The 121,896-nt window shown below is 34.9% G+C and overlaps 1 long non-coding RNA gene across 2 annotated transcripts; it reads left to right on the top strand.

The window, feature by feature from the left end:
* Nucleotides 1-1,423: 1,423 nt before the first annotated feature.
* Nucleotides 1,424-78,568, top strand: LOC118548314 (uncharacterized). 2 transcript variants are annotated; one of them, XR_013447543.1, is made up of 4 exons: nucleotides 1,424-1,678; nucleotides 7,688-7,729; nucleotides 41,158-41,236; nucleotides 77,813-78,568. It is a non-coding gene; the product is annotated as an uncharacterized LOC118548314 (long non-coding RNA). The 2 variants fall into 2 exon arrangements; XR_004923564.2 differs by lacking the exons at nucleotides 41,158-41,236; nucleotides 77,813-78,568 and adding an exon at nucleotides 8,268-8,404.
* The last annotated feature ends 43,328 nt before the right edge of the window (nucleotides 78,569-121,896 follow it).

Genomic DNA, 121,896 nt, shown 5'->3' with positions numbered 1-121,896 from the left:
AAACAAAAAAACAGAATATGATCAAATATGATCAGGCTGGTGCATAGATCCATGCCACACACTAGATTTTGGGTGTATTTTGGTCTGTTAGAAGAAAGTGCCTCCCAAAATTTTAAAGAAAGAAAAACTTATATATGCACAAAAATAAGGGTAGATATGATGAAAGGATGGAATATGACTGTAAAGATGAAAATTATAAAAAAATCTTATAAAAGGAATTGATAAGAAGTTGTTTGAAAAAAGAAAGAAGAGGATTAAAAAAAAAGAAAAAAAAAAGGGAGAGAATGTGATCAGGCAGGAGAGTAGAACAAAACCATACACTAGAGATTTAGGGTATATTTTGATCTGTTAGAATAAACTATCTCAAAATTTTAAAGAGAGAACAACTTATATATATATATGCCAAAAATAAGAGTAACTATTATGAAGGGATAGAATATAACTCTAAAAATGAAAAATAAAAAAGATTTTTTAAAAAAGGGATTGATAAGATGTTGGTTGAAAAAGGGAAAAAGAAAAATTAAAAAAAAAAAAGTTAAAAAAAATTAACTTTGAAAGACTAAAGAATCATGGTAAAAAAGCCATGGATTCTATGTGCAGTATTCCCCTAGCCCTGGAGTTCTGCCGTTCTCATTGATGGGTAAACTTGGTCTTGGTTGGCCGTTTTTGCTGATCTTCTGGGGGAGGGGCCTGTTGCCATGGTTCCCAAATGTCTTTGCCGAGGCAGAATTGCCCCACCCTTGCCTGGTCCGGGCTAAGTAATCTGCTCGGGTTTGCTCTCGGGAGCTTTTGTTCCCTGCAAGCTTTCCGTTCGGCTTTGGAGGCCGAGAGTGAAAATGGCGGCCTCCCAATCTCTGCCCAGGAGGAGCCGAGAACTCGGGCCCCGCTCCTCAGTGTGCCCCCAGAGAAAAGCAGTCAATCGCTCCTGTCTCCCCGGTCTCCGGCTGCACTCCATGCTCACCTGGCCTGTGACCCAGCGTTTCTGTCTCTGGCACCCGACCCGGTGTGGAGTCTCCAAATCCAGCAGATCCCTGCGGTGCGCTCCCGCGCCACCTGGTGAGGAAGGGGAGTCTGCCCGGATCTGCTGCTTGTTGGGTCCCTGCTGGAGGAGCAGTGGCCCATCTGTGCCGCGGATTACGGTTTATGGCAACCCCGAGCTGAGAGCTCGCGCCTCGGCTCAGTTTCTGCAGCCGGCTTCCCTGCTCCGATACCTGGGAGCTCTGCCGCACTCAGGCACCCCCGGTCTTTCTGTGACCCCGAGGGTCCTGAGACCACACTGTCCCGCGAGGGTTCCACCCTCCCGCTTAGCCACCGGAGCGACCTCCCTCAGCGGAGCAGACTTCTAAAAGTTCTGATTTTGTGCTCCCCGGCTCTATCACTTGCCAGAAGCGGCCAACGGAGGCCCCCTCCCCCGCCGTCTATCCTCCCAAATATCGCCTTGGATTCACTTCTCCGCACGTCCTACCTGCCAGAAAGTGGTCACTTTTCTGTTCAGAGAGTTGTTGCTATTCTTTTCTTCGATCTCCTGTTGAGTTTGTAGGTGTTCAGAATGGTTTCATCCCTATCCAGCTGCATTCCTGAGACCAGACGAAATCCAGGTCTCCTACTCCTCTGCCATCTTGCTCCCAAACCCCCCACACTGGCAAATTTGGTACAGACTGATGTTCTACTTTCTAAAGTAAGTGGTATTTTAAGAGTGATAGACAGCTATAGATATGAATATACCAATATATGTCTTTCTATCACTAACAAAAAAAATAACAAGACAAGTTCAGGAATAAGAACATTTTTTATTTACAGCTATAAGAAGCAGGGATGTGTACATAGCTTCAAGTAGGACAACAATAGTCTGCTTTTATTGATCAGAATTAAGATACTTTTGAAAGAAAAATGTTTTAGTCTGCTTGGGTTGTTATAACAGAAAATACTATAGATTGGGTAACTTATAAACAACAGAAACTTATTTCTCACAGTTCCAGGAGCTGGGAAGTATAAGATCGAGATGCCATCAGATTTCGTGTCTGGTGAGGGCCCGCTTCCTGGTTCATAGATGACAATCTTCTCACTATAACCTTAAATGCTGGAAGGGGAAATGTAGCTCTCTGAGACTCTCTTATAAGAGCACAAATCCAACTCACCAATGTTCCACCTTGTAACTTAATTACCTAACAAAGGCCCCACCTCCAAATACCATCACATCAGGGGTTGGATGCCAATATATGAATTGGGGGATGGGGGGACACAACATTCAGTCTATAGCGAATGTCATTCATTGCACCTATCAGATAACAAAGTAAACTAGTCTTATTTTGGTTCCTGTGTAAAATATCCCATAGGATATATATCAAGCAAATCAATTGAAATCTATATTTACTATTCTGAATGGTGACCCACATTTACAACAGGCTTAAGTTATCTCAATCATAAAATTGTGATAAATCAACTCCTCCATAAGTGGAAGAAAAATTTCCATTGTGGCCTAACCTAGCCAGAGAAGATTCCTATTTCTCACAACCAAATGAACTTTAATGATTAGGACACAATGTTATTCAGGTTGGATATGGAAAGATGGGCACAATTTCAATATCTGGTGGACATTAGCTATGGTAGGTACCAGAGAATATTATGAGGACAAACCTGAAATAAAGCATTTTTTTTTTTTTTCTCTTAAAGATTTTATTTATTTGAGAGCGAGAAGGAGAGAGAGAGAGAGCATGAGAGGGGGGAAGGCAGAGGGAGAAGCAGGCTCCCCACTGAACAAGGAGCCCGATGCGGGACTCGATCCCGGGACTCCAGGATCATGACCTGAGCCGAAGGCAGTCGCTTAACCAACTGAGCCACCCAGGCGCCCCCTGAAATAAAGCATTTTAAGGATTATATTAAAAGAGGTGGGATCAGCTTAATGCAAGTCTCTATTTCACTTTTCTTCTTAGGAGTCCAGAGCATTCACAACACCCGGTCGTCAGATAGGCAAACCCATATATGACCATATAAGCAACTATCACAAAACCACAGAATTTGCCAGGGATTAAGCCAGAAATAGCACTCAAAAAATTGAGCTACAAATCCCACTCTTTAACCACTAGCACCACTCCCTTCCTACAGTACATTTAGTGTGAAATAGTTTTTTGGTTTCTTTTCATGCTGTAGTCAACTGAAGTAGGGTGGAAAAAATTGAAAACAGCCCATGCACTAAAAATGCATTTTTCCTCCCATTTAAGGACCTTGAATTTTTTTTAAAAGTAATTTAAGAAATTTTATGAAAATTAGAAACCCCAAATGTCGTTTTCTACTATTTTAGTAGTTTTCTTCTATTTTTTCATACTGGAGCTGTTAAACAAATAAGGGTAGACACTTTTCATCTGTGCATGAAATCAGACTATTTTCAGAGAAGATCTCTGAGAATAGCATCTCTGAGAAATAGCATCTTTTAGAGAGGGGCTATTAATAAGGAGCCTATTTTCTTCAGATTCTTTGGCCAGACAAACTTTGACAAGGAAAGATGATCAAAAAGATAAAAGTAACTTTTACATTTTAAGTCATATCAGACTATTAATTTGTAGCATATTTTTTAATTTCTTCCAGAGTGATGATAAATTAGCATTTTTACAAGCAGAGAATTCAGAGGTAAAAGCAGTTTGGTGTCTAGAGAGTCAGTAATTTGTGAAAGAGCCTCTTTTTCCCCTTTCATTTCCTGTTTTTGAACTCCCTCCACGAGCAGCATTCAAGCAAAGAGTAGCACTGTGCTTCAGCACAAATGACTAAAAGTGACATTCGTTATTTTATTTATTTACTTTTTGTTTGTTTGGGCAGCCTGCCCGCAGACAGTGGGACTTGGCGAGCTGCACTGCCTTGCAGATGTGCTAACTTTAATTTTTTTCTGACAGAGATGATAGCTTTAATGACGCTGATTTAAATTAGACAGGAGATTTGACTCCTGGAACACTAACTGAAAATATTTGTCTGACTCAAGGTTAATCATTCAAAATAAAGTTCTCTATGGTCATATATTTATCACATTTTTAATACTTAGGTAGAAAGCAAGTCATTAAATATGTTTTTGAATTTCAATAAAAAACCCCATACCAACAATATTTATTTTGGTGTCCAAAAAGACAAGGATAGTTTTAAATGTTCTTCATTGCATATTGCTGCTTTTATTCTTAAAATGTGTATCATGTTCCCGTAAGTATGCTTAATGCTAATACTAAATAAGGATCAAGAATTTTGTTACGAGTAAATTGTGATGAATTCATTTTTTGAAAAATAATGAAGTCATCTCAAACTAAATATTTTCATCCAAAAAGGATTTAGTATAAATGAGAAAGGTTTTGATTAAAGAAAGAGTATGAAATTTAACAGTCATAAATAGTAATATTCAGTAAATCTTGACCCTGAAAAGGGTCGTTCTAGGGTATGGTCCTTGATTTCCCAGAGTTCAGTCCTAGAGTAATTTACTTTGGTGTCTCAAACCCTACATTCTTTTCCTCACCTCAGACCAGCTGAGCTTTCAAGCCTTTGAATTCCTCTTTCATAATTTCAGCTCTTCATGGTGCTTTGAAATGCATATTTTCCAGAAATAGAGTATTAGTCACAAAGAAAGGAGTCAGTTTGGTTTCATGATCAGACTTTTTCCCCCATATTTAGGTTGTCCCATAATAACTGATCTTTGAAGCTGTGGAACTGGATTTCTAGACTCACTTCAATTCGGGTGGAATTTTCCATATCCCTTTACCTGCTTAGATTCTATGGTTTTTGGTAACAACTTCATCATTAATTTTGTCTTACCCATTCATATGGATAGATTTAATTTTCAGATCAAACACTTTTTCCATTGCAATTTATAATTTTATAACATTTTCCTCTGTGACTTGTTTTGACAAGAACTTTCTGAAAATGGTAAAATTAATTTGCCAAGCAGGATATCAAGAAACTGAACTTGTGAATGGCATTTGCCTGCCCTTTTTATCTCCAGGAGGTAATTCAATATACTAAGTCTTCAATGAAAATTTGCTGAGTGCATGAATGAATAATGAATCAAAAAATTTTCTGTATTTTTTTTTAAATACACATTCCCCAGAATATAACATCTGACCATAACTCTGCTGGTTGCTGTTGGAAACATAAAATAATTTAAATTTCTATAGAAATTTCAACAAAAAATCAACATACCAACAAAATTCATTTTGGTGTTGAAGAAGACTGTAATATTTTAAAATGTTCTTCATTACATGTTGTTTTAAAGAATATCAGACCTAAAGGAAATATTGAAGATTTTAAAAATTCAATCAACTTATTTTATAAACCAGGAACTAAAGATAGATTAGTTCCCTCAATGGTGTTGCCTCAATTCACATATATAGCAACGTATGTTGGTGAACTTGCTTTAGAATCCAAATCTCTTTAACACCATGTTAGTGTACCTTCTACAATGGGCAAAATCATTCCCTTTCATACTATCCAGCAAAGTAAATTTAAAATTATCTCAAATACACATACACACTCACACGTTTATAAGAAAAGATAGTTAAATATATTTATTTTATTTAAATCATATTTTCCTAGTGACTATATGAGAACAAAGACTTTAAGGAAATATAGTTACTTTTAGTTAAATCATATTTTTTCCATGTGTGTAAATCACTGTTTCTCAATCATTTCAGTCCAAGACATATCTATGAACTTGCCAAGGTAAATATGAGAGCAAGGGTACTTTTATTCCTTAATATCATTAAAAGATAACTGTGATATTGGTAACCCCAGTTATAAATGTTTTGTACATTCATGAGCACATACCATATCTCTCCCTACCTGTCTCCACCATACCTTACAGCTTGTTTTCCCTTTCTCCATTAAATATTAGCAAAGGGATGGGAAGAATCCATAATGCTACTGTATGCAGGTTAATCTAAGATTTTTCTTAAATGTAGTTAGGAAACACTGACATCAGTTATTAACTTCGAGATGTATTCTGACCAAAAGGAAAAAAATGACCTCATTATACCATAAGAATGCAGTAAATGTTTAAAAATATACTCACGTGAGGGAGTAGTACTTTCTCAAAAATATGATTAAGATTCCCCAAATTTGCTAGTATTATGCAAGAAACGAAACTCTCTTAGCCTGAAACTGCAGGGAAGACTTGACTTTAAATGAATTCTTTGAATACCCTTTAAATATAATTTCATTCTGCTTCTTCTCTAAAGGATTAGATGGGATTTAACCCTTCCAAGTATTAATTTTCTTAAAAACTAAGCCTTCAGCTGAAATTTATTATTTATTTAACATATAATTATCCATGTGTTTTACCATCACTAGCAGTATTTTAAAGGATGTTTGATACTTTGGCTTATCTAAAAGAGGCAGAATTATTTCTTGTGTACTCACACTGTTAGCTCTTCATTTAAGTTGCAACTAGTATGCTCTCCCTCAAGTAGTTAATAAAAGTTGTTACGAATAGTTTTGTATTTTATTTGTTTAGATTAAAGACCTTTAGAGATACATTATGATCTTATTTTATTATACTTGAAATAATAAAGTATAAGCATAATCAAGATGACTTTTGGTAATAGAAAATCTTTAGTTCCAGTAATGACATTATATTTAAATATTCAAATACAAGGATTACCATCTTTCTTGCACATATAGTGGAAAGGTTAGATACTCTCCAGTATCTTTGGATGGACAGGGGTGGAGTGTGGGTGGGACATTTGGTTTATCTAGTCCCTCCAGTCAACCTTTTTCCAAAGCTTCCTGTATTCTCAACAGTACTTTAAGTCCTGTAACTTTTTCTTCCTATCCAGATTATTTTTCCACACCAGATATTCCCTGATTGCCTGCTACAATCAGCAACTTTCTATGGAATACTGTGTTTTTCAAATCAAAGTTCAATATTAGATATCCTTGTCTTTTTGAAGTTCTTGAACCACTCCCTGCCTGCCATTATGTCACTAAGACTTCTACACTTCCTTCTTTTAGCTGTCAACTCCAGTCTCATTTCTGTACTCAACAGATATCCAAGGAAGACCTACTACTTCATTCTGTGGATTTATTAAGGAGAGCAAATTAACTCTTTGTCTGACCTTTGATCTAAGCTATGTCCAGGGGACCTTGACTTTCAAAACTAAACGTGATCTTTATTGTTTCTTCCTTAAGAAAGGAAACAACTTTATAATAAAAACAAACCTGTAACCTTATCACCCCAACCTTTCCTTATCAGATTATAAATATGGTTAGTTGAATGATTTAGTTGAATTTTTAATGGCAAATTAAAAGAAAGTAAACACTAAAAAGTAACCGAAATCATAACTTAGATACAGTGAAAGAGCCATTCAGAGTCCATTGATTTGCATTCTTTCTTACTATGTCCAAATCATTTCAGAAATGTACTTGTTAAACCAATGCTTAATGATCCCCAGAAAACATTTCATATATTTCCAGTGTATTGTAGTGTTTCACAACTTTTATGTACAATTTCCTCTAAATTTAAATTTTGTTTTGTCTTGTAGTTCGTGAAAGTGGAGAATAATTGCTCACCAACATTGACAAAATGCTCCATAAACCATTTGATCCTTTAGAAGGTTGAATTTTACTGAGTAGATTAGATCAGTGGGTTTCTTTAACATTTTTTTTTTCCTACACATGGACTAAATATTTATCACTTAACTATTCTTTTCTGTGTTTACAGAATATTCACCTGGCTTATGAATCCTTATGAATTATATTTAGGGTGAGTATATATACATATAGCCTATATCATTACCTATACATATTTTATATATATATATATATATATAAAATCATTACCTATAGGTGAAAAATTAGAAACAATACAGTACAGGCTATTGACATTATTAAGAGTTAAACACTAACAGATATTTTACTATGTTTTTGTTATTGTTGTTTTAAAGCTAGAATGGAAATTCTCAAGGACTAGAATCTTCTGTTTCTTTTGCTCACTGATATATCTCAAGCTCCTAGAATAGTGCCTGTTACATAGAAGGCACTTAATTTATATTTGAAGAATAAATGAATGAATGAATGAAACTTTAGAAAAAAAAATAAGTGGTTCAGAGGGAAAAATAAATAATAAAACACTTTATAATGTCTCAAATATAGCTACTTTTTAAATAACAGTTATCTGAAAATCATGTTAGCAAAATGTCTGCTTTATAATTATGAGGAATTATTACCAAATCTACAGAGTTAATGATCACTTCTATGGTGTATGGCACTTAGTAATTTTATATTGTTTGGATTGTATGCAGGTCCTGTATGAAAGTTGTCTAACCTTGCTGGTGGTTTTATCTTCCAAATAAGAATAAGCTGTGGATTTCATCAACAGCTCTTTACTCTTTACTTATGGAAAGATTTTAGTTACATATACATGATATTTGAATAGAAGTCCTCAACTCTATTTTTTTAAATCATGTATTTATAATTTCTCAGCCACTTATAGCATGATTAAAATTATTTAGTTTTAAGTAAAATTTAACACGTTTCATGAATGGTTTGACAGGTACCACTTAAAACCTTTTAAAGAAGTGTTTTCACTCACAAAAAAAAAAAGTGTTTTAATTCATATCTTGCCTATTTCTAAAAAGGACTGTGGCACCCAATGCATTCCTAAATATTTACATATATCCCTTAAATTTTCTATAAACTCAGCATGGATAAAATTTTATTTGTCAATATAGATGTTGACATGGAAATCAGTACAATTTGTAAAATGTTCAAACATTTCTAGCCAAGATAATAATACACTAAACCCTCTATCAAGATCCAATTGGTAGGACAGAACATTTTTAAGCATTTAAAACTGAGATAATATAATTCAGGAAATTGAATTCATGAAGGATGGAGGACCTATGAAGCTAAATATTTATCCCAGAGATTGGCAGCCAAAGAGGGTGCCAGTCCCTAGGGTGGAGGGACATAAAGGAAAAGTGGCATGAACTCATCATCCAGTGAACCAGAATGAAAGTAACTAGAACCCCAGAGGAGAAATTGCTAATGCCAGTGATATCAGTAGAGAGGGAAGGAAAATGTCCCAGTTTCTCCCTGTATTTTATCCTCCAAGCTTGGCTAACACCTTCCATTGGCCATACACACCAGAAGCTGGCTAACACAGCAATGTGGGAAATGACTCTTGCAGGGATTGTTTGTCCCGTGAAACAAAGAAGAGTCAACAAAATGGATCTGAGGGCAGGCAAGTCAGAACCTGCACAAACAGAATGAATTATAGCTTGGGAAAGGATGAAACAATGCTTCATCTTCAGAAAACCCAAGGTATTTGCTGAAAAATCATTAGAACTCATAAGGCAGTTTTTTTTATTATTTTACTGACAAAGGTTAATGACTTTGTTAACCAATACTAATTAAAAAATAGGAAGTGAGAGGAAATCCCATTCACATGTCAACAATTCCTACTGCTACCCCTACATTATTTCCAATGAAGAGGACTCATTCCTACCCCACTCCTACTTCGACTTCTTCTTTTAACATCACCCCATGAGTGCTACTACTAGCACCACTCCTACCATCAGACATGACAATAATAAATACCAAGGGGTGGACATATAGATAAATGGGAAAAAGCTCCATGAAGAAAACAGAACATCTGAAAGTCATGGAAAATAAAACCTGCATTGAAGACACATTATGTTCTGCCCCTCTCTCCCATGTGCTCTCTCTCTCTCTCTCAAATAAATAAATCTTTAAAAAAAAAGAAATTTCAAAGGCAAAAAATGTCAAAATCATGTCTCCAGTGATATTGACGCGGCATTCCTTATAGCACATTGACATTTATTTAGCCTATTATGTTTTCCCCAATTGTATATACCATAATTCTTTTTTGGAGAACCATAAAAAACATTATTGATAACTCAGATGCAAAGGTCAAATTTTGCTTTTTGCCTATCTTTTAGGTGTCATATCCATGAAATCATTGCCAAGATCAATGTCATGAAGCCCGCCCTCCATGTTTTCTTCTAAGTGTTTATATTTTCAGGTCTTGCATTGAAATCTTTAATCTATTTTCAGTTGATTTCTACGTATGGTGAAAGATAGAGGTCCAATTTCATCCTTTTGCATGTGCATATTTAGTTTCACAACAACATTTGTTAAAGAGATAATCAATTTCCCCATTGCGTATTCTTTCCACTCTTGTGGAAGAGCAGTTATCCATATATCTATGAGTTTGTTTCTGTGTTCTCTATGCTGTTCCATTGGTCTATATGTCTGTCTTTGTGCCAATACCATACCATTTTAATTACTGAGCTTTGTAATATATTTCAAAATCAGGAAGTGTAATACCTTCAGTTTGTTCTTCCTCTTCAAGATCACTGGCTATTTGGATCTTTTGTAGTTCCATATGAATTTTAAGCCTATTTTTCCTATTTCAGTAAAAATGCCATTGGAATTTTGATGGAAATATCATTGAAACTGTAGATTGCTTTGGGTAGTATGGCATTTTAACAATCATGAGCATGGATGTCTTTCCATTATTTGTGTTTTCCGTAATTTCTTATTAATGTATTATAATTTTCAACTTAAAATATTTTATCTCTTTGGTTAAGTTTATTCCAAAGTATTTAATTGTTTCTGATACTACTTTAAATGGGATTGTTTTCTTAATTTCTTTTTCGATAGTTCATTGTTGTATAGAAACACAACTGATTTTAGTATGTTGATTCTGTATCCTGCAATCTTACTGAATTAACTTATTAGTTCTGACAGACTTTTAATGGAGTTTTAGAGTTCTCTATATATGACATCATATTGTCTACAAACAGACACAGACATTTTTACTTCCTCCTTTCTGATTTGGATGCCACCCCTTTTTTTTTCTTACAAAATTGCTCTGGCTATGACTCTCAGTACTGTGTTGAATAGAAGTGGCAATAGTGGACAGCTTTGCCTTGTTCTTGATCTTAGAGGAAAAGATATCAGCTTTTCACTATTGACTCTGGTGTTAGCTATGAACTTGTCATATATGGCCTTTTTTTTTTTTTTAAGATTTTATTTATTTATTTGACAGAGAGAGACACAGTCAGAGAGGGAACACAAGCAGGGGGAGTGGGAGAGGGAGAAGCAGGCTTCCCACGGAGCAGGGAGCCCAATGCGGGGCTCGATCCCAGGACCCTGGGATCATGACCTGAACTGAAGGCAGATGTTTAATGACTGAGCCACCCAGGTGCCCCCATTATATGGCCTTTAATATGTTAGGTAAGTTCCCTCTATCCTCAATATGTTGAGAGATTTTAATCATGGATGGATGTTGAATTTTGTCAAATGCTTTTTTCACATCTTTTGAGATGATCAAATGATTTATATCTTTCATTCTGTTAATGAGGTGCATCACATTTATTCATTTGCATATGTTGAACATTTCATCCAAGGGATAAATTCCACCTGATCATGGTGTATGATCCTTCTACTGTGCTGTTGAATTTGGTTGCTAGAATTTTGTTGAATATTTTCCCATCTATATTCATCAGGAATATTGGCCTATAATTTTCTTTTCTTGTAGTATTATTGTTTGACTTTGGTGTCAGGGTGATGCCAGTTTTGTGAATTCCCTCCTCTTCAATTTTTTGGAAAGACTAGCATTTATTTTTCTTTAAATATTTGGTAGATTTCCCAGTGTAGCTATCTGAACCTAAGCTTTTCTTTGTTGGGACGTTTTTGATTACTGATTCAATCTCCTTACTTAGTGGTCTGTTTTTATCTTACACTTCTTCATGGTTCATTCATTGCTGATTGTATGTTTCTAGGAATTTATCCTCTCCTTCTAAGTTATCCAGTTTGTTGGCATATAATGTTCATCATATTCTCTCATGAATTTTTGTAGTATCAGTTGTAATGTCCTTTCTCATTTATAATTTTTAGTCTTCTTTCTTTTTTCCCCAGTTTCATTGATTTTTTTCTGTTGTCTTCCTAGTCTGTTTTTCACTTATTTCTGCTCTTTTATTATTTCTTTCCTTCTACTAACTTTGGGCTTAGTTTGTTCTTCTTTTTCTTGTTCCTTGAGATGTAGATTTTTTTATTTGGCATCTTTTTTAAAAAAAAAGATTTTATTTACTTATTTGACACAGAGAGAGAACACAAGCAGGGGGAGCAGTAGAGGGAGAGGGAGAAACAGGCTCTCCTCTGAGCCGGGATCCCGAGCAAGGCTCGATCCCAGGATCCTGGGATCATGACCTAAGCTGAAGGCAGAAACTTAACCGACTGAGCCACCCAGGCAACCCTCCTTTTTTTTTTTTTTCCTTCTTAATGTAGGTTTTTATCATTACAAACTTCCCTCTTAGTACTGCTTTTGCTGCATCCCATACATTTTAGTAAAGTGTTTTTCATTTTAATGTGTCTCAAAATATTTATTTCCTTTTTAATTTTTTCTTTGGCCAGTTGGTTCTTCGGAAATGTGTTATTTAATTTCCACATATTTGTGAATTTCCCAATTTTTCTCCTGCTACTGATTTCTAGTTTCATGCCACTGTGGTTGGAAAAGATACTTAATATGACTTCAATTTTCTTAAACATTTTAACACTTGTTTTGTGGCCTAACATGTGAACTCTCCTTGATAATGTTCTGTGTGTACTCAAGGAGAATGTGTATTGTGATGCTGTTGTATGGAACAGTCTGTACATGTCTGGTCTACAGTGTTGTTTGACTCTGTGGTTCCTTATTGATTTTCTGTCTGGTTGATCTATCCATTGTTGAGTGTGGGATATTGAAGTCTCCTTCAATAATATTTTAAATAGTTTTATTAAAATATAATATAACACAAAAATAATACCGTTATTGTAAATAATAAAAAAAATCCCACTATTATTGTATTCCTGTTTATTCCTCCCTTCAGGTCTGTTACTATTTGCTTTATATATTAGGTGCTCTGAAGTTGGGTGCATATATATTTATAATTTTAATATCTTTCTAGTAAATTGACTCTTTTATCACTATGTAATAGCCTTCTTGATCTCTTGTGACGAATTTTTTACTTAAAATTTATTTCGTCTGATAGAAGTATAGCCACCCTTGCTCTCTATTTTTTTTTAAAGATTTTATTTATTTACTTAAGAGAAAGAAAGAGTGAGGGAGAGCATGAGTAGGGAGGAGAGGGAGAGATAGACCCCCTGCTGAGCAGGGTGCCCAATATGGGGCTCAATCCCAGGACCCTGGATCATGACCTGAGCCAAAGGCAGATGCTTAACCCACTGAGCCACCCAGACACCCCACCCTTGCTCTCTTTAGATTACCATTTACATGGAATATCTTTATTCATCCCTTCACTTTCAGTTTATGTGCATCCTTAAAGCTAAAGTAAGTCTCTTGTAGACAGCATGCGATTGGATCTTGTTTTTTTATCCATGCAGCTGCTCTAGGTCCTTTGATTAGGGAATCCAATCCATTTACATTTAAAGTAATTATTGATAGTTAAGGGCTATTGCTCTTTTATTTATTGTTTTATATCTGTTTTGTAGTTCTTTTGTTCCTTTTTTCCTCTCTTGCTATTCTTCTTTTGTGACTTGAAAATTTTTTATAATGATAGGCTTTCATTCCTTTTTCCTTATCTTTTGGGTACCTACTGTAAATTTTTTTGTGTGTAATTATTATGGTAAAGGGATTTCTGGACCCAACTCCAAAGTGTGTGTGGGTGGGTGAGGGAGGGTTCCCACATATCCACAAGCTATTTTCTGACACCAGCTCAAAGTTTTATAATTCAGTTCAATTCTGACATTACCTGGAGATAGCATCAGATCCCACAGGTTAAAGCCTTAGTCCTATAAGAATTTACCCACCCACCCCCCTCACTTCAGGTGCCAGTCACAAGTCCAGGTTATTATCTGTGCTTTTCACTGACTAGCTATAGATTGGAGGTTCCAGTGACACCCTCCTTTGGTTTAATTAATTTGCTAAAGCAACTCACAGAACTTGCAATAATTTTTTTTTTTTTTTTTACTTACAAGATCACCAGTTTATTATAAAAGAATGTAACTCAGAAACAGCCAGATGGAGAGGATGCACAGGGCAAGATATGGGGAAAGGGTGTGGAGTTTCCAGGCCCTCTCCACGTGTACCACTCCCTAGCACCACCACATGTTCATCATCCTAGAAGCTCTTTTTTTCTTGTAGGTTTTGGGTTTTTATGGAAGCTTCATTATGTAGGCATGATTGATTAAATCATTAACTACCAGTGATTGAACTAAATCTACCGCCCCTTCTCCCTTCCCCAGAGGTCGGGGAGTGGGATTAAAGTTCCAACCTCTAATCACATGGCTAACTCCCCTGGCAATGAGCCCCCATCCTTAGATAAGTTCCAAAAGTCATCTCATTAGCATAACAAAAGTTACCTTTATGGTGCTCATCACCTTAGGAAATTCTAAGGGTTTTATGAGCTTTGTGCCAGAAAAGAGGATTAAGAAAAATATATATTTCCTATTATTAATCACAATATCACACATGGGAATACATGAATCTCATATTTAGAACAGTATTTTTAAAGCCAATAACAACTTAAATTCACTCGCATACAAAAACTATATCCTTTTATTCCCCAATCATACTTTATGTTATTGACGTTGCTATTTGCATATTTCATATTCTGTTTCCATTAACTAGTCATTATTATTATAGTTATTATTTTGTCTTTTAACTTTTATACTAGAGTTAAAGGTGAGTTACAGCATTCTGAATTGATTATATATTTGTATATATTTGTCTTCACCAGTTACTTTATCCTTTCCTATGCCTTCATGTTAATAATTAATGTCTTTTTGTTTCAACTTGAAGAAAACCCTTCAGCATTTTATGTAAGGTAGGTCTAGTGGTGATGAACTCCCTCAGCTTTTGTTTGGGAAACTTTTTATTTCTTCTTCATTTCTGAAGAACAGCATTGCCAGGTATTGCAACCTTAGGTGGCAGTTTTTTTGTCAGCACTTGGACGGTATCGTCCCACTTTCTCCTGGCCAGTAAGATTTCTGCTAGGAAAGCTGCCAATAGGCTTATGGGGACTTCCTTGTAATAATGAATCACTTTTCTCTTGCTGCTTTAAAAATTCTCTCTTTGATTTTTGACAATTTGATTTAATGTGTTTTGGTGTAGACCTCTTAAATTCAGTCTGTCTGAACTTCATAAATCTGGATGTCTATTTCCCTCCCCAGATTTGGGGAGTTTCCATCTATTACTTCTTTAAATAGACTTTTTTCCCTTTTCTCTTTCTCTTTTTTCCCCTTTGGGAATCCTATAATGTATATATTAGTTTACTTACTGATCCTAAAAACCTCTCATATTTTCTTCATTACTTTTCATTCTTTTTTTCTTTTTGCTCCTCTGACTGGATAATTTTAAATGACTTGCCTTCAAGCTTGAGATTTTTTCCTTCTGTTTGTACCAGTCTGTTGAAATTCGCTAGTGAATTTTTAAATTCAATTATTGTATTTTTCAGCTCCACTATTTCTATTTTTTTTTTTTAAATTAGGGTTTATGTCTCTTTGTTGATATTCTCATTTTGTTCATGTATCATTTTCCTGATTTTATTTAATTGTCTGTCAGGGTTTTCTTATAACTCACTGAACTACTTTTAGGCCATCAGCTTGAATTGTTCATCCAGTAATTCATAAATCTTCATTTATTTTGGGTCAGTTATAGGAGATTGATTTTTTTCCCTTTGATTGTGGCATATTTTCCTGCTTCTTCATGTTCCTTGTAGAATTGCATTGGTATCTGCTCATTTGAAGACATGGCACCTATTCCCAAGCTCACAGAGCAGTGCCAGCTGTAGGAGGATGCCGTTTTCTTTCCTTTGTTGCTAGCTGTGCCAGGTGCTCAGGTTCTGCCAGTCCTTCAGCACTTACAGTGAGGTGAGATCAAAACCAGCCACTGAAGGAGCACACTAAAAGGCTGGGACGAGAATCATTTTACTGTCTCCCTTCCTTTGAGAGGGAAGGCCTCTGCTCTTCAGCTCTACCCAGTCTTACTGAGCAGTGTTTGCTCTATGAGGAAATCCACTTCTCTCTCTTTGTTCCTCGCTGTCCCAGGTATCTAAGCTCTGCTGATCTTTCAATGCTCAGTATGAGGTGAAATAGAAACCAGCCCTTCAGAGGAGCACATCGTAAAGCCAGGAGGCCAGAGAGTAAGGAACACATCCCACTCTCACTTTGTCCTTGAGGGAGAGGTCACAGGCCAAGGCGATTTTCTTGGCACAGAGCTAACTGGTTTGAGAGAAGAACTAATTCAGGCAAAGTGAATGTGCTCTTCTTATATATCTTGGTGTGACTTTTTACAGCCTTATGTTCTAGAGGTACTGCAACTTCTTAACTGTATTCTGGATTTCACTTAAAGCCATTTTGGCCCAAATATAATTGTTGTATCAGTGTTTCTGTGGAGGAATGAGGGCTGGGACTTCTTGTACTATTATCTTGCTAATGTCACCTCATTACCATTATATTGATATTTGGTCTCTCTAAACTATAAAATATTAACAGTATTGTCAGTGAGAGGCATATGATAGAAACAAATTCATTATTTTTTAAAATGTTGACTTTATAAGTTACTTCATAAAATATAAAATATATGGTTCTAGATTTAATTATCTTGATACTTTATTTTAATTGCTGTAAGTGGAAAGAGTCTACTCTAAGTATTAATGATATTTACTCTTCCACTCTGCCCATGACTTAGGTGAATGTTTTTCTTGAACTCAGCAATGTTCTTGCAAATTTCAGAAAGTGTTATGCATCTAAATGTTTTTTTTTTTTTAAAGATTTTATTTATTTATTTGAGAGAGAGAACACATGAGAGGGGGGAGGGTCAGAGGGAGAAGCAGACTCCCTGCCGAGCAGGGAGCCCGATGCAGGACTCGATCCAGGGACTCCAGGATCATGACCTGAGCCGAAGGCAGTCGCTTAACCAACTGAGCCACCCAGGCGCCCTTTCTAAATGTTTTTAAAAATAACTTCAAATTCATTGAAAATCCTTACTTGAAAGATTTTAGATAGTTAAAAAAATATATTTCCATTTCTGATGAATGCAGATATGAAAGTTTTGAAGGTAACACAGGTGGGCTTTGGCACTGACTGCATGACAGAAACATTTCCATACATATGTTTTCAAAACACTTTCTCCATAGCATAATTTTCTATTCAATAGTTACAGCGTTTTTTAGTCATTGTTAAAATGTCATCTTTACCTTGAAGTGAAGTGGGCAAAAAATAATTAATTATTTATTAGGTTGGGCAATATTGACATCCACTTTATAATCTTTAAAAGTTTGGTAATTTTTTTTTTACCTTGGTGGCTCAGTTGGTTAAGCATGTGCCTTTGGCTCAGGTCATGTTCTCAAGGTCCTGGGATTGAGCCCCATAGTGGTGGGTTCCCTGCACCCCTCTCCCCCAGCTTGTGCATTTTCTCTCTCACATAAATAAATAAAATCTTAAAAAATCTTAAAAAAAATTTGGTAAATCTAAATTTTAGGGGCGATAACATAAAAAAATGTGTAATTTAATTGTGTTCACAATTCTTTTAAATAATTTGCCACCAGATATTTTTATGATCACTCCCCATGACATATGAAGTATTATAATAAATCAACTATATTTTGTATGTGTTATAATAAAACATTATTTATAAAAACAGGTGAGCTATTGTTTTCTTACCCTTTCATGTTTAGATGAATCAAAATATTTGCTTTGCATACATTGCAAACAAAAGAGGGAAAGAGATGACATATTTTACAGTTGGCTATATTTTAAAAGTCTTTTTTAAATTGAAATTATCTGCATTGATGACATCTTTGTGTCTTTTCAGCTACAACTGCTTTACTGCAGTGGTTTGCCTGTGAATAATTTTGAAAATGAATATTTCATGTAGTAATATTGCTGAACATAACTTCAAAATTATCTTTTGTTTATTGCTTTCAAAGCAGGCACACTAAAATGGTTATACTTACACCGTTTTTCCAAGAAACATTATTTTTATTAAAGATTCTTTTAAATCATCTCCAGTACATCTTTCTTTTACTGGCCACATGCAAAAAAATAGTCCTTTCAGTTTTATTATTGAGGCAGATTGTAACATAATCATAACCTGAGAAATGTTAGAAACATCTGTACTTTCCTTCAGCAGAAACCTAGTGCTGTGCAATTTGTTTGAATTTCTTTTTCTCCAAATTTTTGGCACTATTTTCTGTTTCTTCTAAAGTACTTTCTGTTAAGTAAATACATTTTAGTTTTTGAGACATATTGTTTTGCTGGCATAATCTGAGCCATCTTACTACAGCAAGAAGAAAGGAAAAAAAAGTTTACCAAATAGTGTGAGATTGTTTTAAACCTAAGTGAAATTTCTATAACACAGAATTGACCATTTTAAACTGAACAATTCAGTGGCATTTAGCATAATCACAATGTTGTGCAACCACCACTTCTATATAGCTCCAAATTATTTTCTTCATTCCAAAAGGACAGCCCATACTCATTAAACATGTATTCCTTATCCTCCCATCTCCCCAGCTCATGGCAAACACAAACATGCTTTCTTTCTATAGATTTAACTCTTCTAGATAATTTTATATAAATAAATCATACAAGATCTTGTATGTCTAGTTTCTTTTACTTATCATAATATTTTAAGGTTCACCCACATTGTAGTATGTATCAGTATTTCATTTATTTTTATGGCCAAATAATGTATACATCACAATCTGTTTATCCATTTATCTCCTGATAGACATTTGGGTTATTTCCACCTTTTGGCTATTGTAAATAGTGCTGCTATGAATATGTGTGTACATCTATTTGTTGTAGTACCTGTTTCAATTCTTTTGGGTATGTATTTAGGAACAGAATTGTGGGGTTATGTAAGAATTCTGTGTTTTACTTTCTGAGAACTACCCAACCATTTTCCATAGCAGCTAAAAAGTTAATGTTCCCACCAGCAAAGTATGAGGGTTGGTTCTAACTACTCCACTTTATCACCAACACTTGTTTTCATTTTTTATTATCATATCCATTCTAGTAGTTATGAAGTGATATGTCACTGTAGTTTGGATTTGCATTTCCCTAATGACTGATGATGTTAAGTATTTTTCATGTACCTGTTAGCAATTTGTAAATATTCTTAGAAGGATTGCTTACTTAAGTCATTCACCAATTTTTAAATAGTTTGTCTGTCTTTGTTGTTGAGATATAAGTGTTCCTTATATAGTCTATAGGAGACCCTTGTCAGATATATGATATGCAGATATTTTCTTTTATTCTGTAGGTTGTCTTTTCACTTTCTTTATAATGTGTCTTTGGAGACACAGAGGTTTTTGTTCTCATGAAGTCTAATTTATCTATTTTTCCTTTTGTTCTTAATGATTTTGATGTCATATCTAAGAATCCTTTGGCAAAATCATACAGACTTATCCCTATGTTTTTATCTAAGAGCTTTGTCAATCTATTTTGAATCAGTGTTTGTATATGATATGGGGTAGGATCCCAACTTTATTTTTTGCATGTGGATATCCAGTTGTTTCAGCACCATTTGTTGAAGAGACTATTATTTTCCCACGAAGCGTCTTGGCATCTTTGTCAAATTAATAAATATGGGTTTATTTCTGGATTTCAGTTTTATTCCACTGGTCAATATGTCTATGCCTTTGCCAGTACCACATTGCATTGTTTACTGTAACTTCGTAGTAAGTTTTGAAGTTGTAAAGTATGAGTCTCCAACTTTGCTTTTTCAATATTGTTTTGGCTATTTAGGGCCCCTTGCAATTCTATACGAATCAGAGGTCCGACTTTTCCATTTGGCAAAGAGACCATTGCCATTGATAGGGATTGAACTGTATCTATAGATCACGGGAAACATTACTCTTTAAAAATGTTAAGATCCGTGGACATGGTATATCTTTCTATTTATGTAGATTTTCCTTAATCTCTTTCAGAAAAGTACAATATTGAAAAATACAATATTTTGTAGTTTTTGGTATTCAACTCTATCATCTCCTTAGTTAAATTATTGATAGGTATTTTATTATTTTTGGACGTCATAAATGGAATTTATATCTTAATTTCCTTTTGGATTGTTCATAGCTGGTGTGTACAACTAATTTTTGTGTGCTGATCTTGGACCTTGCGAACTTTAAATTCCCTTATTAGTTCTAGTAGTTTCTTTGTAGATTCTTTAGAATTTTCTATATATAGATCCATGTTATCTGTGGATAGAGTTAGTTTTACTTCTTTCTTTCCAATTTGGATGTCTTTTATTTTTATGTCATTTTTGACCGCCTAGTTGCTCTGGCTGTAACTTTCAGTAAAATGTTGTATAGCATCAGTGAAACCAGTCATCCTTGTCTTGTTCCTGATGTTAGGTAGAAAGTTTTGAGTCTTTCACCCTTGAGTATGATGTTTGTTATATAAATGCCCTTAATCATGTTGAAGAAATTCTCCTCCATTTTCAGTTTTCTGATTATTTTTATAATAAAATTATGGATTTTGTTGAATGCTTCCTCTGTCAGTTGAGATGATCATGTGATTTTTTAATTTTGATCTATTAATATGGTTTATTACCTTGATTGATTTTGTTAGGTTAACTACCCTATATTCTTGGGATAACGTCCATTTGGTCATTGTGTATGATCTTTTTAATACACTATAGGATTAGGTTTGCTAGTATTCTGTCAAGGATTTTGCATCTATATTCATAAGGAATATTGCTTTGTAGTTTTCTTTGCTTATGATGTCATTGCCTGGCTTTGGTATCAGGATAAAGCTTCCCTTGTAGAATCAGTTATAAAGTGCTCCCTTCTTTTCTATTTTTTGAATAGTTAGGGAAAAATTACTGCGTATTCTTTAAATGTTTGATGATTTCACCATCAAAGCCATCAGATCATTGACTTTTCATTCTTGAATGCTTTCATTACTTTTTATGCATCTTTTACTTTTTATGGATCTACTTTTTATGGATCTTTTACAATCTTTTTACTTTTTATGGATCTATTCAGATTTTCTATTTGTTGTTTAGGTAATTTGTGTGTTTCTAAGAATTTATCTATTTCATTTAGGTTATTTAATTCATTGGCATAAATTTTCCTATAGTATTATATTATAAGCCTTTTCTATTTCTATAAAACCGGTACTAATATTCCTGGCTTTCATCTCAAATTTTAGTTATTTGCATCTTTTTTTTCCCTCTGTCATTCTAGCTAAAGTCTGTCTATTTTGTTGATCTTTCTAAAGAACCAACTTTTGGTTCCGCTGATTCTTTCTACTGTTTTTTCTATTCTCTATTATCTCCATTCTAGTCTTTATTATTTCATTCCTTCTGCTAGCTTTTGGTTTAGTTTATTCTTTTTTCTAATTCTTTAGGATGTTATGTTATCGATTTGTGATCTTTCTTCTTTTATAAAGTATGCTGTTTACTGCTATAAATTCCCCTCAGAGCATTGTTTTCACTATACCACAAATATTGGAATATTCTGTTTTGTTTTCATAAGTCTATAAGTATTTCCTTATTTTCTCTATGATACCTTCTTTTGACCCAATTGCTTGTTAAGAATATGTTGTTTAGGGTCGCCTGGGTGGCTCAGTGGTTAAGTGACCAACTCATGATTTTGGCTCAGGTCATGATCTCATGGATTCTGAGATCAAGCCCCGTGTCAGTCTCCATGCTTAGAGGGGAGTTTGCTTGAGATTCTCTCCCTCTGCACTTTCCCCCACTCTCTCTCTCTCTCAAATAAATAAATAAATAAATCTTTTTAAAAAATGTGTTGTTTAATTTCCACATGTTTGTAAATGTTCCACTTTTCCTTCTGTTATTGATTTCTAGCTTCATCTCGTTGTATTCCAAGAAGATACTTTATATGCTATCAATCTTCTAAAATTTATTGAGGTTTGTTTTGTGGCCTAAAAAATGTTTTATCCTGAAGAATGCTTCATGTGCACTTGAGAAGAGTATGTACTGTGTTTTGTTGGGTAGAATGCTTTTTATGTCTTTTAGGCCTAGTCAGTTTATAATTTTGGTCAAAGTCTCTATTTTCTTTGGTCTTTTGTCTAGAGGCTCTATCCATTATTGAAAGTGGGTTATTAATGTCTCCCAACTATTATTGCAGGACTGTATATTTCCTTTCAATTATGTTATTATTTGTGACATATATTTTGAGACTCTACTGTTTTGTTTGTATGCTTGTAATTATTATATCTCTTGATGAATTCATCCTTTTATTCATATATAATTTCTTCCTTTATCTCTTGTAACAATTTTTAGCTTGTAGTTTATTGTATCTGTTAATAGTATAGACATTCAAGCTCTCTTTTGTTTAGTGTTGGCCTGTATTATCTTTTTGCCACCTCTTCTGGACTGTTTGTGTCTGCCACAAAATTCGTATGTTGAAATTCCAACCCCCAATGTGATGGCAATATCGGTGAGCCCCTCATGATTGACATTAGTGCTCTTATAAGAAGAGACACAAGAGCTTTTTTTCCTTTTTCTCTGCCATATGAAGATCTATCTATATATCTATATATCTATATCTATGTCTATATCTATATCTATATAGCCATGTGCAAACCAGGAAGTAAGACCTCACCAGACACCAGGTTTGCCAAGAAACTTGATCTTGAAAAATTCAGGTTCTAGAACTGTGAGAAATAACTGTTGTTTAAACCACCCAGTCAATGGTAACTTGTTATACCAGTCCAAACTGACTACCATTATTTTATTTTCAACCTATTTGTGTCTTTGGATTTAAAGTAAGTCTCTTGTAGACAACATATCATTGAATCTTTTAAAAAAAAAATTCATTCTGTCAATTTCTGTTTTGATAGGTAAATTTAATCATTTACATTTAAAGTAATTACTGACAAAGAAATTCATCAGTATCTTTCTGAATCCAATGAGAAATTGATCAAGGAAGCATTGCTGAACATGGTAATTAGAGTAAATTCTTGTCCTTAGCAAACAAAACAAAAACAAAAATAAAAAAAAAACAAACATTACTTGTACCACTGAGGTATTGTCAATAGTACGATGCTGCTTCCATGATTCGTAGTTCTGTATTACAAATGCCCAGGAAAAGACTGCAACAGACACAGTAATATGGAGAGCCCCATCTCTGAATCAGTCTTCTGTGAACTGGGATCAAGATTTTTTTCTTTAAATTTAGTAGAATGACTTTCATAGTGGCCATGTACATATGAGAGCAAAGATAATTCCCAGAAGTGATTTTTTTTCAAAGATTTTATTTATTTATTCATGAGAGACAGTCACAGAGAGAGAGACAGAGACAGAGACAGAGAGAGAGAGAGAGAAAGAGAAGCAAAGGGAGAAGAAGGCTCCCCATAGAGCAGGGAGCCCGATACAGGACTCAATTACAGGACCCTGAGATCACAACCTGAGCTGAAAGCAGACACTTAACCTACTGAGCCACCCAGGGGCCCAGCTCAGAAGTGATTCTTGGACAGAAAAAACTATAGGTTTCCACTAGACTCATCATTCATCTGTTATTTAACATTATCTATTACCTATAATTATGTACCAGATATTGCGAGAAGAACTTACAACACAAATATAAACATAAGGGCATTTTTACCTTCAAAGAATGTCCAATCTATGTGAGAGGAAGATAAATAACAATATGGGTGGGAAAGAAATCATATGCAGTGAAAAGGTACAACGGGGAACAATTAATTCTCCCTGAGAAGAGCATGAAAGTTATATCACATAGAATTGCCTCAGGTTGCAAATAACAGAAAACTGAACTACAACCACTTAAATTAAAGAAAATACTTTCTTGTTTATTTATCACATGGCAAAGGTAGGTGGCTGTTGAGATTAGGTCAGCAGTTCAGTGAAGGATGTCAAGTTCTTTCCCTCAAAGTCAAAATATAGCTGTTGGAACTCAGCCTGAAAGTCAGTAAAGTCTGTTTCTTTTTATCAAAAAAAAAAAAAAAAGAAAGAAATAAAAAGAAAGTACAGAAAGGAAAAAAGAAAGGAAGGAAAGGAAAGGAAAGAAAAAAGAAAAGAAAAAAAAGAAAAGAAAAGAAAAGAAAAAAGCTTTCCCAAACACCTCAAGCTGACACATGTTTATTTTTCACAAGATCAACCATAAGTTTAAAGAAGACTGAAAAAGTGAGTATTTGTCTTCCCCAAGACCTTTAGGGACCTTGCCACTGATACCCCCGTACACCAGGGGATCACTGAGACCGTCTCTTCTAAAATCTTGCAGCTGTCTGCAAACCTTTGACTGTCTGCACTCCATATTCCTGTATCCTCTCTTCATTTTCCAATCTGTACTCATAGTTCTCTATGAACATTATACATGTCTTTGCATAACCTCTAACAGTTCTTCTTCATAGTCTCTGCACTATGCTCTTATGAACCCTGTACTCATGATAAAGGAACTCCCCTTCATTCTCAAGTTCACAACATATCCACTTCTCTTGGCCTGACTGAAATTGAGTCTCAGAGCTTTCCACACTTTAGCGTCAGTAGGTGAAGTTCATTTTCTCTTTGTTTCACAGCCACTGCTTAGAGATCCTTGCATAAAAACTCAGGCACTTTTGAGGCATTTGACATTTTAGCTATTTGGTCCTCTACCCTTCCACATTGTTTTGCTGCTATGCAGTCTGATTTTGTAATTAATTTAGGACTTTTCTCTCCATTTTAACCTCTGTCATTGTCCTGAAAGGATTATAAGATCCAAATGGATTGCAAAACAAACACATTGCTCTTCCTCCAGGTCAATAGTTGGTTAGGCTCTGATAAAACTCTCAAAGATTAGGCTCTGGGCTCTTGTTTGTTGGGAGATTTTTGATCACTGCTTCAATTTCCTTAGTGGTTATAGGTCTGTTCAGGTTTTGTATCTCTTCCTGGTTCAGTTTTGGTAGTTTATACATCTCTGGGAATGCATCCATTTCTTCCAGAGTATCTAATTTGCTAGCATATAGTTGCTTATAATATGTTCTTATAATTGTATTTCTTTGGTGTTGGTTGTGATCTCTCCTCTTTCATTCATGATTTTATTTATTTGGGTCATTTCTCTTTTCTTTTTGATAAGTCTGGCCAGGGGTTTATCAATCTGATTAATTCTTTCAAAGAACCAGCTCCTCTGAAACAAATAATACATTATATGTTAAAAAAAAAAAAAGAAGATAGTAGGAAGGGAAAAATGAAGGGGGGGGAATTGGAGGGGGAGAATGTGGACTCTGAGAAACAAACTGAGGGTTCTAGAGGGGAGGGGGGTGGGGGGATGGGTTAGCACTGTGATGGGTATTAAGGACGGCATGTACTGAATGGAGCAGTGGGTGTTATATGCAAACAATGAATCATGGATCACTACATCAAAAACTATTGATGTAATGTATGGTGATTAACATAACATAATAAAATTTAAAAAAAAGATTAGGCTCTGTTAAAACAGTTTCTCATAGGAGCAGAACTTATTAAGAACAGAATGCTGTTGTGTATTTTAGCATGGTTCCTTTTCCTCTCTCCCTGTCAGAAGCATGAGTGGATTTTTCTCCAATATTCACTGAGAGTATCTGGTAGAGCTACTGGCACTAAAAATTACAAGTGGGAGTTTTTTGACTGATTCCCCCTGAAGTTTTTGACTCAGAATTCCCCACACTGAGCCTTTAGCAATTCATCAATTACAGTTTAGATTTTTTTATCCTGGTACTACTAGTTCCTGCAGGGGTTTCTGCTCGTGGGTTTCTGCTCATGGGTTTCTGCCCCAGTAAGTTGTGATTCTCTGTATCTTCCTGTCTACCTCTCTAATTTTGGGGGCAGCAGTTTGCTGTGACCTTGCTTCTCCAATGGATATAAGAAGAGTTGTTGATTTTTCATTTTTTTACATGTTTGTTAGGATGAATTTCCAAGTCCTTTACATATGGAAACCTCAACTCTATGACTAATTTTTAGTGGTCTACTTCATGCTAGAAATCTATCTCTACAGCCCAAGCTCTAGAATTTTCTGAAGTGTTCTCTTTTTATTGTTTTTCTTACATTGAGAAGTTGGAATTTCTGGGTATAATTTTCCAAACGATAAAAATGGCCAACGGTGTCTATATTTAATTAAATATTCCTATGTATTCTTTCAAATGTTCTCTAAATTTCATTCAGTATCCACTAAGAGCTAAGACTTAGGAACTGGTGATGTAGTAGCAAAACAAAATGAAACAGACAAAAGCCCCTTCCTATCTGGATTTTTCTTTCTAGGACAGGAGACTAAAAATCAACAAAATAAATATGTATTAAAGGTGTACCTCATTTCACCCACCTCACTTTATCGTAGTCCACAGATACTGCATTTTTTTTACAAATTGAAGGTTTGTGGCAACCCTTCATCAAGCAAGTCTATCACCACCACCATTTTTTCCAACATCATTTGCTCACTTTGTGTCTCTGTGTCACATTTTGGTAATTCTTACAAAATTTCCAACTTTTTCATTATTATTACATTTGAATTGCTGCAATCTTATGATACTTTAATGGCTGAGAAGAAGCTTCTATGTATGAGCAAAAAAAAAAAAAAAGAAGTTTCTTGAGCTGGAATCTACTGGTGAAGATGCTGTGAAGATTGCTGATATGACAACAAAGGATTTAGACTATTACATACTTAGTTGATAAAGCAATGGCAGGGTTTGAGAGAATTGACTCCAATTTTGGAAAAAGTTCTACTATGAATAAAATGCTATCAAACAGCATTGCATGCTACAGAGAAATCACTTGTGGGGGGGGGGGAGTCAATGCAGCAAACTTCATTGTTTTCTTATTTAAGAAATTGCCACCCCCCCCCATCCTTCAGCAACTACCACCCTGATCAGTCAGCAGCCATCAACATCAAGACAAGACCCTTCAGCAGCAAAAAAGATTAGAATTCACTGAAAGCTCAGATGATAGTTAAAGCATTTTTTAGTAATACAGCATTTTAAAAATCCAGGTATGTACATTGTTTTTTAAACATAATACTATTACACACTTAAAAGATTATAGTATAGTATAAACATAGCTTGTATATGCTTTGGGAAACCAAAAAATTAATTTGATTCACTTTATTGTGCCATTCGCTTTATTGCAGCAGTCTGAAACTGAATCTGCAATATCTCCAGGGTAGGCCTGTGTATTAAATAATGAAAGTACTACAAAGGAAAAATAAATCTAGAAAAGGGGTTGTCAAATGGGATATGTTTGTGAGATTTCAGTTGGCAAGATAAAGGAAAGCCTCATTGAGAAAGTATATTTAAAACAAGGAAAAAGTGAGGGAACGAGCAAATAATGAGGAAAGTACTCCAAGCAAGGCCAACAAGTGCAAAGTCCCTGAGGCAAGAACGTGTATCACAAGTTAGAGAAGCAAGGACACCAGTGTGGCGAGTGTGGAGAGAACCATGAAATCTTGAGGGTTTTAATAAGTACTTTGATTTTTAATCTGGGCAAGATGGAATGCTATGGAGATTTTTGAGCTGGCCAATGACATCATTTATCTATGTCTTCACAAATAATTCTGACTTTTTTGTTGGGAATAGACTGCCAGCAGGCTAAGGATAGAAATAAGGAAGACTAGGAGGAGGAGGCACTGTAAAGTTCCAGGTAAGAGGTGACGGAATCTTGGGCTGGGATGGTGGCAATGGATGAGAGAACTGGTCAAACTACAGAAAGATTCTGAAGGTAAACAGGATTCTTAAGACCAAAGATTCTAAAATTATTATAATATGATACTAGAGGGCATTACTTTGATACATTACTCTAATTTCAGTGAATTTTGAAATAGTTTCTTTGAAACCCCATTTTATATAGATACTAGCACAATAATACTCTATTTCTCTTTTTGATAACTGTAATGCTCAAGTTTAATGGATTCATTAATTTTTACTAAGTTTGAGGAATAAACACCAATTTATTTTTTAAACAAAAGAGCCCCAGTCTCCACATGAAGAAAATACTTAGGGAAAATAATTTTTTCATATACCAAATGACACTGGTAGATATAAAAGCAGTGGAACTTTTTGTCATCTTTTTTTATTAAAGTATAGCATATGTCCAATACAAACCAAAAAAAAAAAAAAATTCAAGAATTTTTACAAAGTAAGCCTGACCATGTAACCAAAACTCAGTTAAAGAATTATAACATTAGGAAAATGGAGATTGTTCCCTTGTGAAAATGCCATCTGATGACCCTTCTGATTATTCCTCTCCCTCAAGGGGTAACCACTATTCTGACTTCTAACAATATAAATTAGTTTCACCTATTTTTTTATAACTCCATTATATATTAATTTGTATCTTCTTTCACTCAACAGTGTTTTTGTGAGATTCACCCAGGTCATGCATATAATTGTAGTTTGTTCATTTTCATTGTTGAATATGGTATTCCATTATGAATCTACCACAATTCATCCATCCTAAGATTGCTGGGGATTTGGGTTATTTCCAATTTGGTTATTATATACATGTTCATATATTTTGGTGATCATAACTAAAAGTTCTCTTGAGTAGATACTGAAGAGTATACAGAGTGTGTATATGTTCAATTTAATAAATAATATCCACCTCCATAGTGATTTCACCGGTTTACACTTCCACTGGCAGTGAGGGTCTATTTCTGGGCTTTCTATTTGGTACTACTGACTTACGTGTCTACCTTCTCACCAACACCACATGTTCTTGATAAGTGTAGCTTTTCAGAAAGACTTGAAATTGGGTAGAGTGACTTCTTAGACTGTATTCTTCTTGTTCAGTATTATTTAGGGCCTTTTCTTTTCCATATAAGTTATAGACTCAATTTATTAATATGCATAAAATGGCTAGGTGGCATTTTTATTGAGATTATGTTGAACATATAGATCAAGTTGGGAAGAATTGGCATCAACACAGTTTTGATTCTTCTGATCCATGGACATGAAATATATTTATATTTATTTAGATCTTCTTCTGACATTTTTATCACAGTTTTATACTTTTCTGCATGTGGATTATTTTGTCAGAGGAGTATTTTGCAGGGGGAGAAGAGAAGATGCTATAGCGAATGGTATTGCTTATTTTAATTTCTGAGTTAAACTTTTTATTGCTAGTATATAGAAAACCATTGCCTTTTGTATACTGGCTTTGTATCCTGCAATCTGGAATATGTTTTTACTATTAGTTCAGGATTATTTTGTAGATTGCTTGAAATTCTTTACAAAGGCAATCAGCTTATCTGTATATAAAAAATAACAGTTTTGTTTATTTACAATCTGTATATCTTTTATTTCTTTTTTTTCTTATTGTACTAGCTAGAATGATCAATAAAATGTTGAATATGAATGGTAAGATCAGACACCCTTGCTTTGTGCTTGATCTTACGGGAAAATGTGTTAAGTCTCTCACCAATAAGCATCACATTAGCTGTAGGTTTTTCTTAAATATCCTTTATTAGGTTAAGGAAACTCCCCCCTTCAATTCCTAGTTTTTGAGAGCTCTTTTTTTTTTTTTAAGTAAATGGGTGTTGAATTTCATTGACTACTTTTATGCATCTATTTATATAACTGTATGTTTTTCTTATGACTGTGTTAATATAATAAATTAAATTGATTGAAGTGCAAATATTGGGTCAACCTTCCATTCCTGCAATGACCCCATTGGTTATGAGTTATTATTCTTTATATTTATTGCTGGATTAAATTGATAATATTTTCTTAAGGATTTTGTTTTTAAGTTCCTGAATGATACTGGTCCATAGTTTCCTTTCCTTGTAAAATCTTTTTTTTTTTTAAGATTTTTTTTTATTCATTTGAGACACAGAGATACAGAAGAGAGAGAGCATGAGCAGGGGGAGAAGCAGAGGGAGAGGGAGAAGCAGGCTCCCCGCCCCCCCGCCCCTGCCTGGGACCAAGCTCTAGGTGTCCAACAATGTGCAAGAGAGACACTGTCAATGCCCTCATGGAGTTTGCAATCTGTTAGAGAAGAGAGATCCTCAAAAAAAAAAAAAAAATACCACACAATAAATGCAAACATATTTGTATATTGTGCTATGCCAGAGATGAAGCTACTATGACGAGAGCTGAAAATAGAGACATTTAAATGGGCCAGGGCAAGTGACCCTAGGTAGTGGTACTTGACTTGAAATCTAGGAGTTACCTAGACAAAATAAACGTGAAAGAATTAAGTGACTGGAGGGAGTATAGAGGGCCTAAAGGACTGAAAGGAGACTGGGATATCTCAAGTGAAAAGAAAAAGAAGGAACATGGGGGCAATATGTCTTTGTTGATACTTGGGGGCTGAACTATATAAAAACCTCTTGGTCAAGTTATTTTAAGAACAATGGAAAACCAGTAAAAAATTTCAGACAGGGTATAAAAATGATCATATTTGCATTTCAAAAACTTTGCCCTGGTTGTGCTGTGAAGAACAGACTGAAAGTACGCCAGAGTGGATGTCTGGACACCCTTGAAGGAACAATTGAAGTATCCAGGTCAGACATAACGTGAGTTTGAACTTGAGCAGTGGTGAAACTAGGTTAAATATAGACACAAGAAATGTTTTGAAGGCAAAATTGACATTTTAACTTATTTTTGTATTTGTAAGTTAGTCAAGCTGTTGACAGAAGACTTGCACATATAATTTAACCCCTCTAGGGTGAATCTTTGTGGGAATATGTATTTCCCAGAATGTCTTGCTTTCAGTCCTTCATGGGGAATGAGGATTTTATGTATGAAATTTGGGACAAATACGGAGCATATCTCAGAACAAATTCATGTGTATTTTGGGAGACATATCAAAAAATACATGGAAAGAGGTAGATGGGAGAATGAACAAAAGACATTTTGTGATGTGGTTAAAAAAAAAAAATTAAAAAGCAGTTGATTTAAATCCAGAGGACTCAGAATCAAGTTGTCCCTGCTACCACATTATGGATCGTAAGTTGGGGAACAGGTCTCCTAATGCCCAGATCTTAACTCACTGGTACCATAGAGCAGAGATTCAGGACATGAAGTCAGGGATTCTGGGTTCAATTTCCTTCCCCAATAATGTTTAGCTAATATAAAGCCAAGGAAGAAATCTTTAAATCTGTTTATTATGAAAAATGATAAGGACGTTATGTTGATCTTAGCAAATTGTCTGTCTTGTTAATTTTAAGATTGGTGAGCAATTGAGTGTAAACTCATGCTTTTTAGGAAAGATTTAACTGGTCTAAATTGGTATAGACATTAGTGTTTTTAAAGCATAAGGTTTAAGAATACAGGTTCAGAATAGGTGATGGGGATTAAGGAGTGCACTTGTGATGAGCACTGGGTGATGTAAGGAATTGTTGAATCACAAAATTGTACACCTGAACCTAATATTATACTGTATGTTAACTAACTGAAATTTAAATAAAAACGAACAAACAAAAAAGAATACAGGTTTAGAAACAAGTCTGATTTGTTTTAAAGTCCATATTACTACTTCTCAACTAAATGACCTTGGAAGAGATACTTAAAGTCTCTTGGCCTCAGTTAATTTATCTATAAAATGAAGAAAATAATACCACCTCATATAGTTGTTTAAAAATTTAATGAGTTAATAGATATAAGGCCCTAAAAAGCTGCTTATATATATATAGGACCCAATTAACATTTGCTCTTACCTTTTGTTATTATTCTTGGTTATCTGTAAAATTGATATACACATTCATAGATATGGTGAGGTTTAACTCATGTTTAACCTCACGTTTAACGTGTTTTCAATCTCCAAAGGGCCAGTAATTCCATGGTAGGACGTAACGGTGTTTCTCCTGAAATAGGCGTTCTTAGAACGTATATTATTCTTAGAAATGGTGTTAATGATGATAGCCTAAGCTATATATTAAGAGGTAACATGCCGTATGTTTACTGGTCAGCGAGAATTCCTGTGTGTATCATTGTTAATATTCAACCTGTAATTTACCATGCAGCCCGACCCTTTATAAGTGGTTTGCTCAGTTTTAGTTGGGGTCTCTTAAAAAATAATCACCTCTTACTCACTCTGGAAGTATAGAAGTTACTTGGGAATTCCCTTACTAAATTTGTCTTATTCCAAAAATAGCTGAATAATTTCAGTTGAATACTTTTTATTTCTGAATGAGGATTTCTACCTCTTTTATTTAATATAAACTGTGAAATTCTCTAACTACATCTTTGTTATAAGCCACTGCAAAAGATTTAGAAGACATCTAGTTTTAAAAAATCATATTTGACACTGATATTAGCTTAAAAAAACATGTTGAAGAAAAACATATGCACAATTTGAGAGAAGAATTCTGGGCGTAAAGAATATTGTGCCTATGAGTACTCATAAAAATTGTGAATTAGATATGAGAAAAAAATAAAGGGGAAAAGACTTCGAGCAAGGAGTACTTTATAAGTTAAAAATTGCACGTGAGAGACCAAACAATGCCAATAGTTAGGATACATTCTTGGGAACATCTCCCAACACCAACTTGCCATCTCTAACCCTAATTTTGTGTAATTTTTGAAATTTGCTTTGTTTTGTTTGTTTGTTTTTTAAAGATTTTATTTATTTATTTGAGAGGGCGAGAGCAAGAGTGAGCGAGCGAGAGAGAGAGCGAGCATGAGCCAGGGGAGGGGCAGAGAAACAGACTCCCCCCTGAGCAGGAAGCCAGATGCAGGACTCAATCCCAGTATTCTGAGATCATGACCTGGGCCAAAGGCAGACGCTTATGAGCCACCCAGGCACCCTGTTTGTTCGTTTTTTAAGATTTATTTATTTATTTGAGAGAGAGAAAGAGAGAGTAGGGGGGGTGGAGTGGGATAGGGACAGAGAGAGACAGAAAGGGAGAGACTCTCAAGTAGACTCTCTGCTGAGCATGGAGCCCAAACCAGGGCTTGATCTCACGACCTAAGATCATGACCTGAGCCAAAACCGGGAGTCAGGTGTTCAACCAGCTGAGCCACCCAGGCTTCCCTGAAATTTACTTTGTAAATGATATATGATTATCTATGTTACAAATTCTGATACATTTGTATTCTATTATCTGTAAGTATAACTTATTCACATATCAGAAAAGTACATATATTTCTAAGAGTCTAAATTTTTTTTTAAGATTTTATTTATTTATTTGACAGAGAGAGATACAGCAAGAGAGGGAACACAGGTGGGAGTGGGAGAAGGAGAAGCAGGCTTCCCGCGGAGCAGGGAGCCCGATGCGGGGCTCGATCCCATGACCCTGGGATCATGACCTGAGCCGAAGGCAGACGTTTAATGACTGAGCCACCCAGGCGCCCCTAAGAGTCTAAATTTTTAAAAGTGTAAAGTGTGCTTACATAAAGCAAAAAAAATGCATGTCCAATATATTTATTACTAAATACTATAGCACTAGCATTAATCCTCTGATTTCAAAAGATATTTTGTTATGCTTCTCGACTTTTGCAAAGTTATTGATTCAAAAATTGTTCAATGCTATTTTTTAATTTTATACAGCAAAGAATGTAACTCTTTCAAGGTCATTGCTGATTTAAGATTAGCTGGGTATCTATTGCTGAAAAATAAACCATCCCTAAGTTTAGTGGCATAAAACATGAATCATTTTATTATACTTACAGCCTTGTGAGTCAGAAATTCAGATTGGACACAGTTTGGATGGCTTGCCTCTGTTCCATGATGTCTAGGGTCTCAGATAAGAAGATTAAGATGGTTGGAGATAACTTGAATAGCTGGGGACTAGAATCATATAGATGCATTTTCAATCGATGATCTTGTGCCAGGGCTGGGGTGACTCAAATTCTGGTTTACCTGGAACTGTCAACCAGAATGTCTATGTGGTCTTTTTGTGAACATGAGCTTTCTCATGGTATTGCCTCAAGCTAATAAAGATATCTTTCATGATGACCCAGGGTTCTAAGAAAGAGTGTTTCAGATAACAAGACGAAACTGCATGGCCTTTTATGAGCTAGTTTTAGAGTCACACACCATCATTTGCACCATATTCTACTAGTTGAAGCAGTCACTAGTTTGCCCAGATTCAAGGAGAGGTGGCATAGACCCTACAGCATGATGGAATAAGTGTCAAAGATTTTGTGACCATGTTTCAAAACTGTTACAGACATGAATAATAACTATCCTCACCACTTTTGAGATTTTGCAACAGAAAAGCTATTGTGAAACTCTCAGAACACTTTTAGAATTTAGATTTTGATTTACTCAGAGATTCAGTTCCATCCATTCTAAATTCCAGATTCCCATGTCCTTTGAATTGCCAATGCTCATGACCCTCTCGATTACCCTCTTAGCAAAATTGCTGCCAGTAGTCTTACAGATGCATACAAGTATATATTTTAATCTAAATAATTCAAAATAGAGAATATTAAATAACAATTTATTCTCTTCAATTATCTGCTATACCTAATACTTAAAGGATAAAATCTACATTTAAAATATCACTCAGTAAACAGGGATTTCTGAATATGTCTTGTGAAGAGCATTTTTCATTTAATACAGATTGCTGTATCCAAGTCAGTAAAATAATATTTGAACTGTCATATTCTCTTTTCATGTGTTTTGGAAGTTAGAAATATTCTCTTTTGGAGTCCTGGACATTGCAATGGTATTTTTAAAATGGAATTCTACATATATTTCAAAAACTGACAAAATACTGGAATGCAACATGTTAATGGAATGAATGAAAACATAGAGCAATGTATTTCACATGGGTAAGTTTCTTTTAAAGATACTACATCTAAGATGGAACTTCATACTTTAAGAAGAATATCAAGGAATTGGAGAGTATACAGAGAAGTCAACCAAACTGATGATTCAGAAAAAATGCATTTTTAAACTTTTAAATTATGTAGAATATATTATTTTAAATAATCTTATATTTATATATTTGCTGTATTCAAATCATTTATTTTTTTAAAGATTTTATTTATTTATTCATGAGAGAGAGAGAGAGAGGCAGAGGGAGAAGCAGGTTCCCCGCTGAGCAGGGAGCCCGATGCGGGGCTCGATCCCAGGACCCTGGGATCATGACCTGAGCCGAAGGCAGATGCTTAACCATCTGAGCCACACAGGTGTCCTATTCAAATCATTTAAGTATGTGAAATGTCACACTGGATTTTTACAAAAGCACCAGGATTTCTTACATATAAGGGAAATGATATCAGACAATGCAGCCAATTAGTGGAAGAGTCAGGAGAAGAATTTTACATAAGATCTCATGACATTGACTTCTCTCTGAAGATTAAATCATTATGATCCTTTTAAGGATTCAGAAAAATTATGTTTGTATCATAAGCTTTCTCCAGCAAAATAAATAAATTTCTTTTTTACCTCTAGGGGAGGAAAAAAAAATAAAGAAAAATAATTAATTGCCATGGAAACATCTACATTAGGTTTGTATATGTAAATTAATAACGGGACTCAAAAGAGTGTAAAAACATTTGTAACATCTCAGAACATAGACTTCTAAAAGGAGGCTTGTATGAGTTTTTTATTAAGCTATGTTCCTCCTGAAAATTGATTTAAATGAGAGTGATGAAACAAAATAGTATCAATCCACAAGGACAAAGAAAAATGATGCAGATGTAACAACAAATATGGCATATCAATTAAATTTCTAGAAGCCAGAAAATGGATAGGAAGTGGTGAGTGATTTAGAAAACTGGGTAAAAATAAAACTGAGGTCTACAAGAAGAAGCCAATTAGTGAGGCTTTCTTGACACAGAATCCACCAAGGTTTAGGGCTCAGTCACCAGGTACCTCTGGAGAAGGGATGTTGGCTAGTTTGGAAGTCTGTAAGAGATATTTAGACCCCCTGAAATTTCCCCTGTTTGAAGAAACAGGTAAATTCCCTGACGAACCCTGGCCTATATATATATGTATATATATATATATATATACATATATATAGTCTCTGTCTATATTTATATCTATATCTATCTATCTATATAGTCTATATATATAACTAGACAGTCTCTGTATTGAGAAATAAATTAAATTCAGAAATAAAAATAAAAACTAGGAGTAGGCATAAAGTACTGTTCTTTAAAAGATGATACTGGATGATTAAATGTCAATATAAAAGTCCCTTCCACCTCTGGATTCTCAAAAGCCCTCACTGCATTGCCCTATGGGAATTGAAGCTTGGGAAAAGAGCACAGGACAATGATTATCTGGCTACTGTTTTGCTGTAATAAACGGTCCCTTTTCTCTGACTCATTAGTTGTGTTTTCTGCCGGAATCCATGAAAATGAAGCATGCTAATATGTTACCTTGCAATTAGGGGAAAACAGCATCTTCTTCACAGTTCCTGCAATCACCAATTATAAATCAGGAAATGAGGTTTAATGAGGTTAGAAGATCCATTCAAGGCCACACAACTAATAGGAAGGAAAGCTTGCATATGAACTATCTATGTTACTCTAACTTCAAGAACAGATATGTTATTTGAGTTAATGCTTTTGAGAAGGGAAACCTCCAGGTAAAAAGAATTGAGGGGCAGGGGATTATCTGTGTATCACTTTCACATGGGATATATCAAATTCTTAGTAGCATGGCTCTTAAGAATTACCTGTAAATTCTTCAGAAGGGTAAGTTTTACATTCTTTTAAAGCAAGTGAAACTCTAAGAATGGTGTTCTTTAAAATCAGCAATGGACCCTTGAGCTGTATTTTTCCCAAATATCATTACAGTATGTCCCTTTTTTTGAGAGATTTCTGGATGGCATCAGTTATAACAATGAGGTATTAAAGCAATGTGATATTAAGGAACACTGGTCTTCATGATCCTTAGCTTCATAACAAGAGTGGCAAGTGTTTAGGCCAAACAGACAATAAAAATCAAACTGAAAAAACCACAATGTGATTTCAAACATGTGAAGCTGCCGCTGTGACTAATGGTTAGCCTTGACCAGCATCTGTCTTTCCCACTTCTTCTGATTGCCTTCCAACTATGAGAACCACAGGAAATGACTCCAGGCAAATAAGGCAATGGAGGTGTGATGATAATTTTTGCCGCAAAATAAATGAGCTGGTCTGGAAAACTCCACCTTCAGGAGATTTTCACTTTTTGTTAATACGGTATTATCTTTTCCTGAGATACCTGCTAAGTAAAGCTCAGAGCTCAGTTGTATAGTGGGTGAAAAAGAGAAGATATATATATATATATATCCTAGAAAAACCTAGAAAACCACATGCACTTTAATACTTTTTTTTTCTCTCAAGCTCTTAACACAGTGCTAAATAAAGAAGTTTAGCTATCCAAAAAAAAAGTTTATCAATGAAAATTCAGATCTATCTTGGAACCCCAAATTCTACCATTTCTCCTGGTTTCTCAGAGCATTCAAAGGAGTCCAGCAGCCACAAAGGTTTGGGAGAAGTAGAACAATGATACTATCTTGCTGATCCCTCCTCAGTAACAGTCTCAGTTCCCAATTCTGTTTACAGACATGAAAACTGAGTCTTCTAGACATTTAGGTGACAAGACATATAATTATGTGGCATACTCAAACCCAGTAGGCCCTAAACTCCAAATTGCAATATTTCTATTTTTTTTTTTTCCTGGCTTCCCACTGGAAAATGCCATAAGGGAGATGAGGACAAAAAATACTAAAATGTAGGGGTTCCTGACTGGCTCAGTTGGTTAAGCGTCCAACTCTTGGTTTCAGCTAAGGTCATGATCTCAGGATTATGGGATTGAGCCCCGCCTCGAGCTCTGTGTTCAGCACAGAGTCTGCTTGAGAGATTCTTTCTCTCCATCTCCCCCTGCCCCTGCTCATTCTCTCTCTCTCTCAAATAAATAAATAAATAAACAAAATATTTTTTAAAGGCACAAAATATAACAAACAACACCAAAATCCATGTTTTCCTTGTTTTGAAGTTTTCCATGGTCAGCCCTGTACAGTCCCAAAGAATCAAAAGAATAATAAAAGGTAAATTGAAATCACAGGTTATTTAAGAGCAAATTAGGACAAAATCAAAACTTCAATATTACAGTTTTAGTTGAGGTCTTCTTTAATTATTTCTTTCATACAGAAAAAGCACTGTGCAAATGACTGTAAGAATTATGTCACTACATGTCCATTAGTATGTAAGCATCATAAGATCGTGAGAAAGGTTTATGTTATTTACTGGTATATCCTCAGGGCATGGACTGATGTTGGCTATCTAGTAAATTATTAATAAATATAAGTTAAATATGTGACTAAATGAAAGTGATTAAATCTTTTCTTCTTGTCTTCAAGTTCAATTTCAGATAATTCTATCTACCATTCATTCCCAACAAAGTTTGTGGGCCAATCCAGATCATACCTGGAAGTAGATTAGAAACTCCATCTCTACCAGTGATAAGATCTAGAATTAATCTTGTGGCTTTATCTAGATGCACCATGAAGCCACAATTTGTGTTTAGGCTACTTTGAGCCAGCTAAGCAGCACATTTCTACTTTATCTTCCACTATATAAGTCAAGCCTATATGAATAGATATCTTCTAGGATCATTGATCTCTCCTCTTGGATAAGCTCTGGTCTGTAGTCTAGCCCTATCTTCTTTCCATAAAAGTTTGACTGACCTTGTATTCCAACAACTTATTTGTTTCCTACCTTGCTATAGATACCAACTACCAGCCCTCACCCATCGTATCAGACCTATTAGATAACATGCAATGATTTACATTATTTAATGTATTTAAACTTTTCCCTAAGTTGTACATTCTTCAAAAGAAATGACTTTTAAGGGACGCCTGAGTGGCTCAGTCGGTTAAGCGACAGCCTTCAGCTCAGGTCATGATCCCAGGGTCCTGGGATCGAGTCCCGCATTGGGGTCCTTGCTCAGCAGGGAGCCTGCTTCTCCCTCTGCCTGCAGCTCTCCCTGCTTGTACTCTCACTCACTCTCTCTCGCCTATGCTCTCTCTCTCTCTAGCAAATAAATAAATAAAATCTTAAAAAAAAAAGAAATGACTTTTAATTTGCTCCAAAAATGTATTGAATACTTTGTTATGGCTCTAATATATTTTCAACAAATTCTTGTTCATGGACTAAACAAATTTTGTCTGATAGACAATATGTAGAACTCATATGGCTGAGAAAGAGAGAGAGAGGAAGCAAGCTCTTTTGTGTCTCTTCTTATAAGGGCACTAACAACATCATGAGGCTCTATCCTAATGACATAATCACCACTCAAAGGCCCCATCTCCAAATCTCATTGCACTGAGGATTAGGGTTTCAATACATGATTTTTGGTCAGGACACAAACATTCAGTCCATTGCAGTACCCTAATCAGAGGGTCGGTGTAGACTAGAGGGGATAGAAAAGCTTTCTGAGAACATGGGAGTGAACCCCAAGCCTTATAAAGAGTGGGGAGAGTAATCAGGGGAACAGGTACTCTAGCATACATACAATAAATGAAAATATGGATATTTCCTGAAAAGAAATCTTAATACAGATTGTAGTACAGTCCAAATAATGTCAATGTTGCAATGATGTCTACTGAATGTGTATCGAGAGTTAGATAAAGGAAGAGACAGAGAGAGAGATGAGAAAGATCTGGAATTAGTGATAACCAAAAACACTGCGCTTACTGGACATATAAGTCATCTTCCAAAAAGGTGTATTTTGTTAATCAAGAACTTAGCAGGAAATAGGTTGAAGAGAGTTTAATTAGATTGTGAGGATATAAAGAACCATCAAGGGCCGGTAAATCATCCAAGGACTGGCAATGGTGGAAAGTCATTACACCCCTAGACCTGATGTGACAAGGGGAGGGGATGTTGTTACTGTTATGAAAACCCAGAGAGAAACCCTTGAAGAAGGACTTGAGGTGAAAGTCACAAACAGAAGAATAAAGCTACTGGCAAAGCCACTACCTGGTAAGGGCTGGGTTAACTTTAAGTACACAGACCATTTCTCCTCTCCCTCTTCCATCTCCTATTACTTCCTCTTGTGAACACAATGGTTCTCAACAGGGGCCATTTTGCCCTACCAACAGGACATTTGACAATGTCTGGAGACATTTTCTGATTGCCACAATAGAGGGAGGAGGTGCATTTAGTGGGTAGAAGCCATGGTGCTGCTAAACATCTTACAATGCATGGGACAGATCCCCACAACAACAATAGAAAATGATCCAACTCAAAATGTCAGTAGTGTCCTAGTTGAGAAACTCTGTTAAAATAACCAAATCTACTTGGAAGCCAAAGATAAGGGGACTAAACGATACAGCCTCTTGGGCCACAGAGTAGTACAGAGAAGGGCAGAGAAAGAATCTAGGGGTAGGGAAGGGTCAGAGAATAATGAAAAAATATATTCAATTTTTTCCATGTATTTGCTTTCAAAATACTCAGCTAGTTTGACAGTAATTCAATAAAAATATAATAAATTTAAAAAATTGCTGTACAAAATAATATGCCATTTGTTGCAACATCTTGTAATTTAAAATGTCAATTTTAAAAGATAATTATTATTATTATTATTTTTAAAGATTTTATTTATTTACTTGAGAGAGAGAGACAGAGATAGTGAGAGAGAGAACAAGCTGAGAGGAGAGGGAGAAGCAGACTCCCTGATGAGCAGGGAGCCCAAAACAGGGCTTGATCCCAGGACCCTGGGATCATGACCTAAGCCAAAGGCAGATGCTTAACCAACAGAGCCACCCAGGCATCCCAAAAGAGAATTAATTTAAAAGGGTGATTTGTCTTCATAAAAGCCTTAATCCTATAGTTAAGGTAAAGTAAGAGGAAAACACTATAAAATGTATTTGTTTCCTTAAGGAAATGGATCAATAGTTTGTTGAATTTTAACTTAGAAAATACATTTAATATATTTAATTATTGAATTCATTTTCCATTGAGAATAACTGTGATATTAAAAAGCCTGATATTTTTCTTTAAAATAGCACACTTAGTTAAATATAAAGGAAAAATATGTAGGAAGATAAAGTAAGGTTTCTAACCAACTGAGAGTGGCTCTAACACTCAATAAAGGAATAAAAGAAAGCTTTTATTCCTTAGGTTTTACTACAACATGGTTCACAAATTCTTTGCTACCAGTTATTTAAAGCAAAATTATATGGTGTTTTTTTGTTATGAGGTTTTTATTTTTCTAAGTTGTGTCTAAGTGATGCTAAATGAAATATCAATTTTCTTCATCTTTTTAATAACTAATATATGGAAAACATCTGGTTATCTGGTAACATAAATCATTGATCAAGAGCTTTTGTTTATTTGTAGGTATTTAGAATCATGTGTATACAGTCATTGTGTGACAGGAATGTCATCAGAATCAGAATTTTAACTAGCATGTAAAGAGGTAAGAACATGATTTTAAGACTGCATTTTAAAATTTAGGTCAGAAGCCCAATATTCCACTGGCAGGTGATTGTTGCATACCACAATTTTTGTAACAAGAGAACTCTTGTGTAGCTAAGAAAGGGAGTTCCTGTAGTCTAAGACAATCAACGTTATAATATATATCCAGTTCACACTGCTTTACAGCCAGTGATTCTTTCATATATATTTAATTTTCAGAAGGTTGATTGTTTGACCACGCCTTCACCTCACTGCTCTGATAACTGAAACAGGTGGTGCTGATCCCAGCAATTCAGTCATTGTAGCCCTGAAATGATTTACTTTACACCCTCAAAACAAACCTTTCCAGCTCCTCAATTGTGGTTTACCAGGTATGAATGCAGACTCTATGAATGACTAGTGACTACATAATTTAGGTGCAAAAGAATAACCATTATGGCATTTAAATCCTTATCATTATGTTGCATTTCCTGTGCTTATTTCACAGTAGCTGGGAGACCTGCTCTTATAATAGCTCATCAAAATAAAGGTATCAATCACAAAACCTACATGTTCGGTTTTGTGTGTGGAGATTTTAAAGTTTATTATAAATCCTTAGCTTTTTGCAAAGAACATATAGGGCCAGCCTCATGCTCAATTGTTAATTAGACAAAATATGTCTTCATATTGTACTGGCAGCTCATTTCTCTCCTGTTCACATATTCTAAATGGAACATTTTTGCTGGCATTCCATGTAAAAGAATTTTGAAATTCTATACACCCTCTCGTTCATTTTAAATTTGATATAAAAAATGACTATGATTTAAATAGTAGTAAAGGATATGTTTTCTGTGTATTATATTTGTGAGTGTTAGTGCTTTAAATGAATTGTACCCTAAGCTCAGAATAATAGATTTAGCTCATTCAGTTTATGAAAAATGTCACCATAAAATCCAGTTGGCAAAGTCAGGGCTTGTACCCCCATGTTCTGGTGGAACTGCCCTTCCCAGTCACCCTTGTTTCAGTCCCAGTGTGGTGGACCTCCCCTCCCCCAACCCAAGACTGGCCCAAACCCCTGCCAACACCATGTCTCCTGACCTGGAAGTTTTGTGAGGCCTCAGATCTGATGGCAGTGACAGTTCATATTTCACAGGTAGTCCAGAACACACCTAGTTAAAATGTGCCACATTCAACCCAGGGACCAAACACTGCCCACAACAGGCAAAGAGAGCTTCTGCAGATGACTGGCCTGAAGGATAAAGAAGCCAGGACACAACAGAGCACACACAGCACACATTGGAGACACTCCCAGAAGTGTCAGGCCCTGGGGAACAGGAAACACTACACTGCAGGGCACTACAGGACCTCTTCTTCATTACCCTCAAGAGCAGGAGACACAGCTGACTTCCTTAACACACAGAAACAGGAACAGAGACTTACACAAAGTGAGAAGACAGAGTAATTCATCCCAAATAAAAGAATAGGACAATGTCACGGCCAGAGATCTAAGTGAAACAGATATAAGTAACGTGCCTAATGGAGAATTTAAAGCAATGATCATGATACTCACTAGACTTGAGAAAAGAGTGGAGGACATCAATAAGACCATCAACACAGAGACAAGGAGTAACATAGATAAAGGGCTCAAAAAACAAAATGAGAAACATGCTTGATGGAATGAACAGCAGGCTGGAAGAGGCAGAGGAATGAATCAGTGACCTAGAAGACAGAGGAATGGAAAATAATCAAGCTGAACAAATGAGAGAAAAAAGAATTATGCAAAACAAGAATAGACTTAGGGAACTCAGTGACTCCATAAAACATAATAACATTTGTATTATAGGAGTCCCAGAAAAAGAAGAGACAGAAAAGGGGGCAGAGAATTTATTTGAAGAAATAATAGCTGAGAACTTCCTTAATCAGGGAAAGAAACAGATACCCACATCCGGGAGACACAGAGAATCCCAACAAAATCAACAAAAGCAGATCTACACTAAGACATATTTTAATTAAAATGGCAAAAATATAGTAATAAAGAAAAAACACTAAAAGCAGGAAGACAAAAGGAGACAGTTACATACAAAGGAAACCCCATAAGTCTACCAGTGGATTTTTCAGCAGAAAGTTTCCAAGCCAGAAAGGAGTGGCATAATATATTCAAAGGGCTGAATGGGAAAAACCTAGAGTCAAGAATATTCTATCCAGCAAGGCTATCATTCAGAATAGAAGGAGAGCTAAAGAATTTTCCAAACAAATAAAAACTAAAGGATTTCATTACCACTAAACCAACCCTGCAAGAAATATTAAAGGGAACCCTTAGAGTGGAGAGAAAAAAAGACCAAAAATGACAATATGATGGTAGGAAGCACAAAAGGAGTAAAAATGAATATTTCTGTAAAAAAATCAGTCAAGGAACTCACAAAATAAAAGGATGTAAATTATGACACCATATGCCTAAAACATGGGGAGGAGAGGAGTAAAGGATTGGTTCAGACTTAAACAACCATCAACAGACTGCTATTTGCAGAAGATGTTATATACAAACCTAATGAGAACAACAAATCAAAACCCAGTAATAAATATGCAAAGAATAAAGAAAAAGAAATCCAAATATATTGCTAAAGAAAACCAGCAAATCATGAAAGAGAGAAAGACAAGAAAGGATCAGGGAAAATCTTCAGAAACAACCACAAAAGAAGTAATAAAATGGTAATAAATACATATCTATTAATAATTACTTTGAATGTAAATGTACCAAATGCTCCAATCAAGACATAGGGTGACAGAATGGATAGAAAAGCAAGACCCATCAATATGCTGCCTACAAGAGTCTCATTTCAGACCTAAAGGCACTTGCAGATTGAAAGTGAGGGGATGAAGAAATATTTATCATGCAAATGAATGTGAAAAAAAAGCTGGAGTAGCATTACTTATGCCAGACAAAATAGACTTTAAAACAAAGACTGTAACAAAGGACAAAAAAGACCCTTTATAATAGTAAAGGGAACAATTTAACAAGAAGATATGGCAATTATAAATATTTATGCACACAACATGGGAGCACCCAAATATGTAAATACATAAAACAGTTAATAACAAACATAAAGAAACTAATTGATAATAATACAATAATACTAGGGGACTTTAATACCCCACTTACATCAATCGACAGATCATCTAAACAGAACATCAACAAGGAAACAATGGCTTTGAGTGACACACTGGACCAGATGGACTTAGCAGATATGTTCAGAACATTCCATCTTAAACAGCAGAATACACATTCTTTTCAAATGCACATGGAACATTCTCCAGAATAGATAACATATTAGGTCACAAAACAAGCTTCAACAATTTCAAAAAGATGGAAGTCATACCATGCATCTTTTCTGATCACAATGCAATGAAACTAGAAGGTGACCACAAGAAAAAATCTGGAAAGACCACAAATACATGGAGGTTAAATAACATGCTACTAAACACTGAGTGAGTCAAACAGGAATTAAAAGAAGAAATTAAAAAGTACATGGAAACAAATGAAAAAGAAAACACAACATTTCAAAATTTTTGGGATGCAGCAAAAGAGGTTCTAAGAAGGAAGTTTATAGCAATACAGGCCTATCTCAAGAAACAAGAAAAATCTCAAATAAGCAACATACACTTACACCCAAAGGAGCTAGAAAAAGAACAACAAACAAAACCTATATCAGCAGAAGGAAGGAAATAATAAAAATTAGAGCAGAAATATATGATATAGAAAATAAAGAAAACAATAGAGATCAATGAAACCAGGAGTTGGTTCTTTGAAAAAATCAATAGAATTGATAAATCTCTAGCCAGAGCTATCAAGAAAAAAGGGAAAAGATCCAAATAAATAAAATCACAAATGAAAGAAGAGAAATAACATCAAACACCACAGAAACACAAAGAAGTATAAGAGAATATTATAAAGAAAACTATACGCCAACAAATTGGACAACATAGGAGAAATGGACAAATACCTAGAAATATATAACCTACCAAAACTGAAATAGAAATAGAAAACTTGAACAGACCAATTACCAGCAAGGAAGTTAATCAACAATCCAAAAACTCCCCACAAACAAAAGTCCAGGACCAGATGGTTCCACAGGCAAATTCTACCGAACATTTAAAGAAAAGTTAGGGGGCACCTGGGTGGCTCAGATGGTTAAGCGTCTGCCTTCGGCTCAGGTCATGATCCCAGGGTCCTGGGATCGAGCCCCACAACAGGCTCCTGGCTCAGCGAGGAACCTGCTTCTCCCCCTGCCTCTCTCCCTGCTCATGCTTTCTCTCTCTCTCTCTCTCTCTGTATCTCTGTGTCTCAAATGAATAAATAAAATCTTTAAAAAAAAAAAAAAAAGAAAGGTTAATAACTGTTTATCTCAAACTATGACAAAAAATAGAAAAGGAAGGAAAACTTCCACATCCATTCAATAAGGCCAGCATTACCCTCATGCCAAAAACCAGATAAAGATATCACACAAAAAAACAAAACTACAAGCCAATATCTCTGATGAACACAGATGCAAAAATTTTCAAAAAATACTAGCAAATCGAATCCAAAAATGCATTAAAAAAATCATTCACCATAATCAAGTGGGAATTATTCCTGGGTTGCCAGGGTGGTTCAATATTCCCAAATCAATCACTGTGTGATGCATGACATCAATAAAAGAAAGGGTAAGAACCATATGATCATTTCAATAGAAACAGAAAATGCATTTGACAAAGTACATCATCCATTCCTGATAAAAGCCCTCAACAAAGTATGTTTAGAGGCAACGTAACTCAACATAATAAAGGTCATATATGAAAACCTCCCAGCTAATACCATCCTCAATGGGGGAAAACTGAGAGTCAGGAACAAGGTCAGAAACAAGACATGTCCACTCCCACCATATTTATTCAACATAGTACTGGAAGTCCTAGCCACAGCAATCAGACAACAAAAAGAAATAAAAGGCATCCAAATCGACAAGGAATAAGTCAAACTGTCACTATTTGTAGATGATATGATATTCTATATAGAAAACCCAAAAGACCATCAATAAAAATGCTAGAACTGAAACAAATTCAGTAAAGTCTCAAGATACAAAATCGACATATTAGAAATCTGTTGCATTTCTATACACCAACAATGAAGAAGCAGAAAGAGAAATTAAGAAAACAATCCCAAAAACATTTACAAAAATTATTTCCAAAAACAATAAGATATCTAGGAATAAACCTAACCAAAGAGGTGAAAGAACTGTACTCTGAAAACTATAAAACACCGATGAAATAAACTGAACACAACAAAAAGAAATGGAAAAACATTCCATGCTTATGGATTCAAGAACAAATATTGTTAAAATGCTTTACTACCCAAAGTAAACTACATATTTAATACAATACCTATCAAACTACCAACAGCATTTTTCACAGAACTAGAACAAAAAATTCTAAATTTTATATGGAACCACAAAAGACCCCAAATAGCCAACACAATCATGAAAAAGACAAGCAAAGCCGGAGGCATAACAATTCCAGACTTCAAGTTATATTACAAAACTGTAATGATCAAAACAGTATGGTACCAGCATAAAAATAAACACACAGATCAATAGAACAGAATAGAAAATCCAGAAATAAATGAACAATTATATGGTCAATTAATCTTTGACAAAGCAAGACAAATATCCAATGGGAAAAAGACAGTCTCTTCAACAAATGGTGTTGGGAAAACTGGCAGCAACATGCTAAAGAATGAAACTGGACCACTCTCTTACAGCATACACAAAAATAAATTCAAAGACCTAAATATGAGACCTGAAATCATAAAAATCATAGAAGAGAACACAAATGGTAATTTCTCTGACATTGGTTGTAGCGACTTTTTCTAGATAGGTCTCTGAGTCAAGGGAAACAAAAACAAAAATAGACTACTGGGACCACATTAAAATAAAAAGCTTCTGTGCAGCAAAAGGAAACAATCAACAAAACTAAAAGGCATGAATGGGAGAAGATATTTGCACAGCACATATCTGATAAAGGGTTAGTATCTAAAATATATAAAGAACTCACCAAACTCAACACCCAAGAAGTAAATAATCTAATTTAAAAATGAGCAGAAGACATGAACAAGTATTTCTTCAAAAAAGACATACACATGGCCAACAGGCACATGAAAAGATGCTCAACATCACACATCATCATGGAAATACAAATCAAAACTACAATGACATAACATCTCACAAATGTCAGAATGGCTAAAATCAACAACACAAGAAACAACAGGTGATGAGGATGTGGAGAAAAAGGAACACTTGTGCACTGTTGGTGGGAATGCAAACTGGTGCAGCCACTCTGGAAAACAGTATGGAGGTTCCTCAAAAAGTTAATAATAGAACTACCCTACGATCCAGCAATTGCACTACTAGGTATTTACTCAAAGGATACAAAAATACTAATTCAAAGGGACACATGCACTCCCATGTTTATGGCAGCATCATTTACAATAGCCAAGATATGGAAACTGCACAAGTCCATCAGTCCATTGACTGATGAATGGATAAAGATGTGGCATATATATATATATATATATATATATATATATATATATATATATACAATGAATTATTATTCAGTCATAAAAAAGAATAAAATGTTGCCATTTGCAATCATGTGGATGGAGCTAGAGAAATGCTAAGGGAAATAAGTCAGTCAGAGAAAGAAAAATACTATATGATTTCATTCATATGTGGAATTTAAGGAACAAAACAAATGAACAAAGAGGAAAGAGAGAAAGAGGCAAACCAAGAAACAGACTCTTAACTATAGAGAACAAACTGAGGGTTACCAGAGGGGAGGTGGGTGGAGGGATGGATTAAATAGGTGATGGGGATTAAGGAGTACACTTGTGATGAGCGAAGAGGTGATTAAAATAAAAACTTAAAAAAAAAGAAAAAAACTTCTTTTTGGGTGTCTTTTTCAAACTTTCAGGAAACAAAAGCATTATGTGTGTAAGATTGATAAAGCTTACACTTTTGATTTCCTCTTCTGATCATACTTCCACTTGAATCAACAATAACAAAAATGTTATTAAACAAATTATTTCACCTTGCGATGAAGGGAAGATTCTATTTGGAGAAAGAAAAGGAGAAAGAAGCTTGAATTAGGCATAAAACCCTTACATAAACCTAAATTATGAATGAAACCTTTAAGCTGAATGGAAACTTTTATAATGTCTTACACAATGTCCTTTCTTAGAGTGTGAAATTGTTTAAACCTTAGTCTAGAATTTCCCTTTGCACGTGAACATTTACTTCTCATTTGTGCCAAAATCCATTCATTCAGTTCACACTTATTGGGTGTCTTTGACTACTGCCACCATTCCTATAGGTTCTGCCTCCTCCTGAAATCACATGTATCAATGGGTTTTAAGTATTTTATATGGTCACCTTTTTAATATATATTTCCTTTTTTTTCAATGTTTTTATGAAGCTCATGTCTCAATCTTAATACCAGAACAAAACATTTCTTTAAATTATATAAGATTGGTTGAGGGGCGCCTGGGTGGTTCAGTCGGTTAAGCGTTTGTCTGCCTTCAGCTCAGGTCATGATCCCAGGGTCCTCGGATAAAGACCCATGTCCAGCTCTCTGCTCAGCGGAGAGCCTGCTTCTCCCTCTGCCACCAACTCGTGCTTTCTCTGTCTCTCTAGTGCTCTCTCTCTCTCAAATAAATAAATAAAATCTTTTTTTGAGAAAGAAAGATTGGTTGATTTAGACATAGAAAATGCAGATTGATAAAAATTTTAAAATTAACAATACACTTAGAAGTTTAGTTCATGGCTTTTCACTATACAACTAAAAACATCATTGAAAAAGCACATTATCACGAAGTCTCTCAGGATAAGGTGTGAAAGTAAATATCAGAGTGTTACAATGTTATACTTTTTTGATACTTAATATATAAATTAACTACTTGACACATTATTTTCTTTATACCTTTAACACATATATGTGTTCCATAACAATGAATACCTTAGTTTACTTCTGTTTCAATTTCTTTTAAATCATATGAGAAAGTATGTATTCTATTACAAGATTTTTATTACACTACATTTTATGTTTATAAAATGCAGCTCTGTTGATATATGTAGATGAGGCTCATTTATTATTGCTGTTGTTTTATATCATAATGTGTAACCATACCACATCATATTTACCATTCTCAGTATGACAGATATTTTGATTTGTTTCCAGTGTTTTTGTATTATAAACAACTCTATAAATATTCTTGTACATGTCTCCTGGAACATAATCCTGGAGAAATTCATGGTATATATATCCAGAACTGAAATAGTTTGTAAGATGTGTACATGTTAACCTTTAAAAATCATGCCAAATTGTTTTCCAAAGCGAGGGTACTGGTTACATGTCACCAGCAGTGTACATAAATTGCAGTTATTCACATTCTTATGAATACACATTAGCTAATTTTTTCATTTTCCAGTTTTCCCATACTAGTAAGTATAAAATGATGGCAGTTGTTGTTTAATTTGAAATTCCATGATTATGTTTATTGCACACATTTTTTCTTCCATGAAAATAGTATTCATATTTTCTCATTTTGGGGAGTTGAATGTATATTATCATGTTGCTCTTTAGATACCGTTTATATGTTCTGAAAATTAATCCATTATTAGTTATGTGGTTTACAATTGATTCTTCCTAGGCTAAGTCTTGTTTTTTCCTCTTAACATTTTAAAGCTTATAAAAAAAAAAGTAACATGTATAATTATAGTCTTTTCAGTCTTCCAGGCTATTTATATTAGATGCAATAATACTGGAGGGATGATATTATTCTAACATTTTATGAAATTTTTGAGGAAGAAGAAATCTACTTAGAGGATAAAAGACCCTTCCAACGTCAAATTAGAATGTTTTTGAAATCCAGTTATGTTCTAGGCTATGCTTTATGGTCATGATTTTGGTTTTAGAACACATCATTTTTAGAACACTTCTCTTTAGAATAAATATACTTTCTTGCATGAGGATTGGATCCAGCTGGTATTTTTTTTTTACCTCTTGGAATATTTGACATATTAATTGAGTCTCCTGACTCTAGATTTTGGATTAAGATGCCCTTAGTTACTTCTTATTGGCACTTGAGCAAGTAAAATCAATAATTTTGCTTGCAAACAAACACATTATAGGTCAGTGAAATCTATAGTTACAAGTATAATACAAAACTAAAATATTACGTAATTTAATGGTTACTTGATTTGTGTTAGAACTATGGAAATAAAATCCAATTTTAATTTTTAAAAAATTTTGTATATACTATGAATACTGGATTACTATTAATTCCAAGTAGCATCCAATAATCCATTATTTAGTGTAGCATTTTGGTGCAAAATGAATAAAGACTGTGTATAAACTAAATCGACCCATGTAAAACAAAGAATGTCTACTTTTACTCCAAACTTCTGATTTTTAATAGCAAATGGACTGCAAGAGCAATGAAACATTTTTCCATTAATGAAAATATTATTTTAAACAAAAAGAGATGGAATTGCATTATAATTACGCTCCTCATGCCAAATTTATTATATGTTCTAAATCAAACAAAAAAATAAGAATTTGCACCATTAGTAGGTCAATCTTAGAGCACATATATTTTTAATAAAACTCTCTATTGCGTTTGCAATTGTTTATGTGGCTTCCTCATATGGTTAGCAGCTGGGAGTTTTGTAACATCAAGACCATGAAAAGTTCTACATAATTCTCAGTGTTCTCCTTATGCAAAATCATAACAGTAGCAGAGTTAGGAATTTAAGCCTTAGAAAAATAATGCATTTTAATGCATTCGAGAGAAATGACCTTAGTGTTCTACAACAATACCAAAACTACCTGAGGTATTCACAAGGGCTTTAAAACTGAATAACTGATGTAATATATCAAAAACTAATGATGTAATGTATGGTGATTAACATAACATAATAAAATTAAAAAAAACTGAATGAAAGTATAAAAGTTGGTGCAGGGATATGGGATGATAGTTCACACTGTGGGCTGTATGGAAAAGCATGCATTTAAGGAACAGACCTGTTTGTGACTTAACTCACCCTTTTACTAGCTGTGTAGTTTATTTTAATGTATAAAACAGGACAGTTAATACTAGCGTAGGTTAGGCTGGAGTGAAAAATAACCCTAAAACTTGAGTGGCTTATAAAAGAAAAGGGTTTTTTGTTTGTCATGAATTGACAAACTCTATCATATCTGCTCTCCATCATATCTGCTCACTCTGTGACAGAGTCTGATAGGGAAAACACTATCTCAAAGTTGTGATCAGCCAAAGCAGAGGAAAAAAGCTCCCACAAAATAATAATACAATCCGAAAATGACATGTGTCACCTTCACTCACAATATATTGGCTAATACTCATCATATAGCCCCACCCAGCTGTGGTGGAGTTCAAAAGCATTCCTACCAGGTGCCTGAGAAGCAGAGATCCAGAAACACTAGATGCAGCATAAAAGACTAGCAAAGTGTTGTTGATAATTTACTAATAATCTGCATAAAGTTTCTAACATAGTCTTTATGAAATATAATGGCAAATATCTGGAAACATTCTTCATTAAGGGTTGGCACCTAGCATAAAATAACATCATCTATAAACAGAATTTGTTTATGCTTTATAGTCCTTATGTTAAGTTTCTTTGATGAATATATTTTAAAAATACACAAAGGATATCTTTTTTCATTTTTAAATATTCATAATGGCATTACCATGCTTTGTTAATTATCCAGCTAATATGAAATCTAGAAATGTCAGAAAATCAAAGAACTTATGTTTCCAGATATTATTTGGATCTTTTCCAAATTTATTAAATATGACAAGAAAGTTCATATAGCAAAGTGTTAATTAATCTTCAAATGAAGAGAAATCAAACAATAAATTTTGTGATTCAACCCTTTACATTTTTTTGACAATTAGACCCAGAAAACTATTTTCTTTCCCAAGAGCATGCAATTATTTGTTGGTGGGGGTGGAAAAATAGTGTCCTTCATATTTTCTCACTTTATTATTAGTGAGGGAGATAGAATGACTACAGATATGTTCCAATTTCTAAAAGTTCTGGCCTTCTAAATTGTTCCACACAGAATAGTATGTATAGTATTAAAATTCCTAAAATGAACAAATAAAATTTACTGCACATTTCTAAAAGTCTGCAAGACTATGAAAAGTACAGTTTAATTCTGTCTGTATGCAAAAAATTATATGTCCCAGACTTATTTATCTTATAACTGGAAGTCTGTACCGTACATAGACTTTTAAAAATTAGACTTTAAAACTACCAAAAAAAGAGAACTTGATATATCTCTTCAAGGCATTTTGTTTAAATCCAAAGAATATTGCTGAGAAAAAGAGATTTTACAGCCATAACCATATTTGATATTTACCTAAATGTGAAAATTTGCCTACCACTTACCTAAACTGTGCATATCTCTGTTAACTTAAGATGAACGTCTGTAAACTAACAAAAATACTAAAACACATACCTAGGGATTCTCCAATAAAATTATAAATCCACTGACTTTAAAGGACTTACAAATATACATAAATATATATAGTACTGGGGAGATTTTTTTTAAGGCATGGCAATTATCATTCATGCTTTTAGAAGTAATTCAGAATGGAGTTTTTTTGTTTTTTGTTTTTTTTCCAGAGGGAAGAGTTATATTTTCCATTCTCCTACCCTTCAGGCTTGGATAACTGCTCCAAGTTGGGACATTCTAACCCTTGTCATATAATATTACTCCGACAAGGTCAACTGTGGCAAACTTTCCCAGGATCAGAAACTGATTCTTAATCCCTGTTGAGAGATAAAGCTGGGTGATACAAGCTGTGAGATAAATACAGACACTGACTCTGTGGTCGACACTCATAAGCCCTCTACTTTATTGCATCTCACTTGAAGCTAAAGAATTACTAAGTATCAGGAATGCAATGAAACTACAAGTTTTGTAAGAGGCAAGTGAGTGTTTGTTATCCTGACATCTGAAATCTAGGAACAAGAATTCTTAACACTTACTTGTTATAAAACAAATGTAAGACTGCTTAATGTAATGGTCAATAAATCAAAACTAAGTTTAAAAAAGTAAAACTATAGTCTATAGCTAATATCACGCTTAATAGTAAATTGAGAAATAAGGCAAGGATGTCAACTCTAACCACTGTTATTCAGTATGTCACTGAAATACCTAGATAGTTAATAAGGCAAGAAAAGGCATACAAATGGAAAGGAAGATACAAAATTTTCCCAATTTACCAATGACATTATAATCAACATAAAAAAATCCCGGGAATCTACAAAACAAAAAACAAAGACCAAAACAAAACAAAACAAAACAAAACAAAACTTCCTAAACTAATAGTGGGTTCAGCAAGGTCTCAGTATACAAAATCAACATACAAAAATGAATTTCTATAGAGGGGCAATAAACACATGGAAACAAAAATTAAAAACAATACCATTTATAATAGCTCAAAAATGAAATACATAGGTTAAATCTAATAAAACATATACAGTATTTGTATACTGAAAATTACAAAACACTGATGAAAGGAAACAAAGATCTAAGGAAATGAGAAGACATGACCTTTTCTATGATTTTGAAAACTCAATGTAGTAAGGATGTTGACTCTCCCCCAATGGATCTATAGGTATAGTGCAATTCCTATCAAAATCCCAGTAACATGTTTTGTAGATATTAAAGAGTTTATCCTAAAAATTACATGGAAAGGCAAGGAAACTAGAATAGCTAAAACAATTTTGAAAAAGATGAATAGGGACGCCTGGGTGGCTCAGTCGGTTAAGCAGCTGCCTTCAGCTCAGGTTATGATCCCAGGGTCCTGGGATCGAGTCCCAAGTCCTGAGTCCCTCATCAGGCTCCTTGCTCAATGGGGAGCCTGCTTCTCCCTCTACCTGCTGCTCCCCGCTGCTTTTGTGCACCCTCTCTCTCTCTCTGACAAATAAATAAATAACATCTTAAAAAAAAAAAGAAAAAGATGAATAAAATGGGATGGCTCTCTAACCAATTTTAAACCTTACTATTTAGCTACAGCAATCAGATAATGTAGTACTGACAAAGGATAAATACACTGATCAGTGAGACTCAATAAAGAATATAGAAATAGAGCCAATCACTACCCCAAAAATACAGCCAATTGCTTTTTTAACAAGGCACACAATCTATTACATCTCTCTCTTTCTCTCTCTCTCACATAAATAAATAAATCTTTAAAAAATGGAGAAAGAATAGTTTTCTTAAATTGCTGGAACAATTGGATAAATATAGGCAAAAAAACAAACCAAAACAAAATAAACAACAAACAACAACAAAAGTCAATCAAACCTCACATCTTATACAAATATTAACTCTAAATGAATTAAATATTTAAATGTAGAATATAAAACAGTGAAACTTACAGAAGAAAATATAGGAGAAAGTATGGAGGACCTAGGGGTAGGTGAAGAATTCTTAAACAGGAAAAGAAAAGCACAATAAATTGATAAACTCACTTAATCAAAATTAAAGATTCTGTTAAGGGGTGCCTGGGTGGCTCAGTTGGTTAAGCTTCTGCCTTTGGCTCAGGTCATGATTCTGGGGTCCTGGGACTGAGCCCCAAGTAGGGCTCGCTGCTCAGTGGGGAGCCTGCTTCTCCCTCTCCCAGCCCCCTGCTTGTGTTCCCTCTCTCGCTGTGTCTCTCTCTGTCAAATAAATAAATAAAATCTTTAAAAAAAATAAAGAACCTGTTAAGATGATAAAAAGGCAATTTAAAATGAGAGAAAATATCTTCAAACCACATATCTGAAAAAGGACTCATATTTAGTGTATATACAAAACTCTCAAAATGTAATAGTAAACATAAACATAAACACACACACACTCACTCACAATCTAATTGGAAATTGGGCAAAAGACATGGAACATTTTACCAAAAAAGAATATACAAATGGCATATAAACACATAAGCACATGACAAAATATTCAACATCATTAAACATTTAGTGAAATGCAAGTTAAAACCATGATGAGATATTACTACAGTTAATATGAGTTTAAAAATAGTGACAATAACAAATCTGGTTAGGATGTGGAGAAATTTCGTCATTCAGAGATTGATGGTAGGAATGTAAATATAAATGGTACAGTGACTCTGGAAAATAGTTTGAGAATTTCATTTTAAAAAGTACACTTTTCATACAATTCAACAATCCCATTCCTGGTCACTTATCCCAAAGAAATGAAAACTCACGTTCGCATGCACAGAAACGTACCATGAAGGTTCACAGCAGTTTTACTTGTCATAACCGCAAAGTGGAAATGACCTGAATGGCCTTCAAAAAAAACCTGTGGCATATCCCCATGGAATGTAGTATATCATAGAATACTACTCAGTAATGAAAATGAATGAACTATTTTTTTTTTTAAAGATTTTATTTATTTATTTGATAGAGCGAGAGAGCACAAGCAGGGGGAACAGTAGAGGGAGAGGGAGAAGCAGGTTCCCCACCAAGCAGGGAGCCCGATGCGGGGCTCGATCCCAGGACCCTGGGATCATGACCTGAGCCGAAGGCAGACGCCTAACCATCTGAGCCACCCAGGCGCCCCGAAAATGAATGAACTATTGATACACACAAAAACCTGATTAAATATCAAAAGAATTATATTGAGTGAAAAAATAATCTCCACAGAGATTACTTATTGTATGATATTCTTGAAATTTCATAATATTTATTTACATGATATTCTTGAAGTGATAAAGCTATAATGGCATACACAGATTAGTGATTGACTAGGGCTAGGGATATGGAAGAGAGGGATAAAGGATGGCTGTCATTCATGAAGGAGTAGCCTGAGGGAAATTTTTGTGGTGTTGGAATAATTCTGTATCTTGATTATGGCAGTGGTTAAATAAATGTATATATGCAATAAGCTTGTATAGAAATTTACACACAAAAAACGAGTGCATGCAAAACTGTTGAAATCTGAACAAGGTCCGGGGATTGCACCAATGTCAATTCCCTCGTTTTGCTACTGTACTACAATTGCTTGATCTTGCCTTTGGGGGAAACTGGGTGAAGAGTACATGCGACCTCTTTACTACTTTTGTAATTTCCAGTGAATTTATAATTATTTTAGGTAAAAAGTTAAAAACACACTAAGTAAGAATAAAAGCAACAACAACAAACAATATCAATGATGTTAAGATGGAGGAATATACATGAAAAATTTATGCCTGGCACTGTAGCCTGGCTAGAGGTACATAGGAGATGTGGTTATAGAATACTTTGATACCAGTACAAAGAAAATAACCTAAACAGATATAATATTGACAGTACCATAAGGTTAAAGAAACTATTTATTTTTTAAATGTTGTTTATTTTTTAAAGATTTTATTTATTTATTTGACAGAGAGAGACACAGCGAGAGAGGGAACACAAGCAGGGGGAGTGGGAGAGGGAGAAGCAGGCTTCCTGCGGAGCAGGGAGCCCAATGGGGGGTTTGATCCCAGGAACCTGGGATCATGACCCCAGCCGAAGGCAGATGCTCAATGACTGAGCACCCAGGCACCCCTAAAGAAACCATTTAAAACAAAATTACAATTCTGAGGCTAGCAGAGATTTGTTTCCCCTGGACAGGAAATACCATGAGATATTAGATTTGCACTGTACATTTGGGAATCAATTTAATATTCACTCAGTGAAAAATAACAAGCTTCAGATAATTATTTTATTTACAGGAATATTATTATTCTTAATAATGATATTGACAATAAAAAAGCATGTGTAAATCCTCCTTTAATTTTTTTATGAGTCTCAAGGGATTTATAAATAAATTATGTCTTGTTAAGCCTATCAAAGTTTGCAAGATGCCCTTAGCACGCACAGTGAAGATTCAATTGGAGTTCACAGATTTGGTAAATGGAAAAAATTATAACTCAGATTTTCTAGTTTTAATTCAGAATTTCCCTATTGCTACACAAGTCTGATTCCAATATTAATATATAGTTTTTATTTATAATAAATAATATTTTGCAATTGTATTACATTGTAGTCAAGATGAAATTATGTACAATGAATGTTTACAGGGAATTATTTACAATTATTTACAATATTTCTATACTTACATGTTCTTTGGGTTTGATTCCTAAGGCTTAATATTTAAAATATAAGTACATTGAAAATCATATTCTTGGGACACCTGGGTGGCTCAGTCGGTTAAGCGTTTGCCTTCCGCTCAGGTCATGATCCCAGGGTCCTGGGATCGAGCCCCGCATCGGGCTCCCCGCTCTGCGGGAAGCCTGCTTCTCCCTCTCCCTCTGCTGCTCCCACAGCTGTTTTCTCTCTCTCTCTGTCAAATAAATAAAAAATATTTTTTAAAAAAAGAAATAAAAGCATATTCTTTAATGGAACTTGGGATAAATTACTTTGTAACTGAAGAATGCTCACATTTGAGAACCTTTAAAGTCTTGTACATCTGCGTTTGCAGTTTGGATCACAAAGTTACAGAATATAGCATAACATTTTATTTTATTCAATGAGTAAAACAATTCATGTAAAATATAAAAGCAGACAACTTATGTTATTGTACTTCAGTGAAAGCATCATGAAGGAGCAACAGGCATGATGATGGCCAGCCTCTCAAAAACAAATAATACGGATCAGTGAAATATTTAGAAATACTATGTCAACTCTGAAATTATTCTTATCATATGTCACACCAAGTTGAATGTGGATAACGTAATAGATTATTATGTGAAGGCAATGATTCACTAAAGGATGAAATAAAGTAAAGTAAAATGTATTTTTACATAGAAAATAAACAAAGAAAGCTGCAGTCACCAAGAAAATGCTCCTCCTCAGATTGGTTACTCCTCCTTGGATGTGCCATTTCAGTTCCCACATGACATTTGGCATTTTTTATCTTGACACATTACAGTCTTAAACCTATGACCTTCCAGAGAGTTTAGCAGAGTCAGAACTATTACTGCAAAGATAAGGGGATAATTTAGTTTTTCAAATATGGTTTGGATAAATGTCAAGACAACCTATTGCCAATGTAAAAACTCAAATGGAGAGCGCCTTCAAAAAGTTCCACTTCATGATATAAAGAGGAAGACTCTCTGCCATCAGTATTTGATGAATAAAAGAATATTTTGAATGAATTTTTTTCTATTTATAAGTTCCACAATGTGAATTCAATTGGGATATAAAAATCTGATGGCCTGACATTTCAAGATTCATTAAGCTCAGAGAATTGTGAATTCATCACTGGGTGAATTTTTTGTTTACTCCTCATTCCACTGTACTGCTCTCCAAATGATTAGTTAATAGAAGCCAGAAAAAAAAAAAGTGCATTTATATTTATCTCTATAATAACAAATAGCAAGCTAATAAACAACAGAACCAAGAATTAAATTTGGTTCTAAAACTTAAAATAAATAATGAAGGAGGTTAACAAGTAGAGCTAATAAATTAAGATTACTAGGTGAGGTTTAAGTCACAGGGGGTAAAGATCACTCACACATTCTTCAATATAAAAAGAGCAGGATTAGTAGCTTGAGAACAGGGGTTTTGGAAAAAGAAATATCTGAGTTTGAGTTTTTGTATTCATTTGCCATGAACATGAACAATGCATCTTACATTTCCAAGTCTAAGGTTCCTAAGCTATAAAATTGTGTCATAAATAAGACCAATTTCATAGGAATGTTGTCAGATTTCAATGACTTAATCTATTACAGTGTTTTTAAAAACACCTAGCACAAAATAACTATCAATAAGTCTTAGCTATTTTGAGTCCTGCATTATTCCCAGAAAAATGGAAAAATGTGAAGATTCTCTAGACAATGTATACCCTCTTAGTCCATTTCTATTGACAGACACCAATCTGATAGCTTTTGGGGAAAAATTGATAATAAAACACAGATGATTTTATTTAAAAATTAACCTCTTCATGTGCAAGTCTGAATTCATTCTTCGCAAAATGTTTGTTTACAGTTACATTATTATGACATTAATAGTTTTTCTGTAAGCAAGTTGGTAATGGAACTGAATGTAGTTCGGGGTTAATGTTGATTTTGCTAGACAATAAAAATTATTATAGATCTAATCATATTATGAAAATTAGTGCATGCTTTTTGTGGAAAATTTGAAGGCAGAAAGGGAAAATTGGATTAATTTACTATATTTTATGGTCTGCTATTTTTTTAATTTATTTTTTTCATGAACATTTTTCCATGTCATTAAATTGTCAACAAAATCCTCATTTTTAATGGCCACATAATCAATCCAATGAATTCTGAAAACTACTTTACAAGCTGTGTAGCTTCTTTGAATCTTAGTTTCCTTGTCTGCAGCTTGGTGGTGATAATAATATCCACCCCAAAGGCTTAGTGTGAGGACTAAATGAGGCAATGGTTGTGAAAAAGCTGGAATAGTAAGCTAGAATGCACTATACAAATGTTAGTTATTATTAGCTCTGTGAAGCCACTAAGAAGAAGGAACAAAAAATGTGATGGGGTGGATATTGGCAGAAAAAAAAAAAAAAAAAAGCTTTGACTGACTATTATTTTATAGCTCTTTCCTACTTCAAGAGGAGGAATGGATTTCCTAAGAGGTTTTGGTTTTGTTTTTTTTTTTTTTACTTCTACGTTAGTATTGCTACAACATAAGTAGAATAAACCCTCCAAAAAAGATAGAAGGTAGAAAAAAAGTCAAAGTCTATAAGCAGGCAGAGAGCAAGAAGTAGGAAGATTTACATCAAGTGGTTACCCTCTTTTAAAGGATTAAAACAAATCAGATTCATTAAAATATTTTTATTTTTTTAATTTTTATTTACATTCCAGTTAGTTAACATAAGTGTAATATTAGTCTCGGGTGTAAAATATAGTGATTCAACACTTCCATACAACATCCTGTGCTCATCACAAGTGCACTCCTTAATCCCCATCATCTATTTAAAACATCCCCCCATCTTCCTCCCCTCTGGTAACCATCATCTTGTTCTCTATAGTTAAGAGTCTGTTTCTTGGTTTGCCTCTTTCTCTCTCTTCTTCCCCTTTGTTCATTTGTTTTGTTTCTTAAATTCCATATATGAGTAAAATCATATGTATTTATTTTACTCTGACTTATTTTGCTTAGCATAATACTCTCTAGCTCCATCCATGTTGCTGCAAATGGCAAGAGTTCATTCTTTTTTATGGCTGAGCAATATTCCATTGTGTATATAGACTACATCTTCTTTTTTTTTTTTTTTTAATTTTATTTATTTATTTGACAGAGAGAGACATAGTGAGAGCAGGAACACAAGCAGGGGGAGTGGGAGAGGGAGAAGCAGGCTTCCCGCGGAGCAGGGAGCCCGATGTGGGACTCGATCCCAGGACGCTGGGATCATGACCTGAGCCGAAGGCAGACGCTTAACGACTGAGCCACCCAGGCGCCCTAGACTACATCTTCTTTATCATTTCATTTGTCAATGGGCACGTGGGATCTTTCCATATCTTGCCTATTTCAGATAATGCTGATATAAACATCAGGGTGCATATATCCCTTTGAATTAGTATTTTTGTATTCTTTGAATAAATACCTAGTAGTGCAATTGCTGGGTCATAGGGTAGTTCTATTTTTAACTTTTTGAGGAACCTCCATACAGATTTCCAGAGTGGTTGCACCAGTTTGCATTCCCACCAACAGTGCAAGACTGTTCCCCTTTCTCCACATCCTTGCCAACACCTGTTGTTTCCTGTGTTGTTGAGTGTAGCCATTCTGACAGGTGTAAAGTCATATATCATTGTAGTTTTAATTTGTATCTCCCTGATGATGAATGATGTTGAACATTTTTCATGTGTCTGTTGGCCATCTATATGTCTTTTTTGGGGAAATGTTTATTCATGCCTTCTGCCCATTTTTTAATTGGATTATTTACTTTTTGGGTGTTGCATTTTACAAGTTCTTTATATATTTTGGATACTAACTTTTTATCAGATATGTCATTTGCAAATATCTTTTCCCATTCAGTAGGTTGCCTGTTAGTTTTGTTGATTGTTTCCTTTGCTATGCAGAAGCTTTTTATTTTGATGAAATCCCAATAGTTTATTTTTGCTTTAGTTTCCCTTGCCTCAGGAGACGTATCTAGAAGGAAGCTGCTACAGCCAATGTCAAGGAGTTTACTGCCTATGTTCTCCTCTAGGATTTTTATGGTTTCAAGTCTCACATTCAGGTCTTTCATTCATTTTGAATTTATTTTTTGTGTATGGTGTAAGAAAGTGGTCAAGTCTCATTCTTCTGCATGTTGCTGTCCATTTTCCCCAACACCATTTGTTGAAGACACTGTCTCTTTTTACGTTGGATATTCTTTCCTGGTTTGTCAAAGATTAATTGACCATATAATGGTAGCATCATTTCTGGGTTTTCTATTCTGTTCCATTGATCTATGTGCCTATTTTTCTACTAAAAAAGAGAACTACAGGCCAATATCCCTGATGAACATGGATGCAAAAATTCTCAATAAAATACTAGCAAACTGAATCTAAAATACATTAAAAAAATTATCCATCACAATTGAGTGGCATTTATTCCTGGGTTGCAAGGGTGGTTCAATATTCACAAATCAATCAGTGTGGAACACCACATTAATAAAAGAAAGGATAAGAACCATATGATTATTTCAATAAATGCAGAAAAAGTATTTGACAAAGTACACCATCCATTCGTGATACAAACCCTCAACAAAGTCTGTTTGGAGGGAATAAACCTCAATATAAGAGGGCATATATGAAAAACCCACAGCTAACATCATCCTCAATGAGGAAAAACAGAGATTTCCCTCTATGGTCAAGAACAAGACAGAGATGTCCACTCTCACCATTGTTACTTAACATAGTACTGGTAGTCCTAGCCACAGCAATTAAACAACAAAAAGAAATAAAAAGGCATCGAATTGGCAAGAAGGAAGTCAAACTTTCACTATTTGCAGATGACATGATACTCTATATAGAAAACCCTAAAGACTCCATCAAAAAACTGCTAGAACTGATAAATTCAGTAAAATCACAGGATACAAAATCAATCTACATAAATCTATTGTCCTTCTATACACCAATAATGAAGAAGCAGAAAGAGAAACCAAGGAATCAATCCCATTTACAATTGCACCAAAAACCATAAGATACCTAGGAATAAACCTAATGAAAGAGGTGAAAGACTTGTGTTCTGAAAATTATAAAACACTGATGAAAGAAATTGAAGATGACACAAAGAAATGGAAACACATTCCATGCTCATGGATTGGAAGGACAAATGTTGTTAAAATGTCTGTACTACCCAAAGCAATTTACACACTTAATGCAATCCCTATTAAAATACCAAAAGGATTTTTCACAAAGTTAGAACAAATAATCCTAAATAAAAAAATGGAACCTCAAATATTTTAAAATATTCATTCTTATAATTTAATGTCTTGAATGATTTGAGATATATTTTGCTTTAGAGAGCATCAAAAATCAGGGACCGTGCTTCATCTTACTGTAACTCTTGCATTTTTTTTAAGTAGTCTCCATGCCCATTCTGGAGCCCAATGCAGGGCTTGAACTCACTACTGAGATACCCAGGTGCCCCAGCTCCTGCATTTCTTCATTTTGACTAAATTCAGTATTCAAAAATAATCATTTGGTGTAGGGGAATATTCTAATTTTATAGTTATGGGAGAATGGTCTAAAAAAGAATTTGTCTCAAAAATCTCTTGATAGTGTTTCTATCATAGTAAAATACAGAAAAACATTAGGATGGTTTTTGGTCTACTATTTCTTGGGAGGTTTCAAAATGTTGAAATATGTCAAAGAGCCACGCAGCCAGTTTTATTGCTATGTACAACCATGCACTTTATCTTAGTAAAGTTCAATATAACTAAAGATAAGACTTGTGTAGCAAAAGCAAATCATATGTTTGTATTGGGCTGAATGATACAAGACTGAGTTCAACCACCAATTCCTCTAGTTCTGCTACCAATTTAGGCAATGACTAGTAGCAAGTCAATTAATCATCTCTGCCTCAGTTTCTACTTTTGTAAAATATATTCTTTAATAGGTATTTAACAATAACACTATTTTTATAATTGTACCATTCTTATTGTACATCTTAATTACAAGTATGTGAATCCTTATTTCATATCACTTAAGTATAGTGAGCATTTGCTTATAATGCAAGTCAAATCCCATCCCATGTATACACAGCTATGTTTTGTAGTCGTCTGTCATTTAAAACAGAATTTATGACAAGTCTTCCCTCTCTCTCTTTCTTAACCTCAATCATACATCATATTTCTTTTTTTACTCATTTTGTGGTCCTCACTGAACTACTCTAAATCTTTCCTGTGTTTTTTTCATCATCATCGTCATTTCTCTTTTCAAGCCTTCTTTTTTCCTTTTAAAGAGACATAAAAATGTGTTACAAATGTAACTGGACTTGGCTTCATTTTTTTGAAATTACAACTTGGCTCTCACAAAAGCTACTTACATTAACTCAACATGTCTCTAAATTTGTGTAGAAAAATCAGTGTGAAAGATAAAAAAAATAACAATTTTTTCCTTTTGTAAATTTTAGAAGGGAAAAATAAGGAATGATATATGAACAGAGAAAACAATGCTGTTCTGAACATCATATTGTTTACATTCCATTTGTGGAAATATGACTTACAGAGGGCAAACAATAGAACCTCACACATAGTTGAGTCAACAAGTATTTATAGAGTGGGTAATAAGTAGCTAACCAACTGTTCCAGATGTGTTGGTGGTCCAGATGAGGATTGTAGTTTAGAGCACAAAGTACCTATGTGATCTATTGTGCTTCTGAAGACATTTGTTTAAACATTATGAGCTCCTATGAAGAATGGTTGGTATGCTGGCCAGGGATCAAATCTGTCAAACTCCTTGAAGATAGTTAGGCTTCCAAAGTGGACTCTGTAATAAAGTTAGAGAACCCAGGATGGAGCAAAACCAGAGATAAATGAGTCCACTAAAAGAGACTTCACTCATTGTCTGAATAAGTACTTCCATCTGAAGATCTTTCCAAAGGAGGCAAATGTAATCCTGCTTAACTTAGAAAAGCCTCTGAGAAAGAGTAATATTTGAACTTGGCTTCGAAATCTCATGCTTTCCCAAGATACAAATTGCTACAATACTTTGGTAGATTTTATCACATAATTTTTGTCTTTTCCCAAATGATTTAAAATCATATTCTTATTACATGCATTCAAATTAATTTTGTTTTGATTATTGTTTTTGAATTCTGAGCACCTCTAAAATGGTCCATGAGAATAGAGAGTTGGTCCATTTGTTGCTTTATTTTCAGCTCACTAAATAAACTAACCTTTGGGTGATACAGAATGAATTAATCTCGGGGAGCCTTAAAACCCATGTTGCAATAGCTGATTTGTTGAGTTTCTTTAAGGAGGCAATCACTGATGTTCATTTTCAATCACTAAGTTGAGAATTGCTCCCATAGTTCTTCTTTCCTATTCTCCAAGGTCACATGTGCTCTGTGAAAAGCAGAAGTAGCAGACCAAGAGATTTTTAAGCTCCATCCCTTACCTTCTGGTCCAAAACTTCCCTCTTCCTATCTGGAATTTCTTGTTTCTAAACAGTGATTATTGCATAGGTTTTCCTCTTTCTTTGCCTTGCAACTGATAAATAACTTTGATATACTACTCAGATTTTAGTTTTGGTTTTGGTTTTACTTCTGAATATGGCTGCTTAGGTCACCCATTTCAATGACCTGCATTGCGACACCCAGACTAAATCAGCTCAGCCTCTCCTCCCCAGTCCCACTCCATCCATAGCCCAGGGAAGGACAGCTCAGAACTCCAGCTTGTATGGAATTACAGAATTTGACAGATTTGTTCTAAGACTGTGATTCACTTGGGACTGCCCCACAGAGCCTGAAGGGACAAAGAAAAAATTATCACCTCCTCCTTTTCCTAAGATCTAACAGTTACAAAGGGTCTCTAAAGTGTTCCTAGTCATGTTGCAGCATATCCCAAAGAGGTTTTTAATGTGTGAAAAATAATCTTTGTAAAAGACTTTTAAATGATTCTTCCCTTTTTATTAATTTAACAAATTTACTCAGAATAGTTTAAATACATTTTCTAATATGCTTTTCTAGCATCTTGAGGCTAGTTAGAAAAGAACTAATTTTGATTAACTAGCTTTGTTTTCATCTCTGCATCATCTCACAATGAAATACTGGTTGGTTGGTTGCTTGCTGCGGTGTTTATGAACCATAGCTTTGTTTGCCTCTTGATTTCTGACAAAACACCTCAGTAAAGCAGAAAATCTATTAAAACTCTATTCCTGATTTGTTTCCTTTATAAGAAAGATGTGCATAGCATTAATATGAATTTTTAGGCTAGATGTTTTCTCTTAGTCCCAAGATTCTTCCAATAAGTGTTTTTCATTCTTTTCACAATCAAAAATAGTAGTTTTTTAAATAGTCATGGTTGTATTTATTAACAGCTTTTCTCAAACTCATATTTTGGTATGTTGAAAATACCTTTATTTTCTGATATCCTTTTTGTTTACAATTTTAAAATATTATTAGGAAAAGAAGAGAGATTCTAATTAACGTTACTTCTGTCCTAGAAAATCTACATGGACTGTTAGGTGAAAAATCACTGGCCTACACAATCTCTCCTGAATTCCACAAAATATATTTCCAATAGCCTATAGAAATGTCAAACTCAATATATTCCACATTGAACTTATTATTTCACCTCCAAGCACCCCTTCCTCAAATTAGTTCTCATTCTATAATCCTAATCTTTTTAAATAGTGCACATTGGTGTACATTGTCAATTAGAAGCCTTGTCTCATCTTCAGCTGGCATCACATGTTTTTTTTTTTTAATTCTCCAAAATCAAGTCAATCACTAAAAACTGTTCATTTAATCACAGAATTGTTTCTTGAATCTGGCTTTTCCTATCAATTTGTATTAGTGACCCCTTATTTTCTGTCACTTAGATTATCATATTATAACTATCTCTCACTTAGATTATTAAAATCGTGCTTTAGCCACCAGAATTTCCTTCAACCTTCCATCTTCCATGCAGCTACTAGATTTCTTATAAAGTAAATCTCCATTCAGTTGTTCAGTTAGTCCATCATTTTTTTATTCTTCCACTCAACAAATCAAACAACACCATCCTCAAACTTAAATTTGATGCTTTCCTTTTTAGGTCGCCCATTAGAAACTCTTAGCCACATTTATGATTCATTCACTGCAAAAGTGTAAATTCAATACTGAATGCATTGGTGCACTAGCTTCATTGTTCACTCTATTTTATATGATCCCCTCTTGTTTACTTTTCTACTTGGTCTCATCATTGTCTTACATTATGTGTAACTTCATCCATGCCACGAGATGAAGCATATATAAAGTCACTTATGGACATTTCCAAACCTAATTTACTGGCTTCAAAAATCATTCTGGGCTTCCCATTGCTCATAAGATAAAGTACAAACACCTTAGCTTGGCTTCATTATCTCGCCTCTACATTCTTTTTTTTTTTAAGATTTTATTTATTTATGTGACAGAGAGAGAGAGAGAGCCCAAGCAGGTGGTGTAGCAGGCAGAGGGAGAGGGAGAAGCAGGCTCCTTGCTGAACAAGGAGCCCGATGTGGGGTTTGATGCCAGGACCCTGGGATCATGACCCGAGCTGAAGGCAGTCGCCTAACAAACTGAGGCACTCAGGTGCCCCTCGCCTCTACATTCTTGAGCATCAAGTCCTACACCCTGTGTTCAGAAACACAGATTTTCTAAGGACTCATAGGATAAGTCCTAGCTTTTTAACTTGCCATGTCTTTATATTTTTGCTGATATCTTCAAACATGCTCTGAGAAGCACAATTATTTCACAACATGCAAGTAAAGATTTCCTCACGTAAAAGTTATAGTGTCAAGTAAGTTTGAAAAGTGGCATATACCACATTCTCCTTATGAAGATCTTGACTGCACAATTGCTTAAACAGTAGTTTTTTCAAACTTGAAGACCTTAAGAATCAACTGGAACATTGTCAAAAGTTATGGATTTTCAGGCCTATTTGAAAGAAGACTATGAATCATGTATCTGAGGTGAGTCCAGTGGTTTGAATATTTGTGTCCCCCTCAAGTTTATATGTTGAAATCCTAATATTCAATGTGATGGTACTAAGAGTGTGGCCTTTGGGAGGTGCTTAGATAATGAGAGCAAAGTTCATGAATGGGATTAGTGCCTTTATAAAAGAGACCTGATAGAGATCCCTAGGCTTTTCTATTGCATTAGGACACAGTGAGAAGTCTGCAACATGAAAGATAGCTTATTCCAGAACACAACCATGCTGTCACCCTGATTTCTCATTTCCCACCACCAGAATTGTGAGGAATGAATTTCTGTTTATAAGTTACCCAGCCTGTGGTATTTTGGTGTAGCAGTCTGAACAGATTAAGACACTGAGTTCATGAAGTCCGTGTCTTGACTAATTGACCTAAATTATGTTTATAATCAAGAAAATTTATGAAAGTGGTTAAAATTTGTGAGCATTCTGCAGTAAAGAAACCTTTTTGTCTTTGTGTAATCCAGTGTTTGTCATACATATTTAGGTATGGACATCTTTTTTACCTGACATCTAGTTCTTCTCAGAAAACATCTTTAAAAATTCTGGCTAATGCTATTCTCTTTATATAAAATTCTTCTCCTATCCAGGAAAATTCCTGGACATCCTTCAAAATGCAGCTCAAAGCAACTTCCACCATGAAGACTTCTGTGGCCTCTCCTACATAGCTCCAGCTACATAGTTCTAGTCACATTGTTTTATTTTAACAAGCCCATTTCCTTCCTTTAGTGTCTGAGTAACTTGAGGGAGCAGAACACATACACACTTTATATGATGAATGCTCATGATGAATAAATTAATGAATGACTCCATGAATGAATGGCAAGATATCATCGAGCTTTCTAGAATAATTATGGCTCAATCAGCACAATATACTCAGAATCAGTGTCAAATTCCAGTTTTATTCTTTATGTCAATCTAACTCATTATTGGGGCTTATGTTAATGTACAGTAATCTTCACATGTGATCTTAGAAAAACTTACTCCCAAGTTTCTGACTACCACCATTCACTATGTCAAATGTCTCTTCTAGACCTTTCTTCTTTGATCAAATCTTTCCTGGACTGCTTTGTTGTTGGAAGAGTCAATGCTTTCTTGCATTGTCATTTTAGGCATTTACCACATTCTTCTCGAGCTAATAGCATAAGTATATCTTTAGAATTTATAACAGAGAAGGAACAGTTTTATGAAGTATTTGCTTAGGCAGATATTTCATACAGAAAAGCTGACTTCAATATAAGATTATTCTAATAGTTTCTAAAGGATCTCAGTATGGATTTAAAATATGGGTCCAGCATTTTTTGAAAAATTTAATCTTTGATTTGATTGTTTTCATATTTTTATATAAATATTTACTGAATACCTCTTAGTACAAATGAAGAAAAATACTAAAAAGGAGCATTCACTGAAATTCCATTACGATTTTTAGCAAAAGAGAGAACTATAATGTGTATCGAAATCAAACATTTATTCTTGTGGGGTCTATTTTGGCATTAGGATTTCCAGAGAGTTACCCAAAACAATGTGCAAGTGATTTTCTCTTCTCTAGTCTGCAGACCTGCACTTTAATATCCTATTGTTTGTTTCTCAGTTTAAAACTATTTTTAGAACAGAATGCATATTGATCAGCGAATGTAGCTAACTGTGCTGAAAATAATTCTGTTTAAGTTTAAACACTAAAATAAAAATAATCTAGGATATGTTTTGAGAAATTGATAATGAACTCTATTGCAGGAATTCTTTAAAATGCCGCTTCACCTTTAAGGCAATCTGTGCATATGTAGTTATCAATAATACACAAATTAACAACTTTGCAAAGCATATTACCATTTCTCTAAATTACTAGATCATCTGTTTTTGAGTGAGAAGACAGACTTATCTGTTTTTAACCTGCAGAATTCCTACAATAGAGTTTTACATATATAAGGTAATAAACCTCTGTTGATTTAGTTATCTGTCAACTTCATTTAACTACTAAGTCATCCATATGAAACATATGGAACTCAACAAAAGAGCTATCCTAATCTATGACAAAGGAAATAAATGGTGAGATGAAAGGTTAAAAAAAAAGTCAAAGAATGAAGAAGCTAAATGTAGAAGGTCCTGCATGAGTAGCAGAGACTTCTGGATTATTTCCAAGTAGCCAAAAAGATTCTTCTGACTGGAAATTTATTGCATTGGCTTAGACAAAAATGTGACTTATTTGTGTATCTTAATAGTATTGCATTTCTCATAAGCCACTTATGAGCAGTGGTAGCCAACACATACACAAAGAAGCCACAGACAAGGAAGAGAAAAGACACATTCCATTATACAAATGCATGTCCACTTGGCTTGGTTTCTAGAGCAATGTGGGAGCACACTAAAGGAGGCTTGCAGAGATTTGTCAGCCCTACTTTTACTGATATAGGGAATCACCTGCAGATGGTTTCAAGGTTATGGGAAGTCACTGGTGGTGTTTCTATCAGCATGCATTAGGCTGTTCAGTTTCTGGTTCCCAGATCCCATTCTTCTATTATCCAAGGCAGGTGCGGTCAGTTTCCTTTGGTCTTGATTCATTGGCTCTTATTCATGGAAAACTCCCTGGTGTTTTCCCCAAGAAAGGATAGCAGTTCAATTCAATTTTAGCCATCTAATTTGTTGTTAAATTAGCTGGCATGCTATGTCAAAGGGAATTATATTATTGGATTCCTGAACGTCCTATTTCCCTTTCTTTTCTTCAGATTCTTTTACTTTAACCTTGCATTCTGTGGAATAAAATAGTTATGTCTTTTACAGTAATGCTTATACCTACTCACAGAAATATATTTTATATGCTCCAGTAGGCACATTATAAATTGGCTCCTTAGAAATCCTAAGAAACATTCCTCAATATTTCATTTTTAAGAATACTTCTCATAAATTAAATCTGTGGGGTTTAAACTTACTTTGAGAGAATTAAAAAAAAAACCCTGGAGTTTTACTAATTTCTGCAAAATTTGTATTAATAGTAGTTGGAAATTTAAGGTGTTTTCCTTTTCACTGATTTTTATTTTGTATTTCTAAGTCTTTATGCTCTACCACTATGCTTTCCTATGATCTTTGTTAATACTCTAAGTGTGTCACCTAATTTGAAACAGACTTGCTCCTGTTTTCAACTATATTCAGTTTGTGGGTTAAATATATGAGATAGAAATAACTGCACAAAATGTGCATTTCTAAGGCTAGACATTCCAAGTAGGCCTTTGCAGCCAAGAATGTGAGTTGGTCTGGGCAGGAATGATAAACTTGGGTTCTTTTAAAGTAATAGCAATGAGTGTGAATCCTGAATTTAGGAGTTTATCTATTTAATTTATATGAAAGGTTGTGTTTGAAGGAGACTGGATTTGAAGGCTCTTGTATTAAATGTACCCAAGCACAAATACGATCAATGTGTGACGTAAGACCAGACATGCCAAAAGTAAGTGATGCACAAGGAAATGTGGTTAAACCTTCTCTGTCCTTGTCCAGCTGTCAGTCTCTGGTGTCAGCTACTTTATTTTAGTTGGGAAGGAAATAGGAAATTAGAGCAAGGGAACACACACGTTTGTTCAAAAAAGAAGACTCTGAAACAGGATGTACATGCTGTGGTTAATAACAGCAAAACACCCCTAGGTTTATAATTCCTGCCCAGACTAACTCGCATTCCTATCTGAACAGCCTAGTTGGAATGTCTCATACCAGTAACCCTGCAGGCAGAAGTGATGGACACTGACAGAAGAATGGCTTCCACATGCTTTCAATATGGTGGAAGGTTTAGGTGACAGATTGATTCCGTTGGCCACCCCCATGATTTGGGAGGAGCACCAAAGGAGATAAACTTTCCACAGATCTAGGTCTGTGTTGTAGGGAAAAAAGTTCAAATAACAAAACTGAAATGCTGTGGTAATAAATCAAAGAAGTACATTCAGTAGCATGTGTGAAAAATCCTAAAGAAGTGAGGCAAGAATAAATGATTTAAACACACAGTGTAAAAAAGAAGTCTTTATCTAAAGGACTTATCTTCCATTATTGCAAAGAACAACTAGCCCTTAAGCACAAAATAAATAGCATTGTAATAGTTATGTACTCCCCAACATAGGGACAAATAAATGCTCAGATGATGTTTCTCAAATCAAGCATATACTAGAAAGCCTAAAATAGTAACATAGAGTGATATGCGGCAAATCTGAGGCATTGGGCTTACATTAGTCCACTTTGGAGAAATAAGATGGTTTAACATAAAATATTTAGCCTAATGAATCAGTCTACATTTCAAACTATGTGCTGCCTGAATTCTTCAGCCACAGAAGTTGGTTTGACTAAAATTAGGTCCCTAAAGTAAGGAAAGGTAGACTGGTTGACCCTATTTCAGATCCCCTCTCTTCCTGAGGTTCACAGAGATTAGGTAACATGCCCAAGATTTCACAATCAGAAATTCGAAGGTCTAGCATAAGAATTCAGAATTTTTACTCCAAATTCCATGTCCTTTCTCCCATCTCACATATTCCAAAAGTTATGATTCAATCCCAATTCAGCTCCTGACCGTACTAGAGTAAATCACATCAGTTTTAGGACTCTGCCACTAATCCCTCAGTTTTCACTAGATTCAGGATGGGCAGATTTTTGATCTTATTTATGATTGGTCTCCAAAGCCCTATGTTGGCACATAGGCAGGCTGAAGTCATTTAACTTTCATGAATTTGCTTATTCTTATAATGAAAGTATATTAAATCTTCTATGGACCAAAAACTCAAAGTGAGCACATCATGTGTCTTCTCTCAAAGTGCTCACAGACCAGTACAGAGACAGACAATAAAATGAACAATTATAGTTAATACACTGATATATAAACTGTTTTTTTGAGAAAAGGTAAAGATAAAATTCTAAATAAAACTAATATTTAATGTCTGGCAGAAAAAGAGTAGCCAGTGACGGTCAATGCAAAGAAGCACAGGAGAAAGTGCAGAGATGAAGGCAAGGCCAGTCGGCATCTTTCTGTCTCCCTTTTGCCCTCCATAAAAGAGGAGAGTTTGGAAACTCAGCAGGCATGTAGCTTTAATGTGTTAATACATATCTAGTTCCTTACAAATGATTCATACTATATTTTTAATTACATTATTGTTATTCTATGAAATAATGCCCCCATGATTTATATAATTGGGAAATTATATTTGCGATAATACTTAGACATTTTCCCCATTTTAACTAAATCATATTTAGCAAATAAAACTATCCATATATTATCCTAAAAATAGTATATATGTATATTTAAATGTATAACCCAGACTATCCCTAAATAGCAATCTGATTCATTCTTAAATAGATCACTCTTAATGGATTCTAAAAATACATTTTTAAGGATTTGTGTTAATACTTCTGAATACTTCTTAGTGTGGCAAAAACCTGAATGTTATGCATATTACTGGAATGTAAAGTCTTTCCGCTATTTCTAGTACTACACATTTATATAGCAGCCCAAGAGCATCAACCAGTGGTTCTCTGCAATGCAAGAGGAGGATAGTGGAGATTTAGACTCTATTTCCATCTCTGTTAATAGCTTGCCTATAATCATGGCTAATTCTTGATGCGGGCCCAACATTTATTCAATAAGTGATAGCTGGAAGCAAGACACTGGGATAGGCATCATAACAGTCTGAAGGCTGATGAGCTGTGGAATCATTGTTTAAGAATTTGGCAGTATGGCAGGGAAGATAAGATTAGCATAAAAATAACAGGCTATACATTAAGTGTAATAAATCTGTACAAGTAAAATGCCATGAGAACTTTTTAGGGAGACTGACTTCCAGCAGTGGATACCAGGAAAGGCATGTTAGAGTAGAAAATAAAAACACTTCTCTTTACTGCTGAGACATGTTACCGAACCATTTTTTAGGGATAGAGTTTTAGGTAGTGCTGCAGAGGGTGGACTACAATTGTTATTTTTAACTGCAATAACTATGAAATTGTAGGGATCGCTATAAAATGTATTTTTGTTCTTTGAGCTTTTAGGAAGCACTGAACAATGAATGTCAGAAATCATTAGCGTAGATTTCATATGCATTCAAATATGTACTCTCTAATATACCTTAGTATTTCACATTTACCAGCCTATAATTTTTGACCTAAGTGTATATATTTTCAAATTACAGCTTGTAAAATAACCCTTTACTTATTTAAGACAAAATTATGATACTCCAACTAGCTATATCCAAGACCAAATTTTTCTGCCATTTTTTGCCACTTGAAAATAAAGCAGCTACATTTTCAGTACTGAAAGAATACTTTCTTTTAAAGCCATAAAGCTGTATTAATAGAATCCCAAACATTCCATAGTGGTGGCTCAACACACTAAAATGTGAGTTCAGAAAGCTCATTTTGATCTAAACTGTTTACACTGATTTTCAGCAGGGGACACTGAACAAGGGTTCACAGTTCAGTTCTTGAAACTGTGGTCTAGGTAGTGAACCACAGGGAGGTTGACTGGCAACTTTCAGAATGCCAAGGAGACAGGGCAAAGGGTTGTTCCTGACATTTTTCAAATGACTTTCTAAACAGAACTCTTCTATTACAGTTTTTGAAAGGGGGTTTCAGTAGTTATAGAGCAAGATTCAGAGGTGAGGAAGTTGCTATTAACATGGTGGAGAACTGCATTTGGTGGGCGGGATCAAGAAGGAGAAGGAGAGAGGGAAAAGGGGGACCAGGAGAAAAGAAAGGCATAGACTAGTGGAAAAAATGGCAAATGGCATTTTTTATCCAAGTGTCTCATGTGATAGTTTATACAAAAATCCAATAAACACCGGGTTTTCTAAGATAGAAAAGAAAAATATGTCATTAACCCAAATATTCACTTTTACCTATGCAACCAGAACAGGGCAGTCATATTTAACAACAGAGTGCAAGTAAACATGTAGATAGCATGACAGCAGTCCCTGGAAAATCTGTTTTATTAGTTATCCCTCAATAATACTTCCTTTTCATAGATTAGCAAATAGTCTTGAGTTGCAAACTTTGTGAGAATTTCATTGTGTTTTCAGAAACACATTTGGATCAAAATGACTTTCTTACAGAAATTAATGATTCTTTGAAAAGCAACAGGCACTCATGCAGAAATCACTTCTGCCTCCCTTGTAGAAATTATTTATCTATCTTACTAGAAGGGAAATTCCTGTAGAGAAGACCCTGTACTTTATCCAGTTTTGATACCTGACATTTCCCACAATATTCAACACATAATAAGCACTCATCAAGCTGGACGAATGGAATGGCAATGTCCATACAGGAGCAGAAACTACTATTTAACAGCCACCAGCCACAGACATGGGGCTCAAGTCCTTGTCTGGAATGGAGAAGAATTGTAGCTTGTATATATTCTTTTTGGGTGCTTTCTGAACAATGTCTTTCTTCATAGTCATATCACAAACTATGAAGTTCAGCTGGAGAAAAATCACAAATGAAACATCTTCCCTGCTAATTCAACCATGGCAATTCAAACTGCAATTGAATTTTGGAAACCAGAGCTTTTCATCCACCTGATTGACACAGCATTATCAGTTGACAGACTTATTACCACCTGGTTATCAACTTGCTCAAGCAAATGAAAAGTTCGGGAATACCTAGCAGTTATGGCAGATGTTAACAGAGTTGGACAGAGAGATTTAAAACATATCATGTACAAGTTTTTCATTTCTTATTACAATCTTTTCACTTTACTGGTATGAACTGCAGGAATTGTCATGGTTTTCTCCCTTTGTTGTTTAGATCAGTATTCACCGCAAAATAGTTCATTGCTTTCAGTCCTTGCCAATTTTGATAAGGTGCAAATACTTATTTGGCCTAAGTGAAGTAGAGCAGAATGAATTTTTTTATATAATTTCTGTCTAGAAATGGAATTACTAAACAGGTCAAAAATGAAATTAGAATAATATCATAAAGGTATTCTATACTGAATTTTTAATAGGCAACCCATATCTTGGGATCCCTACTGTTAGTAAGAAGTGGATATTATTTTTGCCATTTTAAAGCAAACACAAAAGATATATGCTTGAGACAGGCAAGGTGAAAGGGTTGAGGATGGAGCAAAGGAACCAGGGTTTGACTACATTGCAACATTCATGCAATAAATACTTCTGAGCCCCCGATGTGAGTCAGGCATAGGAGACATAGCTTTGAATAAAAATTGTCTTCATCACTTACAATTTGCAGTGAATTAAAAAAACACCTCCTGTCAAATTTCTTACGTTCAGATTCTCATATTATCTCTCATAGACCGGTGCAACCAAGATCAAAGAGATAATGTGTTTTCTATGGATACAATATTTCTACAATTGATACCTTTTAGTGACTAGCAATCCTATTTAATAGAAGAGCCTTACAAATTAAAACTAAGGTTATAATATTAGGTCCTTGAATTTAAGAATAATTCTATAAAAAAGAAAACACTGTCTTTTTACAAAAAAACCCTGAGATTTAAGTTAAATTTCTAGAAGTATATATTTCCATTCACTGAGTGAAAACCAAATAAAACTACATTACATTTTAACTTCTAATTTTACAGCCATTTATTATATAATTAGGTACTACAGTAATGAGCCTTTTTTAATATTTCCTAAATTAATATTTCCTAAATTTCCTATTTTCTACCACTGTGGCAGGCAGGCCAGCTGATAAATATCTCACCTGCCCCCCACCCTTCCTCCTGGTATTCATACCTTTGTGTGATCCCCTCCCCTTTAGTGTGGACAGGACCTGTGACTGATGGAAGTTCATTCTTGTGATTACATTACACTATATAAGACTCTCTTGATAGCAGACACTCTAGAAATTCTCCTTGCTTCCCTGATGAAGTAAGAGACCATGCTGGGAATGCTCCCATGCAAGGAACTTTAGGTGGCCTCTAGGAACTGCAGGAGGCCTCCAGTTGCTGAGGAAGGGTTTCCAGCTGACAATGAGGAAGAAGCCCATCTGGTCCTATGACAATAGGAAGTGAATTACAAGAGCAACCTGAATGAGTTTGGAAGCAAATTCTTCCCATAAACTTCAGAATGAAACTCTAGACCATAGTCCTGTGAAATCTGAAGCAGAGGACCCAGTGAAGCTATGACTGGACTATTGACTCATAGGAATTTTGAGATAATAAGTGTGGGCTGTTTTAAGCAGCTAAGTGTGTGGCAATTTGATATGCAGCAATGGATAACAAATACATCAACTATTCTTCAACTCTTGAAGTCTAAATAAGTATCATAATTTCTATAGATAAAGCAGTAATTCATTTTTGCATTCAGTTAATATTTTCTAGTGCCAGATACTCTTCTAGTTACTAGGAACATGGTAATAAAAAATGACACAATTTATATGCTCTAATGGAGGATATTTTAATGATATTTGAAAGTTATCATAGAATAGCTACATAATCACACTTGTGTGAAGTGAATAACAAATGATCAAATGTGGTCGTGGGAATTAGGCAAAACTCCCTCAGTGGTATGCTATTAGACATTCAACAATAGGCTCTTACCAGCGGGAAGGGGAGTGAAGTCCTGATTTGTAGCATTTGCCTGTGTCTGTGCTACAAATGCCCCCACCATGGTCGATTTTAAGATATCAAAGCAATATCATTGAACATGGAGTTGAGAAGAAATGAACATAATCAACTTCTACAACCTGGTAATAGGCAAGTCCCCCCCCCCCACACACCACTGGGGTTCCCTAAAAAAGTGACAGTTAAACTGTCTACCAAAGAATGAATCTAACTTCACTAACAATGATGGGAATAAAGAACATTCTAGAAGAGCAGTCTGCTTATCAAAAGTTCTCAACCTGGAAGAGTTTCCTTATTTGAAGAACTAAAGAAGAATGTAGCGAGAGCTTAAATGCTAAGGGGACAGAAATTCAAAAGGAGAGAATGAGGAATCAGAAAGGGCTCAGGCTATTCAGACTGCAAACATTATTCTAGGCTCTGGGGATACCAGAGTAAACCAGAGATACAGTCTCTATCTCATGGTGTTCACAGGGCCCTTTATGCAATGTTAAGAATTTAGAGTTTGGCCTAAAGCAAAAGGAAATCACTGAATCATTATTGGGAGGAAAATAACAGTTTGTGTTTTTAAAAGATAGCTGTTCTTTGGATAAATTCATTTTAAAAAGCATATGAATGTGTGGGGAGAAATGAGTTCAGACAATATTACTCAACTGTGTATCAATTCTTTATTCTATAAAATAAAAATAACAGTACCTTTATCATAGTTGTTTGAGATTAATTCAATATATATAAATTGTTTAAAGGTAGTCAGCACATAGTAAGCACTCAAAAAATGTCAACTACTTTTTTATACTGCTTTTCTTCTTTTTCTTTTATGTTGTCTTATTGTTATATAAAACACAGGAAGATGTCTGTGATGGAGATGCAGATTTGAAAGGGGTCATCATATGTATGGTGTTTGAAGTCATAGGAGAAGACAATATTGCTAAAGAAACAATAGTGAATGAGAAGAGAAAGAGGGTGGACCCCGGTCAAAGCCATGTAGAGCTCCAAAATTTGAAGATTGACTAGAAATGAAGGAACCTTCTTCCTTTGGCAGTAAGCTTATGTCATAAAATATGGAAATGACAGGTTCTGTCTACAGAACTACGTTGAGCTCACACCTGGATTATGGATTCATTTCTAAGGTCATCATTATTAGAAGTATGTAGAAAATATGTAGAAAAACTGGATAGAGTTCAGAGAGAAGTAATGAAAATGACTAATGACTTGAGGTTGATGGATTTATGAGGAAATATTAAAAACCAGAATGTGCTTCAACAAAGACTATGGGGAGAATGGGTCTAATTAATTTCCTAGAGTTTTTAAGAAAGAGTAAACATGGAGGAAAAAATAATTATTTCCTTCAGACTGGGAAAAGAAAAAGCAAAAACTATATACATATCAGCCTATTAGCCCAAATATTAGAAGAGGAAACTCTAACATGGAGAATATTCATTTTGTGGAAAAAGTTTTCAAGGAAACTGGTAAGAAATTACATTTTGAGACATAAAAAAAAGCTTGAAAAAAATAAATTTTAAATTGAGTTCTATAGAACATCTCTGTGTGGGTAAAAATAATGCATATATAATCTTGAAAACTCTGTTGTCTTTACTTACAGATAACAGAATTACCATGGGGACAGAAATTTGGTCTTTTTCATTCATGTATCATCAATTCCTGGAACAGTGCTTGCCAGAACAAATTAGATCCCATTTGAAACAATTGTAGATTTTCATCTTAATAGGAATTTACTAACGTTTTTCAATATTAATTTCCCACATATTAATAGAATATTATTATCAAATATCTCAGAAATGTAGTCATAGTAGAGAGAAAAATGGAATAAAATATTATAAAGCAATTTCTTATTTTAAAATATTACCTATATAAAGTAGTATGATTTTAGGGTATATTGTAACTCTTTATTATCACCAGATATGATTATAGAACAATTTCAAGAAGATAAAAATGTAAAATAAAATATTTTCTGTTTTTTCTGATGGTTCTAAAATGAATAATTGCCAAAATTACTTGCCAAACTTAACCTAGATCCGGATTCAAATCTCTCATAATTTGATATAACTAATCATCTTTATGACTCCAATTGAACTGTAATGTGTCAACAATTTTATTATAGGTTTTTTTTATGGTAGAAAAATTAATTAATTAATAAACAAAAAGCAAATCTGATTTTCAGCCTGAATAAATTAGTTATTTTTCCAATTACTATCTTAATTTCATTTTTTTAATGTTGGCATTTCAATAAATAAAATGACTGTAAAATTCACAAAATTTTCAAAGTTATTATAAGATCAAAATACGTAAAACCAATTTTAGGGAATGGATTTTATTGCATTGCAGTTCATTTTATAATAATGAAAATAATATAGAAAGTAAAGATCTTATGACTATTTGTAGAAGTGCTTACAACACTGACTCTGTCTTTGCACCCTCCATCTTGTTCATGCCGTCTCAATGACTTCCCTCTGTGCTATGTGTTCCAGGCCCCTTGGAGGTTAATATATGCCCTGACCAGAATGCAGGAAGGTTTGCCTGATCTTCCCTAAAGTTGTGCACAGTGGTGCCCTTTAGATAACTAGTAGAGATGACTGGTGCATAGGTGGTACCACTTTAGATGACTACCCTTTGACCTCATTACAAAGCCCCTCACTCTATAAAACCTGTGGATTAAGGTCTGGTTGGGGGTGGAAAATAGGTGTGTAGTGTCATGGGTAGCCTGTTCATCTGATTTTCTCCTGTCAGTAAATTACCCTTAATAAAACTCTGTAAATGGTATAGAGTGGCTTGCTTCTCTTTTCAGTCTGAAAGTACCTTCTCAGTCTGGAGGATAATTTACTGACCCCCTCTACTTTATAATGATAAACTAGTAATAAAAGCCATAAGTAAAAGACTAAAACCATACTCATAGCAATGATATTAGTAAAGATTCTATAGAAAGAGTAGATAGATTAGAAACTCTGCCGAGTTTCCTCCTGATAATGGGAAATACTAAGATAGCATCTTTAGTGAATTCATCATCAAAAACGTCTTGCAAGTATGAATCATCTTCTATTTATGCACTAAATTTTGTACTAATCTCAAGGATGCTAAAGCAAAATTAGTAAGGCAATGATAAAGTAGAAGGAATTTACTAACGTTTTTCAATATTAATTTCCCACATATTAATAGAATATTATTATCAAATAATTCCATTTTATTCCATTCTCTTCCTGACTTTAGGAAGACTCTGTCACCAACTACATGTGTCACTTTAGACTAATTTGTAGAACAAAGCATCAGAGAAGAAAGCATTCAGCAAACAATGACCTCAAAAGTTTACATTTGGATTTACCATGGATGTGTTATCCAAGGCAGAATTGAGAATATGTGCTTAGCAGAGATCTGATATAGGGCTAAGAATTAAGTAGTGATACAAAAGATCATGCAGGGCTGAGAAATGTTGAAGATCTTGTCCTGCCAGACTGGAGACATGTTGCTGAGCACTATGGGCATTCAGTCAAGAGCCTAGAAATACTTTTTGTCATTAGGATTAAAGACACACCCTAGAGTAGGGTTTTCATTCTAAAACTAAAGTTCCAGTAACAGTAACCTAATAAATACTAAACTAAAAATTGATACAACCAGAATAATCTACAGCAATTTAACTGCCAATGGGATAAAAACCAACACTCATTAGAAAAAAAAAAAAAAGAATACCAAAATCCTCCAATGTATCATCTACAATGTTCAAGCTACAATAAAAAAAAATAGTAGATATACTAAGAAACATAAAAATATGAGCCATAACTGAGATATTTAAAAAAGCAAACAATAGAAATAGACTAGATGAGCCATACATTGGAATTAACAGACAGCAAACATATATTCTCTATATAAATATATAGATGAACAAAATGAAAATGATAGAAGTGCAAAGTACAGTATCTATTAAAATAAAAAAATATTGGAAGAGTTTAAAAATGGATTTAAGAGTATAGAATAAAGGGTTAGTAGTACAGTTGAAAAACAATTATCAAATCTAATTAATATGGAGTACACAAAATACTTATAAAAGAGCCTCAGTGACCTTGGGGACAATATCAAGTCTAATATACATGTAATTGGAGTCTCGGAACGCTAAGAGAGAATGGGGTAGTTCTTTAATTTCTCTCAGCAATGTTTTATAGTTGTCATTATAGTGTTTGCAGGTTTTTCTTTGATTTTATCCTTAAATATATTCTTTTTTTTTTTTTTAAAGATTTTATTTATTTATTTGAGAGAGAGAGAATGAGAGAGAGCACATGAGAGGGGGGAGGGTCAGAGGGAGAAGCAGACTCCCTGCCGAGCAGGGAGCCCGATGTGGGACTCGATCCAGGGACTCCAAGATCATGACCTGAGCCGAAGGCAGTCGCTTAACCAACTGAGCCACCCAGGCGCCCTATCCTTAAATATATTCTTATGCTAAGGTAAATGAACTTTTAAAATATATTTCTTCAATTGCTTTTTCCTAATATATAAAAGCAAAATTAATTTTCATATTGTTCCTTTTTTCTATGACCTTGATGAAATCAACTATTATTTCTAATACATTGGTTCTAGTAGATACCATTTTCTTTCTACATAATTAATCATGTCATCCATAATTAAAGTGAGAAATATCTCTTCCTTTCCAATTTAGTTATGGGTACAAAAACTCTTGACTTTTAAAAGGAAAGAGGTCAATATTTCACAATTAAGTATGGTGTTTCTGTAGATTTTTCATAGGTGAGCTTCATTACAATAAAGAAATTTTGTCTTGTTTTCTGATATTTTAAATTTTAAATCAGTGTTAAATTTTGTTAAATGCATTTACAACAATTATTGAGATACCCATATAATTTTGTTTTCCTTTATGTGGTCACTATGAGAAATTAAGTTTGAAATGTTAAACAAATTTTGCATTTGTAAGATAATGCTCATTTGCTAAAAATGTATTATGATTTTATGTTTTCCTGAATTTAATTTGCTAATAATATGTAGAAGATTTATTATGTTTGTATTCATAAGGGATGCTTATCTTTAATTTTCTTTCATTATTGTATCTTTTTCAGGCTTTGTTCCCAGGATTATCCTGCTCTCATTAAATGATTTGGAAAGTGTTCCCACTTCTTTTCCTTTCTGAAAAAGTTCGTATAAAAATGGTATATTTATTTCTTAAGTAGGTGATAGAATTCACCAGAGAAACCATGTGGTCCTAGAATTTTACTTATGGGAACACTTTTGAATACAAATATACAAAACTTTATATATTTAATTTATTAAATATATAAAGTTTTCATATTTTTAAATTCTTCTTGTGTCAGTTCTGTATACTTTTCATCTTTGTGACATACTTATTTTATAACAAGAAGTTTGTACCTCTTAATCTCCTTCACTTATATAGTATTTCCTCTATTCAGATCTGCCAAGGACAAATTCTCTGAGATTTTCTTTACCAGGAAATGACATACCAGTACATACTCACCAGGTGGGTTAAAATTTAAGAAAAAAAGCAACAACAACAAAAAACTGAGAAGACCAAATGCAAAAATGTAAGGTTTGAAACTCTTACACATTGCCGCAGGACTATAAATTTTGTACTTTGGACACTCTTTGACAGTTTCTTATAAATTTAAATATACATACATATTCTAACCTAGCAATTCTAGATTTAGATATTTACCAAAAAGTAATTGAAATATATATCCACAAAAAGACTTGTACAAGTGTTGTGTAGCAGTGTAATTCATAGTAGTAAAAAATCAGAAATAATTTTCATGCTCATCAATAAGAAAATAGATAAACATATTGCTTTATGTTCACACAATGAAATATAACTCAAATAACATGAAATGACTTAATATAACAGACAGCAAAATGAATGTGCCTTAAAAACATCATATTGCATGAAAGAGATCAGACAGAAAAGAATATTGACTCTATGATTCCATTTATTTATTTTTTTAAAGATTTATTTATTTATTACTTGAGAGAGAGCAGAGAGAGTGTGCATGCAAGTTGGGGAGGGGCAGAGGGAGAGGGAGAGACAGAATCTTAAGCAGACTCCCCACTAAGTGTGGAGCCCAATGTGGGGCTCTATCCCTTCACCCTGAGATCATGACCCAAGTGGAAACCAAGACTCAGTCGCTTAATCCTCTGAGCCACCCAGGCACCCCAATATCTTATTTTAAAGAACATCAAGTTATATTTGTATATGCAATTTTTATATATAGAAATATATACAGCACACCATTCATGCTTCTTTCTTTTTTTTATTTTTTTAAGATTTTATTTATTCATTTGAGAGAGAGAGAGAGAGACAGAGACAACAAGCAGGGAGAGAGGCAGAGGGAAAGGGAGAAGTAGACTCCCCGTGGAGCAGGGAGTCCCACACGGGGCTTGATGCCAGGACCTGGAGATCATGACTTGAGCTGAAGGCAGCTGCTTAACCATCTGAGCCACCCAGGCACCCGCATGCTTCTTTATTTTCGGTGAAGTTTGTCGAATTTCAAAGTTATTTTAAATAGAGCAGCCAGAGTGATCATTTACAAGTTAGCTGGATCATATTACTTCTTTATTTTTGTAATTTTATTTTATTATGTTATGTTAGTCACAATACATCATTTGTTTTTGATGTAGTGTTCCAAGATTCATTGTTTGCGTATAACACCCAGTGCTCCATTCAATACATGCCCTCCTTAATACCCATCACAGTGCTAACCCATCGCCCTACTCCCCTCCCCTCTAAAACCCTCAGTTTGTTTCTCAAAGTCCATAGTCTCTCATGGTTCGTCTCCCCTCCGACTTCCCCCCCCCCTTCATTTTTCCCTTCCTACTATCTTGTTTCAGAGGTACAGGTCTCTGATTCATCAGTCTTACACAATTCACAGTGCTCACCATAGCACATACGCTCCCCAATGTCCAACACCCAGCCACCCCATCCCTCCCACCCCCCACCAGTCCAGCACCCCTCAGTTTGTTTCCTGAGATTAAGAATTCCCCGTATCAGTGAGATCATATGATACTTGTCTTTCTCTGATTGACTTATTTCACCTAGCATCATACCCTCTAGCTCCATCCATGTCCCTGCAAATGGCAAGATTTCAGTTTTTTTAATGGCTGCATAATATTCCAGTGTGTGTGTGTGTGTGTGTGTGTGTGTGTGTGTGTATCAATCACATCTTCCTTATCCATTCATCTGTTGATGAACATCTTGGCTCTTTCCATAGTTTGGCTATTGTGGACATTGCTGCTACAAACTTTGGGGTGCATGTACCCCTTCGGATCACTACATTTGTATCTTTGGGGTAAATACCCAGTAGTGTAATTGCTGGGTTGTACAGTATCTCTATTTTCAACTTTTTGAAGAAACTCCATACTGTTTTCCAGAGTGGTTGCCCCAGCTTGCATTCCCACCAACAGTGTAGGAGGGTTCCCCTTTCTCTGTATCCTCACCAACATCTGTCATTTCCTGACTTGTTAATTTTAGCTATTCTGACTAGTGGGAGGTAGTATCTCACTGAGGTTTTGATCTGGATTTCCCGGATGCAGAGTGATGTTATGGACTTTTTCACAAAGTGTCGGCCATTTGGATGTCTTCTTTGGAAAAATATCTGTTCATGTCTTCTGCCCATTTCTTGATTGGATTCTTTGTTCTTTGGGTGTTGAGTTTGATAAGTTCTTTATAGATTTTGGATACTAGCCTTTTATCTGTTATGTCATTTGCAAATATCTTCTCCCATTCTGTCTGTTGTCTTTTGGTTTTGTTGACTGTTTCCTTTGCTGTGCAAAAGCTTTTTATCTTGATGAAGTCCCAATAGTTCATTTTTGCCCTTGCTTCCCTTGCCTTTGGCGATGTTTCTAGGAAGAAGTTGCCACGGCTGAGGTCGAAGAGGTTGCTGCCTGTGTTCTCCTTTAGGATTTTGATGGATTCCTGTCTCACATTTAGGTCTTTCATCCATTTTGAGACTATTTTTGTGTGCAGTATAAAGAAATGGTCCAGTTTCATTCTTCTGCATGTGGCTGTCCAATTTTCCCAATACTATTTGTTGAAGAGATTGTCTTTTTTTCCACTGGACATTCTTACCTGCTTTGTCGAAGATTAGTTGACCATAGAGTTGAGGGTCCATTTCTGGGCTCTCTATTCTGTTCCATTGATCTGTGTGTCTGTTTTTGTGCCAGTACCATACTGTCTTGATGATGACAGCTTTGTAATAGAGCTTGAAGTCTGGAATTGTGATGCCACCAGCTTTGCTTTTCTTTTTCAACATTCCTCTGGCTATTCAGGGTCTCTTCTGGTTCCATACAAATTTTAGGATTATTTGTTCCATTTCTTTGAAAAAAGTTGGTATTTCAATAGGGATTGCATTAACTGTGTAGATTGCTCTAGGTAGCATTGACATCTTCACAATATTTGTTCTTCCAATCCGTGAACATGGAATTGTTTTTCCATTTCTTTGTCTTCCTCAATTTCTTTCATGAGTATTTTATAGTTTTCTGAGTACAGATTCTTTACCTCTTTGGTTAGATTTATTCCTAGGTATCTTATGGTTTTGGGTGCAATTGTAAATGGGCATATCACTTCTTTAAACCCCCCTATGACCTTACATCTAATTAGCAGTAAAAATCCAAGTCCTAATAATGGCTATATTGCCCTAATTTATCTGGTTCTTGTTGCCTCTCTTACTTCATCTCCCCCATCACCTTGCCTCATTCTGTTCCAGCCACAGTGGACCAACATACTGGCCAGCACACTACAAATGATTCCTTGACAGGATTTGTGTTCTTGTTCCCTCTTGTAATACTCTTTCTCCAAATCTGTTCAGCTTGAACCTTCATCTACCTTGAGTCCTAGATCAGATGTTCCCTGTTGGCTGAGGCTTTTCCTGACTACTCTATTTGAATTTTCAAAATTTTCCCCACAGTAGACATCTCTATCACTCTTTTGGCCATAGCACTTATCATCAAAATGCACTATAGATTTTATCATAAAGTTCTTTTGTGTTGCTTTTTCTCCACTACAACTATGAGCATGGATATTGCAATTCTTTTTCTTTCCCTTTCTTTCTTTCTTTTTCTTTCTTTCTTTCTTTCTTTCTTTCTTTCTTTCTTTCTCTTTCTTTCTTTTTCTTTTTCTTTCTTTCTTTCTTTCTTTCTTTCTTTCTTTCTTTCTTTCTTTCTTTTTCTTTCTTTCTTTCTTTCTTTCTTTCTTTCTTTCTTTCTTTCTTTCTTCTTTCATGCATCTTTAGTACCCAGAACAGTGACTGTCACATTATGGGAGTTTAAGGAATATCTATTGAATGAATGGATATTTGTACGGGATCAACTGTTAAAGTAAAAATTGTGGTACTAGTTATAAATCAACTCCTAAATGGGACCCTTTCCTACTTGAAAGTGCTACTAATTATAAAAGTATTTATTTTCAATATTTTCATCTTTAGATACTTACTATGTAAACAGTCATAAGCTTCATACATTAATATTAATATATGCTTATAGAAAATTTGGAAAATATCAGGAGGTATGAGGACAAAATTGTATTACATATAATATATATCATTAATATTTTGGTGTATTGTATTCTAATGTCATACAGCTCCTTTACATATGGTTATGTGCCCTGCTTTCTGCACCAATATTTATGTTATAGGTAATACCCACATTTTTAAAATTTTAGTAAAGATTTGAATATTGTAAGTAATTTTTTAATGGATTCAAGGTATCCAATCTAGTAAATGGACATATTTTACTTCCTAGTGATCCACCTGTTTTACTTTTCATTATTATGATAAATAATGACATTTATTTACATAAGTTATCTTAAGAAATCTTATAATTACAGAATAAGAGAATGGAATGACTGTATAGCACCTCAAAATAATATATTGACATAGAAAGTTTGTTTTTCTAAACTGACATGAACCACCACACACACCAAAAATGGCCCTTTGTTGTGCCAAAGCACATTGTGTGGTCACTGTATTTTTATAACCATAAAGAGTCCAGAAAAGATTCAGACATTTCAGCCCAATAGCAATTTAGCAGAATGGAGATGGAACTTAAGAGGGACCAAATTTGAAATAGGGGAGCTAGACTCCTAGTATGTTAAAAACATGGGAAATACTAAAAAAAAGTCTGAGCTGACATAAGAGAAAACAATCAAGAAGTGAATGACTTTAGTAGTCTATAACTGACTATGGTGAGAAATGTGTTAATTATGAAAAAGATGATACACAAACAAAAGCATTCTACTATGCAGCATTGCATTTTCTCCTTGCAAATAATTTTTCAGAGGAGTGCCATATTCATTCACTTGCTGAATCCCAAACACCTAGAGGAGTCCTGGCATATAGGGGGTCATCAAGAAATAAATTTGGACTGACTGACTGTGTGTAATAAATATAAACACAGGTCTATACATAATTTATATCAATGATCTACTCAGGTCCCAGATAAAATGTCTGTAAGTCGTGTCAGATGGAGGAATATGAAATATTAAAGAAAAAGTAAAATGTTTTATTCTCTTGCTAATAAACTCTGTAAGTGAGACTGCAAATTTCCACATAAAATAGGCAAGAAAACTTCAAGAATCAAATTATTGATCGATACAGTCTAAAGACAGATCTATTCCACTTTTATTTATTTGCTTGTATAAGTGTAGTCACAGACTGTTAATGGAAGAATTTGATTACTGTGAGAATGAAGTCAGAAATTCCTTCAAATTTGATTTTGGATTTGGACTCTGATTTATTACTAATAAGTTATTTATTGTTAATAAACTTGCATAGCAGCTGAGTGCCATTTATGATGTTGAGGCATGCATAACAGTTGAGAGCTGTATGTTGTTTTAAATTTTTCTTAATAAATTGAGAAGTATTTCTCATGTTGAACAATCCCTAAAGTTTAAGTTGCAAATTCACTCTCGTTCATTTATTCATTTATAGATTCAACAAATTATTTTACTTCTCACTAGACCATTACAGTTAAAACATTTCTTATACATTGTATGTCTTTCTATAAAATGCTTTAAACATCTTGGAACACATTGAATATGAAAAAGTCAATATTCATTTAATAAATCTTGTTTAGCACTTGCTCAGTGCAAGACACGAGGCTGGTTTTAGAAATTTCAACAAAAATCATAAAATAAATTAATAGATAATTAATTATTTTATAAAGCAACCTAGAATTCTAAGCCATCAGATAATTACGAAATTGATACCATACATTATCATCTTTTTAACATTAATTAAATTACTCTGAGTAGCATTGCTTTAATTCACACCTCAGGAATTTATATAAGGCGTATGAGGCAACTTACAATCAAGATATTCTTTTAATAACATTAAAAGGTCATTTTTTAAAAGAAGATCAAGAAAGGCCAAAATCTATAGTTACATAGTTACTATAGCTGAGCATGATATCTGGGTTTCATCTTTTACCATTTATGAGAAAAATGTAAAAGATAAACATGTGAGGGGTGCCTGGGTGGCTCAGTTGGTTAAGTATCTGCCTTTGGCTCAGGTCATGATCCCAGGATCCTGGGATCGAGCCCTGCATGAGGCTCCTGCTCAGTGGGGAACCTGCTTCTCCCTCTTCCCCTGCCACTCCCCCTGCTTGTGCTCACTCTCTCTCTCTGTCAAATAAATAAATAAAAACTTCAAAAAATAAAAAGATAAATATGTGGATTGCCAAAGAGGAAATGAGTCTGGATGATTTAAGGAAGGGAAGGGATCAAAGGACAATGATAAATTTATATTTAGATAGAATTTAAATGATTATTTTAACCCACATTATCCTATTTATTATTCATACCAAGTTACATAGTATTGTTCCCATTTTATATGAGGACACTGAGGCTCAGAGAAGTTAAGTGACCACAACATCACTCAATTGTAAGTAGCATGATTGATACTAAAAAACAAAATTATTCTTAAACTTCAAGCCCAGTTCTCTTTCTCTACTCTACCAGGTAGAATCTGAGATCATTGTTTCAAACAATTATTTAAAACAGACAAAACTTAGTTATTGTCTTCTGTAAGGCTTTCTTATTTCCATAACCATCTTACCTAGGCTTAGAACAGACACAGCAAAGGAAAAACCAAAAAATGATTTTCTTGTCCTAGAACTATTGGATTTGGACTCAAGCAAGGACCACTTAAAGGGACCAAGGCACTAGTCAGCTGGTAAACTCTCCCTGGCCCCTCCCTACAGAGTTACCAGAATAGACAACCACAATTTCTCCCCAACCTTGAAACACTTCTGTGTCTGGCAAGACTGAATTGCTGTGGAAAGAGGCTCTCATGCCTGGGATTTTGTGTCTGAGATGGTCACTTGTATTCCCCATTACTTACCCTAAAAAAAAAAAGCTTTTGCACTAGTTTCACAGAAAAGGAGAACAGAACAGCCTAAGAACTGTTAGATAGTACTTTTTACTAAGGAGTTTCTACTGGTGTCCCTTAAAGATTATCTTGTTGGCTTAGGAACTATGTTAGTGATTTGCTATATGCGTAGGTGAGTGAAGAAAAGTAGAAAATATGCTTCCCCTTCTTTTTTTTTTTTTTTAGATTTTTATTTATTTTTTGAGAGAGAGAGAGAGAGGGAACACAAGCAGGGGGAGTGGGAGAGGGAGAAGCAGGCTTCCCGCTGAGCAGGGAGCCCGATGTGGAGCTCGATCCCAGGACCCTGGGACCGTGACCCGAGCCGAAGGCAGATGCCTAACGAACGACTGAGCCACCCAGGCGCCCCTATGCTTCCCCTTCTTAAAAAATAATATATACATTTTATATAGTATATAGTACATATTAATAAATTATGTATCTTAATGTATATTGTAAATTATATTTATAACATATAAATATATATTTAGTAAGCATAATATATCTATTTTTAGAAAGAGGGAAGCATAGATTTAGTTTCAAGAGATCTGTGCATATACACACACACAAACACATACAGCACACACACACACACATGCACACACATATACACACATACATACTAGGCATTCTTGAATTTTCCTGCTTTTAGCTCTGCAGCACTGAAGTGCCCTTCTTATCAATGCTTTCACTGTGGTCTAAAGGAGAACTGGACCACAGATGTCTCAAAGGCATAGAACTTATGTTAGTGGACACTAAAGCCTCATCACAACTGGGTTGCAAGGGAAATTATTTAAAAATAATTCCGAGTAAGCAAAACCTGCTTCCATTACAAACAACAAGATTTAGAGTAGACCTGACTCCTATTATTAACTAGGAGGAACAGGCCCAGCTGCAGCTGGGGAGCTGGTGGACCGCAAATACGAGAGCCAGAGCCCCATAGCCGGTTTAGGCTGACCACACAGCTGAGCTGAAACACATTTTTGCTTACCTTGGCTGAACGCAAGTAAGTACTGTATGAAAACCCAAAAGAAAGCTTTCTGCTCTGACGAGACTTTGTCTGTGCCTATACCATGGGAGTTGGCAGGGTACTACTGGAACCACAAAAGTTAGCTGTTAGCCTTTAGAAAAAGCCCGCGTGTAAAAACTAAAGCGAAGTCACACCACTTAATACCGTTCTTTAGATTGTTATTAATAGAACCTCTATATTGAACTTAAAATGTCCACTTTAAATTCCTACCCATTAAAACTAATGGGCATCATACTTAATTTTGTAGTTATTTAAATAAATAATGAAATAATAAACAACAAAAAACTTTAAAGGCTCCTCTCTAAATCGAGTGGACCTTTAATTTTCAATAGCTGATCAATTTGTTTATCACTTTATTTGTGATTACTGAGCATCAGGCTTATGTTTCTGTTTCCTTAGACATTTTGGTTGTTTTTGGAAACAAAAATTATGGTTTTCCAAGACCATTACAGAAATCAACATAATTTTATGGGGCGCCTGGGTGGCTCAGTTGTTAAGCATCTGCCTTCCGCTCAGGTCATGATCTCAGGGTCCTGGGATCGAGCCCCACATCGGGGACCCCCGCTCAGCAGGAAGCCTGCTTCTCCCTCTCCCACTCCCCCTGCTTGTTTTCCCTCTCTTGCTGTCTCTCTCTGTCAAATAAATAAATAAAATCTTTAAAAAAAGAAATCAACATAATTTTATAAGATGGTTTTATTCTCGTACTACAAATAAAGTGAGATAATGGCCGAGATATTCACAACAGTGTAAACTTCCTCTAAAGTTAATATAATTATAATATATTAAAAAGTTATCTTTTATATATTTACTACATAAAATGTTAATTTAAAAATCAAAACACTTTATTTAAATGTTTCTGTACAGACTATAATATTTTGACTTTATCATGATGTTTCTGAGATTTTAATTAGCCCATTTTCATGGGGAGCCTGGGTGGCTCAGTCGTTAAGCGTCTGCCTTCAGCCCAGGTCATGATCCCAGGTCCTGGAATCGAGTCCCACATCAGGCTCCTTGCTCATCAGGGAGCCTGCTTTTCCCTCTGCCTGCAGCTCCCCCTGCTTGTGCTCTCTCTCTCTCACTCTCTCTGTCAAATAAATAAATAAAGTCTTTAAAAAAAATTAGCCCGTTTTTAATGGCTGTTTTTAATGGCAATTATCAGTCAATTGACTAAATAGAAATAATTTCTAAAACTATTTTTAAAAGCTAATCAGAGGGGTGAGGGTCAGAGGGAGAAGCAGACTCCCTGCTAAGCAGGGAGCCCGATGCAGGACTCGATCCCGGGACTCCAGGATCATGACCTGAGCCAAAGGCAGTCGCTTAACCAACTGAGCCACCCAGGCGCCCCTCACCCCTCTCATTCTCTCTCTCTCTGTCATTCTCTCTCTCTCAAAAATAAATAAAATTTTAAAATATATATATTTTTAAAAAAAGCTAATTAGAGAGGCCCCTGGGTGGCTCACTCAGTTAAGCGTCTGCCTTCGGCTCAGGTCATGATCCCAGGATTCCGAGATCGATCCCCAGGTAGGCCTCTCAGGAGCCTGCTTCTCCCCCTTCCTGCTACTCCCCCTGCTTGTGCTCTCCCTCTCTCTGTCAGATAAATAAAATCTTAAAAAAAAAACAAAAACAAAAAAAAACCTCTAAAAGCTAATTAAATCATAGATAGTGATACTTAATTTAAATAATATTGGATGACTTAGCAAATCTAGTTTGTAAAAACTATGAGTTATTTCCCCCTAAAATTTAAATAAACATGTTAGCTATTATTTTATTTTATTAAAAATCGGAAAGGAAAATTAAAGTTTCACTTTGTCATACATTTTTCTCTGATTAATCTTTCACATACTATAAAATTTCCCATTTTAAAGTATACAATTCAGTGGTTTTAGTATATTCATAAGATTGTGCAACCATTACCACTAATTAATTCCAGAATATTTCATCCCTCCAAAAAGAAACCTCATACACATTAGCAGTCAATCACCATCACCCATCTTCAACCTCTGGCAACCACTTATCTTTCTGTCTCTATGGTTTTACCTATTCTGGACATTTCATGTAAATAGAATCACATAACATATGACTTTGTGTCTGGATTTTTTTTACTTAGTATATTTCATTCATTTGTATGGCTTACTGTATGGATATACAACATTTTGTTTATCTGTTCATCAACTGACAGATATTTGGGTTGTTTCTACTTTTGGCTATTACAAATAATGCTCTTATGAATATCCATGTATAAGTTTTTGTTTGGACATATGTTTCAGTTCTCTTGGGAATATAATGAGGAGTAGAAGTCCTGGGTCAAATGGAAATTCTGCTTTTAATTTTTCAGGATATTGTCAATCTTTTTTCTAAAGGGGCTCCACCATGTTATATTCTGACCAACAGTGCATGAAGGCTCCATTTCTCCATATCCTTGCCAACACTTGTTTTTTTAATTGTTAGATTATAGCTATCTGATTAATTTTTGACTTTCATGACTTCCAGAGAAGAATTTATAAAATTTGCATTTGGGAGGATGGAAGAAGTCAAAGATGACTGTAAAGTTGTAAGTGACTGGAAGATCAGGCTGGATACACAGTGTTGAGCTGAAGCACATTTTGCTTACGTTGGCTAAGTGAATGAATGAATGGGGGTGTCGTTATTGGAAGCAGAGTGGCAAGGAGAGATGATTTCAGGAAGAGACTAACCTGAGACTGAAGGCATGTCATCATTTACAATAGTAGGATGAGAGCTCAAAAATATAAGAGTTTATAATGAAAAGTTTTCAAACTTGGTAGAATTAAACAGACTCTGAAGCCACATGGTCTGGGTTTATAACTTTTACTACCTATGTGCCTTCCAGCACTGACTAAACTTCTTTGTTCTTCACCTTCTCCATTCATAAAAGAAGTACTATAATAATCGTATGTATCTCAAAAAGTTGTTGTGAGAATTAAATAAGTTAATACATTGCATGTAAAGTATTTAAGATGTTTCTCTCATATAATAAATGTTAGCTATTATCGAGGTGACCACATAATTTATTGTCTAAAGCAGAACACTTTCAATCTCAAGTGCCCTGGTTTGAACCATAAATGGCCACACTGAGATGACAGGCACAAATGGTCAAAATGGGACCATGGTCTTCCTATCTATTATTACTGTGAAACTTTGAGGTTTCCACTGAGTCTGAAACACTTGGCACAATGCCAAGAAAGGGTGAATGGGAGAATACTGGATGCTTCTTTTGCTTCAGTCAAAACTTTGGAACAATTAAATAAAATTAAGACTTAAATGGGAACATAATATAATATAAAATACAGATAATACTACCTACCCAAGAGTTGTTGCAAGTTTTAGGTGAGATAATATGTATAGAGTACCTTATGCACCTGAAATACACTAAGTGCTCAAAATATGCTAGCTATTAATTTATTAACATCAGCTATTTTTGATGTCTGAAGCATAACCACTCTAAATTTTCACTAACAATCAAAATGTCTATTGATAACATCCACAATTATCCATAATGATAAAAAAAAAAACAGAGAACAAAATTCAGACTGGGAAGCTAAAAGAAGTATATCAAGATCCAGGTTAGAAAGGGAAATCTACATTGATTTTAATTAATCTTCCTGTCATATATATAGAAACAAAACTGTGGGAATCAGCAGTTACTTTAGAAAGATTGGGCCTAGATAAATCACAAAGGGATGGGTGGCTTTGAAAATCAAGAGGCGACCTAGAGACTCTGTCCTCTGTGAGTGGATTTACAAGGAGGGTTGAGCACAGATTGGTGCTGTAAGCAGTACCTGAGGAGGAAGAAAGTGAAAAGTAGTAGAAAAACTTCACATTGCCATTTTGCCCAGAATGCTGGTTAAAGACCTAGAAATGATCTTGCTAGACAATTAGGGTTCTGAAACTACCATCAGTATGGACAAAGTCTTCGTATACCACCTCAAATATTACACTGTCAGAGAAGTCTGTAGTTTTGGCACAAATTCACTGTGGTAATTGCAGTGAAGGCCATGAGTCAAGATGATGATGATAGAGTTGAGCCTATTTTATTTCAGATTCTTTTGAAAAGAAAATGGTAAATATAGAAAGTAAAAAATGGGTGATTTGTAGCCATGAATTTTCTTTTTGGAAGTATTATAGTAAAAATTTCTTTTTGTGTTATTGTTATATTAGTTACAGTAACTAGAGATGAGTTCTACAGTATTTTTAAAGTTTCTAAATCTCTGGCATACAGTAGTTTTTCAGCTAATAATTGACATATGTTCTTAAAATGCTTGCCCCAAAGATGAGCTGTAGACTAAACATAATCAGATTGGAATCACTGGTTTTGCTTAGCAGAATTGAATATTCAGGTGGTTTGAAAATTATTCACAAGAATAACAAAATGCTATCATGTCTATTGTCACATACTTGGCATTCTTAACTTTAGTTTAAGTTGGGGAGAACATCATATTGGCAGTTCAGAACTTTTTGAAAACAAAGAATTTTTATCACTAGGAAATATATAGCAAAGGCTATTGTTCCTTCACTGAAGGATTTGCTCATGAAGGTTCTTTAGGTCTGGATCCAAACAAAATAGTGAATTGAAAGTTTTTCTTTCATGATCTCAGTCTTTCCTTTTTGCTTCCTCTACATGAGTTCTTTCCTGCCTATATCCTCTAGGTCAAAGAGAAATTGCATCTAATCAGAAACTGGCTATATTTGTCTTACCATGTCTCCTTTTCCTGTTAGAGGTTATATTTTTGTATGTTTTTACAAAAGGACCTATAAAAGATAAAGGTAATCATCCCTAACTAGTTGTACCAGCATGATGTTTGCTGTTCTGGGAGTTCTGAATAAGTATTATTAAAATATTAATTTTTAAAACTTATTATCTTAGTTCATTATACATACAATTAATATTTGACTCTTCTCAAATACAACACTTATTAAGTTCGATAACCAAACTCTTGAGAAATCAATATGTTGTTTATCAATATTAAATATAAATTTTATTGAAGCAGATTTTGCCTAAGTCTGTACCTGTAACAGATACAAAGCAAACAAAATTATATTAGCAATACTAAGTTTTGTGTCAAACACAAAACTGGTGACATGTTAACATTTCTCATGGTCAAAATTCTAAGATTTTTTTAATATAAATCTTTAACAGAGTTGATGAAGCGGATTTTAACATCAATGAAACAGATTAATGTATAGTCAGAAATTCATACAAATCTTATAAATAATATTTATAAATAAACTTATTATCTATCAATATTAGTATTTGGCCTTCATGTACATACTGGCTGTTGACACAGTTTATTGATTATAGTGATCATTTAAAAATCATTTTCAGACAGCTAACCTTTGGAGAAAAGCATCATTTCATAGGGAGAAAACATGGAAGACAGTACTCCAGGGTTCCAGAAATGATAACACCCTTTCTTCCCATCACCTTCATCAGGAAAGAGTATTGACAGGGGTCTCCTGAGGGTATGAGAAGGAGGAAATGATGTGCCTGATATGCTCTGTGTCTCTATTAAGTATACCTAGAATGACTATGATTTTAGTTTCTCTTTTACTTCATAGGCTCAAGGGAAGTCCTGCTCCTTGTTAATATCTATATATCATAGAAAATTCTGTATTGCTTGTACAATAACTGTCTCTACTGTCTCTACTGAAAAATTGAGAATGACTTAAATTAATACATCATGCTGAATAAAAACAGTAATCAGTGTGATTCTGAAAACTGTTATAAGAGACCAATCTGTTGGCACAATGATGGAAAAAACTAAAAACAAATAGCAAAAACGCCAAAAACTACGACACATACTAGAACTTGTACAATGAAGTCTCTGTCAGTTGGTCCATACTAAATGTTTCACCAGATTCTTAATAAAGTGTCTTTTAAGGTGTGAACTTGCTGAGCATTTTTCTCTGATATTTCGTCTCAATTACGCTCCACCTGCAAAGCAGTCCTATCATTTTGCCCTACCCCCTTTACCCTCAATAATTCATTCCTTCTCAAAGATTTTAATCTGAGCCTACATTCCTTCTTTAATCTAGCATCTATTAGTTGACTTTGAAGTTGAGCTTCTTTCCTTCAAGCTTTGGCACTTTAAAGAAATACTTGGCCACATCAAACTATTCCTTTCTTTTCAATACAGTAATGCTTTATTAAGTTATAATAAAATAATTTTAGAAGTCTTTAAAATTAAATACAATCATCTGTCATAGGGAGTGGAGATATCAAGAAATATTATATTTTGGTAGCATTATTCCCACCCAAATTTGGACAGAGGAGTGTCAGCAGAAATTAGTATTAATTACATGGTGGAATATATTTCCTAATACATCTGTAAATGTGTAACATACCCAAACTGGAATAGACCTCAATAAGCAGCAGTTGGTATTGTTTCTCTCTTCTACCCACACTGAATACCAGAACTTTAAGTGGTTTCTAACACTCCCATCTGTAGCAGTATCTATCTAAAAAATTCTTCATTTTAGATTTCTCTTAAAAAATGATTAAGGGGCACCTGGGTGGCTCAGTCAGTTAAGCATCTGACTCTTGATTTCAGCTCAGGTCATGATCTCAGGGTCGTGAGATGGAGCCCTGTGTCAGCTCCATGCTGGGCGTGGAGCCTGCTTAAGATTCTCTCTTTCCTTTCCTTTTCCTCCTGCTCCTCACAAGCACTCTCTCTCTAAAATGAACAAATGAATAAAACTTATAAAAAAAAGATTAAAAATGCATTATGAAATAAACCATACAAATTGCTGAACAGTTAAATATAATCTCAGTTTCCTTGACTGCAACTGAATAGTATTTAAACAACAGTCTTTTCAGATTTATTTATATATTCTATGATCTGTGAGCCTGTAACTTTTATAGAGATGTAAAAAATATAAAAACCAAAAGAGATTCTCTTTCTTCTCATCTGCAAAATGCTGACATTATCTTTCACTGATCTTCCTGAACATACCTTGCTTTTACATCTGCCCAGCATTTGTCTTGCTTTCTTGTTCTCTCTCTCCTTTTGCAGAGTTAAGAAGGAATTCAATATTCTTGATCTTTTAGAAGGAAAACAACGAGTACCAGATTAACACACACTCAAGAAACTCCCTGTTTGTGTGAAATCATTAATCAGTTTGTATGTGAGTGTGTGTGTGTGTGTTTTATAACTGTTAAGCATTCTGGATGATGGTAAAAACCTGTATTTTCTCTTTTTTCTTCTTTAAGAGGGTTATTCTTTAGTGAGGTTACTTTGAAGCTTTTTATTTTTCTGCTATGGAATCATAAGTACATTAACTTTACTATGTAACTATTTCAACTGAGAAACTATTTTTGCCTCTCAACTTTTCCTCGGCATTTCTTACTAACTTCATTTACTGAGTGTGAGAATTCAAAGTGTAAGATGCCCAATGGCCCCTGACAGATTTTAACCTTTGCTCCAGAAGCTTAATGTTCCTTGTGTCACCCACAATGCGTGAAGAGACAGAACCAAATAAGGAATGATATAGTCTTGTAGAGTTTTCTATATGGTTGGGGTATGTGGAGAAAGCAAGAGAAGAGACTTAATGACCTTTGAGATGGATTTCAAAAATTTCTGGATTTCCACAAGAAGGGATCATGGAAAGACAATTTTAAATAACAGCTATAACATGATTATTTGTAATTGCACTAACTAGAAACAATCCAAATTAAAAAAAAAAATAGAGCAGCAGCTATACAAATTATAGTATATTGTATTGCAATTAAATATTAAGTTAATGACCCAAGAAATCAAAGATATGTTTATTAAAAATTGTAGGTGATTATATATATTTATAGCATATATAATATATATGTAACATATATTAATTTCTTTTAAAATACTTGATTAAAATACCTCTAAAGGTAGGGTTGTATCGATTTTTATTTTCTTTTTTGATACTTGAATGTATTTTTTAAGTTGTACTTTATAGTTAAAAATATATATATGTCTATAAAGAGATGTACAGACAGCCATTATTTCTATGACATTCTACTTAGAGTTCTGGAGGTGGGAACAAGAATTAAGAGAGGGAAATAGAAAGCAAGGAGAGACTACTGCATTTGTCCAAGTGCGACAAAAAATGAAGGTAGTAATATCTAGAATGAAAAAAAGACAAATACATGAATTATCAGGAAGACAATGGAAAAAAAAAACAACAAAAATATTTTATTGGAACTAAAAATGAACAGCAAAGAATCAAGAGTGTTTGCCAAGTTTTTAGTCTAAACAACAGAAAATATAGAAATGCTAGTCATAGACAGGTGGGCACTAGGAAGAGAAGAATATTAGTGAAGGTAGATGAGGGATCCTCTTATTTGAGATTGAGAAGTTTGTGGTCAGGCAAAGTCTAGCAGAATGTTGAAAATATGATTCTGGGTTTGGGAAAGGGTAGAATTCTAGATAAGTATCCAAGTGTTATCACTATAAATCCAATCTGACTGGGTAGAAAGAACAGAGAAGATGTAAGTGTAGAGAAGACTGAAGCAGTTTTCCAAGTTATGTTGTACCATGGAGCATTTTGGCTTTTTTAGTGAAGCCTACGGACCCCTTCTCAGAATAATGATTTTATATACATAAAATAAAATACATAAATTAAAATAGAGATCAATTAGTTTGAAATAGAGCTATCAAAATAATTTAAAATGTGATATATTAATAAAACTGTTTGCCTTTTAATACATTAGATAACAAGATCTACTGGTGGGTCTAACAACTGCCATAATTTCAATATGATGACTCTAAGCAATATTTAATGTGACATAAACTGTCTATGTTTTCCAGCTGAGCCAAATTAATGGTGTTGCTAATACCACTATGCTTTGTAGCCTATATGACTATTTGAAGGAAATATTAAATTTCCTTTAGAAGTTACTTAGATGTCCTTTCTTATCCAAATTAATGGACTCCCTGAACTGTATCCAGTGACTTTTTGGTGGACATGATTAAGAGCTCCTTTAGAGTAGGTCCACATTATAGAGTATGTGGAGAGACACAGATGCCTAGAACTGGTTTGGGACATAGTAGAATACATTTGGGTAGCAAGACTTCCCAGCAAAGGCACCTTTGTGTTAATGTGCAGCAATGCCAGAGGCAACATAATTTCTAAGGTCATAGCGTCCAGGCCAGAATGCCAGTCAAAACACTATCTATACAACCTTGAACAAGTCGCTTAAACTCTTTGTGCCTCAGTCTCTCTGTTTTTTAATCTTCATAGGGTTATTGTGAGAATTCAAAGTGTTAGTGTTTGGAGTATGGCCCGGTGCATGTTAAGCACTATATAAAAAGTATTTACCAAATACATAAATATAGTCAGGCTAAACACCCTGCAGACTGAGCAATGCAATTAGTTCCAGCTTGCCTTTATCTCAAAGGTCTTCTGAGTCAGTGAAAGAGGCAAATATTGAGTAGACAGAGATAAAGAAAAGAAAAGAAAAGAAAGAAAGGAAAAGAAAAGAAAAGAAAGGAAAAGAAAAGTAAAGAAAAGAAAGAAAAGAAAAGAAAAAAAAGAAAAGCCTAGGAGAGCGCAAGTCATGAGGAAATGAATTTCAAGGGGAGATAGTTCAGAGGAACAGATACTACTTGGAGGCCAAAGACTGAGACCGAGAACATTTCTTCTCTACTGGTACAGACAGTGATTGGTAAACAGTAAGCAGATCATCAGTGGCCTCCCAGAGAGGTTCTAATAGACGGACAGAAGCAGATGGCAGACACCAAGCCATTTACTGAATAGGTTGATAGTGAACAAACAAAGGCAGCGAATTGGATTACTTTCCTCAAAAGTCAGTCCAAGAAACAAAGGAGGTTAAAAGTTTATCAGATTTAACAGAAATAACCTGAGCATAAGTGGATGGTACAGGGGAAGTAGTCAACAAACAGAGAAAGATTATAAATGTAAGAGAAAGAGTAAGTAATTGAAAGAACCATGTCCTGATTAATGTAGGTAAGAGTAAGTCTTATGTGGAAAGATGTACCTTGGACTAAAAAAGAAGAGGCCAAATCCTTTTGAAGCTGGGGTCTATACAGAGAAACAGATGAAAATAGCAAATGTTGTGATCAAATTAAAAGCAAGAATTAAAAGGTCTATGCTGGAAGATCTCCTTCACCCAGAACTATGGTGGGAGAGATCTATACAAGAGTAGGGGTGAGGATAAAGATGGAAACCTTAGGGTGAGCCAGAAGCATTTTTTATTAATTGCTATAGAAAATGCAACAAGCATCTCAGTAGAGATGACTAGAAACATTAGCAAGTAGCTATGGGGGGTCTAGCTGAAATTGGGCTAAAAAGGATAGAGAGTTCATCTTAAATGTCACTACGCTAGGTAAATCCTTATTGATCAAGCTCCAAGAATATGTTGAATTGTCCCTTCTGTGTATTCTCATCATGCCCTGAATTTATGTAATTATTTTTTTGTATGTGTGACTTCCTTGTTGGGATGTAAACTGTTTAAGGACTTATTTTTGTTCATTTGCATATACAGATTCAAATTCTGGCACATAAAAGATATTGAACACTTTTTTTTGTTTTTAATAAATGCCTTTTATTTTCTGGAAGTACTATGTATTTGAGAAGACTCTACCTTAAACGTCAGGCCTTAATTCAAGTTGAAGCATCAATTCCAACTCTAGCAAAGCCAATTTTGTTATTAACAAATTAGTGGACCCTCTTTCCTCACAGTTCTTCATATGTCCTTCCATGATTTACCCTGCTCATTTGTTTCTTGCTTATGGTCTACATTTATCTCTCCAATTTGACCAGTGTAACATTTCTTCTCTACTGGTATTTTGCAATTATCCTTGAGTGCAATTCTGTTCTTGATGGGCATCCCCTTTCACTTATTTTCCTGTTCCCTGTGATTCTAAGTGTCCTCAGGAGCTCAGCCCAGGGTAAGGCAACGTACCTAGTTAGCTCTTCTAACGGATGTAAACTGAACCTGGCAATAAAGGTAAACAATGAGCGGAGAATAAATAATAATTCATACAGCTTATTAAGGGTCAGGAATTGCTTTGGTGCAGGAGAAAGTCTAGAAGGTGAAGTCAAGAGTATATAAAGTTAGATAGGAAGTTGAGCTCAAAAGATAAGTGATTCTCTGTAAGAATACGTAGAGGTGGAGGACTTAATTGTTACTTCCTTTGAACATTTATTGAATAACCACTATAATCATGGCTTCCATGAGGAGAAAAAAGAATAGGTTGAATAAGGAAATAAAATTTCAGATCAATGCAGAAGCTTCAGGTCTAGATTTCAACCTTTTAAAACTAATTTTACAAAATTAGTTCAATTCAACATAAATTCATTAAACATAAAATTATGATTTTGTAATATAAAACCTACTCTGTGTCAACTACTGTGTTTCAGTCTTTCATTTATGATTCTTGATTATGTGCACAAGAATATATGCAAGCTATTTCTTCAGTGATCACTGAGATCAGGCAGTGATCTACTTTATTTAATAAGCTCTTGTCTAGTGCTGCCTATGTGTCAGGTACACTTAAGTGATTTACCAACATTAGCTTATTAAATCTTATGATTTGGCATTTAAATTTATTTTTCCTGTTAACTTATGTGAGGATCCTAAACAGTGACTCTCCTGGAACATTCCCATCGATAATTTCATTTAAACCAAACATATGAAGACTAAATACATTGAAGTAGTAATTAAATGCTACCATGGTGGACATTTTATCCATTTTAACAGTGTCTTTGAATCTCCCTTAGTACAAAAGAACACACATAAATAGATTCACCTATTCATTTATTCATTCAGGAAAGCATACTTTCGTTTATTCAATAAACTTTTACTGAGTAGTTGCTATGTAAAAGTGACATGCTTAGTGTTTTTTAAAAAGGACGTACAAATAGGATAACTTCATATTCAAGAAGTTTATAAAGTGAGGAGGTATTCTGGGACAAAGAATTCAGGTAAGATAAGAAAGCAAATAATGCCACATGATACATGGAAGCTTGAGGAAAACAACGTTAATAATAAACATAAAAACAATACCAGGGTGGATTGTGTAAAATTAAAAAGAAAGGGGCATTTAAGCTAAAAATGTGCCATTTTGGTGATGGAAGTCCTTACTATTACACAAGCCAACAGGGTGTAGAAAGATGGATGGACTTCAGTTGGATCAAGATTTTCCTGGGCTAATGTGATGTGTTACCAATTGTTAGGGGAAAATCATTTGCTAAACTATCGAGAAAATGTAGCCTGTCCAGTAAAAGGAAACTTTGTCTAGTTTCCAGCAGCAAAATAGTCTACCAGTTGTACATTTTTTGTTTGTTTTACTGTTTCTGAACTTTGATTGCTGTAAGAACTAGAAATATCTTTCATCTCCAGCTGGCAATAAAGTTCTACCCCATTTTCCAAGTTGGATTGCTATAATCTTCCTTAATGAGTCTACCATAGCTCACTCTCCAGAGCCTCCAACTGGATCAGAAAATAATCCTTAGCCAAAGGGAGCAGCAGAACACCATGGTCTCTCTATCTTGAAGCAATGCTTTTCTCAATAGTTACTACTTAATTTCTGTTCCAAGGAAGAGGTGTTTTGAAAGATTAAATAAACGATGAGCCTTGAAAACCCATGAGCCTTGTTTTCTTCTCTCTACTTTGTCATAATAAAAACACTAATTCTGTTCCCAGAAGGGGGGAGAAAGAGTGGAAGTTCCCACAGTTTGGCCTGGTACAATCAGAAAACACCAATTATATTTTTACAGATGACATCATATGATGTCTTCTCAGACTACAGCAATATTTGCTGGTCTAAAATATTAAAACTACAATAAATGAATTTTTGGATGATGAAGTTGTAAATGATTAGCTGGGTTGCAAGTTCTGAAATTTTGTAACATCTGCTTCTCTTATAACAATAACATATGAATGAAAAGTTTCTTCTATGCTTTCAGGAATGTTGTTAATCTTGCATTCCATATAAGCAGGTCTGGTATTAATAACATTCCAAAATAGACTAAAAATGTCATCTGAATAAATGTCTCATGAAAAGCTAGTTAAAATAGATAACTATAACCTCATTTTAAGAAAAACATAAGACCGTGTTTGGATTTGCTTGTATTTACTATAGTTGAGTATTTTCCATGTAGTTAGAAGAAGTGAATTCACACATTCATCGTGTATCATTGTACTTTTTCCCCACCTTATTTGGGCACTCATTGTAAAAGGCTGTTGTCAAATTCTGCTATTTGTAGCACCTATAATGGCTAAATGGGTACAGATAGAGGAGGTCAGATACTAGATAAAAGCTGTCCATTAATATGGACATGGAATCTCGTCTTGAAGGAGTACAATGTGTGGCTTTTGATATTTTTAGGACTCTCTAGGCATTTTCCTCCCTATGAAGACTGATATTATGTAGAAACTATGAATGTGGGGCGCCTGGGTGGCTCAGCTGGTTAAGCGTCTGCCTTTGGCTCAGGTCATGATCTCAGGGTCCTGGGATCGAGCCCCACGTTGGGCTCCTTGCTCAGTGGGAGCCTGCTTCTCCCTCTCCCCCCAACTGTGCTCTCTCTCCCTCTCTCTCGCTCTCTTTGTCTCTCTCTCTCAAATAAATAAATAAAATCTTAAAAAAAAAGAAACTATGGATGTTTGTAGTGTTTTGAAACCATAAAGCAGCAACTTATAAAGGGGGGTGATTTTACATTTTTTATACATTAGATCAAATGTAGAAGACAAAATTGTTCCAAAGCTCACCTCAACAATATTACAGTATTATAAACTCCTGGAATCTGATTCAAAGCCTGGCAAAGCCCTGGTCATTTACTAAAAAATAAAACTAAACTAAAAACAACAACAATAAAGAACTCCAGATCAGCCTGAGCTTCATAGGAAATCCACAGGACTAATGTGCCACTTAAAGTGGTTCATGAATGGTCAGTTGGCAAGAAAACTTGTACTGGACCCATATCACAATTTTATTTCATACCCTTCAGGGCTTTTGAAGTTTCAAACTTACTCATAGAGATATGAGTAAACACACCTTGAATATTTTAAACAATTTCTAGTTTTTTTATGAGGGATGAAAATTTCCTTATACGTATAACTAAAAAAAGTTCTAGCTGGTTTTATTATGTGTGTTCAATTTAACCAGCTCATTTTCTTCAGATTCGTTATCACCAGGACATAATAACCAATCAAATATATAAGATTCATGCCAAGTGACATTTGCAAGGTTATGTAACTACTAATCAATGGAATAAAATAGTAGGCCTCATTCTCATACCCACTGGGGAAAAGGGGGGCAAGAGAAGAATTAAAGAAAGAGAGGTAGACAAAGAGAAGAAACGAGAGTAATGCCAGATCTCCGACATCTTCACAGTCAAGCGTCACATCGTTAAAAGGAGGCCTGGTAATGATTTGCCAGGGCCCCTGTATGTGGTAAAGCAGTAAACCAGGGGCAGGATTGAGATTCAGGACGGGTATCATATTTTTTACTACATTTGCAATATTTTGGTAATTCTTTACCTTATAAGTCTTGGTGGAAATCAAACACCACCTCTCTTTAGAGAAGCACAATGTCTTGGCTTTCCCAGCTAGGGTACTGCCATGTGACCTCGCTTCACGAGCCACTTAGCAGGCTTAAATTTGGACTGTGCTTCTCCCTCTTTCAATCTCTCTCTCTCTCTCTCTCTCTCTCTCTCTCGGGTGGCTGTGGTAGCAGTTTCTACAAGGCCAAGTTCCCTGTGCAGAAGGTTTTGTGATTTATTTTTTAGTTGAGACCTCACATTCCTTGGATCTTTGTGGGAATAGTTTGAGGCCCGGGTAAAGGATGTGTTCTTCTGAGAGGTTACAACACAGACTGTTTTCACAGGCACAATCCTGGTCATAATACTCTGGGAACTGCAGAGAAATCAGTTTGACTAGTCTGATAAATAGTGATTTAAATAGGCTTGTATTTAAAGAGCCATTAGCATGTCTTTTTGGCACGTGTGGTGCTGATCAGTGATCCTTATTAAAGGTCTAGGATTAGGCTTGTTTAAGAGTATTTAGAGGTGGAAATTAAAAATATTAGGCAAGGGGGGACTATAGTTGCCAATAAGCACATTCTGATTTTTAATGACATTTGATGAAGTCTTTTTTATATTTGTTACAGTTAACAGGAGCTTTTTTTTTTTTCCTTCAGTGTGACTTTTCAAATGGAATCAAATGGAAACTCTAATTGATGATATTTGCACACGGATTGCACGTCAGAAGCCACAAATTTGTGTTTCATCCTATTTTAAGAAATACATTTTTGGCACTTATCTTCAGGTGAACGTATGTAAGAATTTATTTTGGGTATTTGCTCATGATTGGAATTGCTGAGTCATCCAGTGTCTTAAGGCAAGAGCTTCTCCAAATGGTTGCACCAATTCATACCCCAAGCACCATAGGATATTCTAGTCACACCACATATTTATCAACATTTAAGCTTGTCACACTATATCATTTTAACCGTTCTGATGTGTAGTAGTGTCTCACTGTGATTGTAATTTGCATTTCTCTGATGACTTATGAGGCTGAGCACCCTTGATATGTTTATAGGTCTTCTTGATAACTTCGTTTGTAAAGTACTTACTCAATTCTTTTACCTATTTTTCATTGGGCTAACAGTATTTTTATTGATTTTGGGGGAAATCTTTATATAATCTGGAGATACGTCCTCTACTGATCCCATGTATTATGTAAAATTTCCACTATTTTGTGGCTTGATTTTGATTAACAAATTTTTAAAATTTTATTTTAGTAAATTATTCGATGTATCTTTCAAGCTTAGAGGTTTTTGTGTTCTTATTTAAGAAATCTTTGTCTACCCCTGAAATCTTGAAGGTATTTTCTCACAATCTACCAACTGATTTTGTGTAGGCTGTGTAGGAGAGGTAAGGATTAATTTTATTCCATTTATACATCCAGTTGACCTAGAATCATTTTTTTGAACAAAACCAACATGTCTATCCTGTTTTTCAGTGCTATCTTTACCTTAAATCAAATATTTGTACCAATACCACAACGTCTTAATTTCTGGAGTGTTTGTACCAATACCACAAAGTCCTAATTTCTAGAGTGTTCTGATAAATTTTGTATGTATAACTGTAGGTCTTCCAATTTGGTTCTATAATATTGCCTTTGCATTTGTATATATGTTTTAGAGCCACCTTCTCATTTTTTGACAAAACAACCTGTAAGAATCTTGATGGGGATTGTATTGAATCTGTAGATCAATTTTGGTAGAATTCACATCTTCATAATACTGAAACTTCCAATCATTAGCATGGTAAATTTTGACATATTTGGGTCTTTTAAATTTATCTCAATAGTGGCTATATAGTTTTCCATATAAAAATCTCCCATCTTTTGTTAGAATTACTTCTGTGTATTTGTTGTTTTATGAAGCTATTGTAAATTAAACATATTTTTAATTTTTTGCTTTCTCAATAGTTGCTCTTAATGTGTAGAAATACAATTGATTTTTTGTATAGAGTTTTGCAGTCCAGTAATCTACTTAGGTTCATACACTAATTCTAATAGTTTACCTGTAGATTTCAAAATTTTTTTCTATAAATACAATCAGGTCATCACTAAAACAAAAAATAGAAGCTTAATTTTTTTCCTATTCCTATAGTTTTTTATTCTTTTTTTCTTGCCTAACTGCACTAGTTAGGACTGTCAATACAAAGTTGAATAAAAGTGGTGGTAACCAGTATCCTTATCTAGCTTCTGATTTCAGAGATATGAATCAATATTTAAGCATTAAATATGATATTTATGTAGCACTTTTGTAAAAGTGTAAAAAGGTGTAAAAAAATTATGTAGCCCTTTTTCAGACTAAACAGCATTCCCTTCTAATTCCTAGATTGCTAAGATCTTTTATTATGAAAAAGTACTGAATTATATTAAATGATTTTTCTGCTCCTAAGATAATCACATATTTTTCTTTATTTATTAATGTGGTAAACTTATTGATTTTTAGAATAAACTGCACAGTTTTGTAATGTATTATCCATTTATATAGTATTGGATTGAGTTTGCTATTTTGCTTGGGATTTTTATATCTAAGTTTATGAGAGAGATAAATGATCTATCTTTGTAATATTTCAAGTTTTGATACCAAAGTAATGCTGACTTAGTAAAATAGTTGGGAAGGGTTTCTTTTTCTTCTTCTTCTTCTTATTTCCTAGGAGTTTTGTATAATACACACACACATATATATATCTGTATATATACACTAGTTATATATATATATATATATATATATATATGTATAGGACTACATATACAAAAAAATATTTGAATGTTATTGAAATATTCAGTATTCCTATTAATTTTGTACCTACTTCACTTATCAGTTACAAAAAGATGCTTTAAAATTTCTAAACTTATTTGTAGATTTTTCTATTTCTCTTTCTAGTTCTATTTTTTTTTACATTAGCTGAAGTTATAATTAGATGCATACATATTTATATTGTTATATCATTATAGTAAATAGATTTCCTTATCATTATAAATTGTCCTACTCGTTCTAATAATCACATTGAGTTCTTTATATGACTATAACAACTTTCATTTGGTTCGTGTGCATGGATATCTTTTTTTATCCTTTTATTTTCAATATTTTAAAGTTAGTATCTGTCTTGTGAGTCCAATTTAGGGAGTATTAGGCACTCAGGACTACTCTTACCTCCTTTTTTTCCAAGATGTGTTTGCAACTTTTAAATAAAATGTCTCACTAAAAATAATTTTGACTAATTACAAATACCAAAATTTTCAATTAAGAATGATAGCCCGAAATATTTAAGTGACGAATCACTAAATCTTGCACCTGAAACTAATATTACACTGGTTAACTACCTGAAACTTAAATAAAAACTTGGAAGAAAGAGAAAGAAAGAATGATAGCCCAAATAGAAGAAGGTAACCACACCTCTGCAGGTAATCATAACAAGGACATATGGGACACATAGAAGAGAATCTGAAGAAAAATCCAAGCAATACAAGAAGAGAGGAATTTCATTGCAGTATATGGTGAAGAATTTTGAGCATTTTCTTAGAAGGGAAGATGGAAGATGGGAAATCAGTATCAGAACCATTCTAGAATAATCATAATTATGCAACTGTTTTCTGCATAGCAAGGTACATATAAATTCCCTACCACAGTGTTGGTGTAGTCATTCACAAATTGTTATTTCACTCTCTTCATAAACTAAAAACCAATGAACCAAACCATATTGATGGGGGTAGGGAAGAAAAGAATTAACATATATTTGGGAAACATTATTTTGAGGGGATAGTGTAAGCTAGAGACAAAAAGAACTACATAAATGCAAAAATACCGATGTGATATGCAATAGCATTTATAGAATATAAAATGTACTTACCATATTTCTCACAGATGGAAAAAGCACAGCTTTTGAAGTGTGAGAAACAAATTATAACTGTGGGCAAGGGAAGAAATTGTTGAGGAAAACTCAATCAGAAATTAAGTGATGAAACCAAAAGATATCTACTGGATTTGACAAAGGTCACTGATAATATTGGCAGGAGTTGTTTTAGTAGAGGAATGGAGGAGGGGCAGCTGGTTGACTCGGTAGAGCATGTGACTCTTGATCACGAGGCTGTGAGTTCAAGCCCCACGTTGCGCAGAGCACCTACTTTAAAAAACAAAAACAAAAAAACAAACAGGAATGGAGAAGTGCACCTACAGCTGAGGAAATGTGAGTAAGAGATACCACAAGGAAACATTGAGGTAAGTCAAAGGGCTCAAGAAGTTTGACTATGAAATGACGGAAAAAGGTGGTATAGAAACCGGAGGATGACAGAGTCAAGGGAAAACTGTTTTCTTTTTAATTAGGGGAGCACAATTTTATATATACACGCATATGTGCATTTATAAACATATATATACAATTATTAAATGGAAGAAAATGAATAACTGATGAAGCCAAATCACGAATCACAGAGAAGACAGAAGGGGATGAGGCACAGCTAGGGACACATGTAGAGAGGGGAGTAAAGAATAGATATGGATACTGTTTCTAAACGTTAGAAACAAGGAGGTGAGGAGGAGGGAAGAAAGTTCTTACAGGATTGCCTCTATTAGTGAAGAAAGGGAAAAGATCATCCACAAAATCAAAAAAGAAAATAGAAATGAAAAAGTGCCGAGGATGGTGACAAAAGTTTGAAATACCTGTTGAGAAAATAGCTAAATAAGGATAAAGGCAAGAATTGCCATGCAATACTGGAGATCCAAGTGAGGTTGAAAACTAAAATTCTAAAGAAGGTAGCAGTCTTCAGGAGCATGTAATGTCCCCCTAGCCATAAAGGATGCAAGAGTAGAAAAAGAGTAAAAGTTAATTAAGATAAATGTGGAAGAGATAGAAATGTAGTGTATATGTGTGAATATTTATTGGGTTGTACAATTAGAATTTGTTCACTTAGTGGTTTATAAGTAATATCTCATTACAGAATGAGATTTTTTTAAAAGAAAACAATGAAAAGGAAAAAAAGGAAAACAGTGAATGAACCATTTCGGTTCATCAGTCTAGACTGGATGGATGCTATTGACTACTAGTCAGGATTCTTACATTCACAATAGCTTTGAAATTCTGTCTTAGTACTTCTTGAACTGATTCTAATTCAGTTGCCCTGAGGTGGGACTGCAGATTCTACATTTCTAAGAAACTCCCAAATGCTGCTTCTGATCTGTGGGCCACACTGCTTACAGTACTACAGGATACACAAGAATATCTGAGTGAAAAATAATACAGTTTGTTGGGGCACCTGGGTGGTTCAGTTGGTTAAGCATCTGCCTTCCGCTCAGGTCATGATCCCAGGGTCCTGGGTTCGAGCCCCATGTTGGGCTCCCTGCTGAGCAGGGAGTCTGCTTCTCTCTCTGCTCTCCCCACCCCTGCTCATGCTCACTCGCACTCTCTCTCTCAAATAAAATAAATAAAATATTTTTTAAAAAATAATACAGTTTGTTAAATAAGTGCTTTTCCTACCCACTAAATGGTGTGATTGATTTTTTTGACTTGAATTTCTTTCAATTAATTGGGACACATTATTTTCCTTTAGATATTTGGTATATTAGGTTATATGGCTGCAGATCAAAGACAGCATTGACGTTCACACATAGCACCTGTGTGCTGTTTATAAACTGGTGTATAGAGTATTTTCCCAGTATTCCTACAAAAGGTGATAACTTCTGCCTTTTCTCCCTGCTCTCCCTTGTCCCCACCCAGGATGCTACATAGAACTGGGCTAAAACCATTGTTCAAAGGATCCAATTTAGATGACATCATAGATTTATTTTGGCATATGAGATCAATTTTATGAATAATTTATTTTTACAGCACAGTGTTTTTCCATAAACTTGTGAAATAATAGAGCAAGTCTCCTTTATGAAAACTTCCCCAACATAGCTGCTCTGCATCTCTGCCATTTCCCGCTACTAAGGCTGAGGCTCAAAGACACTGAGGTCCTTTCTATTTTATGTTGTATCTCTTGGATCAATTGGAAAAGTTCTCATTAAACTGGGAGGTGTGCTTTAATTATATGCAGTGTTCTGTGGATTTCAAATTTCAGTGTTTTGGAAATAGGAACTTGCATTTCACTTTGGTTCAGAAAGTACATTTCCTGTTGATTATGAGTTTGTGAACATTCATATTTTGCCTGAAATCCTCGCCAACACAGAGATAGTTGAAACTGGACTAAAATTTGCTGTTCTTAATCTCAGAAAACAAACTGAGGGTTGCTGGAGTGGTGGGAGGTGGAAGGGATGGAGTGGCTGGGTGATAGACATTGGGGAGGGTATGTGCTATGGTGAGCACTGTGAATTGTGTAAGACTGTTGAATCACAGACCTGTACCTCTGAAACAAATAATACATTATATGTTAAAAAAAAAAAAAAAAGAAGAATATAGCAGAAGGGAAAAATGAAGGGGGGGAAATCGGAGGGGGAGACGAACCATGAGAGACTATGGACTCTGAGAAACAAACTGAGGGTTCTAGAGGGGAGAGAGGTGGGGGAATGGGTTAGCCAGGTGATGGGTATTAAAGAGGGCATGTACTGCATGGAGCACTGGGTGTTATACGCAAACAATGAATCATGGAACACTACATCAAAAACTAATGATGTAATGTATGGTGATTAACATAACAATAATAAAATAAAATTTAAAAAAAGAAAATAAAATTTGCTATGTTTCTGGATGGCAATAGTTTTAGTAAAGAATTTGTTACAAAAACAAATGGCAATTTCAGCAGGTATCCAAGTGTTTAGTAAACATTTTAATAGTACAAAAATATAAAGAAACTATAAAATGTAGAATTGTGTCATTTATTCATTAATTTTTTCCACTCATTTTAAAATACAAAAAGTGGTATACAGGCATTTAGGATTTAGGAAAATAGTTTTTGGAATCAATAACTTGAAGGGCTTGCTTTTGATCTTGGGAACAGTGGTTTATAGATTTGGTCATATCAAATAACCACACTAAACACCTATATAAATGATGCCTGGCATTGCATGTCTAGAACATATGTTACACTATTTTACATATATTATTTCATTGAGTTCTCTCAATAAAATGATGTAGATACATAGATTTTTATCTTACAGTCAAGAAACTAAGCCAAAATGTAGCAGCATTAGAATTCAAACCCAGATTTCTCCTAACCTAAAACTGATACACATTTCACTTTGCCACATCCCCCATACAATGAAGATTAGATTCTAAACTGAGAGATTTAAATTCTGATGTTTAAAATGGACCTTTAGGAAAAAGAGGGGACCTTAAAGCATGAGCTACTTAAAATATTTCTCCACCTTTAGAACAAACTGACGGTTGTGGGGGGGGCACGGGGTTATGGGTAAAACAGGTGAAGGGGAATGGGGGATACAGGCTTCCAGTTATGGAATGAATTTAAAAATTGTTTTTCTTCAGTTTTGATATGTAAGACTAATGTTTCCCTATTGATTGACATTAGTCACTGCCTAAATATGCTGATTGTTTTTTCAGCCCCTACCAGAATATTCAAACCAGCAGGGTTATGTTTTTAATTTTCAATCTATTGGATCACTGTGATGTAGTTAGCCAAAAACATGAGACCTAGTCATTGATGGCTCAATACTCTGATGACAGTGCAGACTCTGCCACAAAACTGCAATTGGGACAATAGAACACAGGATTTAATGAATATACACGTGAATTGCCTTCAACCAGACTTAAAAAAAAAATCCATGGAAAGTAGTCATAGAAGGAAGAGTCCAGAAATTTCTATATAAGTTTTGCTTGTCATCAGGTTAGCCACTGAAATTGTGCTCTATAGTTAGAATCTCACTAACAGATTTTTCATTCATTTGGGTTTATAAGGAAAAAAAAATTTTTTTTTTTTTGGAAAAACTTTTCATTGTATTTAGTACAAATCAGAAAAATGAAAAAAAAAGAAAAATGTGCTTCCTTTTTAGAAGAGCATATCATTTAGGGTAAAATACTAAAATAAAGAAAAGAATGTTCTAAGGAACTTAATGTTTTGTGATACTTTAAATGGTCCCATAAAACAGATAAGCAGAATTGATTTGAATAAACTGGCCTAAAATTGTATGTAATGTACAAGGCGTGAGTCTACTTTTAGTTCTCATTTATAGATTGGGTATTATATATTTTATTTTTTTCTCTAAACTATCTTATGTATTTTTTTCATTCACATTTAGTTTAACAACATCCACTTATAAAAGCAAAATTACTAATATTTAATTTAAAAATGGAATACATTTTTTGTATTTGTCAAACTATATCTTCTACCTTTCTTTTCAAAAGCAATATCCAATATCTACCTACTTAGTTAATTTAATAGCTTTAAACTCCAATTATTCTATAGCATTCCATAGAGCTAACAGTATGCAACTCTGGATTGTTGAAGTGTTAATGGATTAATTCATCATTTCTCTTTTACTAACTTAGTTTTTTGTTTACTGAATCTATGTTCAAAGTTTTACTAAATATGAGGCTAGGTTCATAAATTATCTGTACCTAGATGTTGAGCAAACTCGATCTTGGTTATTGATAAAGAATAATAATTGGTCAGCTATATGTCCAATTCAACTTTGGATAGTCATGCTAATTTTGTGTAGGGAAAATAGAAATTAGCAAAGAATCTACTTTTTTTTTAAAGATTTTATTTATTTATTTGAGAGAGAGAATGAGATAGAGAGAGAGAGCATGAGAGGGGGGAAGGTCAGAGGGAGAAGCAGAATCCCTGCTGAGCAGGGAGCCCCATGCGGGACTCGATCCCGGGACTCTAGGATCATGACCTGAGCCGAAGGCAGTCAACTGAGCCACCCAGGCGCTCCGCAAAGAATCTACTTTATTAAAATTGGGAAGTCTATGACAGGAAGAGCATAAAGATTCACTGTTGAGCCAAATAGGAACCTGTATATAGAAACCCAAGGTAGCATATAGTCTATTAAAGTAAACATAAGAGGAAAGCAAAAAATGAAAAAAAAAAAAAGAAATAAAATCAAGAAAAAAAAACCTAAATAAAGACATTGTGTCCAGTTAAAATAATGAAAACTTGCTAGTAAATTAGCATCTGCAATAATAGGAATATATATTTTTTTAAGATTTTATTTGAGAGAAAGAGAAAATGAGAGAGAGAGAACAGGCAGGGGGAGGGGCAGTGGGAGAGGGAGAAGCAGACTCCCCGCTGAGCAGGGATCCAGACACGGGGCTCAATTCCGGAACCCCGGGATCATGACCTGAGTCGAAGGCAGACGCTTAACTGACTGAGCTACCCAGGCACCCCAGGAATATAATTTTTTAACAAAATAATTTCTTAAAGACACTATAGGATTAAGATCTTTTGAGATAGGCATCTCCTCTCATAACTACTTCCCTGGCAAACCACTGAGAGAAAGCCCATATGCTGGAACCAGAGACATAAGCCTCAGACAGGAAACAAGTGTATTTTCCATACTGGTAAAACAAAAAGCCATAGAATTAAAGACAGGAAATAGACACATACAGCTTGCTCTCCAGATTTAGCAAAAGCTTCTAAGACACTACTCCAGTTAGGCTTCCCAGACCAGGTGCTGCGCACCCTCAAAGACAAGTGGTACAGAATTGCTTCAGATGCTTAAGGGCCTCGCCTTCTTTCAGTTAACACATCTCCAACCTTGGCTGCCAATAACAGCCATAGATCTGGATTGCTGTCTATAGGAAACCAAAAGCCCTGGTATAGCCAGACTAGAAATAAAGATAATTCTTTGGCACTGCTAACAGATGGAGAAGAAAAGGTTAGTAAAAATATAGAAGTCTAAAAATGATTGCAAGGGTGAAGTTATCTGCTTTTCTGTTCTTAATACAAGACTTCAGTCAACAAATAGTTGTTGAGTGTATAACTTGTGCTAGGCACAGTTTTTCAGTGCTGAGAATTCAGCAGTGAACAAAAGAGGCAAATCCCTGCATTTGTGGTGCTTACATTCCATTGGACTTGGCTTACTTTGGGTCTGTTTTATTCAAGGCTGAAGCTGTCTAGGTTTTTTTGTTTGTTTTTTATTTGTTTGTTTTTTTAAGATATATATTTCACATGCAATTCACCTATGTAAAATGGACAATTCGATAGTTTTTAATATATTTACAGATTTGTGCAACCACCGGCACAAATTTTAAAAACATTTTCATCATCCTGCCCCTCCAAAGATATCTCATATCCCTTAGCAGACACTCTTTTTTCCCTCTCCATCCGCCTAGCTCCAGGCAACTAGTAATATGATTTATGTCTATATAGATTTTCCATTTTTGGATATCTCATATAAATGAAATCGTACACTATATGGTCACTTGCAACTGGCTTCTTTAACCAGTCTTTAATGTTTGCAAGGTTCATTTATATTGTAACATGGATCAATACCTCATTCCTGTTTGAAGCTATCCACTTTTATAGTTGTTAATTTAAAATGAGACTTGCCCTAATTTATGCCCTCCTTAGGCTTGTCCATACTCCATAGAAAATTTCAGCTCTAATTGAACATAAAGCTTTAAATGAGATGGTTTAATTTTAGAACTTGAAAACATTTGGAGAGCATCCAGTTAACTAAGAGATGAGTAGATAGAGAACTACAAAAGGAATTGGTTTGCTGAAGTTCTCATAGCAAGATAGGACTAGAACCTATCTCCTTATATCCTGGCTTGACTCTTTTATCAAGGCTTACTTGGTATGAATTGTGATGGCTTTTGTTTTTTATTTCATTTGTTTGTCTGTTTGTTTTATCTGTAGGATTCTATAACTTTTTTTTTTAAAGATTTTATTTATTTATTTCAGAGAGAGAGAGAGAGTACACAAGTGAGGGGAGAGACAGAGGGAGAGGGAGAAGCAGACTCCCTGCTGAGCAGGGAGCCCGATGTGGGGCTCGATCTCAGGACCCCGAGCTGAAGGTAGATGCTTAACCTACTAAGCCATCCAGGCGCCAGGATTCTATAATTTCTTTAAATTGAAGAAAATAATTTTGATCCCTTTCAGTTTATAGCCTTTTGGATTTTCCTATAAGACCATTTTTTTTGTTTGTTTCTAGACTACAATATGAGGAAAGAAACTATATAAATCGAGCTAATAAGATTTTCCTTGATCACAACCTAATGCCCCAATTTATATTAGTCTTTTTTTTTTTTTTTTTAAGATTTTATTTATTTATTTGAGAGAGAGAGAATGAGAGAGAGCACATGAGAGGCGGGAGGGTCAGAGGGAGAAGCAGACTCCCTGCCGAGCAGGGAGCCCGATGCGAGACTCGATCCAGGGACTTCAGGATCATGACCTGAGCCGAAGGCAGTCGCTCAACCAACTGAGCCACCCAGGCGCCCCAATTTATATTAGTCTTAAAAGTATTGTAAAAAATTACTCACCCTAAAATTGCACACCTTATAATTTCCAGTAGCACCTTCTCTATCACTGAATTCAGTTGGCTTTCCATTGTATAAATTTTTAGAAGGACATAGCCAATAAAAGTATATCTATAACATCTATATCTATTTTTCTCAACTTCATAAAATCATTCATAATACATCTTTTAAAAAATTGTAATGAACAATGCTTGAGATTATAATGTCAGAAAACCAGATTACAATTTTTCAATCTTTTCAGAATCCACAATTAAATCCATTAGGTTCCAAATGAAGTGAATAGAGCAGAGTACATGTAATCTAACCAGAATCCACCACAGTTCTCTTTTTCTTAACAAGTATTCAGCCTCCACTGAGGCCGCATACCAAAGTAAAAGATTTACTTCAGCTACTATATATCAAATTTCTTGGAAATTTTTTTTTCTTTTTTCTTTTTAAGATTTTATTTATTTATTTGACAGAGAAAAACACAGCATTTTTTGTTCTTTTTTCTTTTTAAGATTTATTTATTTATTTGACAGAGAGAAACACAGCGAGAGAGGGAACACAAGCAGGGGGAGTGGGAGAGGGAGAAGCAGGTTTCCCGTGGAGCAGGAAGCCCAATGCGGGGCTCGATCCCAGGACCCTGGGATCATGACTTGAGCCGAAGGCAGACGCTTAATGACTGAGCCACCCAGGCACCCCAGATTTCTTGGAAATTTCTAAAGAAATGTCTTCAAAATTTGTTGAACTTCATTTGCTGTTATACAGAAGTTTTCTTATGGTCCTCAAATTTATTTTATATTTTAATATTTCCTTCATGGCTTCTGGTGTTATAGTATTTTACTTTCATTTGATTTGTTCCAACTGCACCCCTGCCCCCTACATCTTTCCCAAAAACAACCATTAGGATCCTTAGTGTATTACGTGTTACTTTTAGTTTCGCCTACCTCTGATTATTGTAGTACAGTGCAGGTACCATGCTCAGAATTTGTGTTTCAAAATTATACCTACCTCTCCAGAGTGCTAATGGGTGTCTGCCTCAACATGTATTCAGAATTATTTATGTAGTACATATTTTAACTGACTTCCTATGTCATTACTGAAGGTAGAAATTGAGAAGTTATATGAATTCCATCTAAGCATTTGATTCCATTTGATATATGTAAATAGTACAGGAATCTCTTACCTATACAAGAAATCAACTATGGCTATTACTTCTTTACAAGAAATTGACTGTAGCTATTATTCATGTCATTTATTTTTCTATATTAAAAATGCTCTTACATTCTAACATATCTTCAGATCTCTTTTCATCAGTCCTTAAGATATACATTAAAATCTATATTGAGAAAAAAAATTGATGTGATGAGAGAAGCAAACAGTAAAATATTATCTCAGAGAGAGGAGGAGCGAGATGGCGGAGGAGTAGGAGATCTAAATTTCGTCTGGTCCCAGGAATTCAGCTGGATAGGGATGAAACCATTCTGAACACCTACAAACTCAACAGGAGATCGAAGAAAAAAAGAGCAGCAATTCAATGAACTGAAAAGTGACCACTTTCTGGAAGGTAGGACGTGCATGTGGAGAAGTGAATCCGAAGTGATATTCGGGAGGATAGATGGCGGGGGAGGGGGCCTCCGTTGGCCGCTTCTGGCAAGTGATAGAGCCGGGGAGCACAAAATCGGAACTTTTAGAAGTCAGCTCCGCTGAGGGAGGTCGCTCCAGTGGCTAAGCGGGGGGTGGAACCCTCGTGGGACAGTGTGGTCTCAGGACCCTCGGGGTCACAGAAAGACCGGGGGTGCCTGAGTGTGGCAGAGCTCCCAGGTATTGGAGTGGGGAAGCCGGCTGCAGAGACGGAGCGGAGGCGCGGGCTCTCAGCTTGGGGTTGCCATAAACCATGATCCGTGGCACAGTCGGGCCACTGCTCCTCCAGCAGGGACCCAACAAGCGGCAGATCCGGGGAGAATCCCCTTCCTCCCCCAGGAGGAGCGGCGTGGGAGTGCACCACAGGGATCTGCTGGGTTTGGAGACTCCACACCGGGTCGGGTGCCAGAGATAGAAACGCGCGGTCACAGGCCGGGTGAGCACGGAGTGCGGCCGGAGACCGGGGAGACAGGAGTGACTGACTGCTTTTCTCTGGGGGTGCACTGAGGAGCAGGGCCCCAAGTTCTCTGCTCCTCCAGGGCGGAGATTGGGAGGCCGCCATTTTCACTCTCATCCTCCAAAGCCGTACGGAAAGCTTGCAGGGAACAAAAGCTCCTGAGAGCAAACCCAAGCAGATTACTTAGCCTGGACCCAGCAAGGGTGAGGCAATTCCACCTCTGGTAAAGCCTTTTGGGAACCATGGCAACAGACCCCTCCCCCAGAAGATCAGCAAGAACAGCCAGCCAAGACCAAGTTTACCCATCAATGAGAATGACAGAACTCCAGTGCTTGGGGAATACTGCACATAGAATTCATGGCTTTTTTCCCATGATACTTTAGTCTTTCAAAGTTAATTTTTTTTAACTTTCTTTTTCTTTTTTTTTTTGAATTTTTCTTTTTTCCTTTTTCAACCAACATCTTATCAATCCCTATTTTTAAAAAAATCTTTATTTTTCATTTTTAGAGTCATATTCTATCCCTTCATAGTAGTTAGCCTTATTTTTGGTATTTATATATATGTAAGTTCTCGCCTTAAAATTTTGGGATACAGTTCTTCTAACAGACCAGAAGATACCCTAAATCTCTAGTGTATGACTTTGTTCTACTCTCCTGCCTGATCACATTCTCTCCCTTTTTTTTTTAAATCCTCTTCTTTCTTTTTTCAACTAACTTCTTATCAATTCCTTTTATAAAATATTTTATAATTTTCATCTTTACAGTCATATCCCATTGCTTCATCATATTTACCCTTATTTTTGTACATATATAAGTTTTTCTTTCTTTAAAATTTTGGGAGGCACTTTCTTTTAACAGACCAAAATACACCCAAAGTCTAGTGTGTGGCACTGATCTATGCACCAGCCTGATCATATTTGATCATATTCTTTTTTTTTTTAATCTTTTACTTTTTCTTTTTTCTTTCTTTCCCTTTCTTTTCCCCTGGTTTCAGGTCTCTTCTGATTTGTTTAGTGTATATTTTTCTGGGGTCGTTGTTACCCTGTTAGCATTTTGTTCTCTCATCTATTGTCCTCTGGACAAAATGACAAGATGGATAAAATCAACTCAAAAAAAAGAACAAGAGGCAGTACCGACTGCCAGGGACCTAATCAATGTCAGAACTAGAGTTCAGAATGACGATTTTAAAGATACTAGCTGGGCTTGAAAAAAGCATGGAAGATATTAGAAAAACCCTCTCTGGAGAAATAAAAGAACTAAAATCTAACCAAGTTGAAATCAAAAAGGCTATTAATGAGTGCAATCAAAAATGGAGGCTCTAACTGCTAGGATAAATGAGGCAGAAGAGAGAATTAGTGACATAGAAGACCAAATGATGGAAAATAAAGAAGCTGAGAAAAAGAGAGATAAACAACTACTGGATCATGAGGGCAGAATTTGAGAGATAAGTGATACCATAAGATGAAACAATATTAGAATAATTGGGATCCCAGAGGAAGAAGAAAGAGAGAGAGGGGCAGAAGGTATATTGGAGCAAATTATAGCAGAGAACTTCCCTAATCTGGGAAAGGAAACAGGCAAGGGAAGCAAGGGCAAAAATGAACTATTGGGACTTCATCAAGATAAAAAGCTTTTGCACAGGAAAAGAAACAGTCAACAAAACCAAAAGACAGCTGACAGAATGGGAGAAGATATTTGCAAAAGACATATCAGATAAAGGGCTAGTATCCAAAATCTATAAAGAACTTATCAAACTCAACACCCAAGAACAAATGATCCAATCAAGAAATGGGCAAAAGACATGGACATTTTTCCAAAGAAGACATCCAAATGGCCAACAGACACATGAAAAAGTGCTCAACAGCACTCTGCATCAGGGAAATCCAAATCAAAACCTCAATGAGATACCACCTCACACCAGTCAGAATGGCTAAAATTAACAAGTCAGGAAACGACAGATGTTGGCGGGGATGTGGAGAAAGGGGAACCCTCCTACACTGTTGGTGGGAATGCAAGCTGGTGCAACCACTCTGGAAAACAGTATGGAGGTTCCTCAAAAAGTTGAAAATAGAGCTGCCCTACGACACAGCAATTGCACTACTGGGTATTTACCCCAAAGATACAAATATAGTGATCCGAAGGGGTACATGCATCCCGATGTTTATAGCAGCAATGTCCACAATAGCCAAACTATGAAAGAACCAAGATGTCCATCGACAGATGAATGGATAAAGAAGATGTGGCGCGTGTGCGCACACGCGCACACACACACACACACACACACACACACACACACACACACAGGAATATTATGCAGCCATCAAAAGGAATGAAATCTTGCCATTTGCAACGACGCGGATGGAACTGGAGGGTATTATGCTGTGTGAAATATGTCAATCAGAGAAAGACATGTATCATATGATCTCACTGATATGAGGAATTCTTAATCTCAGGAAACAAACTGAGGGTTGCTGGAGTGGTGGTGGGGTGGATGGGGTAGCTAGGTGATAGACACTGGGGAGGGTGTGTGCTATGGTGAGCACTGTGAATTGTGTAAGACTGTTGAATCACAGACCTGTACCTCTGAAACTAATAATACATTATATGTTAAAAAAAAAAAAAAAGCAGATAGTAGGAAGGGAGAAATGAAGGGGGGGAAATCGGTGGGGGAGATGAACCATGACAGACTATGGACTCTGAGAAACAAACTGAGGGTTCTAGAGGGGAGGGGGTGGGGGGATGGGTTAGCCTGGTGATGGGTATTAAGGAGGGCATGTACTGCATGGAGCACTGGGTATTATACGAAAACAATGAATCATGGAACACTACATCAAAAACTAATGATGTAATGTATGGTGATTAACATAACATAATAAAATTAAAAAATTTAAAAAAAAATTATCTCAGAGAGAGACCTGAATGCACATGTCAAAAGATCTAATGGTCTCAACTGCAGCAAGGGTTCCCCATTTCCAGTGACCTCAACTCCACTTTTCCTCTAACCTTTCCATCAAGGCCTCAAGTTCTTGCACAACTTCTCAGCCAAAGGCATGATGAAGAAGGAACCGAACTGCCTAGGCCAACTGAACTGTCTACTGCTGAAAGCCTGGAAGCACTCTCTTTCCTAGTAAGTGTTTGTTTTACAACACAAACTTTTTTCATGTTGAGTTCAGCAAAAAACAACTCATAACAATCAAATCTATTTTGGTTGGCAAGATAGGGATGAATCAAGGATTGTTTGCCTGGATTCTAAAGTCATCTTTTCTGCTTTCTGGAGGGTCCCCTCCCTGTAATCTCCAGGCATGCAAAGTGAATACTTGGACCCTACTTTTGTTTCTCAGTTTAGCAATGTTTTGAGTGTTCCTTCTTCATCCTTCCCAAACCTGAATCCTTTTTAGCCTCTTTAGAAGCTCCTGCCAAGACCCTGTAGGTTTTGTAACCTCAAACTAAATGTTATATTGTAAATAGATGAATTGGATTTTCATGGTTCTTGTGTTTTATTTTTTGTCAATCACAGCCCAATAGTTATA

This window comes from Halichoerus grypus, chromosome 5 (assembly GCF_964656455.1).
Source record: "Halichoerus grypus chromosome 5, mHalGry1.hap1.1, whole genome shotgun sequence".
Lineage (NCBI taxonomy): Eukaryota > Metazoa > Chordata > Mammalia > Carnivora > Phocidae > Halichoerus > Halichoerus grypus.
This window is presented reverse-complemented; position numbering and strand designations above follow the sequence as displayed.